The sequence below is a fragment of the Bufo gargarizans genome, chromosome 1 (genome assembly GCF_014858855.1).
Source record: "Bufo gargarizans isolate SCDJY-AF-19 chromosome 1, ASM1485885v1, whole genome shotgun sequence".
NCBI lineage: Eukaryota > Metazoa > Chordata > Amphibia > Anura > Bufonidae > Bufo > Bufo gargarizans.
In genome coordinates this window covers 85098932-85243110 of record NC_058080.1, presented here as the reverse complement: position 1 = coordinate 85243110, position 144179 = coordinate 85098932, and the positions used below count along the sequence as shown (strand labels likewise).

General features: G+C 42.8%; 2 protein-coding genes across 2 annotated transcripts; both read left to right on the top strand.

The window, feature by feature from the left end:
• Window positions 1-32649: 32649 nt before the first annotated feature.
• LOC122924721 lies at window positions 32650-36018 on the top strand. The gene is made up of 2 exons (XM_044276086.1): window positions 32650-32992; window positions 35525-36018. Exons 1-2 carry the CDS (start codon window positions 32707-32709, stop codon window positions 36016-36018), a joined length of 780 nt encoding a protein of 259 aa, XP_044132021.1. The 5' UTR covers window positions 32650-32706.
• A 16500-nt stretch (window positions 36019-52518) lies between these two features.
• On the top strand, window positions 52519-123355 carry DTHD1 (death domain containing 1). Its single transcript, XM_044276072.1, has 9 exons — window positions 52519-52574; window positions 53097-53427; window positions 66139-66255; window positions 99428-99672; window positions 105248-105406; window positions 106397-106686; window positions 110397-110641; window positions 121346-121403; window positions 122816-123355. Exons 1-9 carry the CDS (start codon window positions 52519-52521, stop codon window positions 123115-123117), a joined length of 1803 nt encoding a protein of 600 aa, XP_044132007.1. The 3' UTR covers window positions 123118-123355.
• The last annotated feature ends 20824 nt before the right edge of the window (window positions 123356-144179 follow it).

Below are 144179 nucleotides of genomic sequence, written 5' to 3'. Positions count from 1 at the left end.
CAACCAGACAGCTGAGAAGCTCTGACAGAAGCCTTTCAGAACCTCCTCCTTGAGTTTTCTTTGTTGTGGTGTTCAGTTCCTCACCTCGTTAGCCTCTCCCAGCTGTCATGTAGTTGGACTGATTGCATCCCTTTAAATTCCTCCCCATAATGCATTACTGGGCGGCTTATACAACTTCCTGGAGTGTGTGTGCATGCTGATCCCATTTCACAGTCTGCTACAAAGTTAAGTGCTGTACATTTATTTGTTATCTTCTGTTTGCTGGATCCCAGGTGACCCTGACTCCCTCCGTGTCTGGTGTAGGGAGCCGGTGGTCGTGTCCCCTCACTATTGTAGGGTGTTCAGGTGTTATATAGTCGAGGTACGTGGATTTGCAATCATCCACCTTTGGGATTTTTGCATAGGCTGAGCAGCCAGGGAGAGTGCCAGGTCTTATGCAGGGGTCTCCCTTTTGTTCCTTAGCTTTGTAGCCAGTGAGTCAAATATTCATGTTGCATTGTCTTGTTTCCTGTACACCTTCCGTGACATTATAAGCTGCCAAAACCGTCTCAAGCATGGATCCGGTTTCACTTTTGGCTGAACACTTCCAGGGTCTTTCATTGGAGGTAGCTGATCTCCGTAAGACTTTTTCTCAGCTTCAAGTGACCGGTTCAGCTTGCGTTCATGGAGTTTGTTCTGAGCCTAAGTTCTTGCTCCCGGATACGTTCTCCGGGGGTAGTGAGAATTTTGTGCGTTTTAGAGAGGCTTGCAAACTCCATTTACTCCTTCTTCCCCATTCCTCTGGTGATGAGGAACGGAGGGTGGGGATCATTATATCGCTGCTCAGGGGTAACACTCAGTCCTGGGCCTTTTCGCTGCCGGAGGGGGCACGGCCCCTCCGTTCAGTGGATGAATTCTTTTTAGCCCTGCGTCAGATATATGATGATCCGGATCGTATTGCTCTGGCTGAGTCTAGACTACGTCTATTATGCCAGGGTAAACAAACCACAGAGATATACTGCTCAGAATTTCGGAGATGGGCAGCTGATACTGGTTGGAATGATGTTGCACTCCGAAGTCAATTTTGCCATGGTCTTTCAGGGGGATTGAAAGATGCATTTGCCTTTCATGAGAGGCCTATTTCCTTGGACTCTGCTATGTCTCAGGCCGTTCGTATTGACAGGCGTTTTAGAGAGAGAGGAGAGATCTCTCCTTCCTGTCATACTCAGTCCCAGGACAGTGCAGCGGTCTCATTCTGTGCACAGGGGTCTCAGTCGCTGTCAGCCCCTTCTGAGCAGGAGCCCATGCAGCTGGGGTTGATTGCTTCTGACAATAGAAGATTCAGCCTGCATGGGAGGGTTTGTTTTTGTTGTGGAGGTATAAATCATTTGGCAAATGTTTGTCCCTCTAGGAGATTCAGGCAGTTTTCTGGGAGTAATAAAGAAACAAAGAGGAAAAAATCTTTTAAAAATGTTCCGTCTGTTACTATTGGCAGGGTTGAGGCGGAAATTGAAGGTTTTCCGTTTGCTTGTAGTGACCGTTTTGTCCTGCCTGCTAGGGTGGCGCTAGAGAGCAAGAGCATTTTTTGTGAGATTTTTGTGGATAGTGGAGCAGCTGTCAATCTCATTGATAATCAATTGCTATTGATTCCGCTCCACTTTCTCAGAAATCATTAAAGGGCATAGTTCACAATATCCGTTTAATTGTGAGTGATGCTCATGTTGAGGATGTGTCATGTTTCGTCCTTAGCGGTTTGCCTACTCCTCTAGTGTTGGGGCTACCCTGGCTTACTAAACATAACCCCACCATTGATTGGCAAGCGAGGCAAATAAATGGTTGGAGTGACTTTTGCAGAGAGAATTGCCTCACGACATCTGTTTCTGAGGTTTCTACTAAGACTGTACCATCTTTTCTCTCTGAATTTTCGGATGTCTTCTCTGAGAGTGGAGTTCAGGATTTGCCCCCGCACAGGGAGTACGATTGCCCTATTAATCTCATCCCAGGCGCCAAGCTGCCTAAATCTCGTTTATACAATCTTTCCCAACCTGAAAGGATCGCTATGCGTGCTTATATCTCTGAGAGTCTGAGAAAAGGACACATACGACCCTCGAAGTCTCCTGTTGCCGCTGTTTTTTTCTTTGCTAAGAAAAAAGATGGTTCTTTAAGACCTTGTCTGGATTTCAGGGAGCTGAACAGCATCACTTTTCGTGACCCTTATCCGTTTCCTCTGATCCCGGACCTGTTTAACCAGGTTGTTGGGGCTAAAATCTTTTCCAAATTAGATCTAAGAGGGGCATACAACCTGGTCAGGGTCAGAGAAGGAGACGAATGGAAGACGGCCTTCAATACTCCTGAGGGCCATCTTGAGAATTTGGTTATGCTTTTTGGTTTGATGAATGCCCCAGCCGTTTTTCAGCATTTCGTGAACAGCATTTTTTATCATTTGATGGGAAAATTTGTATTAGTGTATTTGGATGACATTTAGATTTTTTCTCCTGATTTCAAAACTCATAAGGAACATTTATGTCAGGTCTTGCTCATCCTGCGGGAGAATAAATTATATGCGAAACTGGAAAAATGTGTGTTTGCGGTTCCAGAAATTCAATTTCTGGGGTTTCTTCTCTCCGCTTCTGGTTTTCGCATGGACCCCGAGAAGGTCCGCGCTGTGCTTGAGTGGGAGCTTCCTGAGAATCAGAAGGCGCTGATGCGTTTTTTGGGCTTTGCCAATTATTACAGGAAGTTTATTTTGAATTATTCCTCTATTGTTAAACCACTCACTGATATGACCAGAAAGGGGGTAGATTTTTCTTCTTGGTCGGTTGAGGCACGTAGGGCTTTTTCTAATATCAAGGAGAGTTTTGCTTCCGCTCCCATTTTGGTGCAACCTGATATTTCTTTACCCTTCATAGTTGAGGTTGATGCTTCTGAGGTGGGTGTGGGTGCGGTCTTGTCTCAGGGTTCCTCTCCTGCCAAATGGCGACCGTGTGCCTTTTTCTCGAAAAAACTCTCCTCCGCAGAGAGAAATTATGATGTGGGAGATAGGGAATTGTTGGCCATCAAGTTGGCTTTTGAGGAATGGCGCCATTGGCTAGAGGGAGCCAGACACCCTATTACCGTGTTTACTGACCATAAAAATCTGGCCTACTTGGAGTCAGCCAAGCGTCTGAACCCGAGACAGGCCAGATGGTCTTTGTTCTTTTCAAGGTTTAATTTTGTTGTCACGTTCCGCCCTGGGGTTAAGAATGTGAAGGCAGATGCCCTGTCACGTTGTTTTCCAGGAGGTGGGAATATTGAAGACCCGGGTCCCATTTTGGCTGAAGGTGTGGTGGTCTCTGCTCTTTTTTCTGAATTGGAGGCAGAGGTGCAGGCAGCCCAGTCAGAGGCTCCAGATCTTTGTCCTCCTGGGAGGTTGTTTGTGCCTCTCGCTTTAAGACACAAGATTTTTAAGGAACACCACGATACGGTCCTTGCTGGGCACCCGGGAGCAAGAGCCACACTTGATCTCATCGCTCGGAGATTCTGGTGGCCTGCGCTTCGTAAGTCGGTTGAGGGTTTTGTGGCAGCCTGCGAGATTTGCGCTCGTGCCAAAGTCCCTCATTCACGGCCATCAGGTCCTCTCCTTCCCTTACCCATTCCTTCCCGTCTTTGGACACATCTGTCCATGGACTTCATAACGGACCTGCCTCGTTCCTCAGGGAAGACTGTGATTCTGGTGGTGGTGGACCGTTTTAGCAAAATGGTGCATTTCATCCCTTTTCCTGATTTGCTCTATGCTAAGACGCTGGCGCAGGCATTTATTGATCACATTGTCAAATTGCACGGTATTCCTTCAGACATAGTCTCTGATAGGGGCACGCAGTTTGTTTCCAGATTCTGAAGGCTTTTTGTTCTCTCTTGGGGGTTCGGTTGTCATTCTCTTCTGCTTTCCACCCGCAGTCGAATGGCCAGACGGAATGCGTCAATCAGAATCTGGAGACATATCTGCCCTGTTTTGTGGAGGAGAATCAGGAGGATTGGTGTTCTTTTTTGTCCCTTGCTGAGTTTGCTTTAAATAACCGTCGTCAGGAGTCCTCTGATAAGTCACCATTTTTTGGTGCATATGGGTTTCATCCGCAGTTTGGGACTTTCTCGGGAGAGGGGTCTTCTGGTTTACCTGATGAGGACAGATTCTCCTCGTCTTTGTCATCTATTTGGCAAAAGATTCAGGATAATCTAAAGAGCATGAGTGAGAGATATAAGTGTGTGGCAGATAAGAGACGTGTGCTTGGTCCGGACCTGAATGTTGGTGATCTGGTGTGGTTGTCTACCAAGAATATCAAATTGAAGGTTCCCTCCTGGAAGTTGGGTCCTAGGTTTATTGGGCCTTACAAAATCCTGTCTGTCATCAATCCTGTTGCCTACCGTCTTGATCTTCCTCAGACTTTGAAGATCCATAATGTTTTTCATAAGTCCTTATTGAAACCTTATGCTCAACCCATTGTACCCTCGCCTTTGCCTCCTCCTCCGATTATGGTTGATGGGAATCTTGAATTTCAGGTCTCTAGGATTGTGGATTCTCATCTTGTCCACGGTTCTCTCCAGTACCTTGTTCATTGGGAGGGTTATGGGCCTGAGGAGAGGATGTGGGTCCCAGTGACGGACATTAAGGCCTCTCGTCTCATCAGGGCGTTCCATAGGTCCCATCCTGAGAAGGTGGGGTCTGAGTGTCTGGAGTCCACTCGTAGAGGGAGGGGTACTGTCACAACCAGACAGCTGAGAAGCTCTGACAGAAGCCTTTCAGAACCTCCTCCTTGAGTTTTCTTTGTTGTGGTGTTCAGTTCCTCACCTCGTTAGCCTCTCTCAGCTGTCATGTAGTTGGACTGATTGCATCCCTTTAAATTCCTCCCCATAATGCATTACTGGGCGGCTTATACAACTTCCTGGAGTGTGTGTGCATGCTGATCCCATTTCACAGTCTGCTACAAAGTTAAGTGCTGTACATTTATTTGTTATTTTCTGTTTGCTGGATCCCAGGTAACCCTGACTCCCTCCGTGTCTGGTGTAGGGAGCCGGTGGTCGTGTCCCCTCACTATTGTAGGGTGTTCAGGTGTTATATAGTCGAGGTACGTGGATTTGCAATCATCCACCTTTGGGATTTTTGCATAGGCTGAGCAGCCAGGGAAAGTGCCAGGTCTTATCAGGGGTCTCCCTTTTGTTCCTTAGCTTTGGATCCAGTGAGTCATATATTCATGTTGCATTGTCTTGTTTCCTGTTCACCTTCCGTGACAATAACACCTTTTCCCACATGCTTTAGGGAAACTTCAGATGTTTTTTTGCAAAATGTAGCTTGGCTTGGATGTTTTTCTTTGTAAGAAAAGGCTTTCGTCTTGCCACTCTACCCCATAGCCCAGACATATGAAGAATACAGGAGATTGTTGTCACATGTACCACACAGCCAGTACTTGCCAGATATTCCTACAGCTCCTTTAATGTTGCTGTAGGCCTCTTGGTAGCCTCCCAGACCAGTTTTCTTCTCGTCTTTTCATCAATTTTGGAGGGACGTCCAGTTCTTGGTAATGTCACTGTTGTGCCATATTTTCTCCACTGTGTTCCATGGTATATCTAATGCCTTGGAAATTCTTTTGTACCCCTTTCCTTACTTATACCTTTTAACAATGAGATCCCTCTGATGCTTTGGAAGCTCTCTGTGGCAACTAGAGCAGCTGAACTTTATTTGGGGTTAATCAGAGGCACTTTAAATGATGGCAGGTGTATTCTGACTCCTATTTAACATGATTTTAAATATGATTGCTTAATTCTGAACACAGCTAGACCAACAGTTAGAAGAGGTTGTGCACACTTATGCAACCACATTATTTTTTTGGGGTTTTCTTCCCTTCACCGAAAATATTTTTGTTTGTTTTTTAATTGAGTGGTACAGTTTATAAGTCACATTATAGGTGGAAAAAGTTCTGAAATGATCACAGACACCTAACATTTTAACAGGGGTGTGTAGAATTTTTATATCCACTGTATATATTTGGGGACACTTTATCAGCCTATCCTCCGTTTTAAAGAAGCAAGCTGACAAACGTCTCTCTTCCCTTTTGGCCCAAATCTACGCCCTAGAAACACTTCATAAACAATCACCTTTGAGAACTTACCTCCCTTAGAACAGATCTTAAAAATATTCTCGTTGAGAGATCATCAAAGTATTACCTATCCTCCCATCAAAAGTTCTTAGCCCATGGCAACAAGGCTTTAAAATTTATGATGAACTGCATCAAACGCAGTAAATTTTCAAGATTTGTGACTAACATCAAATCTTCACAAGGTAGAAACTCTTCTCAACAACTGCCATAGCTGAACAATTCAGATTCTAAGAGTCCTTATATTACCTTCACACCCTGGTGGAGATACAGTACAGACCAAAAGTTTGGACACACCTTCTCATTCAAAGAGTTTTCTTTATTTTCATGACTATGAAAATTGTAGATTCACACTGAAGGCATCAAAACTATGAATTAACACATGTGGAATTATATACATAACAAAAAAGTGTGAAACAACAGAAAATATGTCATATTCTAGGTTCTTCAAAGTAGCCACCTTTTGCTTTGATTACTGCTTTGCACACTCTTGGCATTCTCTTGATGAGCTTCAAGAGGTAGTCACCTGAAATGGTTTTCACTTCACAGGTGTGCCCTGTCAGGTTTAATAAGTGGGATTTCTTGCCTTATAAATGGGGTTGGGACCATCAGTTGCGTTGTGGAGAAGTCAGGTGGATACACAGCTGATAGTCCTACTGAATAGACTGTTAGAATTTGTATTATGGCAAGAAAAAAGCAGCTAAGTAAAGAAAAACGAGTGGCCATCGTTACTTTAAGGTCAGTCAGTCCGAAAAATTGGGAAAACTTTGAAAGTGTCCCCAAGTGCAGTCACAAAAACCATCAAGCACTACAAAGAAACTGGCTCACATGCGGACCGCCCCAGGAAAGGAAGACCAAGAGTCACCTCTGCTGCGGAGTCACCAGCCTCAGAAATCGCAGGTTAGCAGCAGCTCAGATTAGAGACCAGGTCAATGCCACACAGAGTTCTAGCAGCAGACACATCTCTAGAACAACTGTTAAGAGGAGACTGTGTGAATCAGGCCTTCATGGTAGAATATCTGCTAGGAAACCACTGCTAAGGACAGGCAACAAGCAGAAGAGACTTATTTGGGATAAAAAAAACACAAGGAATGGACATTAGACCAGTGGAAATCTGTGCTTTGGTCTCATGAGTCCAAATTTGAGATATTTGGTTCCAACCACTGTGTCTTTGTGCGATGCAGAAAAGGTGAACAGATGGACTCTACATGCCTGGTTCCCACCGTGAAGCATGGAGGAGGAGGTGTGATGGTGTGGGGGTGCTTTGCTGGTATCACTGTTGGGGATTTATTCAAAATTGAAGGCATACTGAACCAGCATGGTTACCACAGCATCTTGCAGCGGCATGCTATTCCATCCGGTTTGCGTTTAGTTGGACCAGCATTTATTTTTCAACAGGACAATGACCCCAAACACACCTCCAGGCTGTGTAAAGGGCTATTAGACCATAAAGGAGAGTGATGGGGTGCTGCGCCAGATGACCTGGCCTCCACAGTCACCGGACCTGAACCCAATCGAGATGGTTTGGGGTGAGCTGGACCGCAGAGTGAAGGCAAAAGGGCCAACAAGTGCTAACCATCTCTGGGAACTCCTTCAAGACTGTTGGAAGACCATTTCAGGTGACTACCTCTTGAAGCTCATCAAGAGAATGCCAAGAGTGTGCAAAGCAGTAATCAAAGCAAAAGGTGGCTACTTTAAAGAACCTAGAATATGACATATTTTCTGTTGTTTCACACTTTTTTGTTATGTATATAATTCCACATGTGTTAATTCATAGTTTTGATGCCTTCAGTGTGAATCTACAATTTTCATAGTCATGAAAATAAAGAAAACTCTTTGAATGAGAAGGTGTGTCCAAACTTTTGGTCTGTACTGTATGTCCACCCATGAAAGGGATACCTTTATTAGTACTTTCTTATATTTCCTCAGATTTCTATTGCTAACCCCAAATCAGCAGGAAGCACTAGCAAAGAATTGAGATAGACTGAACTTTTCGTCATTCAGTTATCCTGCTCAGTAATCCCTCAATAGTTTGGTGATTAGTGTGACTGTGAGGCAGTGGCGTAGCATGGGGGACGCTGCCCTGGGCACCAAATTGCAGGGGGCGCCAGGCAGCAGGAATTTCAATGAGGGCCACAGGAGCCTATGGCTCCCGACCCCTCGGTTATGCCTCATAGGCTTCAGGCCACCAGGCCTGAAGCCTATAAGGCAGTAGAGCGATGCAGGACTCGGTCACGATTACCTCACTGTGACCTCCTGCGTCGGATCTCGTGAGATGAAGCGGCGCGGGAAGGCACAGTGAGGCGTTTGTGACCGCCTGCACAGGGACACCACATGTTGTGATGGAGAGAGGCAAGTATATATATTTTTTTTATGTACCCTAACCTTATTGCAGAGGTACTGGGGGCACTATGGGGGTGGGGAAGGAGCAGAAAGAAGAGGACCACCGATGACATCATACTAATAAGAGTGGAGTGGCCATTTTATTAATAACAAAGACGGGGACAATACATTAATAATAAAGAGGGGGCCATTATATAAATAATAATACTAATACAGAGGGGGGCATTATAATATACAGGGGGGATAATATTATGGGGAATGGGGGGCTATCTGTATGGCTCTAGCACAGTATTGGGGGACAGCAGGATGACAGTGTTGAGACACCAGAAAGGAAAGGATGATAGTGAGAAACCTAATTTTTTTTCTGTGAAACTCTGCAGAGACGATAAGCGTCTGAAAGAAGGTATCATGGCAGTCTTATCTCTGAATGAAGACGTTGAGGAAAGTCTACATCACGTAACAGGTATGGTGCTGTATTCTACTGTATATTATAATGTCTATACACATATATTTTTCACGGTAGGGTTAGGGGAGTAGATTGAGACTTTATCCCACCCTGCCACAGCCTGGCCCCAGACTTCAGATCACACTGTGCGTGTTCTAAATTCTGGGGGCTCACACCCATCTACTACATTATCTGTACTCAGAGTTATCACTGTTTTATCTGAGGTGTTACATAGGACTGCAGGTGACATCTAGTACATTATCTGTACTCAGATAGTTATCACTGTGAACCCACATCACACAAATTACTTAGCATTGTGTTGATTTATTGCCTTTTATAATTATACCTATTTATATTTCTGCATTTGTAAGAGAATTTTTTTTATTAAATTGCACAGCTCTAATTATTATTGTTTGCTTGGTTATTTGAAAGCCAGTAGTGTTTGAAAAGATACTGTTCACAGCTTCTTGTATTCCATGGTTTAATTAATCACTGCCTGAAGATGCTGTGATGTGATGGCAGCCTCTCTAACTGTAGGGCTACATGACATGTGTCACAGAAAAGTCATACAACACAAAAATGTTGGAACTTGCTTTCCACAACTATTTTAGAGCTGTGATTTGGCCCGGAGCAGCTGGGGGGGTTCGTGACAGTGTACTAAATATGGATTAGGGGAGAGACCCTCTCCCAGCACATAGGGGGGAACTTATCACAGACCAGGGTTTTACGCTGCTCTATGATAACACTGTGCGCTGCTGGAGCCTGTGCCTAAATTATGATGCAGTGCATGCTTCATCATAAATTAGGTGCAGCTCTGGCAGTTCTTGTGCCTAAACTAAAATCTATGCCAACCCTTAGCTGGCATGGATTTCAGTCTTCTTTTACACCAGAAACCTGTGTTGGCAACTTTTTTATTCCAGAAAACCAGCATGGGAGGAATGAGAAATTCCCTCTTTACAAATGATTTTACAGAACCCTAGATCTATTGCATAGCTATCACGACTGTGTCACAGTCTTGTTGTTGTGCGCCGTGACACAATTGACGTGCATGCTGGTTGCTAGGGGCAACGCGTTGTGCTGCAGCATGTTTGTGCTTTCCTCCTTCGTCTGGTTCTTTTTCTGTCTGGTTCTGGAGGGGTTAACTTACTGGCTAGGTGTGTTCCAGGTGTAGTCTCATGGCTCTTCTTAATCTGGTGAGTATGAGGTCAGTAGTTATCCAGCCTTGGTGTGTGCTGGAGCTATGCTGAAAGATATTCCATTCTTTCAGTCTGAGGGCCACCTAGTTAGACATATATGTCATCTCGATGTCACCTTCCCTCCCTTCCCCTATTCTTTGTGTGGTGTGGTATGTATGGGTTGGTGTTGTATGTCTAGTTGTTGTTTCATGTCTGGTCTGTCTTTGATGTGTATAGTCCTGCATGGATGCTAGACATGTTCCCTGTTTGTTTTGTGTCTTTAGTGAGAGGGCTCCAGGCTCCAGCTCTGCCAGGGGCCAACATGCACCCTGTCCGCATTGGGGGTCCAGGCAGTTACTGTTTTGCTAGATTCCGTGTTTGTTGTTTTGTGCTGCGTCCTGTTTGGTGTTCTGGTTCCAGTACAGAGGCATGGGTTCCAGTCATTATTGCTGTAGCAGGTAAGTGCTTGTTGTTCTGGGCACTTACCTGCCGATCCAGTGGCTGTTGTCTGTCTTTCCCTTTCCTCGCATCTTGGCCGGTGGAGACTCCTATTCTTCTGTGTCTTGGTTGAACTGGTCGTCTCATCCCTGTCTCTACTCCAGGAATTATCAGGGTGACTCAGGGTCTGAGGTTCCTGTGTATGAGCCCTCCTACCATCTGGATTCGCTCATATGGTTAGGAGTCGGGGCAAGGATTCGGATCCTGCTCCCTTTTCCTGGTATCCAGGCCTAGCTGCTTCCCCGTCTACCCACGCTTTATGGTGGGGAGTTTGTAAGAAACAGTCATGTAATGTCTCTAAGTTTCATTATACGGGTAAACTGTGTTAAAATTTAATGTATAATGCTGTTTCAGTAATACAGATAAATGAAAAATGCCTGCAGTATTCGTTTGGTCAGTAGATGGCAGCATAGGACCAATTTGCATTGAAGTTTACCATAGAGAAAGTTTATTACTGTGATACTTGCTCTTTAAGGCAGCAGCGAAGAGTTGAAGTGACACGCCCCTTATGATGTCAGCCTGCCTCAGTGTGAGCAGAAAGAAGGAGGAAGAGAGTCTTGAACTGCAGCTGCCGCCATATTGGCCAGATAGATAACAAGTTCTGTGCTGTGTAAAACGTGTGTGGAGATACTAAAGGACTTCCCTGTGCAGCCAAGCTGTGTGAACTTCGGTCTAGAGACGTATGGAGTACCACGAAACTGTGCATTTAGTGAAGCCAAGTTAAAAAGGACTGTGTGCAGCAACTAACCTGTGGAGCCGACATTGGGCTGAGTGGATTGCCGCAAACAGTAAAGAGACTGACAGTGCTGTTGAGGTATCAGACAGTAACTGTAAAATTCTGGATTATATTCAACTGGTTTTCTGGTCTGCTGAGGAGGACTTCTTTGTTGCGGATCCTGCGTTGGTTAAAGGAAACAGCACGACATCGGGCCCCACCGTGCACTTCCACAAACTATAAGAGGTCCACTTGGACCACTGGGATAAGGGGGGTGCGCACCCGCTTAAAAGTTAGGGTCAGTTAGGGACAGTTTCTGGGACTATTATTTCTTAGTGTCCGCACTGCGAATACAGACACAGCAAAGGTGAAAATTGTTGCGGTGTTTAACTTGTATTGTTTATACTGTTTTGAATATTTTGCTTGTCTTTACTTCGGTAATTTCACTGTTAACCTGCTTTTATTAATTTATAGTAAATGCAATTTTCTTAATCTTGACTTCTGCGTACGCACTCTTTTCTGGTGGCGGAGTCAAATCACCTGCCTTGTTCTCGGTTCACAAATTGGCGTAGTCGGCAGGAGGGATGGACGGCGACGCACCCGTTAGGAGGGATGGTGCTGGAGGAAGAATGCCAGCAGGGGCTGTAATGAGTCAGTTGGCAAAGTTTGATGGCAATAATATGTCTGTGAGTGTGTGGACAGAGCAGATACGAATGGTACAGCGCATGTACCAGACCGTACTAGAAGTACTAATAGAGCTAGCCATATTGAAGTTACAAGGAGATGCTAAGACTACAGTGATATTGCAGCCATTTGAACAAAGACAGACATTTGAGCAAGTTGTCCAGATTCTGGAAACTATTTATGGAGAAACTGCATTGCTGGGGTCCCTGCAGGCACGGTTCTTCCCTCAGTATGCAAATGCCCTACAAGAACTGCTCCAAGATATTCAAGGGAAGGAAAGAGGGGGCTCACCAGCCTTCTGAAAGCCTGATCGGACACTCTGTGACCAGTTTGTTCTGGGCATCCGTGATGGCAGTTTGACTGTTGCTATGCAGGACTTTATACGACGGGAGACTGATGCTAAATTTCATGACATACAGGTAGAGGCCATCTCACGTGCCAATAGTATGGTTCAGAAGCCTCAGACCGCAGTTGGAGTTACATTGTTGCAGGGGGCTAGCTCTGGCCCAGAAACAGTGGAAAAATGGGCAGTTAAAGAGATACTTACAGTAATGCAGAAATTGCAAGAGAAAATGGAACACCTACAAACCAATTGTAATGAGAATTCTATGAGAATTGCAGGCCTCCAGAAAACTAGAGCCGAAGGGGTGGGCCGTTCACATCAAGAAGGTCAAAATCACCCACAACCCCGCTGAAGGGATGAGGATAGGACCTATCGAAGGGGTCTCAATAATGTAGTACAACTCCCAGGAGAGACCGATGGGGCTTACCGAAGGGGCCCAAACCGATGGCCAGAGAAACGGGAAATACGCTGCTGGGAGTGTGGACGCGTGGGCCACATTGCTGCTAGATGTCCAGAGCAGCGACAAGCCGTTAAACTGAAATCCCCTGCAGCAGTAGGGTGGGCAGTAGGGGAAACTGAGAAGGAGACTATGAGGGGAGAATGCCCTGAAGAGGATCTGATCGCTGCAAGTCCCATCATACAGATGGAATTGTAAGGTATTCCGGTTACCGGGATGATTGACACGGGTTCCCAAGTAACGACCCTGAGTAGAGACTGTTACGAACTGAACTTTCAGCAACATGTGAAATATGTTCCCCATACATTCATACGAGTGGTCGCAGCTAATCAGTTACCAGTACCGGAGGTGGGAGTGGTCTGGATGAATGGCAGATTATGTGGCCAAGATCTAGGCAAGAAAGGCATTGTGGTGGTACCAGAGTCACATGAAGTAAAGGTCCCTGTCATCTTGGGGATGAATGTGTTAAAAGAATTGGATCAGATTCTCTTTGAAAAGGTCACGGTTATTGGAGAGAAACCACTAGCCATCGGCCTACTCAAACGGCCTTCCAGCGGCTGGTCCGAACATGTGGCTTACAGAAAAGTTCAGATGCACAGTGTCCTCTTGCTCGAATTTCGGTCCCTCTGCATACAAAAGTTACATTGCCACCCAGACGGGAGATGATAGTGTCCATGCCTGTAGGCACCTGTAGGAAACTAGAGGGCATAGCTGTGTTGATAGAACCACTGCCGACAGCTGGAAGAAGTGTTGATCCGCTAGTAGCCAGTTCCTTGGCAGTAGTCCGCAATGGGAGAGTACCCCTCCGATGTGTGAACACCCAGGATCAGAGTGTAGACCAAGCCCCAGGAAGGCTGCTGGCTAACCTCTATGTGACTCCGGAGGAAGTGAGGAAAGTGACCCCGATGCAGTTGAGGCCGGCTGAACGAGGTGAATGGACCGTAACCGTGTCTATGGGAGAAGGCAAGAACCCCACCCCTAAATGGAATGGCAGTGCAATTTGAGAACAGATGAAGATAGAGACTTCTTCGTGTTCTCTGGAGCAGATCTGGAAGGTAGATGAACTGTTATGGGAAAACCGCACAACCTTTGCACGTCATGCTGAATATTTTGGATGTACAACAGGGATCTACCATGAGATTCCCACAGGAGACACCCCTCCAATCAGAGAGTGCTACCGACAAATTCAGGAACACGCCTTCCAGGCATTGAAGGATGCTCTTACAACTGCACCAATCTTGGCGTATGCTGATTACCACTTGCCCTTCCAGCTATATACGGATGCAAGCCTGTATGGTCTCGGAGCGGTGCTCTCTCATTTCAAGGATGGCCAAGAGCGTGTCATAGCGTATGCCAGCCGATCCTTGCGAGATTCTGAGAGAAACCCTGACAATTATAGTTCATTTAAGTTAGAACTGTTGGCACTGGTATGGGCCATGACTGAGAAATTCTCTGAGTATTTGACCGGAGCTGAAGTACTGACTGACAACAACCCATTAGCTCACCTGGAAAATGCCAAGCTCGGGGCTTTGGAGCAGAGGTGGATAGCCAGAATGTCTAAGTTCAATTACCACATTAAGTATCGGTCCAAGACAGAGAACCAAAATGCCGATGGACTTTCTAGGGTAACTACCCAGGCCCCCAGCCGAGACGTGGATCAGGAGTTAGAGCATGTGGAGGTGCCTGACTTCAGCAGATTTTCACAAGCCTTGGTCACTGCTATGCAGTGTGCAGTGGAAGGGACCGAAACGGCTCCTTTCTTTGGCCCCTCACGACAGGAATGGGTGCAAATACAGCAGGCCCATGAGGGGCTGGCGAAAATGATCAAGTGTGTTGAGAAAGGCAAGAAGCCCTGTAAAGAGGAAAGAGAACGACTGACACATGAAATGCTATCAGTCCTGAGTCAGTGGGAAATGTTAGACATGAAAAATGGAGTGCTATGCCGAAAGGTATATCTACCTTCTGAAATCGACATTTGTTACCAAATCGTAGTGCCTAGTGAACTGGCTCAATCATTGGCTCTTGAGGCTCATAATAAGAATGGACATTTTGGTCATGAGAAGACCTTCTGTTGGCTACGGCGACTGATTTACTGCCCAGGCCTCCGTCAAATGGTCGAAGAAGTATGTCATAGATGTCGAACTTGTGAGATCTATAAGGCGATATAACAAAGAGCTCCCCTAAAAACCATAGTGACCCAGGAACCTTTGACGATCGTCATGATAGACTACCTAATGGTGGGTCCATCCAACAGTGGGCACCAGTACTGCCTCGTAATGGTGGCCCACTTCACCAAATTTGCGGTGGTGACAGCCACCAAGGACCAGACCGCTGAGTGGTTAGCTCGAGCCCTATGCCAAGATTTCATTTGAGTGTACGGGTGTCCACAACGCATCCACTCTGACCAAGGGGCTTGCTTTGAGGGACATGTAATGAAAGAGGTTCAACGTATCTACGGGATAAAGAAGTCGCACATGACTCCATACCATCCCCAAGGAAACGGAGCCTGCGAACGATTCAATAGAACTCTGCTACAGATGGTGAAGACTTTGGAGGAGGACAAGAAGTTACAGTGGCCTCAGTTCTTGTCTGAGATGGTGTGGGCCTATAACAATCAGGTCCATTCTACAACAGGGTATTCTCCTTATACTCTCCTCTTTGGACGGTCTGGGCGAAGTGTCGGAGAGCTACAGTTAAATGATGTGGATGGGTACCCTCCAAGAGATCCAGCCTCCTGGGTGTGGGCACACCGGCAGAGACTTGAGACACTTCATTGATTGGTGCGGCAGCGTCTGCAAGAAAATTCTCATCCTGATAAGACCCCGGTGCAAAGAGTACCATTGCAGCCAGGTGACCTGGTGCTGATACGTGTCAAGAAGCCTCAAGTAAAATTGGAAAGCAGGTGGGAAGCTGTGCCGTATCGTGTAGTTGCCCGCAAGTATGCAAATGGACCAGTGTATGAACTCTAGAAGGAAGGAACTGATTGTGTCCGAGTACTTCACAGAAATATGATGCGCCTGTGTCAATCTGAAGAAGCAAATTATGATGGAACTGATAATGTCAACAAGCTCCCACAGTCAGATACTGGTGATGTGGAATGGGCTTACGATGATGAAGATGATTGTTGGCCAATCCCTACTCCTGAGGATGTTCCATCTGTGACTACTGTGCCCCCAACCTGTGCCCCCTCTACACACTTAATATTAAATAAATAGTATATTACTGAAATGAAGGAAAAACATTATGAGCCGTGTACCAATCACTATGAATAGTGTGTTAAATAAATTGCACAGCTTATTATGATTACAGGGATACCAAATATTGTTTTATGATTTTTCATACTAAATATACTTGCTAAGATATTTCATAAATACAGTATTTTTTGCCCTATAAGACGCACTTTCCACCCTACAAAAGTGGGGGGGAAATAGCACTGCGTCTTATGGGGCGAATACTGCAATTGTACACTGATACATCGCTGCCGCGCTGCTGCACAGCTCAGCCGGCGTGTGTGTCAGCGGGAGGGAGGAGGGACTGGGGGCTGGCATCTTGTTTTGTAAAGGCAGCGGGGCCCAGTGCAGTCACTGTATTCTACTACACCGGGCCCTGCTCACTGTAGTAATCATATAGGCAATGTTTAACTGTAAATTTATTAATCCAGGCTGTAGTACGGTACTTACTACTAACTTCCATAGCAGGCAGGAGGCCGGGCGAGCAGGCAGGAGCCGGCAGCGTAACTCACTACGTCACACGCCTGCGCCACCTGCTTCATTCATAAAGAGTGTTTTTGCTACAACTTTCTCTTATGGTATAGCATTCCAAAGTTTGACTACTCGCACTGTAAAGAACCCTTTCCTGTGATGAAATTTCCTTCCTTCCACAGGTACACATCAACAGGTACATCTTGTGTTGTTTAGAAAGGCAATGTCCCAAATACTGCTAACCCTACTACTCCAAGTAGAGCTAGAATAAAGAAGATAAATGGGGGTCTCAGCACTCAGATTTCCACCTATTGAAACCTATAGCATATCACTGTAACTTTTCAAAATCAATTAATATCCATATTTTTCTGTGCATGCAATAAATTTGTTAAATAAAGGGACATTAACCAGCAGTTATAAATTACATATATTGCAGCTGTTGGAATATTCCCCTCCTTTGTCCTATCTTCCCATAATTTTTCCTCTGTACTCTCTGGTGTAATGATCAACTACCTGTTTTCAGTTTCAGCATCCTCTCTGCCTAAACAGACAATGGAGTATTATGTCAGATTGCTTTATACCCTGTACATCCCCTTTATAGTTCTTAGTGGTACTAGCCTATTTTGTTCTAGCTCCTAGGGGTAGTAGCTACAGTATGTCTACAGTGTACAATATTAGCATCTCACCATAGCTTCTGTCTTTTCTTGCTCTCCTTTTGGATTTGTATTGCTTTTGTTTAACTGATAGACCCCGTACCTGTACCCAGGGCTGCCATTAGGAAGTTCAGGGCCCCATACAGGCAAACTGAGTGCTCTACTTCACCAGACCCTTCTTACATTCATAGTCTTAACAGCGATAACCATTTTGCCATTCACATCCGATTTTAATTTCTATTAACTTTTACTAAATACCTTAAATAATGTGTTCACTATATTGTGAGGTTCAAGACCTCTAAAATAACTTTTTTTAAGTAAAATTTATGGCAGATAAACAGAATTTTTACTTTACAGCAAGGATATCGTAACTGAAAAAAATAACAAAGCAAATAACATAACATTTTTTATAACATACTTTCCCGTATTTTTCGCCCTATAAGATGCACCGGCCCATAAGACGCACCTAGGTTTTTGAGGAGGAAAAAAATAAAAAATATATATTTTGAACCAAAAGGTATGCTTTTGGTGGGTTTTGAACTAACGGTGGTCTGTGGATGCCACTATTATGGGGGATCTGTGGATGACGGACTGTTATGGTGGTCTGTGGATGACACACTGTTATGGGGGTCTGTGGATGGCACTGTTATGGGGGCATCTGTGGATGGCACTGTTATGGGGGTGTAATATCCCAGAGTATGTCACTAAACTCGGTCTCCCTGCTACCACATGTCAAGTGTATATTTCTTATCATCTTGTGTAATCTAACTTTGCATTTTCCTGTACAGGTCCTTCTCAAATAATTAGCATGTTGTGATAAAGTTCATTATTTTCTGTAATGTACTGATAAACATTAGACTTTCATATATTTTAGATTCATTACACACCAACTGAAGTAGTTCAAGCCTTTTATTGTTTTAATATTGATGATTTTGGCATACAGCTCATGAAAACCCAAATTTCCTATCTCAAAAAATTAGCATATTTCATCCGACCAATAAAAGAAAAGTGTTTTTAATACAAAAAAAGTCAACCTTCAAATAATTATGTTCAGTTATGCACTCAATACTTGGTCAGGAATCCTTTTGCAGAAATTACTGCTTCAATGCGGCGTGGCATGGAGGCAATCAGCCTGTGGCACTGCTGAGGTGTTATGGAGGCCCAGGATGCTTCAATAGCGGCCTTAAGCTCATCCAGAGTGTTGGGTCTTGCGTCTCTCAACTTTCTCTTCCCAATATCCCACAGATTCTCTATGGGGTTCAGGTCAGGAGAGTTGGCAGGCCAATTGAGCACAGTAATACCATGGTCAGTAAACCATTTACTAGTGGTTTTGGCACTGTGAGCAGGTGCCAGGTCGTGCTGAAAAATGAAATCTTCATCTCCATAAAGCTTTTCAGCAGATGGAAGCATGAAGTGCTCCAAAATCTCCTGATAGCTAGCTGCATTGACCCTGCCCTTGATAAAACACAGTGGACCAACACCAGCAGCTGACATGGCACCCCAGACCATCACTGACTGTGGGTACTTGACACTGGACTTCAGGCATTTTGGCATTTCCCTCTCCCCAGTCTTCCTCCAGACTCTGGCACCTTGATTTCTGAATGACATGCAACAGTCCAGTGCTGCTTCTCTGTAGCCCAGGTCAGGCGCTTCTGACGCTGTTTCTGGTTCAAAAGTGGCTTGACCTGGGGAATGTGGCACCTGTAGCCCATTTCCTGCACACGCCTGTACACGGTGGCTCTGGATGTTTCTACTCCAGACTCAGTCCACTGCTTCCGCAGGTCCCCCAAGGTCTGGAATCGGTCCTTCTCCACAATCTTCCTCAGGGTCCGGTCACCTCTTCTCGTTGTGCAGCGTTTTCTGCCACACTTTTTCCTTCCCACAGACTTCCCACTGAGGTGCCTTGATACAGCACTCTGGGAACAGCCTATTCGTTCAGAAATTTCTTTCTGTGTCTTACCCTCTTGCTTGAGGGTGTCAATGATGACCTTCTGGACAGCAGTCAGGTTGGCAGTCTTATCCATGATTGCGGTTTTGAGTAATGAACCAGGCTGGGAGTTTTTAAAAGCCTCAGGGATCTTTTGCAGGTGTTTAGAGTTAATTAGTTGATTCATATGATTAGGTTAATAGCTTGTTTAGAGAACCTTTTCATGATATGCTAATTTTTTGAGATAGGAATTTTGGTTTTTCATGAGCTGTATGCCAAAATCATCAATATTAAAACAATAAAAGGCTTGAACTACTTCAGTTGGTGTGTAAGGAATCTAAAATATATGAAAGTCTAATGTTTATCAGTACATTACAGAAAATAATGAACTTTATCACAATATGCTAATTTTTTGAGAAGGACCTGTATATGTACTTTCCAGGCTTGTATCATGTATTTGCTGTAATTTCCATGTCCGTCAGCAGGTGGCAGCAATTTGTAAGCAGACCAAGGTTAGTTAGTGTATCTAGTCTGGAATATTCCAGTCCAGTCTAGGCTCCCCTGTGTGAGCAGAAGTGGGATGTTCCCATGTCCTGTCTCATGAGGAGGAGAAGGAAGTGTAGTCAGTGTACCAGCCACCCCCTGCTGGGGTAGGTTGTGTTGGTAGAAGCTCCGAGAACCAGGGATCCCAGCCTTGGATCCCGCCTCGGCTGAGGCAAGGATCCATCTTCCCAGACTGAGTCATCTACCTCAGCTGGCTGAGAAGCAAGCAACACCCTCCAGAACTACAGATCTCCAGGAAGGAAACCATACCCTGCGAGCAGTCCAGTGAGTACTAATCCAGAGTCCAGGAGAAGCCAAATTCCTCCTCAGCTAGTCAGGCCCAGATAAAGCAGAAGACCAACAGAGCAGAAGACTAATACCTGCCAGATTCTCTAGGCATATGATCAGAAGCAGAATACATATAGATGCCTGCCACATATTGCCAATACCTGCTGGGTCCCAAGACTATTGCTGTAACTCTGATGGATTCATGTTGCCATCCTTTAAGTAAAGACAAGTTGAATTATATCTCCTGTCTGGTTCTCAATCATTCCACCATAACTCCTATTGACTACACTCAATTTATTGCAAGTGAGCCAGGATCCAGGCGTCCAGCCGTACCAAGGTAGGAGACAACGTTGACACTACACAGAGACATTATACCCCTCTGGCATTCCTCATCTGGTACGTGAGTTGTAAAATCTTAAAGGGCTCTGCTACAAGCATGACACTGGTATGGGGGGATCTGTGGATGACACATAATATCTTATGCTATGTGTCAGCCACATATTCACCCATAACAGTGTCCCTGTGTAGTGAATGACCCCCAATGCAGGGGGTGGGGGCCTGCATCTTGTTTTGTAATGGCAGCGGGGACCGGTGCAGTCACTGTATTCTACTACACTGGGCCCTGCTCACTGTAGTGATAATATAGGCATTGTTAAACTGTAAATTCATTCATCCAGGCTGTAGTACGGTACTTACTACTAACTTTCATAGCAGGCAGGAGGCCGGACGAGAGGGCGAGAGCCGGCAGTGTAACTCACTACGTCACGCGCCTGCGCCACCTGCTTCATTCATAAAGTGGGCGGAGCAGGTGTGTGACGTAGTGAGTTACGCTTCCAGCTCCCGCCCGCTCGCCCGGCCTCCTGCCTGCTATGAAAGTTAGTAGTAAGTACCGTACTACAGCCTGGATGAATGAATTTACAGTTTAACAATGCCTATATGATTACTACAGTGAGCGGGGCCTGGTGTAGTAGAATACAGTGACTGCACCGGGCCCCGCTGCCATTACAAAACAAGATGCAGACCCCCACCCCCTGTATTGGGGGTCATTCACTACACATATACCCCCCATAGCAGTGTCATGCCATCCCCAGATGCCCCCATAATAGTACCATCCCCAGATGCCCCCATAATAGTACCATCCCCAGATGCCCCCATAACAGTGCCATCCAAAGATGCCACCATAACAGTGCCATCCACAGACCCCCATAACAGTGTGTTATCCACAGCCCACCATAACAGTGCGTCATCCACAGATCCCCCATAATAGTGTCATCCACAGACCACCGTTAGTTCAAAACCTACCAAAAGCACACCTTTTGGTTCAAAATATATATATTTTTCTTATTTTCCTCCTCAAAAACCTAGGTACGTCTTATAGGCCGGTGCGTCTTATAGGGCGAAAAATACGGTAAGTATGTTACAAAAAATGTTATGTTATTTTCTTTGTTATTTTTTTCAGTTTAATATATCCTTGCTGGAAAGTAAAAATTCAGTTTATCTGCCATAAATTTTACTAAAAAAAAGTTTTTTAGAGGTCTTGTACCTCACAATATAAGGAACACATTATTTAAGGTATTTAGTAAACTGTTTAAAAAAATGGTGCAACTTTCCCCTTCAGTTAGCCCATATTAAAAGTTAATAGAAATTAAAATCGGATGTATATGGCAAAATGGTTATCGCTGCTAAGACTATGAATGTAAGAAGGGTCTGGAGAAGTAGGGCACTCGGTTTGCCTGTATGGGTATCAGTTATGGTATCAGTTAAACAAAAGCAATACAAATCCAAAAGGAGAGCAAGAAAAGACAGAAGCTATGGTGAGATGCTAATATTGTACACTGTAGACATACTGTAGCTACTACCCCTAGGAGCTAGAACAAAATAGGCTAGTACCACTAAGAACTATAAAGGGGATGTACAGGGTATAAAGCAATCTGACATAATACTCCATTGTCTGTTTAGGCAGAGAGGATGCTGAAACTGAAAACAGGTAGTTGATCATTACACCCGAGAGTACAGAGGAAAAATTCTGGGAAGATAGGACAAAGGAGGGGAATATTCCAACAGCTGCAATATATGTAATTTATAACTGCTGGTTAATGTCACTTTATTTAACAAATTTATTGCATGCACAGAAAAATATGGATATTAATTGATTTTGAAAAGTTACAGTGATATGCTATAGGTTTCAATAGGTGAAAATCTGAGTGCTGAGACCCCCATTGATCTTCTTTATTCTAGCTCTACTTGGAGTAGTAGGGTCAGCAGTATTTGGGATTTTGCCTTTCTAAATAACACAAGATGTACCTGTTGATGTGTACCTGTGGAAGGAAGGAAAGGGTTCTTTACAGTGTGAGTAGTCAAACTTTGGAATGCCATACCATAAGAAAAAGTTGTAGCAAAAACTAAAACAGAAATAAAATAAAAAGTCTAGACATCTATCGAATCATAATTTGTTACAAGAGAATGACAAATTAATCCAGAGAAATTATCTTAACTGCAAGAAACTTTATATTTTCCAGTGGTGCTACAATTGCCTTGGAGATTTTCTTTAAGTTTCCTCTGGGTCATAGACTTGGGTTTCCAAAAAATGAACTGTGTCTCCATCAGGACATGTGGGGAGCGTGCTAACTTCACTCCAAGCCACCGCACTATCCTGAACTTTGGGACATTATATTTCTTATACACACAGCTCAGCTTTGACTGACTGGAATATGTAAACAATTCACTGTATCTAGCAATTCTAATTACTCCATCACTGATTAGGTCACCACGCGCTCAGTGTGGTCACATCATCACGCTTGCCGCAGGTCCTTTGGCAGATTTTCTTCAATCAAGACGATCCTGGACAGCCTCTCGGCAATCATTTTTTTTAACCTCTAATTAACCATGAGCAGGTGAATGTGAGTCACAGTTGCCATGATCAGTGTTGAACGCAGTATCTGAGAAGTTAAATGACAGGGGGGGGGGGGTGCGATCACCGTTCCCCATCATTGTGCCCACTCACTACAATGGAAAGCAATTTGTGACAAAGTAATTCGTACGGAATCAAATTAATTGTCAAAATCCGCCAAAGTGCCGAATCAAATTTTTCAAAACTTCGCTCATCTCATTCTCTATCCCTAACCATTGGACTACTGATGTGGACTATTTCTAGCATTCATGCCTCTATCATAGCACACGTATTAGCAGAAAGACACTCCAATACCTTTCTGTTTATGCTAAGTGTCAGGTGATTGTTTGGCTCTTTACTTAATAGTGCAAATAAAATATTGGACAGCTCACTACCGGGTATTAATGGTTTAGGTTGCGAGTACACTGGCATCGCTCTGTAACCACATCAAAGAGGCAATAAGACGATAATAGCTCTTCACTGCCTCTACTTTACAGATTACATGAATGATTTGTTTAACATTTTAATTTTTTTAAAACATTTTACATTTTTGAAGCGTGGACAATAACAGACATTTCTTATATATTTGAATACTAAGCAAATATTGTATAATACCAACAATTTAGGGCCACCTGCACGTCATGAGCCATGAAGCTTGGACCACTGAGCTAGACGTGATCTATGACACTTAAATACAAATACCTGTTTGTACACTTACCCATAGGTATTCCAAAAAACTGCTGCAAATGATTTTAGAACATGAAGAGACTTGTAAAGAAGATTCATTGATGGCAAGGAAAAAAAAACAAAATACAAGATGAAGAAAAAAAGCAGCTTGTGAATAAAAGGTTAATGATCAGATACTTCCTAAACAAACAGATAAAAGGTCTGTGTCATGTGTAGGTAGTAAAGGTAATTATAAGCAGATGGCACCGAGTGTTTTGTAGGAGAATCATATCAACATCTCCCTGTGGAGTCTATATGTAATTACAAAATAATGAAAATTGCTTGATTGAGACTCGAGTTTTGGTATTTTCTACTTAAATATGTTGATGAGCAACCACAAATAATTTTCTCAGTTATATATAAAATAGGAAAAACCGATAATTTTACACACATTTCTTTGCGTACACTTGAAGGGCATATACTTGAAGGTCAGCTGCATGCTGAGATTTCCATGTCCCAATGACAGGATGGAAGAATGTACGCCTAGTCTTGAGCCTAAAAATGATAAGCAGCTCAGTATTTATGGCCCATCTTTACAAGAATTTTTTTTTCCCCTTAGACTAAGTCCAAATGTGTGTTACTTATTCTGGTATTTTGTTCCAATATAGGAACAGAATACTGGAATTTCTGTATCCGGCATATGATGGACACACCGCCAGATACACAATTCCGGCATTCTGTTCCTATACCGAAACAGAAAACCAGAGTCAAGAAAACAGATATGACACAGCATTTGAAGTGGTCTCTACCTTGGTATACATGGTGGATTTTGACAGCATCAAAGTCAGCCGTGTGCATGTTCTTTAGACAGATTTGTGGTGCAGACACTTTAGTAAATCTGGGCCAGTTTGTGTAAATCTAGTGTTATCCTTTTTTTAAATCATTTTTATTTTCTTTATAGAATCTATTTCTTGTTTTGTTAAAAATGCATTGCGTGCATAAGACCTAATGTTATTCAAAAGGAGGGTTGATGTCGATGCAGTACCCCAGAACAGGGTCACTGCTAAAAGGTTGATTGTTCCCATCCTCCTCTCGATCCTCCTGGGCTGCCGTTGCACAGATACCAAAACAACGCCTGCCCCAGTATTGTTAGTTTATCTCACACATCTTCAGCACATTTACATACTAGTAGATGTTTGCTTGGCAGTAGCAGTCCTGCTGATAAGTTGTTCCTTTAGAAGAATTGTTGGTTTGCTTCCCATTTGAAGATAAACATGCTTTCCATTGTGCAAGATCTGCTTATCAACAGTATGGTCTAACAACATGCATACCAAACAGACAGACATATCAAAATGTAGGCTATGCATCTGAACAAGGGCCCTACATGCAATAGGGGCCATTACCATACAGTTAATTGGTCTTCCTACTGTCTAATAGATTGCATGTATTAAAGATTGCGTGGACCGAAACCTCGGCGCCCAGAGGTATTTGTTCAGGCAAACCTTGGCATATTTTCCGGGTTGCGGCTGGATCTCTGGTGGTCCCCATTATAGTAAATTGGGCCGGAGGGCATTCAGGAAGCGTATGGCAATGCTGGATCCATAGAGCTCTTAACACTAGTGTGAAACTAGCCTTATTCTTGACAAATCATATTTATATGACAATGTATATGACTGCATCACCTCCAGCAGGTTGTGCTTTTGTTCTGCCATGTTTGGGGGCAGTTTCATGTACCTCTGTAACAGTAATTATGTTGCAATTTTGGACATGGAGTGCCAGATTTCATTTCATATTTCTATGTAGTCAGCACATTAGGCAAACTATCTTTTCACATTAGAACTTGGGTTCCTTTCACTAAGACCATAACTAGCACCACCGCTGATTGGTGATATACCAATTTGATCAGCGTTCATTAAGTGATCTCTGATTAATTCAATGTGTGGGATATTCTATACACCCTTTTGATAAAGGGGTATTCCCATCTTCACTTTTTATACTTACCCTTGTTGAGCGCGACGTTCACTTCCTGGATTCTTCTCCCGGCCAGGCCGCGCTTGCACAGAAGACTGAAGATTTTCTCCCAGCCAGGCCGCGCAATGTCCTGAATGTGCACGCCTGTATAGTACAGAGCTGGCGTGCACGTTGGCGGCTCTGTACTATACTGGTCAGGAAGAAGTTATCATGGCGCATGCGTGGCGGCGTGCGCGTTCAGGACGTTGCGCGGCCCGGCCGGGAGAAAATCTTCAGTCTTCTGCGCAAGCGTGGCCCAGTGGGATTTAGACAGGAGAGGTGGCCATAACTAGGGGAGACGAAAGATGAACGATCAGGTAAGAGGGGACTTATTTTCTCAAAAAGGGTGGGAATTGGGTAATTAAATGTATTTACAAAAATTATCACAGTCAAATTATTAACAGATTTAACAGTGATCATTATGATGGGATAACCCCTTTAATCTTTAAAAGAAATCCCCAGCACTTTTTTGGGTAACACACTGCCTTCTATTCAACGGATCTTACTCTACAGGGAGTGCAGAATTATTAGGCAAGTTGTATTTTTGAGGATTAATTTTATTATTGAACAACAACCATGTTCTCAATGAACCCAAAAAACTCATTAATATCAAAGCTGAATATTTTTGGAAGTAGTTTTTAGTTTGTTTTTAGTTTTAGCTATTTTAGGGGGACTATTACTGTACATAATTATTAGGCAACTTAACAAAAAACAAATATATACCCATTTCAATTATTTATTTTTACCAGTGAAACCAATATAACATCTCAACATTCACAAATATAAATTTCTGACATTCAAAAACAAAACAAAAACAAATCAGTGACCAATATAGCCACCTTTCTTTGCAAGGACACTCAAAAGCCTGCCATCCATGGATTCTGTCAGTGTTTTGATCTGTTCACCATCAACATTGCGCGCAGCAGCAACCACAGCCTCCCAGACACTGTTCAGAGAGGTGTACTGTTGTCCCTCCTTGTAAATCTCACATTTGATGATGGACCACAGGTTCTCAATGGGGTTCAGATCAGGTGAACAAGGAGGCCATGTCATTAGATTTTCTTCTTTTATACCCTTTCTTGCCAGCCACGTTGTGGAGTACTTGGACGCGTGTGATGGAGCATTGTCCTGCATGAAAATCATGTTTTTCTTACCTTGCAGACTTCTTCCTGTACCACTGCTTGAAGAAGGTGTCTTCCAGAAACTGGCAGTAGGACTGGGAGTTGAGCTTGACTCCATCCTCAACCCAAAAAGGCCCCACAAGCTCATCTTTGATGATACCAGCCCAAACCAGTACTCCACCTCCACCTTGCTGGCGTCTGAGTCGGACTAGAGCTCTCTGCCCTTTACCAATCCAGCCATCTGGCCCATCAAGACTCACTCTCATTTCATCAGTCCATAAAACCTTAGAAAAATCAGTCTTGAGATATTTCTTGGCCCAGTCTTGACGTTTCAGCTTGTGTGTCTTGTTCAGTGGTGGTCGTCTTTCAGCCTTTCTTACCTTGGCCATGTCTCTGAGTATTGCACACCTTGTGCTTTTGGGCACTCCAGTGATGTTGCAGCTCTGAAATATGGCCAAACTGGTGGCAAGTGGCATCTTGGCAGCTGCACGCTTGACTTTTCTCAGTTCATGGGCAGTTATTTTGCTCCTTGGTTTTTCCACACGCTTCTTGCGACCCTGTTGACTATTTTTGAATGAAACGCTTGATTGTTCGATGATCACGCTTCAGAAGCTTTGCAATTTTAAGAGTGCTGCATCCCTCTGCAAGATATCTCACTATTTTTGACTTTTCTGAGCCTGTCAAGTCCTTCTTTTGACCCATTTTGCCAAAGGAAAGGAAGTTGCCTAATAATTATGCACACCTGATATAGGGTGTTGATGTCATTAGACCACACCCCTTCTCATTACAGAGATGCACATCACCTAATATGCTTAATTGGTAGTAGGCTTTCGAGCCTATACAGCTTGGAGTAAGACAACATGCATAAAGAGGATGATGTGGTCAAAATACTCATTTGCCTAATAATTCTGCACGTAGTGTATAATTATTTTACTACACTAATTTGCGATGGCATATTTGCTTTGATCTTTTTTGCTTTGCTACCAATTGATTATCTTATTTGTTTATAATCTATTATTGTATTGTAATTGCATTATTTTATTGACATATCTGCTTATTTGGGGGAATAGGAGCATTTTGCAAAAATAAAAGCTGCTTTCCTTCGGGAACACTTTTGGACATCCGTATGAAGTTAAAGTCGGTCTTTTTGTATTTTAGATGCATTTAACTTTTTTTTATATGTATTTGTACCTAATAAAGTGGATTATGCTTATGTTGTGTATATATTGTGTTATGGAGGTGCTGCTTTTTATTACGTTTGTGCTTTTGAAAATACAGTCAGGGGCATAGCTATCGGGGATGCAGAGGTGGCAGTTGCTACCGGGCCCAGGAGCCTGAGGAGGCCTCAAAGACCCTTGTGCCACAGAAGACACCATAAATATAGAAAATCCATGCTGGGAGGGCTCTGTTATAGATTTCGCACAGGGGCCCATAATCTTCAAGTTACACCTCTGGCTGCAGGGAAGGGGGGGGGGGGGGGTCAATTTGGCATGGGGTAGGTCGTTTCAATTTTTGCTTCAGGCAACAGGGCTAGTGCTCACATGCCCCCTGCCACAAAGCACCGAGGGATGGGGGCACAAGCTGAACTCTTGCACTAGGGCCCATGAGCCTTTAGCTACGCCCCTGAATTCAGTACAATTGTTTGGTAGACGTTGGTATGCAGTACAAGATTAATTGGGTAGTGCTGGCATAAACTATACGGCCCTTTGAAATTAACCAATGTCCGCACATCCCTTGATTAAAAGCAGCAAGTACTTGACAAACGAACACTCAGCTGGCCAACAGCCCATATGAATGAGCCCTTACACTTTATATCTAACCTGCCCTTAGGTTACTAGACAAATGTGTATAAGTATTCTTTTACCTCAGCTGCATTGAAAAGAGTGGACAACTACACTTTTTTAGTACAACCATATGTAAAATTTTCCCACTGAATGAAGTGCCCAAACTCAGAGTGAACATAGTCATACAAGATGCCATGCATGCTTCTATTATACAAGAGAGTTCTTGGCGTCACAAGTTCCACTTCTGCTAATAGCCCGGGGTTTTCTGAGCTGCTGTAATTAATAGGTCTCTACATTTACCTGGTAACTGCAATGTATCTGGTAATTTATCCTGACTACATGCTAATCACTCTCTATTCAATGCTTTTAACATAGCATTACTTTCCTGCTGGATGTAAGTTCCCATTCACTGTTCAAAGCTAATTCTGTTTGTTAACATGAGAACAGTTTATAAGGGGGCCGTGAAGCTCTCCCATTTGACTTTTGTTTTATATAAGATTTTAGGTTAAGCCGTAGGGATATGTGCTAATGGTTGTATAGAGAGACCATAATCCTTTGTGTTGACTACTTCTGATTACCTTAATAAATGCTGAAGTTAAACTCATATCCTTGACAGAGGCTTAAACTATCATCCTGAAATGCTAAGTACATCAAATAGCATAAAATACAACAGTAAGATGTCTCTATGGCTAATGTAAATAGAAATTAGGCACCAATGCATCAAATATCTACCGTTACTGTTTATTTTTTCTAATGTCTAGGGACAGTTACATAGTTAATATGGTTGAAAAAAGACATAAGTCCATCAAGTTCAACCAAGGAATAGGTGGGGATGTGAATCCCAGAAGGAAGTGAGACTGTCCACTGTTCCTGCTGTGACCATGTCCTGAGAAACTCTATTCCACAGATTCACAGTTCTTACAGTAAAGAAGCTTTGACGCTTCTGGAGACTGAAATTCTTCTCCAGTTGGAGGCAGTGCTCCCTGGTCTTTTGAGCGCATTTTACATGGAACAGTTTTTCATCATAATTTTTGGATGGCCCATCCAAAGCCGGCTCTATAATAAGACAGACCCAGCAGCCTCCTGAGGGCGCAGAGAAGGGGGGGGGGGGGGGGGCGCCAGGGCGGAATTTGGTTATTTTCATTTTTAGAAACATAACTTGTGGACTGGCCCCGCTGGGCCTGGCCGCCCGCCCCAGCCTGCAGATGTGCCGTGCGGCCCCGGCTCTCACCTCCTCACAGAGTTGCTCAGCAGCAACACCGCATCGGCAACACAGACAGTCATAGGGTCGGGGGGTGTGACTGCCGAGTTGCGCTGCGGCAACGGTGGGCAGCAGGCAGCAGCAACTGGTGTAGACTGGGGAGCGGAGGCTGTTGGTGGTGAGTAACTGTGTGGACAAATGTCTCTGAGTAGTCTGTCTTGGGGGGGTGAAAGGCACATGATGGAGGGGGAGAAATGTGACAACATGTATGGAGGGGGAGAAATGTGACAACATGGATGGAGGGAGGAGAAATGTGACAACATGGATGGAGGGGGAGAAATGTGACAACATGGATGGAGGGAGGATAAATGTGACAACATGGATGGAGGGGGGAGAAATGTGACAACATGCTGGAGGGGGGAGAAATGTGACAACATGGATGGAGGGAGGATAAATGTGACAACATGGATGGAGGGAGGAGAAATGTGACAACATGGATGGAGGGGGGAGAAATGTGACAACATGCTGGAGGGGGGAGAAATGTTACAACATGGATCATGGAGGGGGGGAAATGTGAGGGCTGATGTGACATAGGTGATTTGACATGGAGGGGGAGAAATGTGACATGGGGGGCTGATGGCTGACATGGGGGCATAATGGCTAACATGGGGGCATGATGGCTGACATGGGGGCATGATGGCTGACATGGGGGGCTGATGGCTGACATGAGAGGCTGATGGATGGGGGCTGATGGCTGACATGGGGGGCTGATCTGAGGCATTGGGGGGCTGATATGAGGTGTGATTAACATTGGGGGTCTGATTGCTGGTCTGACCTGAGGTGTAATGGAAAATATTTTTTTATTTTTTATCCTCCTCTAAAACCTAGGAGCGTCTTGTAGGGCAAAAAATACGGTCCTCAAACCAGCGATTGTCTGAAGCAGCGAGAAGATACCCAGGACCACACAAAGAAGAATCCAGCTGATGCAGACGGGACCAGGGCCAGGTGAGCTGCGGGAAGGGGGGGGGGGGGGACTAAAATGTAGCTTCGTTTGTGTTGGCAAAAAATTTTGCACCGGCCCTGGGCCCATTTATATATTTGTATAGGTTAATCAAGTCCCCCCTTAGATATCTCTTCTCAAGACTAAAGATCAGATCAGAAATGTTTTTCTAATATACTTTATTTATTGATTTTGTTTACATTTCTATGTGAAAACTTGATCTAAAGTTTCCCCTTAGTAGTGCTCTCTAAATGAGCTATGCTAAAGAATATCGTCACAGTACAGTGCAGCGCTAGGCTAATTTTTTGCCCTTTATACCTATACCTTATCTAGTGGGAACATCTGCATATATATTTCTTTCTATAGGTCTCCTGATGAACATCACAATTAAGCAGAAACACTTCGGGACCCATGTGATCCAGACCCCCTACTAGTTAAGCAGGTGGACAAAAATATTCTCTACTCTCAGCATCAGTTGTAGGGTTCTGCTGTAGGCAGCTGGTAGGAACATGAGGGTGGTCACCGCTACCTGGACAACCAGAGTAGATCAGGGTATGTAGGGATAATTAGGAGCAGTCTTTTGATCCTACCCTGATCCTCCATTGATTTTTTTGTTGAATACAAGCGCTAGAAATCAACAGACTGGGTAAGATTGCTTCATTTTGCATCTTTGAGCACTGGTTATTGATACATCACTTGAGTTATTTTATTACGTTACAGTTTTAATTTTTTTATTATGTAATATAACTTAAGTTTTAATTTGAGATTGTCCTTCCAGTGGTGGCGTTCTTCTGGTTAGTTTCTTTGGGTCCACTGTACAGTCAAATGTAAATATTACCTAACCTTTCTCAACAAATCCCTAAAATCTGTGCCAACACACATTTTTTTCAGTAGGAGCCCACTGCCGCCTGTGTCTCAGACTGTTCTGTGTCTCAGTCTGTTCTGCAGACCCTATTAGCATTCTGCTGACTGACTCTAGCCTTAGACTAGTGCTTTCTTATGTAGGCATGCAAATAAGGAGCACATGCTTACACAGCAGCAGGCAGCAGTAAGATGGGAGACCCAACATGAATGTTCAGAAGGTCGATCACTGGTGAAGGGGGATACTGTCCAGGCTGACACTGTACCTTGAAATCATCTCAGCCAGCCGAGGCATTTATAATAATAAACTGGATATTTTGTTAAATAATCTAGTCAGATTTTCTAATGGACACATAGGTGGCATGAGATGCTGTACGCTGTCTGTATGTAGTGCTGTCAGTCTATTGTGCCATTTGCCACCTGTGAGCACTGGGAGATTTACCTTTTTCCCTGTAGGCAAATCTGAGCCTGGGCTTTAAAGTGTTTGTGCCATCAGGACCTCCCCTATCCATAAAAGGGGGTTTCATCGCCAAATGGTTGACTATTCATTGGAGGGTGAAATCCAATACTATATCTAATTCTCAGTGGCTGACATAGTGGCAGTCACAGGCTTCATCTTTTTGTCTCCATGTGCTAGAGAAACCAAATCTATGGCAGCCATGCCCCTGGTTAAATTTGCACTATAATTTACGCTAATTTACTGTATAAGCTACAATAAATCCATCAGGCCCCTTTCACTAAGCTCCGTCTATTTTATGAGCAATAAACATCATAAAACTCAAAAAGTCACACCATATTTTCAAAAATGTTGTGTGCGGCTTTTTGAAGTGACTTTTCTGGTGCAAAGTTCATAATAAATTTCCCTACTGTTTTCCCTTAAAAAAATGAAATCTTCCTGGTAGCAAAAACATAAGTAAATCATGATGTTTCAGCCAATATATTTCATACTCTGAGATCAAATAGAGATAAAGCTGTCAGCTGAAAGAGGAATCTGAGCTAGAGAATTGCATTAGTAAATAGCTTAGACAAAGCTCATGCCAATGACTGAAGTGATTTACTGTAGTAGTGGACAATCCACTTCCTTATCTGTAATCTCTGTGTACGCTGCTGCCTCTGCCACTCCTTGCAGTGGCTATAGTAACTTGCTGCCTTCAGTGACTTAAAGACTAGGAGTTGAGAGAAAGACTACTCACTGTCACAGGCAGAACAGCGGACAGAAAAACACTACTTCAATTTCACTGCAAACTGATTAGAACCGGCTGGTGACAGAATAGTAGAATTTCACAGTAGAAAGATGGACTTGCCATCGAGTGATCAAACTAACGCTAAGGATGATAATCTGACAGTGATTCTGGCACAGATTATGCAGTACAATGACAACGTGAAGGATGTACTGGAGGGACTGCATCCCAAAAATAATCAAGATATAAAAGAACTCATGTGTCCATTAGTTCCATTAATTTGTGATCTTCGCAAAACTTTGTGTGCAAAACTGAGTGGAACAACAGAGACATTGAAGACCATGCTTCATATATTAAAGGGACTTCAGGAGAAATTTAAGGATCTAAACATAACAAACGGTAAGATAATTTCATATAAATATATATTCAGTTTATTGAGATAGAGTCGGGGGCTGCTTTTTCACTTCATCAACAGTAAAGACATTTAGTGGAGAGTTAAACCATTGGGACACCTTAATGTTTCCTTATGAGGGATGAAGAGCCATATTGGTATTCTTGTGATCAGTTTGTGTCTTTTCCCACATACAGAAGCATCATAGTAAAAATAAATGGCAACCATTGCAATTGTGAGAAAGTTTAAAGTATACCTAAACTTTGGACTAACTTTATTCAGAACTACTCTAAATGGAATGAAATTAATTTTTCTAATATACTTGATCTAATCTTTTTCAGACTTTTCATGTGAAATGGACACCTGAAGTTTAGGTGTCTTTCGAGCTTTGTAATGTATTCACTTGTACTTGTGGTGTATGGGTGTACTGATTCCACTGGGGCCACAGGAGTGATGTACAGGCAGGAGTATGGATTGCTGCCTGCGCCAGCTGTGCTCGGCTGAAGCCAGGCATACTGTAGATGTGCTATGCCAGGCTTTAGATAAGCGGGTACAGGTAGGAGCAGTGATGTGCTATAGAGAGCTCCTGCCTGCGGCCACTCGGTCAGCTACGCAAGGCTTTAGGCAGTAGTCCTGTATAGCACATTAATAGTCCTGCCTGTGCCCTCTCCCCTAAAATCTGGCATAGAATATCTGTGCAATGTGTGCTCCTGCCTGTACATTGCTCCTGCGACCCCACTGGAATCCGTACACCCATACATCACTGATATCAGTGTCTATTCTAGAAACCGTGAAGAAAATTACAAATAGAATAATTCATTTTAAGACATTCAGAGTACTTCTAAATAAAGTTATTTATACTTAGCCAAGCGTACATGTATTCTCAGAACAACCAGCAAAATAAGGCACTGCCAGGCACATCAGGCAGCTTATCTCGCATGACAACAAAATGATTAGTTTTAGGGAATTTTGTGGAACGGGTGCAGACCCATCATTTCAATGGGGCCACAAAAGGTGCAGACAGCATATTGTGTGCTGTCTACATCTGTGGTTCCGTTCCATGGCAAAATGCGGAACGCACACGGCCATTATCCGTGTTTTGTGGATCCGCAATCTGCAGACTGCAAAACACTTACGGTCATGTGAATGTAGCCTTATTGAAGTCACACTGCTTGATCCCTCCTTGAGACATCTTTCATTGAATCACCCTCATACACATTAGATGGTGGACCATTCCCATTGAAATCAGTAGGTTCAGCCAAAATTCATCTAATGTAAATACCCATCTTTAGTTCACTAATAAGGCATAGCTAAACCAACAGACAGTTTCCTACAAACAATAGACTCTGACTGACGATAAATAGAGGGTTCTTATCTGTCCAGTTATTTCCATAGGGACATATATATATATATATATATATATATATATATATATATTCCATGACACATATGACTGGGAATCAAAACGCTGATCTTGATAAATCTCTCCCTAGTTTAGAAAAAAGAAAATTAAACCATACTCAATTATTTAGCTCCTCAGATACCGTGGTCAATAGTGGCTGTGGTGTCTGAGCATTTAGAAAGCAGGAGGGGTAGCATAATTCATGTAGCGGCATCTGTAAAAATCTGAACTCTTAAGATATTTTTGGGAAGATGGGGCACAGTCCTAGTCATAAATTAGGCACATCCTCTGGCAGTCCGTGTGCCTAAACAGAAATCTACGACAACTCTGAACTGCTGTACATTTCTGGCCATGTTTGCACCAGAAAACTGGTATAAATGAAAATAAATTTGTCTTGGCTGTTGACCATGCCTCTTTCCCGCCATTACGTTGCCCCCTTTTGGAAAAATGCTGAGGGCAGTGTAAAAAGAGGCCCTTACAACTTTTTTATTCAAAATTCACACACAGCTTAAAACTTTTTAAAGCCAATTTTTGGGCGCAAAGGAGATGATAACTCTCCCCCTATGTGTTATATGTCCAGCATGGTAAAAGCCATAGCGTAAAAATAAGAGTCACAATGCCAGAATAGCTGTTTATTGGTCAGCTCACCTGCGCATAAAATAAAATAATAAAAAGTGATCAAAATGTTGTATATATACCAGAATGGAAGTCAACTGGAGCAGCACTGCAGTGGGGAGTTCAGTCCACTACAAAGTTGATGGAGATTCCTTTGAAGTCCCAATACAATAACTGGTGAATCATTAAGGGAAAGATAATAGGATAAATATAAACCACATTCCACAATCGTGTTATGTATTTAGTGGCCGTGAACCTATGAGTAGCTATCTATTACTCCTGCAGTTGGGTGGCTGAAAGTTATCCACAAAGTTAAAGTTGGGTCGGGAATAAGGGAGCCTCAGTGAATGCTGGCATCAGTAAGTCCACAGATGTCCACAAAAAATGAAAATACAAGACTTTCTTTGAACCTCCTTTAACAGGTATTAGTCTTATTGGTGAGCATAGTAAAGGTAACTAAGGATGGGTAAAGTACCATAAAATGAAAATTTTATTTATCTCTGCCCAATTTTTTCACATGCAGATTACATCAATTATCTTATTATGGTCAATCAAATACTTGGAGATACAGAAAGAAACCTGAAGCGAAGTGAAGAACATTTGGAAAACATTGACATACAATTGAAACATCTTGCCAATGAAGATCACAAGACTGAGGCTGCAGTAGAAATTGCTCATGAAGAATCTGCTGAACTTAAGGTAAATACAGATCAGGAAGAAGAATTAGCAACAAATGTACAAAGGGATGAATCTGACAACTCTATAATAAGTCAACAGAATGACAACAATGATGAAAGCAATGATCCAGAAAGCATGGACCAAAATATTGTGACAGTAACCGAGAAAGAAGGTCATCTACAACATGTAAACCTGATCTGTGACCAAGAAATAAATCCACAAGCAATACAAAGGGAGGGGAATGTAAATGGGCAATCCGATTCAAAGATCTCAATTAATAAGACAAGCCATTCAGCTGATCATTTATTGGATTTTGGAGCCAGCACCTATGAAGAGTAAGTAGTTTCCCAGTATTGTCATTTGGACGCATTTATTTTCTAAATATAAATAGTACATTGACCCAAATATTAAGGAAGTGTTGTAATTCTACAAATAAATTTGTACAAAGGTAAGGTAGAGGAAGACAGAAAGAAGTACTAAAAATCTATAAGACAGCTATAAGGAAAAAAAAAAATTATGTTAAAAACAAATGAAGGCAGCAAAGTTGGGGACAGAGAGATTTATTGCCAAAGAGAGTAACACAAAACCCTAAAGTGTTCTTTAATTATATAAATAGTAAAAATATTAAACAAAAAGTATTACCCAAATATAGAGCATATACGTAAGGCGGTACTCACCATTAGTCGTATAAAAAATCCTTTATTCGTCTAAACGGACATATACATGTGTGACAGGGGCGGACAAACTTTCCTGCAGTCAAAGGCGATGGCCATTTCGCGCAGTTGCGCTTCTTCTGGCCACTGACGTAATCATGTCCCACAGGTGATCATTTTATGAGCCGCTCTGCACCATTATCATGGCAATCAAATAATATACTGATTTATCGCAATGCAGCATGTGTATTAACATATGTGTATCTTCCATTTAAAAACAAACAGCAGTAATCAAATAAGCGCTACTCTAGATGTTTTAGAGGAATATTTTAGTATATTTTTTAGAGGAAAACACTAAGGTCATTCTTATCATTTAAAGGGAACCTGTCACCGGGATTTTGGGTATAGAGCTGAGGACATGGGTTGCTAGATGGCCGCTAGCACATCTGCAATACCAAGTCCCCATAGCTCTGTGTGCTTTTATTGTGTAAAAAAAAAAAACGATTTGGTACATATGCAAATTAACCTGAGATGATTCAGAGTTTGAAAATATGACTCTTCTCTGGTCACACAAGTAAGGCTACTTTCACACTTGCGTTCAGGGTTCCGCTTGTGAGATCCGTTTGAAGGCTCTCACAAGCGGCCCCGAACGGATCCGTACAGCCCCAATGCATTCTGAGTGGATGCGGATCCGCTTAGAATGCATCAGTATGGCTCCATTTGGCCTCCGTTCCTCTCAGCAGGCGGACACCCGAACGCAGCTTGCAGCGTTTTCGTGTCCGCCTGGCCATGCGGAGCCAAACGGATCCTTCCAGACTTACAGTGCAAGTCAATGGGGACGGATCCGTTTGATGTTGACACAATATGGTGCAATTGCAAACGGATCCGTCAACCATTGACTTTCAATGTAAAGTCAGGAGTCCCTATTAATATACCATCGGATCGGAGTTTTCTCCAATCCGATGGTATATTTTAACTTGAAGCGTTCCCATCACCATGGGAATAAGGGGGGTGAGGGGGGAGGCCGCACTGGCCACCAATGAATTTAATACTGGGGAGGGAGGGAGGGGGGGCCGCACTGACCACCAATTAATTTAATACAGGGGAGGGAGGGGGGCCGCACTGGCCACCAATGAATTTAATACAGGGGAGGGAGGGAGGGGGGCCGCACTGGCCACAAATAAATTTAATACTAGGGAGGGAGGGAGGGGGGGCTGCACTGGCCACCAATGAATTTAATACAGGGGAGGGAGGAATGGGGGCCGCACTGGCCACCAATGAATTTAATACAGGGGAGGGAGGGAGGGGGGCCGCACTGGCCACCAATGAATTTAATACTGGTAAGGGAGGGAGGGGGGCTGCACTGGCCACCAATGAATTTAAAACTGGGGAGGGAGTGAGGTCTAGCCCCTGCTGCCTGGCAGCACCCAATCAGGGGGCTGAGGTCCACACAATTAACCCCTTAGGTGCTGCACCTGAGGGGTTAATTGTGCGGATCACAGCCCCCTGTAAGAGATCGGGTGCTGCCAGGCAGCAGGGGGCAGTCATGTACACAGTTCTTAGTATATTATAACTTGAAGCGTCCCCCATCACCTGTGAAAACTCAGATCTGAAAAAGATGTTATGCAGACGGATCCGTTCTGAACGGATGCAAGCGTTTCATTATAGGTGCGGATCTGTCTGTTCAGATACCAGATGGATCCGCACCGAACGCAAGTGTGAAAGTAGCCTAAGATATGACTCTTTTATGTTCATTTGCATAAAAGGCGGAAGTACAAAAATGCATAATACTTATTGAATCTGTCTGCAAATGAAATTAAAAGTGTAATTTATATGTTTAGGGTAGCACAATGAACATTTAGAAACGCTCAGTGAGGGTATCTAGTAACGGTGACAGGTTCCCTTTAAGCCTAATGGACCTAAGGCTTTTTTTCTGATAATCTATCTTGCCTCTATTTGTAACAGCAGGCGGTGTCTGTCACCACCTTGTGGAGGAGGGGGTACATATTCAATACCTGAAAAACTCCTTTACCAGATCTCATCGAGTTCAAACGTTCTCTGAACCTTTCATATATGTATCTAATGGTTTTCCCCACATAAAAAACATCTGCATTGACAAATTGTCAGATATACAATGTATGTACTTCTACAAGTTATGGAGCTATCAACTTTATGGTATATAACCCCGAAAAGCAGGATTTTATTTTGAGCATTATACCTACAGAAGGCACAGTTTCCACATTTAAAATGACCTTTTGGTCTCCTATCTTGTAGCCAATTTTTGTTCTTTTTGTCTACAAATCTACTCCTCACCAGAAGTGTTGAGCAAATTTTTGTTTTAAGTTCGGCATCTAAAGTTCGGGTTCGAAGAATCGCGTTATGGATTCCGCTACCATGGACATGGTCTGTGGTAGCAGAATCCTTAACGCAATTTTTCGATAACCCGAACCCGATTTTTAGACGCCGAACTTAAAACAAAAGTTCGCTCAACACTACTCACCAGTAAATCTTTTATGGTGTGACTTCTTCTGAATGTTATTATCGGTCTATTTTTTGTGATCTCTTCTAAGCTACTATCCCTTTTCAAAATATCCCAATTAGGGTGGGTTCACACTAGCGTTATGGAGTCAGTTATGGATTTCCAGTATAACAGGGTTATAACGGAACATAACGGAATCCATAAGATGGAAGGGCGGATCCGTTTTGACAGGACTTTGTTTTCTATCTTGCATAACGGGAACCAGACGGATCCGTTTTGATTCCCATAGACTTCTATTAGGAAGGAGAAAAAATGGAATGTCTCTTAACCCCTTTAGCACACAGCCATATTTCACCTTAAGGACCAGGCCATTTTTTGCAAATCTGACCAGTGTCACTTTATGTGGTGATAACTTTAAAACGCTTTGACTTATCCATAGTTTTTTTCGTCACATATTGTACTTCATGACACGGGTAAAATGGAGTCAAGAAAATTTATTTTTATTTATAAAAAAATACCAAATTTGCCAAAAATTAAGAAAAATTTGCAAATTTACAAATTTAAATTTCTCTACTTCTATAATACACAGTAATACCTACAAAAATAGTTATTACTTTACATTCCCCATATATCTACTTCATGTTTGGATCATTTTGGGAATGACATTTTATTTTTTGGGGCTGTTACAAGGCTTAGAAGTTTAAAAGCAAATCTAAAAAATTTTCTGATATTTTCCAAAAACCCACTTTTCAAGGACCAGTTCAGATCTCAAGTCACTTTGTGAGGCTTACATAATAGAAACCACCCAAAAATGACCACATTCTAGAAACTAGACCCCTCAAGGTATTCAAAACTGATTTTACAAACTTTGTTAACCCTTTAGGTGTTCCACAAGAATTAATGGAAAATAGAGATACAATTTCAAAATTTCACTTTATTGGCAGATTTTCCATTTTATAATTTTTTTTCCAGTTACAAAACAAGGGTTAACAGCCAAACCAAACTCAATATTTATGGCTCTGATTCTGTAGTTTACAGAAACACCCCATGTGTGGTCGTAAACCGCTGTACGGGCACACGGCAGGGTGGAGAAGGAATGGAATGCCATACGGTTTTTGCCAGGCAGATTTTGCTAGGCTAGTTTTTGACACCATGTCCCATAGACCAGGTTGTCACGGACGTGGCGATACCTAATATGTATACTTTTTTTTTTTCATTTATGTAAGTTTTACGCGGGATGAGACGACGGTTTGATTGGCACAATTTTGGGGTGCGTATGACTTTTTTATCGCTAGCTATTACACTTTTTGTGATGTAAGTTGACCATTTTTATTTATATTTTTTTACGGTATTCATCTGAGGGGTTAGGTCATGTGATATTTTTATAGAGCAAGTTAATACGGACGAAGAGATACCTAACATGTATACTTTTTTATTTATGTAAGTTTTACACAATAATATCATTTTTGAAAAAAAAAAATCATGTTTTAGTGTCTCCATATTCTGAGAGCCATAGTTTTTTCAGTTTTTGGGGGATTATCTTAGGTAGGGTCTCATTTTTTGCGGGATGAGGTCACGGTTAGATTGGTACTATTTTTGTGGGCATGCGCCTTTTTTATTTCTTGCTGTTGTACTTTTTGTGATGTAAGGTGACAAAAAAATGGTTTATTTAGAACAGTTTTTATTTTTTACGGTGTTCATCTGAGGGGAAAGGTCATGTGATAGTTTATAGAGCCGGTCGATATGGACGTGGTAATACCTAATATGTATACCTATTTTTTCCCCTATTTTTTACCAAATTTTTTTACTTTATTTGGGGAACATGACGTTTTTGTTTATTTTTACTTGAAACTTTTAATTTTTGGGGGTGAAAACTTTTTTTTTCGCATTTTCTATCACTTTATTTTTTTCCCACATTGGGACTTCAACTTTTGGGGGTCTAATCCTTTACAATGCATTCCAATATGTCATGGTCTTACCTTCTTACCACTCTCCTTCGTTTGACATGTGCTGGCGGCCATCTTGGTTTCTGGGTTTCTTGTAGCCTCCCACCCTGCGGCTTCTCCTTCCCACTGGGAGGAGCTGGATGTCTAGCTCATATATATAGGAGGTCTGTGGCTTCAGTTCCTTGCTTGGTCCTCCTGTGTTCACATACTTCTAAGACTGCTGCTGCTTCTGGTTCCTGATCCTGGCCTCGTCTGACTACCCCGTTGGTTCCTGATCCTGGCTTCGTCTGACTACCCCGTTGGTTCCTGATCCTGGCTTCGTCTGACTACCCTTCTGGTTCCTGACCTCTGTCTCCGCAAGACCCTGCTTCGGTTTAGCCATCCGTTTGGACTTTTGCTTACGGCTTGCTTTTCAATAAAACCTTCTTATTTTCCACTTATCTCTTGTTGTACGTCTGGTTCATGGTTCCATGACACAATACTTCTGCATTGGCTGTATTGGAATGCATTGGCAGGGGGCTGGATCTCACAGGCTCGTGACAGGAAAGCAGCGCCGTTGCCTCAGGAAGTCATTGCGCTGCGTTCCATGCCATCGGGTCCCCCCTACAGACCCACGGGGACCCGATGGCATTACCGCCCGCCGCCGCACCATAAAAAGCCGCAAACCACAGGTCTAAATTGACCTGCGGTTTGCGGCGATCTCCATCATGGGGGGGGTCACGGCATCCCCCTGCGCATTTAGCTAAGGTGCCTGCTCAATGATTTGAGCAGGCACCTTGTTCCGATTACTGCCCGCCGCGCGGCGGTGATCGAAAATCCTTAAAGAGGAGCTTTCACTAGAATAAAACATCTAAACTAACTATACAGACATGTAGAGCGGTGCCCAGGGATCTCCCTGCGCTTACTGTTATACCTGGGCGCTGCTCCTTCTCCCGGTATAGCCTCCGGTATCTTCATAGTTAGGCTCCACCCAGGGGAACCTGCCAGCGTCTCATTCTCCCATGCTGTAGCGCTGGCCAATCGCAGCGCTCAGCTCATAGCCTGAGAGGCTTTTTTTTTATTCCCCCATCACTGGTGGCCAGTGCGGCCTCACCTCTTCCCCCCTAGTTAAAATCACTTTCCCCCATCTTTGGTGGCAGTGGAGAGTTCTGATCGGAGTCCCGGTTTTATCGCTGGGGCCCTGATCGGTAACCATGGCAACCAGGACGCTACTGCAGTCCTGGTTGCCATGGTTACTTAGCAATTTTTAGACGCATTATACTTACCTGCGAGCTGCGATGTCTGTGATCGGCCGGGCGCTCCTCCTACTGGTAAGTGAAAGGTCTGTGCGGCACCTGAGGGGTTAATTGTGCGGATCACAGCCCCCTGTAGAAGATCGGGTGCTGCCAGGCAGCAGGGGGCAGTCATGTACACAGTTCGTAGGATATTCTAACTTGAAGCTTCCCCATCACCATGGGAATGCCTCTGTGTTAGAATATACTGTCGGATATAAGTTTCACGATCTAACTCAAATCCGATGGTATATTCTAACATAGAGGCGTTCCCATGGTGACGGGGATGCTTCAAGTTAAAATATACCATCGGATTGGAGAAAACTCTGATCCTATGGTATATTAACTCCTGACTTTACATTGAAAGTCAATGGGGGACGGATCCGTTTGCAATTGCACCATATTGTGTCAACGTCAAACGGATCCGTCCACATTGACTTGCATTGTAAGGAAGACCCATGGACGAAAAAACGGTCACGGATCACAGACCAACGGAACCCCGTTTTGCGGACCGTGAAAAAATACTGTTGTGTGCATGAGGCCTAAACCAAATAAATTGGCCATAAGGGACAGATTTTTTGACACTCATAGGATGAAAACTGTTGTGGTGCAGGTGCAGCTAGGAGTTGGTCACTGTGGGCTTACGATAGCTCTCTGTGACCAACTCATCGCCCCTCACCACGACAGCCACATCCTGAAACTGTAAAGTTGTGATGGAACGCAGCGGCCGCTGGGCTGTCTAATGGCGCCGCCCACTCACGCTCCGGCCAATAAATAGGAGTCAGGGGCTGTACAGGGTGTTCCACTAATGGAGTGCGCACCCTGTCAGCTCCATTTGCACAAGAGGACGGAATCGCTGATGCGGGTCTGGAACCCTACAGCTCAGGGAGGACTCACCACCATCTGCTACGGACTTCCACACTGCTGCCTTCCTCTTGGAGGATTCACCACCATCTGCTACGGCTCCCCCACTGCTGGTTCCCTCTCGGAGGACTCCTAAACCGCAAGTACATGCCTGCTAACAGGCTCCGCTGTTTATGTGGAAGTTAACCTGAAGAATTGCTGCCACACGGTGGTGAGAGTTGATATTACAGTCACATACTAACCTTGAAGAGTTGCTGCCACCCGGTGGTGAGAGTTGATATTGCAGTTACATACTAATCTGAAGAATTGCTGCCACACGGTGGTGAGAGTTCATATTGCAGTCACATACTAACCTTGAAGAGTTGCTGCCACCCGGTGGTGAGAGTTGATATTGCAGTTACATACTAACCTGTAGAATTGCTGCCTCCCGGTGGTGAGAGTTGATATTGCAGTTATATATATATTCCTGAGGAATTGCTATAAAAATACCTCCTGACCTTCGCAACTAAGAGGAGATCTTCCTCCCCATTAATTAATCTGTTTATGTGTATTGCGGTACATGATTTTGGTAACCCCAACCTCTCCGCCTAAGACTGAGATAGCCGCTTGGGGTTCAAATTGAGCAGCAGCAAAACACACAGCCAGCACTTAGGCAGTGTGGTAAATAGTTGATGTCCATTGACTCTGCAGTTGAGATCCTAACTAATCAACTTGGTGCATTACAAAAGTCTGATTGCCATAATCTTAGGTGAACTTCATATTCATATTGTTCTTTTCATTTAAATAGAATTGCACATTGTACCCCATGTCCTGACCACACTACAAAAACATAATCGACATATCTCAAATGTTTTTATATGACACAAGAATGTATTATCCACTGAAAAAATATACCCGTCCTCAAACCTTGCCAGATATATATTCGCAAAAGTGCATGACAAGGGTGTCCCCCATGACCGTGCCGTGTTCCTGTTTATACCATTGTTCTCAAAATTTAAATACATCATTAGTAAGGATAAATTCTAAACCTTCTTCAATAAACTGACAAAACAAATCGCTCTTTCCAGTGTTGCCCAGAACATCCATAACTGCCGTAATCCCTGTTCTGTGCAGTATGTGAGTATAGAGATTTTCTACATCTAGGGAGATCAAACTATACTCCCCCTGCCGCTGAAATTACTTCAGTGCCAAAAGGAAGTCAGTAACTTTCACATATGCAGGGGCATTTTTTAACACCGGTCTCAGTAACCAGTCAATATATTTAGACAAAGGTTCAGTCAATGAGCCGATCCCCGACACTATAGGGCAGCCAGGGGTCGGCTCGGCGACTTATGTATCTTAGGTAAAAAATACAATGAAGGCTTAGTGGGAAATTGAGGTATTAATTTTTCAGTCAATATGAAGTTCACCTATAATTATGGCAATCAGACTTTGCAGTTTCTGGATGTGCCTGTCGTGGTGAGGGGCAATGAGTTGGTCACAAAGGGATATCTTAAGCCCAAAGTGACCAACTCCTTACTGAACCACAACAGTTTTCATCCAATGAATGTAAAAAAATCTGTCCCCTACGGCCAATTTATTAGGTTAAGAAGATTAAATAGCACAAAAATGGGTTACGAAAAACAAGCCTTAGAACTGAAGAAAAGACTGTTGGAGAGGGGGTACCTGAAAAAAAAAAATTTGAATTAGGTATGAAAAAAGCTGGCAAGATTTTCTAAAGGGGAATAACAAAAGAAAAGGGAATAATAGGGAAGAACAAAAAAGATTTGTCTTTTCCTTTAGATACAGTCCAATGGCAGAAAATATATGTAAAATAATACAAAGTAATCAGGATGTTTTGAAAAGGGATAGTAGCTTAGAAGAGTTCACTAAAAAAAGACCGATAATAACATTCAGAAGAAGTCACACCATAAAAGATATGCTGGCGAGGAGTAGATATGTAGAAAAAAAGAACAAAAATTGGTTACAAGATAAGAGACCAAAAGGAAATTTTAAATGTGGAAACTGTGCCTTCTGTAGTTATATTGCTCAAAATAAAATCCTGCTTTTCGGGAGTATATACCATAAATTTGATAACTCCATAACTTGTAGAAGTACATACATTGTATATCTGGTGATGTGTCACTGCAGATGTTTTTATGTGGGCAAAACCATTAGATGCATATATGAAAGGTTCAGAGAACATTTGAACTCGATAAAATCTGGTAGAGGATGTCCAAGATTGATAAATCACATAAGGGAAGCGCATGGGGGAAACATAAACGGTCAGTTATTGAATATGTACCCCAGGGGTGGACACAGACAGCAGAGGGCCCCTGTGCTAAGAATGTACCTGGGCTCCTCCACCCCCCATTCCAAATTCTCAACCTAACCTATTCCCTCCTAATATTACATACAGCAATCCAAAACATACAAGGTAAGGCTACTTTCACACCCGCGGAACTACGATCCATCTGGACACAAAACACAGCATGCAGCGGTTTATGTCCCGCTGATTCTCTGCATTTTTGCCAGATTGTGGCCGGATCTCTACCGTACCCCAATTCAGTTAATAGGGCCGGCGGGCATTCCGTCTGCATCCAGCAGAGCTGGATCCAGTGAATTCCGGCAGGCTGTTCTCAACTCGAACAGCCTGCCAGAATCACTAACACAGATGTGAAAGTAGCCTAATCCAGCGCCACATACCTTGTCCATCCAGTGACGTCTTCTTAGATCTTCTCTTTCCTCATCTTCTTCTTTCATACAGACCATCATGATGATTCCTTTCAGCCATCTCTTCTCTTTGCAGAGTTTGACAGACATCTTAGTTTCCTACTTTTCCAACATCCTCCAACCTTCTGAACACCCCATCCTGTGCCTGCTGTGCCCCCTAATACTATACATCAGAAACAGATAAACCACCTGAAAATACTAGTACCAGATAGTGCCCCTTCAATAATTATTGGCACACAGTGCCCTAAAAAATAACTGTGCTCAGCAAATTGTTTCCCTGACACTAATAAACATAATGTCCCACAAAAATAATGATACAAAAAAATGCCCTGTTGTGTGTTAGTAAAAAAAATCCTCTTCTTAGTGCGCCTAGTGGAGCCAATGTCCCTATAGTTCCCTCATAATGTGTGCCAATGCCCCCTACTGTGTGCCCCCCAAAAAACCTCTTAGTGCCCCCAGTTGAGCTATTGTACCCATAGGGCCCCATTATTTTGCACCATTTAAAAATATTCCTATATAGTGCCCCCATAGTGCTCCTCCCCAAGTTCAATGTTACCTCACATAATGTGCCAGTATAAAATGCCCCTATAGAGTGCCCCAAGTAGATGCCCCAATAATGTTCCTCTCACCCCTTTACCATAGTGCCCATATAATGTATGCCAGTATAAAATGCCACTATGGTACTAATCCCCACCCCCATATTGCACATATAGTTTGTGCCAGTATAAAATGCCCTTATATAATGCCCCCCAGCAGATGCCCCCATAGTGCTCCTTCCCCCTACTTCTCCATAGTACCCCCCCCCAGTAGATACCCTCATATGGCTCCTCTGCCCCCCCATAGTGCCAGTATAATTCTAATATATAGGTCTTCCAGTAGATGCCCCCATAGTGTTCCTCTCCCCCATGTGTGCCAGTAAATAATGCCCCCTTGTAGATGCCCCCATAGTGCTCCCTCCTATCTGTGCAAGTACAGAATGTCCCCTAGTAGATGCCTCCATAAGGCTCCTCTCCCCCCCATGTGTGCCATTAAATAATGCCCCCTAGTAGATGCCTCCATAGTGCTCCTCTCCCCCTATGTATGCCAGTATAATGCCCCCTAGTTTATGCCTCCATAGTGCTCCTCTCCCCCATGTGTTCCAGTATAAATCCCCCTAGTAGATGCCCCCATAGTGCTCCTCTCCCCCTATGTGTGGCAGTATAATGCTCCCTAGTAGATGCCCCATACTGCTCCTCTCCCCCCATGTGTGCCAGTATAATGTCCCCTAGGCGATGCCCCCATAGTGCTTCTCGCCCCATGTGTGCCAGTATAATGCCCCCTAGTAGATGTCCCCATAGTGCTCCTCTTCCCCCTTCTCCATTCTGGGCAACAGCATAGTGTTAAAAAAAAAAATTAACTCACATACCTACCTCCATGACAATCTCAGTGAAGTGGTGAAGGCCTTTTCTGGCCTGTGTCCCTCAATGTATGGCTCAGGCGGCGCAATGACGTAATCGCACCGCCTGCAACAGCCTCTGATAGACTGCAGGCACTAGGCCTGTAGCCTATCAGAGTAATGGGTAAGGGTACTTTCACACTAGCAGCAGGACGGATCCGACAGGCTGTTCACCCCCTCAGATCTGTCCTGACGCTATTTCGTCGTGCCGCTGGACTGCCGCTCCGTCCCAATTGACTATAATGGGGACGGGGCGGAGCTCCGGCGCAGCACGACGAGAGGCCGTCGGACTAAAAAGTCAGACATGTCATAGTTTTAGTCCTGCGGCCTTTCGCCGTGCACTGTCATGCTGCGCAGGAGCTCCGCCCCGTCCCCATTATAGTCAACGGGGGACGGAGCGGCGGTCCGGCGGCACGGCGAAATAGCGGCAGGACGGATCCGACAGGGTGACCAGCCTGTCGGATCCGTCCTGCCGCTAGTGTGAAAGTCAAAGTACCCTAAGGGAAACACCTCTCCTCTGCCCCACTGCAGCATTCATCTGTATCGCTGTCCTGAGGACGGTGATATAGATGAATATAGAGATGAACACTTCCACAATGAAAGCTCTCATCTGTCCCTGCCCTGCCACGGGACCTCTCATGGGCCCTTACCGCACTGGGCCCCTGTGCAGCCGAACCGACTGCACAGGCGGTATGTCCGCCCCTGATGTACCCCCTCCTCTACAAGGTGGCGACAGGCACCACCTGCTGTTACAAAAAGAGGCGAGATGGATTATCCGAACAAAAGCTTTAGGTCCATTAGGCTTAAATGATATGACCTTAGCGTTTTCCTCTAAAAATAATGAATATCCAGGGTAGCGCTTGTTTGATTACTGTTGCTTGTCTTAAATGCGATATACACATATGTTAATACACATGCTGCTTTGCAATAAATCAGTATATCATTTGATTACCATGATAATGGTGCAGAGCAGCACATAAAATGATCACCTGTGGGACCTGACTATGTCAGTGGCCAGAAGAAGCGCAACTGCGCGAAATGGCCATCGCCTTTGACTGCATGAAAGTTTTCCGCCCCTTCCACACGTGTATATGCCTGCTTAGATGAATAAAGGATTTTTACACGACAAATGGTGAGTGCTGCCTTACTTATATACTCTATATTTGAGAATTACTGAGCATGGATGGACTGTTTGCTTGTATCACAGGATTGCCTGTGTATTTGAAAGTCTGAAGTTTAGGCAGTGCCGCCTCGTTCTATTCTTTTTGATTGAAAAATGATTACCCGTTTAAATGTGAAAAGGAGGAGAGAAGTTACTAAACAGCTTTTCTCCACTGTAATTCATAGAGGAAAATGAACTGTCAAGTGAAATGAAGATCGACAAAAGTAAACTCCCAATACTGCCTTAAAAAGATTATAAATGACCTGAGGTCTAGATGCCATACACTCCCAAGTTTTAAAGGAATTGACTAATGTAACAGACATTTCTAATATTTAAGGATTCCATGTTGACAGGTTCTGTTTCACAGCTCTAGCGCATTGCAATGTTTGGACAGATAAGCATCGACTGATGATAAACACGTTGATTGGAGTTTGTTGACCATGGCTTATTACACAGGCTAATGAAAAGTGAATGATGCAAATCAGCCAACAAATGTGCGTTTGCTCATTTATTAGCTTATCACCAGCATGATTATACGGGCCTGTTATCAGGAACAAGCATTTCTATGAATGATGGTTCCCAATAAGTAGCTTCAAAATCACCCAGTCTAAAAGGCCCTCCAGAGATGCTGTAGTAATCCCATGCACACGACTATATTTTTGGTCCGCATCTGATCCGCATTTTTTGTGGATTGGATGCGGACCCATTCTTTTCAATGGGACTGAAAAAGATGCAGACAGCCCACTGTGTGCTAACCTCATACTGTAGGTATGTATGTTTTTTAAACGCACAAAAAAAGAACATGTCCTATTTTTGTCTTTTTTCCAAGACTAAACATTTGCAGATCACAAAATGAATATGGTTGTGTACATGAGAATTATAACAGTATTAGCAGGGATTCTATCAAACTAATCTAATAAGTTTCTGTGAGAAAGAAAGTTCCAGACTGGACCAAGCTGATTCATTGTATGTCATATATCTTGATTTCGTATAAAAGGTTGGTACATAAAAAAAGATTACTTGAAATGAAGGAAAATGTGTGTTAAGGCCCTCATACACATTAGAGTGTCATTGGCCAGACCCGCTGTTTTCTGAAGGGTTGGCCAACAATCTAGTATGCACGGAGATCTACAGACTCTGCCCGAACAAGTGATGTTGGCAAGAAGGAAATGAGCCCATTGACTTTCAGCACCTCCTCAGTAATTTTGTCCTCCTATTCAATTGAAAACACATAAATGCTTAGCCAAGATGAGAGTTCCTTTCTATGGGAGAGTCAGAAGAGATAGCTTTCATCTAAGTGAGCATTTGGCTAACAGATAAGGTGTAAGGATGGACACCTTTAATGGATAAGTAACTGGCTGCTACAAACGTATCTGTGGAGATTGGAGACTTGGGCAGAAAAGTGGCAAATGGGTGTCAGGAACCTAACTAGCCACGTTCCAATGTGTGGTTGTTCCAGGAGTGTTGCCATGCCAACCAGCCAAGCCATGGCTGGTTGGCCTATCAGTAAGTCTAGCCACTGGGCAAATCATGTCCCTGGCTTGGCATCCAATCCCAGAGCTGGTTGGAGGATTAAAGTCAGGCACTTACTGCTCCTCAGTGACCGTGAATCTGATTTCTAGCTCCAGTTTGTTTGTGTGCTCATTACATAGCTGCATAAATGTTGGCCCTTCCTGTGTATTGACCTCGCCTTGTTCCAGGATTTACCCCTTGTCTATTGATTAGGCTTCTACTAATTGTACTGGATTTGAATCCTTAGCTTGTTTTTTTCATTAACCGGCTGTTTACTGTGGCTTCTACTGATTCTCCAGACTTAGACTCTGTTGTCACTCTCTAGTGTGGGAGGGAAACCCCACACCGAACATAGAAGGGAAAGGGGAGAGGAAATAAGGCCTGAAAACTAGGGAAGGAAGAAGGACACCTCCTAGTAAAAATCCTAATCAAAGCTCTGACTGACTACCATTATGAACAGACCCCAGAGGTAGGTGAGTTCATACACAGGAATACCTAAAGTCCTATTTAACCCTAAAGGACCCTGGTTCTAATGACAGGAATGAAACATCCTGTTCCTCCAAAAGGAAGGATGAACGGGAGTCTCTCTAAGGACTAATACAAAACAACAAAGAAATGCAGCACACAGAAAAGCCAAAATACAAAGGGAAAGGTAACACCACTTAACTTCCAAGAAGCTATAGCAGCACCAGGAACTCAGGTGAGATCCAAACACCATTTATCCACATGTCCAACTGAAGCTATAAACTGCACAGCATTGTGGGAGAAACAACTATAAATAGGGAAAGTAAAATTACCAAAATAACAACACCTGGAGGTTAAGGGTGTGGCCAGTACCAGAAACAACACAGATGCCTATTGATCCTAAAGGTAAACATGTAAAATCAAACCAGGTGTTGCCAGTTTCAAAGATCTCCTGCCGCTCACTGTCATGGGGACATCCTTATGTCTCGGTATGTCCATGACATCTGGCTTGTTTTGCTGCTACTTCTTGGAAACTGATAGGTCTGCTACCTGTGAGCCCATACCTGTTTTCAGCCATCTTACTTTGCAGACATTAGCTTGGTCCCTAGCAGCCAAGTCCATCCTGCCTTGCAGTGGGCTCTGGTAAACATCTACTAAATGGAGTGGTGAAGGTAGATAGGTAGCAGATTAAGAGTTTGTTGGCGACGATCCTGGACGGTGACCCCATATATCTTTCTCACCACTGTATTCTTGATGGAAAGGTTATGCATATGGGAAGAGAAAATACATGCCAACATGAGTTACCAAAGGGGAAACACAGGAAAAGGACTTAGGAATTTTTGTTTAGAGATCCATGTCAGGCAGGTGCTGTAAGGCAATTAAGATCATTGGGTGCATCAAAAGAAGCATAAATGCAAATGACCAGAATATATAGTCACTAGTCAGTCCACGCATAGCAATTTTTAATACTAATATGCAAAGATATAGTAGATATAGTAGATCTCAAATGGTTTCTAAGACAGGAAATCAAAGTTATCCATGGTATACTAAAAGATTATGAAAATTAGTGTTATTAGGAAGGGCTTAGAGGTAACTGCAGAGACCCTTGTGGGAGCCAGTGTAGAGGATGGGAGTGGTAGTGGCCAAAGTTGAATGTAACAAATTGGGAATTGGAAATACATACAATAGCAGCAGACTTTAGTGCAGTACTTCTCTGGCACCAGCTAAGGAGGTATGGTGGCAGGTTAGATGGCTGCTGTCCCATACTTAGATGTTGCTGTCCCAGTGGTATTCTGGTGACAGGTGTCTTTAGCGTGGTCTCTCACCTCACAGCAGTGTCTGTAAAAGTGATGTTGCAGCTCACTCTGCTGTCTGAAAACTCAAGGATTCACTTGAGTCTTTCCTTTATTATTTGAGAGTGGGTGCTCTACAATCTACATCCTAACTCTATGGCAGGAGAGGTATAATTTGGATCCTCCTCACAGGGGAAAAGATACAGTTCACAGGAGTTGGAGCTCTATGAGCTATTTCCTCGCTCCCCCACTATCTGGACAGGAGCTCTCTCGTTCCCTCTGTCTAATACTGACTATAGATTCCTGAGCTACACTAGACTTCCCCCTCCTGGCAGGAAGTCAAACCAGTCCACTCTACTGGAAGGGGTGGAAGAGAGTGGTTAAGCCGTGTTACAGCCAGCCACTTTAAATCAATACCTCTCCCTGATGGATAAAATCACATACTACATGTGTCATATAACATTACATAGAATTGCATATAAAGCATATAAGAATGCAGCAAACAAAGAACACAATCGTAAGACCCCCAGGTCTGAGGTATTACATAGCCTGATACAGGAGCATATACAGAAATCACTGGACCCCACAGCAAGAATCTAAATTGGGCCCCCATGCTCCATTCAAACCCCCCTCCGACTACCCATTCCTGGCCAGTTTATATAGCAGTGTATTGATATGTGAGGTATGAGGTACTGTATATGTAAATTATCCAATGTAAATGACCACTAGGCAGATCTCAGATCAAACCCCCAATGTGAATGACCCCCCCAAGTAGACCTCAGATCAGAGCCAAATGTGAATGACCCCCAAGTAGACCTCAGATCAGAGCTTTAATGTGAATGACCCCCCCCCCCCCCAAAGTAGACCTCAGATCAGAGCCCAATGTGAATAGCCCCCAAGCAGACCTCAGAGCAGACAACAACAATTTACAACCTACCTCTCCTGCTGTGTACACCGCCGCCATTCCTCACATCCACACTCTTCTAGTTCAGCCTGCCCCACGCTGTGCTGTGACCTGACGTGCGCAGCCTGTGTTCATAGCGTGACGATGTCCTTACACTGTGCGCAGTCACAGCACAGTGAGCAGCCGATGATCAGCAAACGGTGAGTACAGAGCCTGTGGAGCACAACATTCACCACGTCTAATTTATGTTGCTAGACCATTATTCAGCCAGGGAGCAGCCTGTGTAGCATGCAGACTTTTGTAAGAACTGCATCCCCAACAGTGCCTCACCAACAATAGGAGGACATCCCACTAATGAGGACCACCTCATGGTTTGGCTTTTCACGAATTATCAGGGCAGATACTATGAGGGTCATTTATTAAGACGCCATCTCCTTCATAATTTTCTATGCCTGGTTTAGGGGAAGAAAAGGCACAGAAAATGAATGAGGTGGGCATGCTGGCCTGTCCCCTTCCCTGCCCACGCCACTGCCACAATTTTAAACCTGGCATGAGTGGGGAAAGGTTGGTTAGTCGCACCACTATCTATGCGTGAAATACGCCTAATAAAGGCACATTCAGTAGAATAAATGTGTCCCTATGTCCCTAATTCTTTCTCGGTATTACTGCTCAATGAAAGCTTTGCACTGTAAATATGATTATTTTTTTGGGTGTTGTTACAGATTTACTCTGCAAGATGAGGAGTTTGGTGAAGAAAGACTTGTCTGCTTCATTAAAGCACCACCTTCAATCCATAAGAATGTGCAGTGCAGATTTATGGATGACATTAGCTCTTTAGTGGTATCGGATTCAGAAGAACTTGTCAGCAATGTTGTGAATATAGCTGGTCTTGATGATCACCTTAAAATCCCTTTCCCAATTAGTATTTCAATTCCATTCAATAGTCATTACAGAGGAAGTTATAAGGATGTGATGGTAAAAGTCACTGATGAAAATATACAGTCAAGTTATTTAACGCCTATCTCTTTAGAAGGACATCATGGCAAATACAAGGTAAATGACTAATTTCATAACTTCTATCATTCTACAGATGAGTAAATCAATTCGATTTCGACCCAAATTTTCCAAAAACTCAGGTTGAAACCAAATCCAAATATTTGGAAATTTGATTCAAATGAATTTCTCAAAGTGACATAAGCCATTTTTTAGATCAAATGATAGAAAAGATGAAGAAGGAGGATCACATGGTACTAGAAGGTGTCTGAGTATACAAACCAGCAAACATTTTTGAATATTTAAAACAAAATGTAAAAAATCAAACAATGTAGTATGTTTTCTAAAGAGGCTGTTTGTTACCACCGTAAGTCATGTGTTTAACCATAGCCATATATGTCACTGTCACTTTGACATTATAAATGATGTGTTTGAGTTGAAGTGCTTGAAATGAGTTGCATATAGTCCTCAAAATGTCATCCCCAACTTGTCAGGGAAAATAAGAGACTTGATGTGAGTCAAATTTATTCTATCTGACCGGAATCAAACAAGCCAACAGATTTGGTCAAATGGAATCCAAATCGAATTCCAGTAAATTTGCTAAACTCTCATTTTTATTTTTTTAAATAAGTTATTTTTTTTTTATTTTTTTTTGTACTTTGTAATTTGTACAAACATACAAGTGGTGCAATAAAGTCTCTGTAAAGAGTGTGCCAGAGTATTATCAGCTATTTAGAGTTGTCCATACAGTTCACATTAAACAGTTATAAAACCACCATACAAACAAGTTACAGCATACAACAATAACCCCTGCCTATCGTGTCATTGTTAGATGGGGTTACAAAAGATTTAAATATACTTTTGTCTAGAGGGAGGTCACTCAGATGAGCCATAGAAAAGATTACATTTAGCCCAAATCTGTGGGCACCTGACTCAGATACCCTGTATTCCAGCTACCATTTGCTCCAAGGAGCAGTTAAGTTGAATAGAGTTTATGATTTCGAAATTGGAGGGAAGGGTGGAGCTTTTCTAGCCACTTGGGACCTAGTCACTGTAATCAGAAGTGTAGCTAAAGGCTCATGGGCCCTGCTGCCAGAGTTCAGCTTGGGCATCCCTTCCCTCAGTGGTTTGTTGCCAGGGGCAGGGAAGCACATAGCCTTCGTGCTGCCTGAGGCAAAAATTGAAATAGCGCCCCCTACCCCCATGGCACATTCTTGACCTAACATCTTCCCTCCATCCAATGGTGTGACTTGACCTGCATAGACTTTCTATAATACCAGTGTCTTCTTATGTCGAACAAATGTGTTTGGGTCCACTCAGGCTCCTGGGCCCGGTAGCGACAGCTACCTCTACATGCCCTACAGCTACATCCTTGACAGTAAGAATAAAAGAAATCAAACAACCATTGCTACAACTTGTCTAATCCTAGAGACAGGAGATCTAGTGCAGTCGCCCAGTTCATTTATGTCTAATTCTAAATATTCTGCTGAATTAGGCTAGGGCTACACAGAGACACTGGTCGCGCAACAGTTGTCACGGCCAGGATCGCTGAGTAGCAGTGATCCTGTAGAAGTGAATTGGATCACTGAGTCGCGGGAATTCCAGCAGTGTTGGATTTCTTGTGATTGCCGTGGTGATCCCATGCATTACTATACACACTGCTACTCAGCAATCCTAGCCCTAGCCTTAGGCACACAAAGACATAATGTGACGCGCGAACCACGCCCCCCGGCGTCCCTGGCAACACAAGGCACGCCGCTGCCTCTGGAGAACCGGACTGGATCGCAGGAGCCTCCCAGGAACAGCAGACCATCACCAGAGAACACAGGAGATCAAGCGCCGGGAAGGGTAAGTGATCTCTGTAGCCAGGGACATTGCGGGACGCCACACCTAGGCACAGAGCACCACTTTCTTCCACAGCGCACCATACAAACAGAATTACCACCAGTTATAAACTGCTATACACGCATTTATCTCTAAAAGGCGCATTATTGATCCCCTACAGAACGGCCATCTGTTTTATTCTAATTCCACTAAGAGGCATTACTGGATAACAACCCTGTGTAACAGTGAATGATCATCCTGCAGATTTTCAGTGATTTTTATCCTGATCAGTGATTATTATATGCAAGAATTTATGAACTTTTTTAGACATCTTTTTACCTGCATCTTTTTACCTGCATTTTTACCTGCATTTGAAAGACTGTAAACTCTTTTTTTCAATTTTTTCAATTTTTTATAGTTTTATACAATTTTTCTCTTATATATACTCAAAACATACAATCCACCATTTACGCAGGTCATTTTTTTACACCCACATTTTCTCTGGGAAAATGTGCTAAAAAGACTCATCACTACTCCAACATACCTTCATTTTTTATCAAAAAGGGACTGCATACAACCTTCTACTAGACTACACGTATATTAAATTATTAATAAATAATACTTGTACCCAAATAAGAGTGTGCCTGCTTATCTCTTATTCATTCATAAAAGACATAATGTGGCCACATTTTAGCTTTCAAATTCTGGCTTAAACATCTGGAACCCAATGGTTTCTCTAAACCAAAGTGTGAACCTCATGGGGATCTTTGTCATCTAACATCAGAAAAGGTGTTGCACCTGTAACTTAGGTTATAAATTATTAAATTATTTAAAGAAACACTAAACACTAGAAGATGAGTGGATTTCCCCAAATTAATTTTTGGTCTAATTCAGTAGAAATGGCCGTCAGATTTGATTCAGTCTAAATACATTTGGTCTAAATTGAAAGTGTCTAATTGTCCTGAAAAGTCATGTATTACACTTTGAGCTATGGCTCTCAGACTATGGATACACTAAAATATCATTATTTCGGTTTAAAAATGCTATTATTGTGTAAAACTTAAACAAATAAGAAAAAGACATATTAGGTATTGCCACGCCGTAACGATCTGCTCTATAAAAAAAGTCACATGACCTAATCCCTCAGGTAAACGCTGTAAAAATAAAACCGGTGCCAAAACATCCATTTTTTGGTTACCTTACCTCACAAAAAAACGTAATATAGAGCAATTAAAAATCATATGTACCCCAAAATAGTACCAATAAAACTGGCATCTTATCCCGTAGTTTCCAAAATGTGGTCACTTTTTTTTTCTATTGTAGGGGTGCATCAGGGGGGCTTCAAATGGGACATGGCATCTAAAAACCAGTTCAGCTAAATATGCCTTCCAAAAACCATATGGCGTTCCTTTCCTACTGCGCCCTGCAGTGTGCCCGTACAGCAGTTTATGATCACATGTGGGGTATTTCTGTAAACTGCAGAAGCAGGGTAATAAATATTGAGTTTTATTTGGCTGTTAACCCTTGCTTTGCTACTGCCAAAAAAATGAAATTCAGAAATTTAATCTCCATTTTCCATTAATTCTTGTGGAACACCTAAAGGGTTAACAAAGTTTGTAAAATCAGTTTTGTATACCTTGAGGGGTGTAGTTTCCAAAATTGGGTCATTTTTGGGTGGTTTCTATTATATAAGCCTCACAAAGTGACTTCAGACCTGAACTGGTCCTTAAAAATTTTCCAAAAAAGTTCAAGATTTGCTTCCAAACTTCTAAGCCTTCTAACCTCCCCAAAAAATAAAATGTCATTTTCAAAGTGATACAAACATGAAGTAGACATATGGGGAATGTAAAGCAATTTACATTTTTTGAGGTATTACACTCTATTATAAAAGTAAAGAAATTGAAATTTAGAAATTTGCTAATTTTCCAAAATTTTTTATTTTATAATTTTTTATTAATAAAAATGAAAAATGTTTTACCCATTTTTACCAGTGACATGAAGTACGATATGTGACGAGAAAACAATCTCAGAATGGCCTGTATAAGTAAAAGCGTTTTAAAGTTATTACCACATAAAGTGACACATGTCAGATTTGCAAAAATTGCCTGGGCAGGAAGGTGAAAACAGGCCCGTGTTTGAAGGTGTTAAAGTAACAGCAACATATATGGCTATGGTTAAACGGATGGTAGCTGGTGGTAACAAACAGCCTGCTTAATAACACACTGCACTGTCAGATTTTATCTAAATTAAAAACTGTTAAAAAATTGTTCCTTTTGGTGGAAGACGCCTACTTCTCAGTCTACTGATCTGTAAAATGGTGGCCATTGGCAACTCCTAAATTGCCCTATTATAGGTGGGCTGATAATTGACGATCTCACAGTGGATTCATATACAAACAGACAGACAAGACAAAACAAACAATGCAAGGTGCACAATGTATACAGCCCTAATGATGTGATAACAACAAAAGGTACATGGTGCATCAGACTAACTATTAAAAGACACCCTAATACGATAGTATTTGGTATCACAGACAGTTTCTGTGGCCAACCACAACGCGTTTCCCCCACGGTGTGGGATCATCAGGGGGTAAATGAATCTATATAATTAAACAGATGAGAAAACAAGGAGAGTAGAACGGAAGGAGACCCATATTGTGTTAGGGTATCCGTAAAGTGGGTATTAATAGCCGTTCAACATACAGTGGTGTCGAGTCACAAACAATAATAAAGTTAAAAATGGACCAGATGAGAATCCTAGGAGGAGAAGGAGGAAGAACAAATATCGCATCCCCTGATGTGTGAACAGATATTTCACATGATTAGAACTCAAGGTAGGTTTCTGTGAAAAGAGAAAAAAATATACATATATATGCATGTATTTGTACGAAAAGACCTAAATTGGCTATTGGATAAGAAAGCCACCACCATTATGAGCCCCATAAAGGGAAATAACTCACTGTGTCCGGGGGTAACTTAGTGTACACATAAACGTGATATGTATTACACTAGAGCCAAACAGGTTATGAGTCAACATGAGGTTATTAGTGTCCACCAGGGCTAGCATCCATGTGTGTTTAATGATACGTTCAGCTGAAACATAAAAACATATAGAATAGCTAGTAAATATACTGAGACACCACCTGGGACCACCACCAAACGGACCCAGGAGGCTTAAGTGGCATAAATTCTTTAGGGTTTCAAACAGAGAGACCTGTAATAGGCTTGGCCTGGACAAGGGTGACTTTAATGACCTTCAGACCCTCACTGATCTAAATAGAGATCATAACCGCATCACAGGTTCGGGCCCATTTACCACATTGAAGCCTAAAAGTAAGAGAATGCCTCCCCCTGCAAACTATGAACATGTTGACATCTTTTTACAGATGGTCACTAATGACCTTGAACAACTTGAAAGTGTAGGTCCAAAATCCTTCAACCTCTCCTTGACGGAGATACAGGCACTAAAGTCGCTAGAAAAAGCTCACACCATTGTAATAAAACCATCAGATAAGGGGGCAACGTAGTTGTCCTTGAGAACGATGCATAAATGCGTATGTGCCTGGACCTCCTGAAGGACAAAGAGGGTTACAGGATCCTACCCACCAATCCTACCCAGTCCTTTTTAGCGGAACTTAAACAAATATTATTAATCGGCCTTGATGATAAAGTGATCAGTGTACCTGAATTTGAATTCCTACTGCCTGCCAAACCCTTGATAGCGACCTTTTATGGGCTCCCCAAGATCCACAAGGGGGTTACCCCGCTAAAAGGCCGCCCCATTGTATTGGGGGTCAATTCATTGACCCAGAATTGTGGGGTATACCTGGACAGGGTGTTGGGGGAGTCTGTTGTGTCCCTCCCTGCCTATACGAGGGACACAATGGACTTCCTCAACAAAATAGACGCTCTCAACCTTGACCCTGAATGTATCTTGGGGAGCATTGATGTTGAATCATTATACAGCTACAGTGGAGGAAATAATTATTTGACCCCTCACTGATTTTGTAAGTTTGTCCAATGACAAAGAAATGAAAAGTCTCAGAACAGTATCATTTCAATGGTAGGTTTATTGTAACAGTGGCAGATAGCACATCAAAAGGAAAATCGAAAAAATAACTTTAAATAAAAGATAGCAACTGATTTGCATTTCATTGAGTGAAATAAGTATTTGAACCCTCTAACAAAAAAAGACTTAATACTTGGTGGAAAAACCCTTGTTTGCAAGCACAGAGGTCAAACGTTTCTTGTAATTGATGACCAAGTTTGCGCACATTTTAGGAGGAATGTTGGTCCACTCCTCTTTGCAGATCATCTCTAAATCCCTAAGGTTTCGAGGCTGTCTCTGTGCAACTCTGAGCTTGAGCTCCCTCCATAGGTTTTCGATTGGATTAAGGTCCGGAGACTGACTAGGCCACTCCATGACCTTAATGTGCTTCTTCTTGAGCCACTCCTTTGTTGCCTTTGCTGTATGTTTTGGGTCATTGTCGTGCTGGAACACCCATCCACGACCCATTTTCAGTTTCCTGGCAGAGGGAAGGAGGTTGTCGCTCAGGATTTCACGATACATGGCTCCGTCCATTTTCCCGTTTATGCGAATAAGTTGTCCTGTGCCCTTAGCAGAAAAACACCCCCAAAGCAAAATGTTTCCACCCCCATGCTTGACGGTGGGGACGGTGTTTTGGGGGTCATAGGCAGCATTTTTCTTCCTCCAAACACAGCGAGTTGAGTTAATGCCAAAGAGCTCTATTTTGGTCTCATCAGACCACAGCACCTTCTCCCAGTCACTCTCTGAATCATTCAGGTGTTCATTGGCAAACTTCAGACGGGCCTGCACATGTGCCTTCCTGAGCAGGGGGACCTTGCGAGCCCTGCAGGATTTTAATCCATTGCGGTGTAATGTGTTTCCAATGGTTTTCTTGGTGACTGTGGTCCCTGCTAATTTGAGGTCATTAACTAACTCCTCCCGTGTAGTTCTAGGATGCTTTTTCACCTTTCTCAGAACCATTGACACCCCACGAGGTGAGATCTTGCGTGGAGCCCCAGAGCGAGGTCGATTGATGGTCATTTTGTGCTCCTTCCATTTTCGAACAATCGCACCAACAGTTGTCACCTTCTCTCCCAGCTTCTTGCTAATGGTTTTGTAGCCCATTCCAGCCTTGTGCAGGTCTACAATTTTGTCTCTGACATCCTTGGACAGCTCTTTGGTCTTTCCCATGTTGGAGAGTTTGGAGTCTGCTTGATTGATTGATTCTGTGGACAGGTGTCTTTTATACAGGTGACTAGTTAAGACAGGTGTCCTTAATGAGGGTGACTAATTGAGTAGAAGTGTCTAACCACTCTGTGGGAGCCAGAACTCTTAATGGTTGGTAGGGGTTCAAATACTTATTTCACTCAATGAAATGCAAATCAGTTGCTATCTTTTATTTAAAGTTATTTTTTCGATTTTCCTTTTGATGTGCTATCTGCCACTGTTACAATAAACCTACCATTGAAATGATACTGTTCTGAGACTTTTCATTTCTTTGTCATTGGACAAACTTACAAAATCAGTGAGGGGTCAAATAATTATTTCCGCCACTGTATATCTCCCATCAGTATGGTCTTAGAGCCATAGAGTATTTCCTGCGCACTAGGGGAATACAATATGACTCACATAATAGATTCAAGTTGTTGGAGTTTACCCTTACTCATAACTTCTTCCTATATAACTCAAGACTCTACCACCAGCTCAGGGGGGTGACGATGGGAAGCCCCTGTGCCCCCACTTATGCCAACCTCTTCCTGGGCTGGTGGGAGGACACACATGTCTTTCCTGATCACGTCGTCTGGTGGTCCAGTAACATCCAGTTCTGGACTCGCTTTATTGACGACGTATTTATAGTCTGGAAGGGAGAATCGGCGGAGTTCAAGCGGTTTGTTGACCTCAAGCGGTTTGTTGACCTTAACAAAAATGAGATTGGACTCCGGTTTACCTCTGAACATAACCCTTCCAGCATTACCTTTTTAGATGTCAAGGTGACAAAGATTGGGGACAGACTATCGACAAATATATATAGGAAGACCACAGACACTAATTCCCTCTTACACTGGAGTAGCTACCACCCAGCCCCCCTCAAATGGGGTATTCCAAGAGGTCAATACCTCCGGGTGCGCAGGAACTGCTGCAGTGATAAGTTATTTTTTAGAGAGGCTAGGGCCCTACGGGATAGGTTTGTGGCCAGAGGTTATCCACAACCTGTACTTAGGGATGCCTTCAAACATGCATTAACCAGAGACCGTAATGATCTATTAATTCCCAAAAATAGGACGGCTGACTGCCCCCAACCGACCAGAATTATTTCCAACTTTGATGCTGCAAATCAGGAAGTGAAAAAAGTTTTAAGCAAATACTGGCCGATCCTGAGAATGGACCCTGACCTCTCTGAGATTGTTACTGAACACCCAGCCGTCTCCTATAGACGAGGAAGGAGTCTTAAGGATCTGTTATTATCCAGCCACTTTACACTACCTGCCAATAAGGGCACCTGGCTTGACCGAAAACCCATTGGCGTTTTTAGATGTGGCGGCTGCAAAGCATGTCAGTTTCTGACTACCGCGAAAATCATCAAAGGATCGGTGACAGGGCAGACGTTCCAGATCCGTGATTTTATTAATTGTAGATCTAAGGGCGTGGTCTATCTGTGTCAATGTACATGTCCTATGGACTATGTTGGTAAGACAGCAAGGGAACTTAGAAGGAGAATTCTAGAGCATGTCAACGACATAACGAAGAAGGAGGCCACATCTATTGCGGTACACGTCAACAACATTCATGGGGGTGATCCCAGGTCTCTTTGTTTCACTGTGCTGGAACTGGTACCCCCATCTCCACACGGGGGTGATTGGGATAGGAGGATCCTACAGAAAGAGAGTGAATGGATCCATAGACTCCGGTCCCAATCCCCCCGTGGTCTCAATGAAAGACTAACTTTTTCATGTTTCCTCTGACCCTTATTCTACTGGGTCATTCACCCTCTCATAACTATCCCGTTTGCGATTATAACCATATACCCCACCCCCAGACAACATCACTATGTTGTTATTTTAACCCACCATGATCAATTAGCTGAACGGCCTCCTGGCTCATCTCTGGCACATCCCGACTCTGCATGTTCCCATTACCCTTGCCCCCGCTCCCTTTCCTTTCCCTTAAAAACCCCTTGCAATTTTGAGGCTTGAGTGATTTCATTGCCCCTTCCACAGTGGAACGCACGTCCACACTGATGGCTTTTTCAATAATGTGATCCACATATTGGCCCAGGTTATGTCATTTGGGAATGATTGGGGGCATGCTTTATAAGGTGGGGTCGACTAGAGAGGCATAACATTGGACCCTAGGAGGATTGAGATTGGAGGAAGCGCTGCTACAGGCTCCAACTGTGAGTAATCCCTGGACACTTCTTTGATATAGGGTCAGGCCACAGTTTTACTTATGTTCTGATGTACGCTTTCTGCCATGTAGGTGACTCACAATGAACAGGCCATTTATCTTGGGCTGATGTCTACCTAATGAGTAACATATCTGAGGTATATGCACTCTCTATATCTTTTGGGTCCGTTTGGTGGTGGTCCCAGGTGGTGTCTCAGTATATTTACTAGCTATTCTATATGTTTTTATGTTTCAGCTGAACGTATCATAAACACACATGGATGCTAGCCCTGGTGGACACTAATAACCTCATTTTGACTCATAACCTGTTTGGCTCTAGTGTAATACATATCACGTTTATGTGTACACTAAGTTACCCCCGGACACAGTGAGTTATTTCCCTTTATGGGGCTCATAATGGTGGTGGCTTTCTTATCCAATAGCCAATTTAGGTCTTTTCGTACAAATACATGCATATATATATTTTTTTCTCTTTCCACAGAAACCTACCTTGAGTTCTGATCATGTGAAATATCTGTTCACACATCAGGGGATGCGATATTTGTTCTTCCTCTTTCTCCTCCTAGGATTGTCATTTGGTCCATTTTTAACTTTATTATTGTTTGTGACTCGACACCACTGTATGTTGAACGGCTATTAATACCAGCTTTACGGATATCCTAACACAATATGGGTCTCCTTCCGTTCTACTCTCCTTGTTTTCTCATCTGTTTAATTATATAGATTCATTTACCCCCTGATGATCCCACACCGTGGGGGAAACGCGTTGTGGTTGGCCACAGAAACTGTCTGTGATATCAAATACTATCGTATTAGGGTGTCTTTTAATAGTTAGTCTGATGCACCATGTACCTTTTGTTGTTATCACATCATTAGGGCTGTATACATTGTGCACCTTGCATTGTTTGTTTTGTCTTGTCTGTCTGTTTGTATATGAATCCACTGTGAGATCGTTAATTATCAGCCCACCTATAATAGGGCAATTTAGGTGTTGCTAGCCTAGGATCGAGGACAGGGAGTCCCCACCCTTAGGGGTCGTCCCTGGGCAGAGGGTCTAGCCTCAGGGCATGCATCTAGGGAGAGGTCCCCCATAGATTCAATGAGCATGCTAATCTTCCGGTGGATTCATATACATCAGGACATCAGTGGACGTCTATTTGTTGTATAATTACCATTAAAATTAAATCTCTCTAGAAGGGTTATTTTCTAGCTGGACTTTAGTACTCTTTACCTCTTAACCCATTACATAAAACCCTATTCATAATTGCTGGACTTTAAATTACATTTAGTGTTCCTTTAACATTTCAAGGCTGTTAGATCACTGTGAAATCTATCTCAAGATGATGTACCCAATCTTCACAAAGAGCCTTCCTTGAAAAATGACTCAAGTTATTGGCCAAACCTGAGTGACTCATTTGCAGATGTTGCTGTTTCCCCATTAATGTTTCTTGTTTTGCAAAGGAGCATTTTAAATGGCTGTGCCCTGTGAACAGACTCACAAAGTCAGCAAAATTTAGGAGTTTTAATATAAGGAAGAGACAGTTTTCAGTTGCAGGATAACTATTTTCTAAACATCTCCCAGGGAGCAATGGTCTGGGTGCTGCTATTGAGACCTGAACCAATCAGGTCCAATCAGGCACCCGGAGCAGAGAATGTTAAAGGCGTTGTCTCATGAATGGTATTACTATGCAATAAATAAGGAATTGCAAATAAAGTATTATTGCAATATGCATGCAATAAAAATATTATTCATTTTTTATGTACATTAAATTTTCCTATCTTGTAGCGCCCCCTGCTGCCTATTCTTTTGGTCCACCTTCTCCTGCATTCAGAGGTGGAGTAACATGCTCAGTAGTTTCCCTGTTCCCTTTCTCCTCAGCCAATAGAAGCTCGCAGGCCCTTAGTCTCCACATACACACAGTTTTACTCCAGTTTTCCATAACAACCCAGCCATTTTTCTTCACTGCTGTAAGTCAGCTTTAGGCTAGCGCTAGGGCTACATGACGACATGCACAGCTCAGCAGACAGTATTACACAGTAGACTTAGATACACAGCAGATAGTATCACACATGATAGGATTAGATACACAGCTCAACAGACAGTATCACACATGACAGGATTAGATACACAACTCAGCAGGCAGTATCACACAGGATAGGATATTAGATACACAGCTAAGCAGACAGTATTACACAGGATAAAATTAGGAAGAATATAAACTCTAGTTTGTGCGATGTAATGTTTCATTTAATTAGAAATGCGGTAAATCATATATGTGTGACGTTTCGGCCACAATCCGGCCTTCGTCAGCCTATGATAAACATAGAAAAAATACAAAAAGAGTACAATATATGTTATCATGATAGTGGTAAGAAAATAATATATACATAATGTTACATACATCTAAAATGAATAGTCATATGTATATCAGTCAGGAGAAAACAACTCGTAGGCTGAAAACAGTCAATAGAACAAATCTGGATGAATATGAAATTGTAAAATTGAAATAAAATAAACGATATACTGCACAATATCAATTGACATTAAATGAAATAGATAATGCCGGGTACTTCTGTTAGTGTGTGTATATATATATATATATATATATATATATATATAAAACAAAAAATCAGACTGCACTCCACACACAGTAAAACTGTGTATATGTATTCACCCATATGGTGGCAAAAGCGATGTTTCGGCTTGTACATGAGCCTTTCTCAAGCGAAAAAAAAAGGCTTGAGAAAGGCTCATGTACGAGCCGAAACGTCGCTTTTGCCACCATATGGGTGAATAAATACACACTATTTTACTGAAGATTCATCTGGAGTGCAGTCCGATATTTTGTTCCGTATAAGTGGGTAAGCACCAGTTACCATGCTTGGACATTGCACCCATCTTTTTCATTTATACCGTTTTGGGTGGTACTGCCAGTAGTTTTTATATATATATATATATATATATATATATATATTTATGTAAAGAGAGAGAGAGAGTTTTAAATTCATGGAATAGGTATGCCTGAGCATCAGGTGCACAGATATTCATATACAAATACTTTTGTCTCGCAGAATATACATTACCTACAAACATGCAGTAAAATTACTTTCAAAATAAAAGTAGCAGCACGCCATGAATGAGCAAAAAGTCACATTTTTCTGAAAAAGGGGGCTGCACAAAATTTACAGCTTTTCTACATGAAAAAAACAGCACTCAGTCCTTGATTTCCCCATTGTGTTTTTACCAGCTAATTTTCAAATCTCTGAAACTAAGGTATAATTGTAGGCTTACTTTATACCCACCTCTATTCTTCTCAGGTCAGCTCATTCACTTTATGTTGAGTGTCTTATAATCATATTTTTTTCAGTTAAATGTCCCACGCAGCAATTTCATACAAAACATCAAATTTATGCTTCTTTTTCTGGTTTATGTTTGTCATTTGTTTAACGCAGGGAAGTTTTGCAGAGGTTAAAGTCTACAAACTTGGCACATTTTCTGTGGTTTCATGTTTGAAGAAAGAGAATTTTACTGTTCTTAAAAAAGGATTATCTTTAAAGCTGAGCGTGGATTCACGGATTTCCTTAAATTACCCCCCGGGCTGCTTCAGCTCTTCAGTAATTGTGCAGTTTAAGGTAGGTCGAGATTTGTATCTTTTCTTTCAAATGTGTTGCATCTGGAACATAAATTGTGAGAGTTATTTCCCAAAGCAGTAGTCCTTGAGACAAAAGTGGGAAAGGCATTATTACAACTTAGAATCATTGTAATGTGCTGGCAATGATAAGTACTCCTTAGGGGGTATTTCAAAATACTGACTTTTATGTACGCAGCTCAGATTTCACCATCTGCAGGTATAAAGGCTCCTCTAGATAATTGATCTCCGAGATGAACTGAGCTGTTTTCGGTTTAAAAAAAAAATAAAAAAAAATCATAGTTACTGTTCACGGAAAATTCATACTTAGTAAATGAACCACTTGGGTTGAGCAGGCAGCAGCTGAATTAGCTATAGCACTGTATATGGGAGACTAGCTGCCTACCGCTAATAGCCTGTTAGAAAAAAAATTCTGATGCTAATTAAAAAAGAGACTTTTCAATAAAAGTAACACGTACAGCTTAAAATGGGTTATAATGAGTTATATAAACGTGTCACATCTCCGTTCTCATGTAATTACAAAGATTATATTGGAAACTACATATTTTGTTGGTAACATGGTAACGACACAAGGTTGCCGGGCTACAAACAGAGGACAATGTAGAAAACAGAGATTTAAAGGGAATGTTTCACCAGGAAATTCACTGTTAAACCAGGTACATGCCTTAAGGGCTTAACTCAGATGAATGTAATGATACCTGTTACTTAGTCATCCGTTGCTTCACTCTGGATGAGCGAACTTGTGTTTTCAAGTTCGGTGTACAAGCTTCGGGTTATCTAAAATTCTGTTATGGATTCTACTACCAAGGATTATAAGTTATGGTCTATGGGAGCAGAATCCATAACGGAATTCTTAGATAACTCGATCCCGAACTTTGTACGCCGAACTTGAAAACACACGTTTGCTCAACACTACTCTGGAGTATTCTCCACTTTAAATGCAAATGAGCAGTTAAGGGCACCGAGGGCGGGCCCGAGTCACTCTGTGCACCCTTTCTCCTCCTGCTTCCTCTGTAGCCTAGCCCTTCCCTCTACTTCTAAATTGACAGCGTCAAGCAAGGTGACTATGCAGCGACCGGTCCTGTCAATTATGCAAGGGGCTGACAGAGGTAGTAGGAGGAGCAAGGCTGCACAGAGTAGCTTGGCCCCACTCTCTACATTCAGCTAAGCTAGCCCTATAACATATTGGGGGACATTTATTAATAATAGTGTAAGTTCCTCCAAAAAATACATTACAGATCAAAAGTGGGGTTTTGTTTCGCCTCATATATCAAAAAGAGCACAACACTTTTTAAAATTTGACTTTTTAAAATATATAATTCATTATTTGCCTATTTCTCTTGATTTGCAAAATTTGAACACCAATAGCACTAAAATACTACTTTTTTAAACTAAAATGAGCCATTTCAATTATCTCTGCCAGGCCGCACTCATTTGGAACATATTTGTGACTTTTGAAGCATATTTGCGGCATTTCCAGTGGTAAATTGCGACTTTTGTCTCAGACTTAGGACGTTTTTGTCATTTTACTGACAAAACCCTGCTGTTTAGGTCATTTATATTAGATAGAAATAAATGTATCATGTATCACTGGTTTCCACAGAGAGTTTATCTTTATGCTATAAGTGCGACTTTTTACACAGAACACCACCACATAAGCTGGATTAATTGTCCGCAACAATTTGAGCCATTTCTAATGATAAAAAGATAATAAATTAGGCCTAATATGCACCAATTTGTTAGCCCCTCCACTATGACTTTTATAAAAAAGACGTGATGCATTCTTTATGGTGAAAATTGTGGAGAAAACAGTTGATATATTTGGTGCAAATCAAAACACCATTCTTTATGGTGCATTTTACACCATAATTCTGGCGTAACATGCTTAGTAAATGTCCTCTGAGTCTTGTATAGTAGTACCAGTGAATTTTCTGTTTACAGACTCCCTTTAAAGCGAGTGATTCATTTTCTCTTATACTTTTTGCATAAATTCCTCAGTTTTCAAAATCTCTTCTTTTTGTTATTTAACTACTTCAACCACCCTAGCTGAAACACCCTTAATGACCAGGCCACTTTTTACACTTCTGCACTACACTACTTCCACAGTTTATTGTTCGGTCATGCAACTTACCACCCAAATTAATTTTACCTCCTTTTCTTCTCACTAATAGAGCTTTCATTTGGTGGTATTTCATTGCTGCTGAGATTTTTACTTTTTTTGTTATTAATCGAAATTTTACGATTTTTTTGCAAAAAAATGAAATTTTGCACATTCAGTTGTAAAATTTTGCAAAAAAAACGACATCCATATATACATTTTTCACTAAATTTATTGTTCTACATGTCTTTGAGAAAAAAAAATGTTTGGGCAAAAAAAAAAATGGTTTGGGTAAAAGTTATAGTGTTTACAAACTATGGTACAAAAATGTTAATTTCCGCTTTTTGAAGCAGCTCTGACTTTCTGAGCACCTGTCATGTTTCCTGAGGTTCTACAATGCCCAGACAGTACAAACACCCCACAAATGACCCCATTTCGGAAAGTAGACACCCTAAGGTATTTGCTGATGGGCATAGTGAGTTCATAGAACTTTTTATTTTTTGTCACAAGTTAGCGTAAAATGATGATTTTTATTTTTTTCTTACAAAGTCTCATATTCCACTAACTTGTGACAAAAAATTAAAACTTCCATGAACTCACTATGCCAATCAAAAAATACCTTAGGTGTCTTCTTTCCAAAATAGGGTCACTTGTGGGGTAGTTATACTGCCCTGGCATTTTAGGGGCCCATATGCGTCAGAAGTAGTTTGCAATCAAAATCTGTAAAAAATGACCAGTGAAATCCAAAAGGTGCTCTTTGGAATGTGTGACCCTTTGCCCACCTAGGCTGCAAAAAAGTGTCACACATCTGGTATCGCCGTACTCAGGAGAAGTTGGGGAATGTGTTTTGGGGTGCTGGGTGAGAGAAATATCTTGGCAAAAGACAACATTTCCCATTTTTTCATACAAAGTTGGCATTTGACCAAGATCTTTATCTCACCCAGCATGGGTATATGTAAAATGACACCCCAAAACACATTCCCCAACTTCTCCTGAGTACGGCGATACCATATGTGTGACACTTTTTTGCAGCCAAGGTGGGCAAAGGGGCACACATTCCAAAGAGCACCTTTTGGATTTCACAGGCCATTTTTTACACATTTTGATTGCAAACTACTTCTCACGCATCTGGGCCCCTAAAATGCCAGGGCAGTATAACTACCCCACAAGTGACCCCATTTTGGAAAGAAGACACCCCAAGGTATTCCGTGAGGGGCATGGCGAGTTCCTAGAATTTTTTATTTTTTGTCGCAAGTTAGTGGAATATGAGACTTTGTAAGGAAAAAAAATAAAGAAATCATCATTTTCTGCTACCTTGTGACAAAAAATAAAAAATTCGAGGAACTCGCCATGCCCCTCATGGAATACCTTGAGGTGTCTTCTTTCCAAAATGGGGTCACTTGTGGGGTAGTTATACTGCCCTGGCATTTTAGGGGCCCATATGCGTGAGAAGTAGTTTGCAATCAAAATCTGTAAAAAATGACCGGCGAAATCCGAAAGGTGCTCTTTGGAATGTGTGCCCCTTTGCCCACCTAGGCTGCAAAAAAGTGTCACACATGTGGTATCGCCGTACTCAGGAGAAGTTGGGGAATGTGTTTTGGGGTGTCATTTTACATATACCCATGCTGGGTGAGAGAAATATCTTGGCAAAAGACAACATTTCCCATTTTTTTATACAAAGTTGGCATTTGACCAAGATATTTATCGAGTTCATAGAATTTTAATTTTTTTTGGCATAAGTTAGCGGAAATTGATTTTTTTTTGTTTTTTCTCACAAAGTCTCACTTTCCGCTTACTTGGGACAAAAATTTCAATCTTTCATGGACTCAATATGCCCCTCAGCGAATACCTTGGGGTGTCTTCTTTCCAAAATGGGGTCATTTGTGGGGTGTTTTTACTGCCCTGGCATTTGAGGGTCTCCGCAATCATTACATGTATGGCCAGCATTAGGAGTTTCTGCTATTCTCCTTATATTGAGCATACAGGTAATGAGATTTTTTTTTCCGTTCAGCCTCTGAAAGAAAAAAATGAACGGCACAGATTTCTTCATTCACATCGATCAATGTGGATGAAAAAATCTCTGCCAAAAAAAAAAAAAGGATGGGAAAGGCGTCTGCCAGGACATAGGAGCTCCGCCCAACATCCATACCCACTTAGCTCGTATGCCCTGGCAAACCCGATTTCTCCATTCACATCAATCGATGTGGATGAATAAATCATTGCCGGGATTTTTTAATTATTTTTTATATACAAAGTGTTTGCCAAAGCATATGAACACCGCCACCTCCTCAGCTCATATGCCTCGGCAAACGTATATTTTACTGCAGAGGAGAAATCTCGTCTTGCAGCGCCGCATACACCGACTTGTGTGTAATCTGACAGCAGCGCAATGCTTCTGTCAGAATGCACATCAGTGCTGCAGCTAGTCAATCGATTGGTCCACCTGGAAGGTAAAAAAAAACAAAACAAAAAAGAAAAAACCAGGCCGCAACGCAATAATTTTATTAACTTTATAATAACAGAACATATAATCTTTAACTTTTTGAACTGAACGTTAACCTTTTTGCTTACTGGTGATTTTTTTTTGTTTTTGTTTTTTACCTTTATAGGACAAACCTCTCCTTCCCCATGGGACAATGTGCAAAGCACAAATCGCCCAAAGATGTGGCGAAGTGCGTTATGCACTTTGTCCCAGGTGAAAGGAGAGGTTTGCAGCAGCTCTGTGTGTAAATGGGTCCTAATAGCCCTGTGTGCCTGTCCTGGTGAGATGTGATCCCTATGCTAGGTGTACCTGTGTGTGGTACTTCCGGAAACACTCCCCTAAGCATAGGGCAGGGTGGTCAGGGCAGTCAGGACAGAAATAGCGGGTGTCACGCCTTATTCCACTCCTGCTACAGACTTGACATCTTTTTCGGGGTGACGGTTGGGTTGAGGTACCGGCAACGACATTGGGGAAATGTCGCTCGTGTAGATGGCTAACTACACTGGTGGAAGGGGCCACGGAACCTCCTGGGTACAGGAGGTTCTCGATGATCTCTTCCTGAAATTTGAGGAAGGATCGTGTTCTCCCAGCCTTACTCTAGAGAACCAAACTATTATACAGAGCCAATTGAATTAAATATACAGACACCTTCCTATACCAGCGTCTGGTGCGGCGGGACACTAAATACGGAGACAACATCTGGTCATTGAAGTCCACCCCTCCCATGTGAAGGTTATAGTCGTGGACTGAGAGGGGCTTTTCAATGACACGGGTTGTTCGCTCAATTTGGATTGTCGTGCCTGCGTGAATGGAGGAGAGCATGTAAACGTCACGCTTGTCTCTCCATTTCACCGCGAGCAGTTCTTGGTTACACAAGGCAGCCCTCTCCCCCCTTGCAAGACGGGTGGTAACAAGCCGTTGGGGGAAGCCCGCGCGACTAGTTCGCACGGTGCCATAGCAACCAATCTGTTCTAGAAACAAATGCCTGAAGAGGGCCACACTTGTGTAGAAATTGTCCACATAAAGATGGTGCCCCTTGCCAAATAAGGGTGACACCAAGTCCCAGACTGTCTTCCCACTGCTCCCCAGGTAGTCAGGGCAACCGACCGGCTCCAGGGTCTGATCGTTTCCCTCATAGACACGAAATTTGTGGTATAACCTGTGGCCCTTTCACAGAGCTTATACATTTTGACCCCATACCGGGCGCACTTGCTTGGGATGTATTGTTTGAAGCCAAAGCGCCCGGTAAAATGCATTAGGGACTGGTCTACGCAGATGTTTTGCTCTGGGGTATACAAATCTGCAAATTTCTGGTTGAAGTGGTCTATAAGGGGCCGAATTTTGTGGAGCCGGTCAAAAGCTGGGTGGCCTCTGGGACGGGAGGTGGTGTTGTCGCTAAAGTGCAGGAAACGCAGGATGGTCTCAAATCGTGTCCTGGACATAGCAGCAGAGAACATGGGCATGTGATGAATTGGGTTCATGGAGCAATATGACCGCAATTCATGCTTTTTAGTTAGACCCATGTTGAGGAGAAGGCCCAGAAAAGTTTTAATTTCGGAAACTTGGACTGGTTTCCACCGGAAAGGCTGGGCATAAAAGCTTCCCAGGTTGGCGGTTATAAATTGTGTGGCATACCGTTTTGTTTCTGCCACAACTAAGTCCAAGAGCTCCGCAGTCAAGAATAGCTCAAAAATCCCAGGGCCAAACTGATCTGAGCTGTCTCAACCCGAACTCCAGACTGGGCGGTGAAAGGGGGAACTACAGGTGCGGCTGAAGTTGCGGACTGCCAATCAGGGTTTGCCAGCACCTCAGGGATTCTAGGGGCTCTACGGGCCTGTCTGTGCGGTGGCTGCGATGGGATAACTACTGCACGTGCCACCGTACCAGCTTCAACTGCCCTTCTGGTACTCGCCACTTGACCATGTTGTACGGCAGTGCTGGTACTAGGTCCAGGATGGGCTGCGCTGCTGGTGTATGCCTCATCACGTAATCCGACAGCGCCAGCCCCACTCTGCTGCCCTTGAAGCGCATCCTGCGCAACCTGTGGTCTAGCGACACGGGGCCGGGTATGCCTGGTGCTATCAGGGACCTCAACCTCCTCGTCCGAACTTTGAGTCAGAGAGCCACTGCTTTCTACAGGTTCGTATTCTGACCCGCTAGATTCATCAGATGAGGGTTCCCATTCCTCATCCGACTGGGTCAGAAGCCTGTAGGCCTCTTCAGAAGAATACCCCCTGTTTGACATTTGGGCAACTAAATTTAGGGGTATTCCCTGAGACTACCCAAGAAAAAAGCAAGCCTGTCTTACAAATGGGAGGCTAGTACCGGAGGCAGCTGCGGTTGATAAAAAATATCAAAACTAATTTTTTTATCGCCGCAGCGCTTGTGAAGTGAATGTGCAGTGATCAAAAAAAAAAATTTTTTTTTTGTCACTGCGGCAGGGCGGGCGTGGGCGAACGCACGTGTGGGCGACCGATCAGGCCTGATCGGGCAAACACTGCGTTTTGGGTGGAGGGCGAACTAAGGTGACACTAATACAATTATAGATCTGACCGTGATCAGTTTTGATCACTTACAGATACTATAAAAGTACAAATGCTGATTAGCGATACGCTAATCAGCGAATAACTGACTGCGGTGCGGTGGGCTGGGCGCTAACCGATCCCTAAACTACCTAACCAAGGGGCCTAAACTATCCTAAAACCTAACAGTCAATACCAGTGAAAAAAAAAAAAAGTGACAGTTTACACTGATCACTTTTTTCCCTTTCACTAGTGATTGACAGGGGCAAGAAGGGGTGATCAAGGGGTTAATTGGAGTGCAGGGGGGTGTTCTGTGGCTATGTGTGGTGTTTGGTGTACTCACTGTGAAGCCTTCTCCTCTGCTGGAACCAACCGACCAAAAGGACCAGCAGAGGAGAAGGGAAGCCATTTAACCACCTCCGGACCGCCTAACGCAGATTCGCGTTCCGGAGGTGGCAGCCCTGCGCACAGTCACGCATATATGCGTCATCTCGCGAGACGCGAGATTTCCTGTGAACGCGCGCACACAGGCGTGCGCGCTCACAGGAACGGAAGGTAAGCGAGTGATTCTCCAGCCTGCCAGCGGCGATCGCTCGCTGGCAGGCTGGAGATCCGAATTTTTTAACCCCTAACAGGTATATTAGACGCTGTTTTCATAACAGCGTCTAATATACCTCCTACCTGGTCCTCTGGTGGTCCCTTTTGTTAGGATCGACCACCAGAGGACCAGAGGTAGGTCAGTACAGTCGCACCAAACACCACACTACACTACACTACACTACACCCCCCCCCCCCGTCACTTATTAACCCCTTATAAACCCCTGATCACCCATGATCACCCCATATAAACTCCCTGATCACCCCCCTGTCATTGATCACCGCCCTGTCATTGATCACCCCCCTGTCAGGCTCCGTTCAGACGTCCGTATGATTTTTACGGATCCACGGATACATGGATCGGATCCGCAAAACGCATACGGACGTCTAAATGGAGCCTTACAGGAGGGTGATCAATGACAGGCGGGTGATCACCCATATACACTCCCTGATCACCCCCTGTCATTGATCACCCCCCTGTCATTGATCACCCCCCTGTAAGGCTCCATTCAGACGTCCGCATGATTTTTACGGATCCATGGATACATGGATCGGATCCGCAAAACACATGCGGACGTCTGAATGGAGCCTTACAGGGGGGTGATCAATGACAGGCGGGTGATCACCCATATACACTCCCTGATCACCCCCTGTCATTGATCACCCGCCTGTCATTGATCACCCCCCTGTAAGGCTCCATTCAGACGTCCGCATGATTTTTACGGATCCATGGATACATGGATCGGATCCGCAAAACACATGCGGACGTCTGAATGGAGCCTTACAGGGGGTGATCAATGACAGGCGGGTGATCACCCATATACACTCCCTGATCACCCCCCTGTCATTGATCACCCCCCTGTAAGGCTCCATTCAGACGTCCGCATGTGTTTTGTGGATCCGATCCATGTATCCATGGATCCGTAAAAATCATGCGGATGTCTGAATGGAGCCTTACAGGGGGGGTGATCAGTGACAGGGGGGTGATCACCCTGATCACCCTGATCACCCCCTGTCATTGATAACCCCCCTGTAAGGCTCCATTCAGACGTCCGCATGTGTTTTGTGGATCCGATCCATGTATCCAAGGATCCGTAAAAAATCATGCGGATGTCTGAATGGAGCCTTACAGGGGGGGTGATCAGTGACAGGGGGGTGATCACCCTGATCACCCTGATCACCCCCTGTCATTGATAACCCCCCTGTAAGGCTCCATTCAGACGTCCGCATGTGTTTTGTGGATCCGATCCATGTATCCATGGATCCGTAAAAAATCATGCGGATGTCTGAATGGAGCCTTACAGGGGGGGTGATCAGTGACAGGGGGGTGATCACCCTGATCACCCCCTGTCATTGATAACCCCCCTGTAAGGCTCCATTCAGACGTCCGCATGTGTTTTGTGGATCCGATCCATGTATCCATGGATCCGTAAAAAATTCATGCGGATGTCTGAATGGAGCCTTACAGGGGGGGTGATCAGTGACAGGGGGGTGATCACCCTGATCACCCCCTGTCATTGATAACCCCCCTGTAAGGCTCCATTCAGACGTCCGCATGTGTTTTGTGGATCCGATCCATGTATCCATGGATCCGTAAAAAATCATGCGGATGTCTGAATGGATCCTTACAGGGGGGGTGATCAGTGACAGGGGGGTGATCACCCTGATCACCCCCTGTCATTGATAACCCCCCTGTAAGGCTCCATTCAGACGTCCGCATGTGTTTTGTGGATCCGATCCATGTATCCATGTATCCGTAAAAAATCATGCAGATGTCTGAATGGAGCCTTACAGGGGGGGTGATCACCCTGATCACCCCCCTGTCATTGATACCCCCCTGTAAGGCTCCATTCAGACGTCCGCATGTGTTTTGTGGATCCGATCCATGTATCCATGTATCCGTAAAAAATCATGCGGATGTCTGAATGGAGCCTTACAGGGGGGGTGATCAGTGACAGGGGGGTGATCACCCTGATCACCCCCTGTCATTGATAACCCCCCTGTAAGGCTCCATTCAGACGTCCGCATGTGTTTTGTGGATCCGATCCATGTATCCATGTATCCGTAAAAAATCATGCGGATGTCTGAATGGAGCCTTACAGGGGGGGTGATCAGTGACAGGAAGGTGATCACCCTGATCACCCCCTGTCATTGATAACCCCCCTGTAAGGCTCCATTCAGACGTCCGCATGTGTTTTGTGGATCCGATCCATGTATCCATGTATCCGTAAAAAATCATGCGGATGTCTGAATGGAGCCTTACAGGGGGGGTGATCAGTGACAGGGGGGTGATCCGGGAGTCTATATGGGTGATTACCCCCCTGTCATTGATCACCCCCCTGTCATTGATCACCCCCCCCCCCCCCTGTAAGGCTCTATTCAGACATTTTTTTTGGCACAAGTTAGCGGAAATTTTTTGTTTGTTTTTGTTTTTGTTTTTTCTTACTAAGTCTCATATTCCACTAACTTGTGTCAAAAAATAAAATCTCACATGGACGCACCATACCCCTCACGGAATCCAAATGCGTAAACATTTTTAGACATTTATATTCCAGACTTCTTCTCACGCTTTAGGGCCCCTAAAAAGCCAGGGCAGTATAAATACCCCACATGTTACCCCATTTCGGAAAGAAGACACCCCAAGGTATTCCGTGAGGGGCATATTGAGTCCATGAAAGATTGAAATTTTTGTCCTAAGTTAGCGGAAAGTGAGACTTTGTGAGAAAAAAAACAAAAAAATCAATTTCCGCTAACTTATGCAAAAAATAAAAAATTTCTAGGAACTCGCCAGGCCCCTCATTGAATACCTTGGGGTGTCTTCTTTCCAAAGTGGGGTCACATGTGGGGTATTTATACTGCCCTGGCTTTTTAGGGGCCCGAAAGTGTGAGAAGAAGTCTGGGATCCAAATGTCTAAAAATGCCCTCCTAAAAGGAATTTGGGCCCCTTTGCGCATCTAGGCTGCAAAAAAGTGTCACACATCTGGTATCGCCGTACTCAGGAGAAGTTGGGGAATGTGTTTTGGGGTGTCATTTTACATATACCCATGCTGGGTGAGAAAAATATCTTGGTCAAATGCCAACTTTGTATAAAAAAATAGGAAAAGTTGTCTTTTGCCAAGATATTTTTCTCACCCAGCATGGGTATATGTAAAATGACACCCCAAAACACATTCCCCAACTTCTCCTGAGTACGGCGATACCAGATGTGTCACACTTTTTTGCTGCCAAGGTGGGCAAAGGGGCACATATTCCAAAGTGCACCTTTCAGATTTTGCAGGCCATTTTTTACACATTTTGATTGCAAGGTTCTTCTCACACATTTGGGCCCCTAAATTGCCAGGGCAGTATAACTACGCCACAAGTGACCCCATTTTGGAAAGAAGACACCCCAAGATATTCCGTGAGGGGCACGGCGAGTTCCTAGAATTTTTTATTTTTTGTCACAAGTTAGCGGAAAATTATGATTTTTCTTTTTTTTTCTTTTTTCCTTACAAAGTCTCATATTCCACTAACTTGCGACAAAAAATAAAAGATTCTAGGAACTCGCCATGCCCCTCACGGAATATCTTGGGGTGTCTTCTTTCCAAAATGGGGTCACTTGTGGCGTAGTTATACTGCCCTGGCAATTTAGGGGCCCAAATGTGTGAGAAGTACCTTGCAATCAAAATGTGTAAAAAATGGCCTGCAAAATCTGAAAGGTGCACTTTGGAATATGTGCCCCTTTGCCCACCTTGGCAGCAAAAAAGTGTGACACGTCTGGTATCGCCGTACTCAGGAGAAGTTGGGGAATGTGTTTTGGGGTGTCATTTTACATATACCCATGCTGGATGAGAGAAATATCTTGGCAAAAGACAACTTTTCCCATTTTTTTATACAAAGTTGGCATTTGACCAAGATATTTTTCTCACCCAGCATGGGTATATGTAAAATGACACCCCAAAACACATTCCCCAACTTCTCCTGAGTACGGCGATACCAGATGTGTGACACTTTTTTGCTGCCAAGGTGGGCAAAGGGGCACATATTCCAAAGTGCACCTTTTGGATTTTACCGGTCATTTTTTACACATTTTGATTGCAAAGTTCTTCTCACACATTTGGGCCCCTAAATTGCCAGGGCAGTATAACTACGCCACAAGTGACCCCATTTTGGAAAGAAGACACCCCAAGGTATTCCGTAAGGGGCATGGCGAGTTCCTAGAATTTTTTATTTTTTGTCGCAAGTTAGTGGAATATGAGACTTTGTAAGAAAAAAATAAAATAAAAAAATCATCATCATTTTCCGCTAACTTGTGACAAAAAATAAAAAGTTCTATGAACTCACTATGCCCATCAGCGAATACCTTAGGGTGTCTGCTTTCCGAAATGGGGTCATTTGTGGGGGTTTTCTACTGTTTGGGCATTGTAGAACCTCAGGAATCATGACAGGTGCTCAGAAAGTCAGAGCTGTTTCAAAAAGCGGAAATTCACATTTTTGTACCATAGTTTGTAAATGCTATAACTTTTACCCAAACCATTTTTTTTTTGCCCAAACATTTTTTTTTTATCAAAGACATGTAGAACAATAAATTTGGCAAAAAATTTATATATGGATGTCGTTTTTTTTGCAAAATTTTACAGCTGAAAGTGAAAAATGTCATTTTTTGGCAAAAAAAACGTTACATTTTGATTAATAACAAAAAAAGTAAAAATGTCAGCAGCAATAAAATACCACCAAATGAAAGCTCCATTAGTGAGAAGAAAAGGAGGTAAAATTCATTTGGGTGGTAAGTTGCATGACCGAGCGATAAACGGTGAAAGGAGTGTAGTGCCGAAGTGTAAAAAGTGCTCTGGTCATGAAGGGGGTTTCACCTAGCTGGGCTGAAGTGGTTAATACATCATATTTACTAATATGATGTGTTAGATGGCTTCTGATTTGACATTTTAAAAATCATTGGCTGGCAGGCTGGTGACGAAATTATGCTCGTTCATTTGCCGGCCCGCGATGCGCAAGCGCGGGCCGGCTCAGTCCGAAATCTCGCGTCTCGCGAGATGACGCACGGATGCGTCCAGGAGGAATGAATCGACCGCCTCCCGGACGCATCCGTGCGTTCAGCGGTCAGGAGGCGGTTAAAGGGGTTATCTGACCCCTGAAATGCGCCCATATGCCTGGGCCCCTCACACACAATGTACTTACCTCTCTCCCTGGCACTCACGCTGCTCTGGGTCCCCGCATGGGTGCCACTGCTTCGCCCTGTGAGTAGATGAAAACGTCCTTTGTTGGGGGGCGGGGGAGCAGTCAATGGCAGGCAGTGATAGTGGGCCCAGGCATATGGGGGGGGGGGATTTCAGGAGTCAGATAACCACTTTAATAGGAACCTTCATTTTTTACTTCCAGTGGATAAACTTCATTCCTGGTCATGTGATGGTCACACGGTTGCGTGGCCCATTACAGTTACCATGCAATTATCAGAACTGTGTCTTCTAACCAGTGGAGCCCCTATGTGTCCGAACCAGAACTATTGCTTTATCCTCTCTGGGATTAAACAATGAAGGTTCCTATTGACTGTGAGCAATCAGGGATCTTAAAAACGGTGAGTGATAGCTACAAAACACATCTTAAAAATCTGTATACAGTAAATTTGATTACGCAAAGTTAACTCGTAGGGGGAGGTTTATCAAGATTGTTTATTCTTAAAGGGTTTCTACCACATCGTTTTGGCAAATTTAGCTGTCTAGCTCTACCAAACAATGCTAATATATACCTTTGTCTGCAGCCGTTTCCATAAAAAATGAACTTTTATTGATATGCTAATGAGCCTCTATGGTGCTATGCGGGCGTCTTTTCAGCACCTAGAGGCTCGGTCTACCTTCACGAAATGCCGCTAGTGATGTCCGGATCATGAACGAATCGTTCTTTTGAATCGATTCCGTTCACTGAACCGGAGGAGTCGATTCTTCTGACTGAGCTGATCCGTGTGAAACGGCTCAGTCAGATCAGCATAGAGGCAGCAGCAGGCAGTGTAATAGGAGCCGACAGTGGAAGCTAGCCCCGCCCCTCCCCACCCTCCAACCAATCAGAGGCAGCCAGCACTGACTCACAGCACAGGGGGAGTCGTGCAGGGACTCTGCGGCTCCCTGTCTCCTGACAAGTCCATGGGGGGGGGGGGGGGGGGGTGTACAGAGCTGTGTGTGTACAGGGTGCTTGCAGCAATGTAGCAGAGCAGGAAGCCTGGCAGGGACTCGGTGACACGTCTCTGACTCATTTGATTCTTTTAACTAATAAACTCTTAGACCATTATCTAAATCCCTGCAATAACTATACAGTGTAATTACATCAGTCTGCTCCACTGCGTTTGCCAGGAGCGAGTCCCTCCAGACCTTCGGTTCACTTGAGAGCCGACTCAGCATGTGAACCGAAGATTCGATGAGCTGAGCCTGCGCATTGATCTTCAGTTCACTTGCTTCTGCCGGCTCAGGAAGTGAACCGAAGATCCGATTCATGAAAAAGATCCGAACTTCCCATCTCTAAATGCCGCTCAGCGCGTCCCTCCAGCCCACCCATCTCCTCTGGAATGCGATCCTACCTCTGAGTCAGCGGACGAATTCTCGCGCCTGCGCCGTGCGCGTCTGTCTTCGGCACAGGCGCAGTGAATGTCTGACCGCTGCCTGCACAGACATCTCTGGCATCAGCGCAGGCGCAGTGAATGTCTGACCGCTCCCTGCACAGACATCTCCACTGCACCTGCGCCGATGACCGAGATGTTTGTGCAGGCAGCGGTCAGACATTCACTGCGCCTTCGCCGAAGACAGACGCGCACGGCGCAGGCGCGAGAATTCGTCCGCTGACTCAGAGGTAGGATCGCATTCCAGAGGAGATGGGCATGCTGGAGGGACGTGCTGGGCGGCATTTTGTGTAAGGCTCCATTCAGACGTCCGCATGTGTTTTGTGGATCCGATCCATGTATCCGTAAAAAATCATGCGGATGTCTGAATGGAGACTTACAGGGGGGGTGATCAGTGACAGGGGGGTGATCACCCTGATCACCCCCTGTCATTGATAACCCCCCTGTAAGGCTCCATTCAGACGTCCGCATGTGTTTTGTGGATCCGATCCATGTATCCATGTATCCGTAAAAAATCATGCGGATGTCTGAATGGAGCCTTACAGGGGGGGTGATCAGTGACAGGGGGGTGATCACCCTGATCACCCCCTGTCATTGATAACCCCCCTGTAAGGCTCCATTCAGACGTCCGCATGTGTTTTGTGGATCCGATCCATGTATCCATGGATCCGTAAAAAATCATGCGGATGTCTGAATGGAGCCTTACAGGGGGGGTGATCAGTGACAGGGGGGTGATCCGGGAGTCTATATGGGTGATTACCCCCCTGTCATTGATCACCCCCCTGTCATTGATCACCCCCCCCCCCCCCCCTGTAAGGCTCCATTCAGACATTTTTTTTGGCACAAGTTAGCGGAAATTTTTTGTTTGTTTTTGTTTTTGTTTTTTCTTACTAAGTCTCATATTCCACTAACTTGTGTCAAAAAATAAAATCTCACATGGACGCACCATACCCCTCACGGAATCCAAATGCGTAAACATTTTTAGACATTTATATTCCAGACTTCTTCTCACGCTTTAGGGCCCCTAAAAAGCCAGGGCAGTATAAATACCCCACATGTTACCCCATTTCGGAAAGAAGACACCCCAAGGTATTCCGTGAGGGGCATATTGAGTCCATGAAAGATTGAAATTTTTGTCCTAAGTTAGCGGAAAGTGAGACTTTGTGAGAAAAAAAACAAAAAAATCAATTTCCGCTAACTTATGCAAAAAATAAAAAATTTCTAGGAACTCGCCAGGCCCCTCATTGAATACCTTGGGGTGTCTTCTTTCCAAAGTGGGGTCACATGTGGGGTATTTATACTGCCCTGGCTTTTTAGGGGCCCGAAAGTGTGAGAAGAAGTCTGGGATCCAAATGTCTAAAAATGCCCTCCTAAAAGGAATTTGGGCCCCTTTGCGCATCTAGGCTGCAAAAAAGTGTCACACATCTGGTATCGCCGTACTCAGGAGAAGTTGGGGAATGTGTTTTGGGGTGTCATTTTACATATACCCATGCTGGGTGAGAAAAATATCTTGGTCAAATGCCAACTTTGTATAAAAAAATAGGAAAAGTTGTCTTTTGCCAAGATATTTTTCTCACCCAGCATGGGTATATGTAAAATGACACCCCAAAACACATTCCCCAACTTCTCCTGAGTACGGCGATACCAGATGTGTCACACTTTTTTGCTGCCAAGGTGGGCAAAGGGGCACATATTCCAAAGTGCACCTTTCAGATTTTGCAGGCCATTTTTTACACATTTTGATTGCAAGGTTCTTCTCACACATTTGGGCCCCTAAATTGCCAGGGCAGTATAACTACCCCACAAGTGACCCCATTTTGGAAAGAAGACACCCCAAGATATTCCGTGAGGGGCACGGCGAGTTCCTAGAATTTTTTATTTTTTGTCACAAGTTAGCGGAAAATTATGATTTTTCTTTTTTTTTCTTTTTTCCTTACAAAGTCTCATATTCCACTAACTTGCGACAAAAAATAAAAGATTCTAGGAACTCGCCATGCCCCTCACGGAATACCTTGGGGTGTCTTCTTTCCAAAATGGGGTCACTTGTGGCGTAGTTATACTGCCCTGGCAATTTAGGGGCCCAAATGTGTGAGAAGTACCTTGCAATCAAAATGTGTAAAAAATGGCCTGCAAAATCTGAAAGGTGCACTTTGGAATATGTGCCCCTTTGCCCACCTTGGCAGCAAAAAAGTGTGACACGTCTGGTATCGCCATACTCAGGAGAAGTTGGGGAATGTGTTTTGGGGTGTCATTTTACATATACCCATGCTGGATGAGAGAAATATCTTGGCAAAAGACAACTTTTCCCATTTTTTTATACAAAGTTGGCATTTGACCAAGATATTTTTCTCACCCAGCATGGGTATATGTAAAATGACACCCCAAAACACATTCCCCAACTTCTCCTGAGTACGGCGATACCAGATGTGTGACACTTTTTTGCTGCCAAGGTGGGCAAAGGGGCACATATTCCAAAGTGCACCTTTTGGATTTTACCGGTCATTTTTTACACATTTTGATTGCAAAGTTCTTCTCACACATTTGGGCCCCTAAATTGCCAGGGCAGTATAACTACGCCACAAGTGACCCCATTTTGGAAAGAAGACACCCCAAGGTATTCCGTAAAGGGCATGGCGAGTTCCTAGAATTTTTTATTTTTTGTCGCAAGTTAGTGGAATATGAGACTTTGTAAGAAAAAATAAAAAAAATAAAATCATCATCATTTTCCGCTAACTTGTGACAAAAAATAAAAAGTTCTATGAACTCACTATGCCCATCAGCGAATACCTTAGGGTGTCTGCTTTCCGAAATGGGGTCATTTGTGGGGGTTTTCTACTGTTTGGGCATTGTAGAACCTCAGGAATCATGACAGGTGCTCAGAAAGTCAGAGCTGTTTCAAAAAGCGGAAATTCACATTTTTGTACCATAGTTTGTAAATGCTATAACTTTTACCCAAACCATTTTTTTTTTGCCCAAACATTTTTTTTTTATCAAAGACATGTATAACAATAAATTTGGCAAAAAATTTATATATGGATGTCGTTTTTTTTGCAAAATTTTACAGCTGAAAGTGAAAAATGTCATTTTTTGGCAAAAAAATCGTTACATTTTGATTAATAACAAAAAAAGTAAAAATGTCAGCAGCAATAAAATACCACCAAATGAAAGCTCCATTAGTGAGAAGAAAAGGAGGTAAAATTCATTTGGGTGGTAAGTTGCATGACCGAGCGATAAACGGTGAAAGGAGTGTAGTGCCGAAGTGTAAAAAGTGCTCTGGTCATGAAGGGGGTTTCACCTAGCTGGGCTGAAGTGGTTAATACATCATATTTACTAATATGATGTGTTAGATGGCTTCTGATTTGACATTTTAAAAATCATTGGCTGGCAGGCTGGTGACGAAATTATGCTCGTTCATTTGCCGGCCCGCGATGCGCAAGCGCGGGCCGGCTCAGTCCGAAATCTCGCGTCTCGCGAGATGACGCACGGATGCGTCCAGGAGGAATGAATCGACCGCCTCCCAGACGCATCCGTGCGTTCAGCGGTCAGGAGGCGGTTAAAGGGGTTATCTGACCCCTGAAATGCGCCCATATGCCTGGGCCCCTCACACACAATGTACTTACCTCTCTCCCTGGCACTCACGTTGCTCTGGGTCCCCGCATGGGTGCCACTGCTTCGCCCTGTGAGTAGATGAAAACGTCCTTTGTTGGGGGGCGGGGGAGCAGTCAATGGCAGGCAGTGATAGTGGGCCCAGGCATATGGGGGGGGGGGATTTCAGGAGTCAGATAACCACTTTAATAGGAACCTTCATTTTTTACTTCCAGTGGATAAACTTCATTCCTGGTCATGTGATGGTCACACGGTTGCGTGGCCCATTACAGTTACCATGCAATTATCAGAACTGTGTCTTCTAACCAGTGGAGCCCCTATGTGTCCGAACCAGAACTATTGCTTTATCCTCTCTGGGATTAAACAATGAAGGTTCCTATTGACTGTGAGCAATCAGGGATCTTAAAAACGGTGAGTGATAGCTACAAAACACATCTTAAAAATCTGTATACAGTAAATTTGATTACGCAAAGTTAACTCGTAGGGGGAGGTTTATCAAGATTGTTTATTCTTAAAGGGTTTCTACCACATCGTTTTGGCAAATTTAGCTGTCTAGCTCTACCAAACAATGCTAATATATACCTTTGTCTGCAGCCGTTTCCATAAAAAATGAACTTTTATTGATATGCTAATGAGCCTCTATGGTGCTATGCGGGCGTCTTTTCAGCACCTAGAGGCTCGGTCTACCTTCACGAAATGCCGCTAGTGATGTCCGGATCATGAACGAATCGTTCTTTTGAATCGATTCCGTTCACTGAACCGGAGGAGTCGATTCTTCTGACTGAGCTGATCCGTGTGAAACGGCTCAGTCAGATCAGCATAGAGGCAGCAGCAGGCAGTGTAATAGGAGCCGACAGTGGAAGCTAGCCCCGCCCCTCCCCACCCTCCAACCAATCAGAGGCAGCCAGCACTGACTCACAGCACAGGGGGAGTCGTGCAGGGACTCTGCGGCTCCCTGTCTCCTGACAAGTCCATGGGGGGGGGGTGTACAGAGCTGTGTGTGTACAGGGTGCTTGCAGCAATGTAGCAGAGCAGGAAGCCTGGCAGGGACTCGGTGACACGTCTCTGACTCATTTGATTCTTTTAACTAATAAACTCTTAGACCATTATCTAAATCCCTGCAATAACTATACAGTGTAATTACATCAGTCTGCTCCACTGTAGCAGAGCTGTGTTTGCCAGGAGCGAGTCCCTCCAGACCTTCGGTTCACTTGAGAGCCGACTCAGCATGTGAACCGAAGATTCGATGAGCTGAGCCTGCGCATTGATCTTCAGTTCACTTGCTTCTGCCGGCTCAGGAAGTGAACCGAAGATCCGATTCATGAAAAAGATCCGAACTTCCCATCTCTAAATGCCGCTCAGCGCGTCCCTCCAGCCCACCCATCTCCTCTGGAATGCGATCCTACCTCTGAGTCAGCGGACGAATTCTCGCGCCTGCGCCGTGCGCGTCTGTCTTCGGCACAGGCGCAGTGAATGTCTGACCGCTCCCTGCACAGACATCTCCACTGCACCTGCGCCGATGACCGAGATGTTTGTGCAGGCAGCGGTCAGACATTCACTGCGCCTTCGCCGAAGACAGACGCGCACGGCGCAGGCGCGAGAATTAGTCCGCTGACTCAGAGGTAGGATCGCATTCCAGAGGAGATGGGCGTGCTGGAGGGACGCGCTGGGCGGCATTTTGTGAAGGTAGACCGAGCCTCTAGGTGCTGAAAAGACACCCCCATAGCACCTAGAGGCTCATTAGCGTATCAATAAAAGTTTGTTTTTTATGGAAACGGCTGCACAAAAAGCTATTATAATAGCATTGTGTGGTAGAGCGGACACTAGCGGATCGATAGTGTCTGACAGCTAAATTTGTCAAAACGATGTGGTAGAAACCCTTTAAGGCCCTGCTCCGAATGAGATGTGCCTAATTTATTAAGAGGTAGATCCCTCTTAATAAATTAGCAGGATCTCTAGCCCTCCATGCACCTGAAACTGAAATCTACTGCAGTTCCATCTTTCCATCGCTTACCAATAAGGTCTCCCCTTTTTCTCGACACAAATTTGTACATTTTGACACAACTATGCAGTCACAAAAGTAATTTAAAAAGCTTAGTAGATGTGCCCCTTAATTTCCTGTAATGTCCCTTTAATAAGTAGTCCTAATGGGATACATAAAGGGTGATTTAAATATCCATACATCTGGAGAACTGTGAACTGATCATCATAGCCTTGGGAAGTGGTCTCTGAGGACCCCATACTACTCTAGTTTTTACTTGAGGAGCTCTTGAAAGCCAGGCTGTACCAGGGAAAGATGACAAATATGAATCCTTCAAAAGGAACACATTACAAATGTGGTCACATTCTTAACACCAAATGTAGTAATCAATCTGTCCAGATGCATCTGTATGTTTTGTATATTTCCAATTACACAATATAGAGCATGGTGTGCGAATATAGTCTGTCGAAAAGTGACATTTTTATTGTGTGTGGAGACAAATCAGCTTGAATACAGGAGATGGACAAGGAGGTGGCAATGATCAGGTGTGAAATGATAGTTATTCTGGAAAAGAACTGGCTAATTCGAAGCATTAGGTTACTTGGGCTCATTTGACGAAAGAAGAAGAAAAGGATAGATAAAAACATAGAAAGAGAGTTAGACCGACAGACACACACATAATAGAAGGATAGATAGGCACATAGATAAAAAGACAGATGAACAGATATATAGCTTCCAGCTTGGATTTTGTATGATTTAATTATGGTTTTTAGTTTTCAGTCTAATCCCTCATTCACATGTCAGCGATTTGATAAGTGATTTCCCTCATGTGATTTTGAGTCAAAACCAGGATTGGAGCCTCCACAGACATGGGGTATGAGGGAAAGATCTGCTCCTGTTCTGTGCTTAGTGCCGCACCTGGTTTTGGCTCACAATTACTGATAGAAATCACTGACCGAAACACTGACGTGTGAATGAGTCATAAGTCTATAGTCATGAAACAAAACCCTGGCTCTATGGACATTACTATCTTTTCTTTGTACTCATCTTCCTTCCATCCACTGGTTAAAAGCGGTTGTGCATAACAGAGGAAAAATTACCAGGGGTCCGGGCATGACGTGGAAAAAAATAAAATAAATGGTCATAGCGTACTGGCTTCAGCACCACGGCTTCTGTCCTCGCCGCTTCCGGTCCCTGCAGGACTGAAAGCGTAACGTTCCCTCTACCATACATGTACATCACTGCTGCTGCCAGTGGTATCAGTGGTGACGTGTGCAGGAACGACACATGACTGCTAATCCTCAGCGGTGCCATTCCAGCATGTAGATGTAGTCAGCATTATTTTGACACCAGCTGTGCCGGATGGCCCTTCTCGGCTTGTGCTATACATGTATAGAGTACTGTTCGAGCCGCACAGCAGCTGTGCTCACTCGATCAGTGCAAGGGCCTGGCTGTTACTGGCAGCCAGACCCCTGCCTGCTTCACTGATGACTACAATGCCAGTGGATTAGCCCTTAGAGGCCATAGTCAATGCTGATCGTGGCATCTAAGGCATATACAGAGGAAGCTCGCTCTCTAACTTTATCGGGCCTGCCATGTATGAAAGCCTATGAGGCCCAACCCCCAAGGCTGGTTCTCATAGGCAACTGTTAGCGTAATACTTACAGTTTCAGTACAATTAAGCATGTATTGTACTGTATTAAAACAGGGATCAGACCCTCAAAAGTTAAAATCCCATAGTGGAACTAAAATAAAAAATAAAAAGTGTTTTATAAAAATAAAATTAAACGTTTCCAGTGCAAAAAAAATCACCCACTGCCCCTCAACAAGCCATTTACGAATGTAAAAACTAGAAAAAAAATAGACATAATATCAAGTGATCAAAAGGTTGTATGTACCCCAAAATGGTATCGCTGACATTACTTCATCCTACAAAAAATGAGCTCTCACACAAGGCCATCACCAGAAAAGTTAAAACATATGGCTTTCAGAAAATGACGACACAATAACATGATTTTGTTTTCAAAAATGCTTTGTGTAAAAGTGGTAAAAGGTAAAAAAAAAAGTCTATAAAATTGTTATCTCTGTAATTGTACTGACCAGCAGAATAAAGATAACATGACATTTTTCACTCGCGGTGAATGCTGCAATAACAAAACCTGAAGAGCAGAGGCTGCTTTTTTATCCTGCTTACCAACAGGCAAAATAAAAAGTGATTAAAGCGTTGTATGTACCCCAAAATAGAACCAATGACAATGACAACTCACCCCACAACAAAAATAATCCCTCACATAGCTCCTTCAAGACAAAAATTTTAAAAAGTATGGTTTTCAGTAAATGGCTGTACTACTGTCCTAGACGCTGTTCAAAAGTAACATGGCACCCATAAACCGATCCATTAAAATCTGCGATGCAAAAACCAAAAGGTGGTCTTTCCCCTTCTGATTTCTTCTGCTTAGCCAAGCAGCAGTTTATGTTTATATTTTACAGTATATTCAATATGTAACCTAACAATTCACAGGGTCTAGTGTGTCTTAGATGACAACAGATGGGCACAGCATTTTGGGCACTGAAATGTCATGCCTGTGGAAAACGTGCAATTTTCATTTTGCACTCCAGGGCCTCTACAGTTGTCAGCACAGGATGCATAAATCACCACATTGAGCCTCAAAATGCAAATGATGCTCTTATACTCCTTAGGAAAAAGATTAGGGCCACGTGTTTATAAAACCAGGATACATATTGTACTTATTGGGGGTTTCTTTTTTTTTTAATTTAACCTCAAAGTCTCTGCAGTTGACCAGTGCTGTTTAAATCACTAAACTAGGCCTTAAATGCACATAGTGCTCTTTCTCTTCTGAACCCTGCAGTGTGCCCAAACAGCAGTTTCCAACCAAATATGGGGTTCTGCTGTGTTCAAGAGAAAATGGGTAACAAACAGTTTGGTGCTTTTCTCCTGTTACATTTACATTTTTCATTTTCACAGCCAAATGTCTCTAAATCCTATCAAACACATGTAGGGTCATAGTGCTCAGTACACCCCTCAATATATTCCTTGAGTGGTATAGTTTCACTTTTTGGGGATTTCCACTGTAGGGATACCTCCGGGTATCTTCAAATGTGATACGGTATGTCGCTGGAAAACCATATCAGTAAAATCTGCCCTCCAAAAGCCATATGGCGCTCCTTCCCTTCTGGACCCTGCTGTGTGCCCATACAGTAGTCAATGATCACATATGGACTGCTTCCGTGTTCAAGAGGACATGAGTCACAAATTGTGGGGTTATTTTTTCCCATTACCCTTCATGAAAAAGGAAAATTTGGGCTTATAACATTTTGTTGGAAGAAAGGAATTTTTCGTTTTCACAACCACATGTTTCTAAATGTTATAAAACACCTATGGGGTTAAATTGCTAAGTACACCCCATGCTAAATTCACTGAAGGGTGTAGGTTCCAAAATGAGGTCACTATTTGAAAGTTTCCACTATAGGGTACCTCAGAGTCTCTTCAAATGTGGGTAATAAATGATTAGGTTTGAGTTTCTGTTAACCCTTGCAATGTTACAAGAAAAAATGGATTAAAAAGGAAACTGCAAAAAAAGTTAGAAATTTAAGCACCATTTTCCTTGTGAAATATCTAAAAGATTAACAAAGTTTTTACAAATTAGTTTTGAATCATTTGGGCCGTGTCGTTTCTAAAATGTGATCATTTATGGTTGGTTTGTATTATGTAAGCGCCTCATAGCGACTTTATATCTGAAATGGTCATAAAAAAAACTTGGAAATTTTCTTTCAAATTTTAAAAATTGTTTTGAAAATTGTAAGCCTTCTGTCATCCCCCCCAAACAATTTTTTTTTTATGACATTAACAAAATAATTGAGCAAATTAAAGTGAAACAAATTGACTTCAATTTGAATTCCATGAATAATTTGACTCAAATTTCCTCGTGCTTCATTGTAAAAATACATACCTCATCCATTTGCTCGCAGAGTGGCTGCTGCGACCATCTTGATTTAAGCACTTCAGCACATTTGCCGGGCATGGTGACGTCATTTATGATGATGGCTCCACGCCCGTGCAGCATGATACACATAGGCTCTATTAGGAAGGTGAAAATTTACTGTGGCAGGAAGGGTTTATGGCAATTTGCATTACTGTCATTAGTTTTTTTTTATGCATTAAAGAGGACCTTTCATGGGTCCAGATATTATGTTTCTCAGTGGGCGTCTACTTCTCCCTGGCTTTAGCGTGGTCCAATCACAGTAGAGCGGATCACAGCCAGGAAGAAGGTGAGGAAGGTGAGGATACGCCCATATCAGGCAGGAAACGTGAACGGGGCACAGTGGGTGAACAGAGCGGTACCCAGACAAAAATAGTGAGTGATATTACAGCCCTGCATTATGCCCTACATAGCCTGCTAGATATTTCATAATGTCTGGACACATAAAAGGTCCTCTTTAAGCTAGTCAAATAATGGTGGCTACATGTGTATGTGACCAAGATATCATTCAGCCAAACACATTGTTGATCCCCTGAACCCTCGACTCGACTATGCTTGCATGTTTTCTCACTGTAGAACTGCTAGGCAGGGCTATATTCACACAACTTACTTCTCTAGGCACTAGGCCTGAATACCTCAATGAAACAACCATTAACTATATATTCAGCAATTTACTTGCTTCTAAACAATCGTAACGATAATTGGTTAGTCTAAAAATGGAGTTTTGTTATAAATCAATTGTTTATCATCAATTTTGATGCAGTGAAAAAGACTATCTATGGAAGAACTGAGAAATGTAAATGCTATTTATTGTGACATTTACATTTGATGGGCCTCCCCCATGTTCAACTTTCAGTGACTGACAGCACATACACACTTACACAGAGAATGCTATTAATGACTTATAACACCTCACTGTGTACAACTATCAGTGACTGGCAACTATTGCATTCCAATCAAAGTTGAGGGCAGCATATCCATTAAAAGTTCTTTATTCATAATAGGTCCATAGAAAAATATACCAAAAAAAGCCAAAGAAACTGATGAAAAAGACTACTATGTAGTTTAAGTGTTGCACTTTCTTTGGCTTTTTTTGTACATTTTTCTATGGACCCATTATAAATAAAGAAATTTTAATGAATATGCTGCCGTCAATTTTGATTGGAATACTTATCTAATGACCACTGGATCTGGGATCACGGATGAGCTGATGCATTCCTGTGGAAGTCTGCATGGTACGTTGGTACTGCTCTCAACTTGTGTTTTTTCTGCCAACTATTGCAGTGACTGGGTTTGGGGTGGTCCCAACGCTACGCTGGGTCTTCTGGACACTGTCAAGGTGTCACCATGTAATGCTGCTCTCTGGAAGGGATGGTAAGGTGTGGTGCACCTTAATGGCAAATAAGTCCAGACAGTCAGGGTCTGCAGTAAACCAGTGTCCTTCTTTATTGGAGGAATTCCGATGCAAAACAATACAGGTGAGACATAGGTCTGGCTTTTCCAGTCTCCTCCCTGGTGAAGAAGGGTTTGATGCTGAGGAAAGGCCTGAGCTAGCTGTCCCTCTGTCTTTCTCTCAGAAGGCTGGTACACTGACCAAAGGCTGGAGGCCCACGGTCTGTAGCTCAGTAGTTCAGATGGCTCCTTGGTGACAGGGCTAGTAACTTATGCTCTGTGGCTCAGCATACCCATCTCAGTGTCTTCTTCTAGTCATTTATGCAGACTGGCAGAGTCTTCCCCCAATCACTGGTCTCTAACTGCAGAGCACTAGGGACTCTGACTGCTCTCCTTATATACCATTTCTAGCTAAACTGAAACTTTCTAATGGGAGGGGTGGAGAGGAGAAACTCAGCACAAGCAATTACAAAGTTACCACTCCCGTCTGGCATAGACTTACATTAGAGCTTCAATGATACTCAATGGCAATGACACAGCAGTTTTTCCAGAAAAAAACTAGTTTCCAGACATAACAGAGCTAAACCAGACATTCAAAAGGTCAGTCTGTCTGGTTTTAGTGGTAAACAAGTCTGGCTTTTTCCCTCCAAAACATGCTCTTCTTCAAACCCTATGGCAGCTGTGGAAATTAGCCGCTTTTCATTCAAAGTACCAAAGTCTTGCAGTATTAATTAACCCTTTCTACAAAGCCTCTCAAATACAGTGCAAATAAATAGTATATAAATATCACAATGTACATATAGCATGCAGTGAAACAGTATTAAAAGGTCAAGTTAACCCTTTAAAGTGAAATAAATTAAGAAGTTTATATATTTGCATAGAGGAAATAAGCAACTGTCCACAAATGTCCAAATGTCAAAGCACCCCTGCTCAGTGGACACTACACTATCTATGTATACACACTTACACTCAATCACTGATAACACCTCCCCCACATAAAACTGTCAGTGACTGATGGCTACCTCTGTATACATAGAAAAGAATACGTATAGCAGCACAGCAAAAAAAATTAAAGCCTTATCTCGTGGTGGTGCCAGCCGTAGTTCCCCCTTGGATGCGTCATATGGAAGAAACCGCAGCACTCACTTGTCCTCAATTCTATGGAATTTATTTCACCAGCAAAAAATGCGACGTTTCGACAGTAATGGTCTTTCTCAAGCAACAAATAGTGTGAATAGTAGCAGACATATATACACATACAACCCCTCCCAGTAGGTCACATGTCCTAATTAACCATGCAAATAATACCAATAGTGTGGATCCTCTGTAATCCACCCACCTGTGGTTTAGTCCAATGGCATTAAACCTATATTACATTTCCCACCTCTATCAAACACAGTGTCATAATCGTCCATCAATAAGATGGTGTTTACTCACAAGAAAATATTTCTAAAAGTCTGGTCGGCACATCATGGAGGGGACTTGCCTCATCTTCCTGTGTTGTATGAAAAGTGTGCGCATCCCAGCGTCTCCATGGTAGAGGTGCGCATGCGCTATAGACACGTGCAGGCTCCTGGAGGACGCCAACTGTCTAGCTCTCCTACTTGGTTAGTGCGCCTGCGCATCAGGTAAAGAGCTGGATTCCCTATGTTCTTCTAGTTGCTATAGTCACGCTTCTATGCAAATTAGATAGGCGTGTCACACTGAGGCTCTGGAGTAGCGATTTAGTACCTCTATGATGAATACACTATTGGTATTATTTGCATGTTTAATTAGGACATGTGACCTACTGGGAGGGGTTGTATGTGTATATGTGTCTGCTACTATTCACACTATTTGTTGCTTTGGAAAGACCATTACTGTTGAAACGTCGCATTTTTTTTCAGGTGAAATAAATTCCATAGAATTGAGGACAAGTGAGTGCTGCAGTTTCTTCCATATCATACCTCTGTATACACACATACACAGAGAATGCTTTCAACCACTGATAACATCCCCCTGTGTACAACTATCAGTGACTGACAGATATCTCTGTATATTCACTGACACAGAGAATGCTATCAATCACTGATAACACCTCCTCCATGTAAAACTATCAATGACTGAGAGCTATCTCTGTATACACACTTACACAGAGAATGCCAATCACTGATTCCACCTCCCCTCTGTACAACTATCAATGACTGACAGCTATCTCTGTATACACACTTACACAGAGAATGCTATCAATTACTGCTAAATCCTCCTCCGCATACAACTATCAGAGACTAACAGCTATCTCTTTATACACACTTACACATATGATGTTATCAATCACTGATAACACCTCCCCGTGTACAGCTATCAGTGACTGACAGCTATCTCTGTAGGCACACATACACAGAGAATGTAATCAAACACTGATAATATCTCCCCTGTGTACAACTATCAGTGACTGACAGCTATCTCTGTAGGCACACATACACAGAGAATGTAATCAAACACTGATAATATCTCCCCTGTGTACAACTATCTGTGACTGACAGCTATCTATGTATACAGACTTACACAGAGAATGCTATCAATCACTTATAACTAGTGATGAGCGACATAGGCAATATTCATTTTCGCCATATGTCTAAAAGTTTTCGCATAATATTCACAATAAATTAGCGAATTCTCAATCTTCAATTCTTATTTTTGCCATTGTGCAAATCGCCACTAATGATTTTTTTGCGCAATACTTGTAACTTGAAATTTTATCAGGTCTGAGTAGCACTGATTGGTGCACTAAGTATTGTTGTGAAATCACAGCACTATATCTGTAGCATGTATGTATGGACAGCAGAGAAACAGTAATTCCTATCATACTACCTAATAACACCTTGCACTGGAACCTATCGGCTACATTATATCACTATCTAACCTACACTGACTATCTCCCACTAACTATCTGTTATATATATATATATATATATATATATATGAGCTAACTAACTATCTAATGTAATTGGATAAGGAATAGGGTCCAGGTGAAATCACAGCAATGTCACTGATCTCTCTCTTAGAACTGCAAATAAAAGCAGAAAATGGCTGCTGGGGAGGTTCTTATATAGAAAAGGGGTAGGCAACTTTCCTATTGGTTGCTAGGGGTGTTGCTAAGCTTTGACAAATAAATTGCAGCTTTCTCATTGTCCCACAAGCAAGAAGCAGTAGTACTAATAAAAAAAAACTAGAATATTAGTTTTTACAAATATATAGAACTATATTCTAGATTTTAATGAATTCTCGAAGTGCCAATATTCATGATAAAAATTTGCGAATTAGAATATTTGCGGTCAACACTACTGATAACACCTCCCCCTTGTACAACTGAACACAGAAAAACAGTAACTTAAATGTATAAATTACATGTTTTACCAAATTTTTACCCACAAAACTACATATCAATCTGCTCAGCTTCTCCTACTCTATAAAATACTGCCCGCAGATTACACTGCATTTTGTCGCACCTGGTTCTCTTTAACAGTGTAAACTACAAGCTGGCAGCCTGGACAATAGATGGTGGGGCAGAGAACCAAAGGGTCACTTGCTCCATCATCATTCGAGAGCTCCCTCTACTGCCAGAAACCCACCAGATCATGTCAGAAGTTCAGTGGGAGGCAAGGAATAGAGGGAAAAAAAAGTTTTTTTTGCATGTGGCCAGGCATCCCCCTTACACACTCGGACTGTAAGTCTAGCTGCTGCTGCTGGTGAGTAGTTTCTTCAATAGATGGGTGAAGAAGACTGCTCATCAGCAACTCTAGACTTAAGTTGCTGCTGATGAAGCTTGTACTGTTCCTGCCCCCCCACCTTCCCCCCAGAATGCATTTTAGTGGAAAGTGAGCGCAAAGGGCCCCCCCTTGGTAAGACCTGCATAAGGATGGGTGATGGTGCACATAGGCAGCGACCAACTGACTACATAGGATATCTCGATAGTAGTTCAGTTTGTCCTCCCTCTCAGCGGGTGTAAAAAAAGGCCCCCATTACCAACCGGTAGCGAGAGTCTAACATGGGGGAGAGCCAGTAGTCATCCCTTTGCCAAATGGTTGACAATTCATCTGTCACTACGCAAGCAAGTGATCATGCATCTGGCAATTTTCGCAAGTGACTCGGGGGGACTCCCTGCCTTCATCTCCACTGCATACTGCCACGGTGTGTCTGGGTCCTCTGCCTCGTCTTCCTTATCACCCTGTAGCTCCTCTGGCTGCTCCTGCTCCTATTCTCTTGTCCACTGTGTAGAAAAACCACCCATTTTTCTACACATTGCTTGTGCTCAAATGTCCTCCTCCTCCTCTAGTTCAGCCCCCACAGGGCTCATGTGGCTGTGAGATTTAGTAGCCATGTCTATTGTCCCCTGGCCAGCCAGCTTTACCAGCATCTGTTCCAGGACATGAATCAGTGGAATGACGTTGTTCATCCTGTAGTCCTGGCAACTGACAAATAAAGTGGCCTCCTCAAAGGGCCCGAGCAAACGGCAGGTGTCACGCATGGCCTGCCATTGACTAACATCGAAGTTACACAGGGTAGTACCTCTGTCCGCCTCTACCATCAAGAAGTTGTTTATGGCCTTTCTCTGTTCATGTAATCGGTCCAACATACGTATGGAGGGTGTAATTCTAACGGGTGGAAACGTCATATATCAGCCTATGTTGGGGGATGCCGTTCTGCCACTGCAGCTCAAAGAGGGTGTGCTGTGCGGTGCATTAGTGGCTGAAGTGCATGCAAAGTTTCCCGACCATTTTCAGGATGTCTTGCAGATGGGCGGAAAACTTCAGGAACTGCTTTACAACCAGATTGAACACATGCGCAATGCAGGGCGCATGGCTCAGCCTTCCTTGACCCAGCGCCAACACCATGTTCTTCCCGTTGTCAGTCACCATGGTTCTGATTTTGAGTTGTCGAGGAGAATGCCAGGATTAAATTTCTTGAGGAAGGACACGGAGTAGTTTCTCCCCTGTGTGACTCTGTTAGCCCAGACAGAACAGCATGACACCACTGTGCCCTGCACATGTGGTATGCTGGAGGAGCACTGTGAATTGTCCCTGTAGTAGAGGCTGAGGACATGGTGGAAGATGAGGAGGCAGAGACGGACATTGTCGCAGGATCAACAGCGTGAGAATGTGGAGACGGAAGTGGCATCTCCTGGCCAAGTTGCTGGTGTGGCTGAGCAGGAACCACATTTACGCAGTGGGCCATAAAGGATATATATTGTCCTTGACCGTAGTTATAGCTCCACACTTCGGCACTGCTGTGCACTTTGGCAGACACTAACAGGTTCAAGGACTGGCCCACCATCTGTTCTACATGTGTGTGCAGGGCTGATACTGCCTTTTTGGCAAAGAAATTACGGCTTGGGACTCTCCACCTCGGCTCAGCACAAGCTAATTGTTCTCTGAAAGGTGCAGAGTCCACCACTTGGAAAAGGAGCGACTGCAGCACCAGCAACTTAGCCAGGAGCACATTCAGGTTCTGCGCTGTTGGATGAGTGCACGCAAACTGCTGTCACTTGGCAATCGCTTCAGTGATCGATTGCTGACTGAATGAGTGATGAGAAGTAGGAGGAGGAGGAGCAGGAGCATCAGGACCAGCAGATGATGGTAAGGACAGACAGCTCCCTTTGGCTGAGGTAGTGGAGCCTTGACTGCATGTAATTGGGTGCGTGCGGCAGGCTGGACCACCACATCAGAGCCACGGTTCTCCCAGGCCACTTTATGGTGACGCTGCATGTGTTGAAAAAGGGCGGTGGTGCCAAGATTGGCACCTTGGCCACGCTTCATCTTCTGCCCACAAATTCGGGCAGAAGTATGGTATTTTCCCCCAACACTCCATACTGACTGCCTGCTACCACTGCCTCCATGAACCCCTGCACCACTACTTCGGGGGCAGGTAGGCTCCTGCGAAGTGGGCGGTCTACTCTGGGCACGTTTGGCTCCTGACCGCCCACTTCTGCCACCTTGCTGACTCACAGCCACGCTACGACCTTGCTGGCTCAGCCGATGCCACCCTCTTCTCCTGATGATGATAAAGCACCTTCTTCACCCGGCTCCCAAGTGCAATCGACCATTCAATTACCGCTGGGAAAAAAAAGCATATTTTCAATTGGAATTTCTTTATTCAACACATTTTTTGTTTTTACTTTATTTTATCCACTTAATAGTCCCACAAGGGGACAATAACAGGCAATCTTTACAGTGCATTCCAATGTCAGTGCTATACTAACGTTGACCAGCAGGCTGCTCCAGATAGGCACGGCCAGCTGTAAAACATTTAAGACAGGCTTGGGGCCTATACCAGTTCCCAGCCTGCATTTACACACATCAGCACCCTTCAATCGCATTTGCGGAGTGCCGATGGTAGACAGAGAGAGTCCGCTCCCTCTGTCACTGCTTATATGGGGCGGGGGCCATTGCCCACAGCATGTAAGGAGTTATGCAGCCCAGAACGGCACTCCTGATGGTTCGGGCTGTTAGAGTAGGATCTCTCATGTGAAAAAGCAGAGGCCCAGCCTAAGGCTCCTTAGTGACGGCCCTAAAAAGGCGTATGGGCAATCACTAAGGGGTTAAACATACCGTATTTTTCACCCTATAAGACACACTCCCCCCCCCCCCAAAAGTGGGAGGAAAATGGCAGTGCATCTTATGGGGCGAAGGCTGACATTTTTACACTGATACTCCAGTGCACAGCGCGGCCAGCGTGTGTATCAGTGAGGAGGGAGGAGGGGCTGGGGGCCAGCCTTTAGTTTTGTAATGGCAGCGGGGCCTGGTGCAGTCACTGTATTCTATTGCACCGGGCCCCGCTCACTGTACTAATGCTATCTACTGTAACTGCAGGCAGGCAATGGCTAACTATAGATATGTTCAATCCAGCACTGAGCAGCCTGTACTTACGATCATAGCAGGCTGGAGGCAGGAGGCAGGGCGGGCGGACACTGGAAGCGTAACTTCCTACGTCACGTGCCTGCTCCGCCCACTTTATGAATGAAGCAGGCGGCGCAGGTATGTGAAGTAGGAAGTTACGCTGCCAGTGCCCGCCCGCCTAGCCTCCTGCCTCCAGCCTGCTATGAGCATAAGTACAGGCTTCTCAGTGCTGGATCGAACATATCTATAGTTAACCATTGCCTGCCTGCAGTTACAGTAGATAGCATTAGTACAGTGAGCGGGGCCTGGTGCAATGGAATACAATGACTGCACTGGGCCCCCGCTGCCATTTAAAAACTACTGTAGATGTCAGCCCCCACCCCCTGTATTGGGGGTCATTCACAGTGGCTGACACTGTTATGGGGGGGGGGGGAAATCTGTGGATGTAAAATAGCATAAGATGCTATTTATCTGTCATCCACAGATCTCCCCATAGCAGTGTCATGCCATCCACAGATGCCCCCATAACAGTGCCATCCACAGATGCCCCCATAACAGTGCCATCCACAGACGCCCCCATAATAGTGTCAGTCACAGACCCCCATAACAGTGCCATCCACAGACCCCTGTAATAGTGTCATTCATAGGCTACCATTAGTTCAAAGCCCACCAAAAGCACACATTTTGGTTCCAATTTTTTTTTTCTTATTTTCCTCCTCAAAAACCTAGGTGCGTCTTATGGGCTTGTGCGTCTTATAGGGCAAAAAATACGGTACATTGAAAATGTCACAGAAATGTCCAAAGAAAATGGAATGTCATGTTAAATTTTTAGACCAAAAACCTGACATATCTGGTTTGATAAATGACCCCCATAATCTTTTGTTGCTACTGGAAACCCTTAACTACAACATTTACGGCAGTAGTCAGGTTCCCATAGCATATTTTTACTTCTTATATTTCAGAACCATTTGTGACTTTTGTGATATTCTTGTAGGTTCAACCAATAGATACATCATTGATCTCTTTACTGAAAGCAAAGCATGATATATATCATCCGGTTGTGTCAAGCAGCCCAGTCATTCAAGTGAAACAGCCATCAGTTCAGGCTTTCCGCAAGTCTGTCACAGTTTTCCTTCCATGCCCTCCGAACCCAGAGAAAAAGAAGGCAGGAGATGATGCAGAAAATAAGAGGGCAGCAAGCGCTGCAGCTTCAAAAACCACAGGAACACGTCAGATTCGGTAAGGGAATTTTTTTTCACTGCTGTTCTAACTCTTATTAATACACTGAATTCTTTACCACGTTTTAGTTGCAGTTTTAAAGTTATTCACAAACGAGCATTTAATTATTGGAATATATTAAGCATTTCTGGTTTCTTTTAAAGACAAAAATAATCAGAGACTTAGGCGTCATGCACACAACCGTTCCGTTTTTTGCGGTCCGCAAAATTGTACCTTCCGCAATTTGCGGAACAGAACAGGTGGCCCATTGTAGAAATGCCTATTCAGACAAGAATACGACATGTTATATTTTTTTTGCGGATGCAGACAGCACATTATTTTATACAGGGTGGCCCACGAAAATGTAGCCCGCCTCCAATATCTCCAAATAAAACTGCCTGATAGTAAATCTGTCTTAGTTGTTCATAGAAACCAATCAGAGCTCAGCTTTAATTTTTTCAGAGCTGGAACTGAAAGCTGAGCTCTGATTAGTTGTCATGGACAACTAAGACAGATTTACTATTAGGCAGTTTGATTTGGAGATATTGGAGGTGGGCTACTTTTTCATGGGCCATCCTGGCCATTGCTGCCTTTCTGACTGGTTGAAATTACGTTATTTTGGGGCATTATATTTAGTGTTGAGTGAATCAAAGCATCCGAACTGGAATTCGATCCAAAGTTTAGGAAAAATTTGATTTGCAATGAATTTGAATTTCCTCGCACTTTGTGGTAACAAATTGTTTTGTATCCTAAAATGGTGGCTATATGTGTTACAAAGTGAAAGTAAGAATCCCAGGAACACAATATGACCCATAATGCTATGCAATCAGCCAATCAGCAGATAGCCAGCCCCTGTGATGTCACAGCCCTTTAAAAGTCTTTCCCTGTGCAGTCTCCACCATTTCACTGTGATCTGAGCATAGGGAGAGACGTGACAAGCGCTATGGAAAATGTTTAAGAAGCCTTTAATTGTGGAATATTGTTGGATAGGGACAGTGCAGGGACAGTGTAGGGAGTTTTTACACACTGTAGAGAAAGCAGAGGCAGAGACTGCAGGGACAGTGTAGGGACTGTAATCTGAAGCTGAAGGGATCCATAAGAGACAGAGCAGTTTGCATCAATCCTTGTGTAAGCCACATAGCTATTTAATTGAACAGTGTCCACCTGGTTTAATAGATAAGCAATTCCATTAGGCCTTGATTCTCAAATTGGGGTGAAAAAGCTGTCTAATTCTACTGTTGTTGGAGTGCCCACCTGTCATGGCTGTGTCATGGTCTGGTGTAGTGGATCATGAAACGTTTGCCGTTCATGCTTGTTGCTGGTGGCAACATTTTGCTTTGCATGTTTTGACACTTCCCCTTTAAGTTGTGTGTCCCTTCCCATCCTGGTGTATTCGGGGTTAAGATGTGTGCTTGGTGGAGCTGGGTGTGGCCTCTGTCTCTTCTTATACAGTGTTGTGAGCCTGAAGGTCAGTTGGTTGTTTGCCTGTACATGTGTAGGAGCTCTGCTCCTTTCTGGATTTGTTATCTTACCTGTGTGAGGGCATCCGAGTTGGACATCGTTTGTCTCCTTTCCCCTCCTCACCTGTTATGTTGTTTGGTGTGGTTTGTGTTGGGGTTTAGTTGTTTATGTCATGTCTGGTGTTCCATGTCAGGTCGGTTTGGTGTTGTGATCTGCATGGATGATTAATTTTCCCCTGTCTGTTGTTACCTCCGAAAGGGGGTCCCATTGGTTCCTGGAGGGGTGAACCTAAAAGATATTTGCAGCCTTGCCTGGAGCCACCTTGCATCGGTGTCCGCATGGGGCTCCAGGTTGTTTTGGTGTTTTTCCATCTTTGCTGTGGCAGGTAAGTGTTTGATGTTCTGGTGTGCTGTTGTTTCTCCAGGTGCTTACCTGCCATTCAGTTGCTGCTGATTCTATTTTTTCCCTTCTGTTACTAGGCCGCTGGAGACTCCGGTTCGTCTGTTTCCTTGAGGAACCGGTTGTCTCCTATCCCTGATCTCTATGCAAGGGACCGTTAGAGTCAGTAAGATCCAGGTTCGAGTGTGTGAGCACCCCCTAAAGGTTGGACCCCCATGCGTACACCGATGCAAGGTGGCTCCAGGCAAGGCTGCAAATATATTTTAAGTTCACCCCTCCGGGAAACCAATGGGACCCCCTTTCGGAGGTAACAACAGACAGGGGAAAATATCAATCATCTATGCAGATCACAACACCAAACCAACATAACAGGTGAGGAGGGGAAAGGAGACAAAAGGAGACAAACGATGTCCAACTAGGATGCCCTCACACAGGTAAGATGACACATCCAGAATGGTCCAACTACACCAGACCATGACACAGCCATGACACAACCTCCCCTCAAAGCCCTCCCCAAAAAATAACGGGGAATAATAAAGTAAAAAAATTCTGATTCTGTGTCAGCACATCCCCCAAAACTGCCGCCAGCATGCCAGAACCACCAACTAGGCCCCTGACAGCCAGCCAACAAGCAGTAAGGAGAAACCATACTGAACACCGCGTCCATCTCAGACACAGTTCACACTCTGGGCGGCTATCAGCAAGCATTCCCAACCAGCACACAGCCGCTACACCAAAGGAATGCTGCCAGCAACCAGCCCAAGAGCAAGGAACAACTGAGAACTGAACAAGGGGACACACCAACACAAGCAACGATTCAACAACAATGGCAACACCTGTTACCCAGAACCGCGCCATTAACAGTAACTCTCCTTTCACCCTCCCTCCGGAGGATAAGCATGTGCGCCAGAAAATGGCAGGTGACACATACTGAACCCTCTTTCGAAGGCACCAAGCGGAGAGGCTCAGTTGGACATACTGTCATGGTGAGGAGTGGGGGAAACCCCCACCGTATAATTAGAGCTATTACTAAGCCCGAAAACAGGGATAGGGAGCAGGTCACCTCCTACAGCCGCCCTAATCCTGACCCTGATTTCCTGACCGTATGAGCGCCCTCTAAAGGTGGGAGAGCTCATACACTCGAACCTGGATCCTATTGACCCTAACAGTCCCTTGCATAGAGATCTGGGATAGGAAACAAACGGGTCCTCAAGTAAACAGACAAACCGGAGTCTCCTGTGGACTAGTAACAGAAGGGAAAAAATAGAATCAGCAGCAACTGAATGGCAGGTAAGTGCCTGAAGAAACAACAGAACACCAGAACATCAAACACTTAACTGCTACAGCAAAGATGGAAAAACACCAAACAACCTGGACCCCCATGCGGACACCGATGCAAGGTGGCTCAAGGCAAGGCTGCAAATATCTTTTAGGTTCACCCCTCCGGGAAACCAATGGGACCCCCTTTCGGAGGTAACAACAGACAGGGGAAAATATCAATCATCCATGCAGATCACAACACCAAACCGACCTGACATGGAACACCAGACATGACATAAACAACTAAACCCCGACATAAACCACACCAAACAACATAACAGGTGAAGAGGGGACAGGAGACAAAGGGAGACAAACGATGTCCAACTAGGATGCCCTCACACAGGTAATATGACACATCCAGAAAGGAGCAGAGCTCCTACACATATACAGGCAAACAACCAACTGACCTTCAGGCTAACAACACTGTATAAGATGAGCCAGAGACCACACCCAGCTCCACCAAGCACACATCTTAACCCCGAACACACCAGGATGGGAAGGGACACACAACTTAAAGGGGAAGTGTCAAAACATGCAAAACAACATGTTGCCACAAGCAACAAGCATGCACGGCAAAAGTGTCATGGTCCACTACACCAGACCATGACACAGCCGTGACACCACCTGAGTGTCACAGTAACTGTTTCACTACCAGAAAAGATTAGCTATGTATGTTTCTGCAATGCAGAGTGATGTACACCAAGATACATTCTCCCTGCAGGCCGGGATATAGCTGATTTAATGTAATTCATGATGAATTAATTCAGAACGAAGCAAAATTTGGGGAAAAATTGGACAAAGCATCCAAATAGATTTTTTTTAAACTTTGCTAATCTCTAATTATATTCATCAGACAATGATTGTTTAAGAACCACCTTGTTCAAACCTGTAGCTGAAAGTTCCTGAGTGTCAGTGCCAAATCTGCCCCTTGCCCCTTGTCAGCTTCTGTCCTCTTATGTAGAATATAAACATTTTGGCCTCCTTGGGCATCAGGGCCTGAGTTTTACTACAATCTTTACATTTGCTATAGCATTTGTACTGATCTTGCATGATAGACAAAGACAGAATACAGACTGTCATATACAGTGGCCTGCATTCTGATTTTAGAGAGAAATGGCAGGGACGTTTTATGTTCTTAAAGCTCATGATCATAGAAGTATTTAAGTAGTAGGTGTATTTAGCAGTAACTGTATATAATTCCATAGTGGTCATCACTTCTACCCTTCATAGTATGACCCCACCCTTCTATCTATGTGATAGATAGCTTCATTTGGGTTTGGCTGAGCTGGTGTGAGTTTGTCTCTGGTGTTCCTGCTCGTCCGTCTACAGAAGTTAAGTGTTGCGTTTGCTTGTATTTGTTATATTCCCTGTTGTTTGTATCTGAGCCTAAGACAGAGACTTTCATTCATCCATCTGGGGAGGAATGGGTTGTCTCTGGTCCTAACCTTTTCCAGGGCCTAATAGGGATATAAAGGCCTAGGTATCCTGCATATGAATATTCCTACCTTCAGGGTCTATTCATATTGATAGATAGTTAGGGCCAGGATTAGGGTTGTCTAGGAGGTGACCTGTTTCTTCCCTAGTTTCCAGGCCCAGTTACTGTTCCCCTAACCTCCTGTGTTCAGTGTGGAGTCCCCCCCCCCCCCCCCACACTGACCGTGACACTATCCATCAAGCTACATTTATTTCCTATCGACTGCAAGTTCATGCACAATCCCTAGAATGGGGGTTTGGAGCCATCTGTTCCAACCGCTCTATTGAAGATTTATGGTGCAGATAGAAGCGGTTGAGCACTGTACTTGCCTTTTTTTCACAGCTCCACAACACAATTAAAACATGACTGCAGTGATTAAGAATAGGGAAGGGGATGGGGGAGGGCAACACTCGGAACCCATGGACTAGTGAATGATAGAAGTCTCAGCAGTTGGGCCGTCAATGATCAGACATGTATTTCCTATGCTGTGGACAGAAAGTAGCAAAGCATGAATGATCCCTCCCCACTTAGTTGACAGTAAAAGGAACTGCAGTAGTTCTAAAAGCAGTAAAACTATGTGCAATTAAGGAATTAAAGAATTACTAATTGGGTCATATTGCAAATAATCTGCACAAAGGAGAACCTGCAAATGCCAAATAGCAGAAATCTTCCACTCTTACAAGCGGCATGTAACAGAAACCATAATAGATTCATTTTCCCATGGAGCTTAATGGTGTTAACAAATGGCTTGCTGGCAAAAATATTGCAATGATCAATGGAGCCCTTAAAGGATTCCCTCAAAAAATATTTAGATAAATACTATATTCCAAAGTACTGTATCTTTATAAATGTTAGACAAAGTACCATTACAGTAAGAAATTGCTGAACAATGTATGTATAGGTGGCAAATTATCCATAAATGTCTTTTTTCTTATATTACAGAGCAGTCAGTGCCTCAGTGAGGAAACACGGTGATAATCCTAGTGAATTACTGAAACTGCTGGCATTAAAAGAAGATCAGTGGATTGTTTTAGACGACATTGTGGTAAAAAATGTTCAGAATGGCATAGTCTCATTTGAAGTGACTGAACATATGGAGAGGTAACTCGACCAGAATTGCAGCAATGATCCTGCGTTGATCACTATGAAATTCCCTAGGACAAAGCTCTTTTCCATCAATATTTGCAACAGTGCTGTCTATTTGTATGACAGCGATGACTAACCTACGGCACTCCAGCTGTGGTGAAACTACAACTCCCAACATGCTTCATTAATTTGTATAGAGTTCTAAAAACAGCCAAGCAAGTGTGCATCTTGGGTGTTGTTTTACCACAGCTGGAGTGCCAGAGGTTCGCCATCACAGTTATATGAGGACCATGAGTGAACAGCCATTTCAGGTTCAGCCACCAGGTTATTCCGAATGTTTTGTAAGCATTACTGTGCATTTTTAGCTTTGGTATTTTCTTTTCAGCATACACTTACAAGTCACAGTTTTTTTGCAGACTGTAGCAAGATTTCTTCCTTTATTTTTATTTTTTTACATTTATATTTTTCTCCACCTTCACAACTTTCCATGGCCTTTTTCAGAGACGAATATCCAAAGTATTTTTCTTCCTTCAACTTGCTGTAGAGTGAAAATGCTAAGTTCTGGGAGGTGTGCAGTACTTGGCCTAAACCAGTTATTATATTTAATCTTTGCTCCCAAACCTGTTCTCAGCCATAGGCAAAAACAGCCTTGACAAGTGACAGCTATTATGGCCATGTCTGTGTTGGGTCACATGACAAGACCCTGCAATGTCAATGCCTTCATTGTATACACTGCGAACATATGTGCAATTGGGAAGGTAAAAACTGTAAAATATGTGCAAACAGCTATGTAAAAATATGACGCTGTAGAGAAAAGGTCCTTGATTGCTATAAAAAGGCATGTTAATAGACATTAAGGGGTTAAGCATGGGCAGGTATCTCAACTACTCTCAGGAGACATCTGCTTAACTTTACATCTGTATGTACAAAGCTTACACATTTTTATTCTTAAATATCACCATATTTTATTCTTAATCAATATCTTCTCATTCTCTCGTGTTACAGATTTATTGTAGTCCGTCTTTCCTCAGCTATGGACAACACTCACTTGATTAGCTTTATTCAGAGCCTGGAATATGCTATCTACAGCTCAGTGGTCCACGTTGTACTATATAGAAAAATTGATAACTGTAACAAAGCCATTGTTGAGCTGGTTCCATCCAAGGAATTACATTGGGAAATCCCTGCTCTAAGTGAGGCAGGATACACTGGACCCCCTGAACCATCTGAGCCAATTGAGCTTCAAGAGGGAGACCAAATTCACTTTAGATTTTGTGGAAACATAACGGCATCAGGTAAAACTAATTTCTACAATGTTCTAAGACTAAAAAAATTGGTAAGATTATATATCATTGTTGTGAATAAGCTATTGCTTTATTCTTGTAAAATGGATTAAGACACTTGAATAAGTGCACGGCCACACGGTTAGGTTTCTGTATGCAGTTTTGGAAGCCAAAAATGGGAGATAAAGTACACAGTACACAGAACAGATACAATTTCTCTTTTTGAATTCACTTATGGTTTTGGCTTCCAAAACTGCATGGAGAATCTCCGCTCACACAAAAACAAAGGACAGTATCTGGGCAGGAAATAAAAGAGTTTTTCAAGTATTATTAAAGGGGTTGACCATTTTACAATGGCATTTCTCAAAATGCCTTAACCACCTCAGCCCCCCTAGCTTAAAGCCCCTTAATGACCAGACCACTTTTTACAATTCTGCACTACACTACTTTCACGGTTTATTGCTCGGTCATACAACTTACCACCCAAATTAATTTTACCTCCTTTTCTTCTCACTAATAGAGTTTTCATTTGGTGGTATTTCATTGCTGCTGACATTTTTTTTATTTTGTAAATGTAAATTTTTTAAAATAAAACTACATTTTTATATTAATTTTTCTCTAAATTTATTGTTCTACATGTCTTTGATATAAACCAATTTATTGGTTTGGGTAAAAGTTATAGCGTTTACAAACCATGGTACAAAAATTTTAATTTCCGTAATTTGAAGCAGCTCTGACTTTCTGAGCACCTGTCATGTTTCCTGAGGTTCTACAATGCCAAGACAGTAGAAACACCCCACAAATGATCCCATTTCGGAAAGTAGACACCCTAAGGTATTCGCTGATGGGCATAGTGAGTTCATGGAAGTTTTTATTTTTTGTCACAAGTTAGCGGAAAATGATTTTTTTTTTATTTTTATTATTTTTTCTTACAAAGTCTAATATTCCACTAACTTGTGACAAAAAATAAAATTTTACATGAACTCACCATACCCCTCACGGAATACCTTGGGGTGTCTTTTTTTCCAAAATGGGGTCACTTGTGCGGTAGTTATTCTGCCCTGGCATTTTAGGGGACCTAAAGCGTAAGAAGTAGTTTGGAATCCAAATGCGTAAAAAATGCCCTGTGAAATCGTAAAGATACTCTTTGGAATTTGGGCCCCTTTGTGCACATAGGCTGCAAAAAAGTGTCACACATGTGGTATCGCCGTACTCAGAAAAAGTAGGGCAATGTGTTTTGGGGTGTATTTTTACATATACCCATGCTGGGTGAGAGAAATATCTCTCTAAATGACAACTTTTCAATTTTTTTTTATACAAAGTTGTCATTTGACAGAGATATTTCTCTCACCCAGCATGGGTATATGTAAAAATACACCCCAAAACACATTGCCTACTTCTCCTGAGTACAGCGATACCACATGTGTGACACTTTTTTTGCAGCCTAGGTGCGCAAAGGAGCCTAATACTAATCTGTGTGGGACAAGTGACCACTCACTGTGCGGACTGCACAAAATACTGTGTTCAGAAGAGAGCGCATGTAGTGAGAGCTGTCAGTAATGAGAGATATCCTGCTTATAACGATATGGTTCTGACTGTAGATCGCTGCACTAACGTTATCAGCAGAAATATCTACTGTGTCTACAAATAATGGACTTTCTACAGAATGGAAAGTGAGAAATAGATCTGCTGATTACAAGCAGCCTGTATGTAAGTGGCTGCTAGCTGTGCTGTGTAACAGGATGTGGGGGCGGGGCAGCAGAGCTGGTGCTGGTGCATGTGAAATCAACAGGAACGCCCACAGAGCTGAGGAATCATGAGAAACAATGGGTGAATCTCATAGAAGAGAATTTCTGAGAGCATGTGAAGCAAAGCTGATACCAGTAAACAAACAAGTGCAATTTTATTATGTGCTGCATTACAATAAGATATGGGGTTATTGATTTTTAGTGCACAAAGGTGTCCACAGCCTTTAACCATTCTTTGGTAGAATGATGTGTGCTTATGGTCGTTATATGTTCCTTTAGAATTTGTTCTATTAATGACGGCAAACCGTCCTGGCTCATATGCAGCAAAACAGGCCCAATTCATAATACTACCACCACCGTGTTTCACAGATGTGATGAGTTATTTTTTTATGTTAGAATGCAATGTGTGCCTTTCTCCAGACATAAGGCTTCTCATTTAAACTAAAAAAGTTATATCTTTGACCTCATCCCTCCTTAATACATTGTTCCAATACATTGTTTAGAAAATTGCAGATGGGCAGCAATGTTATTTTTAGAAAGCAGTGGCTTTCTCCTTGCAATCCAGGGACTAATAATGGTCTTGAATTTCCTCTTAATTGACTATGGATTGGTGGAGTCCAAACTCTTTAGAGATAGTTTTGTAACCTTTTCCAGCCTGATGAGCAACAACAACACTTCTTCTGAGGTCCTCAGAAATCTTCTTTGTCAGACCAAGAGATCCTGTTCTTTAAATAAAACAGGTTGCTCATTCACACCTGATTGTCATCCCATTGATTGAAAACACCTGACTCTAATTTCACCTTCAAATTATTTGCTAATTGTAAAGGTTCACATACTTTTGCCACTCACTACATCATTGGATCATTTTCCTCAATAAATAAATGACTAAGTTGAATATTTTTTAATCATTTGTTTGATTTAGTTATCTTTATCTACTTTTTAGACTTGTATAAAAAATCTGTTGTAGTTTTAGGTCAAATTTATGCAGAAATATAGAAAATTCTGAAGAGTTTACATAGTAAAGGTCCAATATTGACGGAGTAAAAGTGCCCACCGGACATCTGCCACATTCATGAGCTGTGAGATGGTGTCAGTATTGTGACTTGTTCACATGACCCCTTTCTTAGACTGATACTGGCTAGAGGTACCTCTGGTCAAAGTTATACGTCTGGAACATGCACAGAAACACTGCTTCCTGTATTAGCGCCAGATGCCTTCACTTGCCTTTGCATAAGTACTGCTAACCAGGAGCACGCTCAGGCAAGTTTCAGGCATGTACAGTACACTGAACATATCCATAGTTTCCCAGTGACAAAGTGGCAAAAGAGTGTCCTTTGGACCTACACTTACCCAGTATGAATCTGTATGCCCAGTATAGAATAGCATAGTGGACTATGCTACCAGTATTAATGTGCAGTAAACTATGTTATGACATAAAATGTGTACAAATTTATACTGTATGTTATACATTGCATCTTACAATGTTAGCCTATGGGTGACATGTCTCTGTATTTCTATACATCAGGATCTTTTGCAGCCATTTGAGGTATAATTCGGGAAGATACTGTATATTCATCTGACATAGACATCTGATGGAAGGAAGGCTCTTAACAGATGAGAACAGGGCCTTAGCAAGGAGTTGATTTTGCTCATCAGATTATATTTGATGTTTTATACATTTAGAATTGAGTTTCCCTAAATGATGTCTTTTATGTCACTTATATTGTACTTCCCATTTATTTTAATGTCTAGGGACTGCACATTGATGACTCTCCACTAAAACCACAGCATGATTGCTACTGGCTCAGTGGTTTTGGTCCCACCAATCTAATCTTTACCCATCTGTTCTTTATGGCTTTCCCGACAGACAAATCAAACTAAATGAAAAGTCTCAAACCCAATACATTCTCTACCAGAAGACCTTGTAGATGGCTTTTAAATGTGATAATGATTTTATTATATGTTTACTAATAGATGGTCAAGAGTCCGGAAACACATTTAAACTCACATTTCATTCACAAAGAATGCAGAAAAAGTACTTGGACCTTAGTGTTGTGGATGAGTTTGGAAACTATAGTTCCCCACATTATAAGGGGACTGCTGCCTTTTATATAATATCCAAAGAAGAAGTTTCAGAAAGTTACAAGTCGGGACTGTCCAAAGACAATTATATACAGCAACGGAATCCAGTCTGCAAGCTGTCAGTAATACTTCCAAAGGTATATGCTTGCTAATTAATTGTATTATACACTTTTAGAAATCCATTAATTTTAAGGGTTTCTGTACAAATATAAAAATGTATATTTTTCTATTTTTAAGGACACATCTTAAAGGAACACTTACATCAGAAAGGGCCTTTTTAAAACTCAATATTCATAGAAAGTCTTTTTTATTTCAGGAGTAGTATGCCATTAGGTGAGGCTGTTTACCATGCTAAAAGTACCAAAAGGAAATTAAAAAGTCAAAACAGAATGTAGAATATATGCAGCAACTTCAAAAATTGGTTAATATGTTCCCTTTAAGGTTACAGATTTTTTGGGAAAAAACACTTAGTTCAACGTGTTTCTTGGTGTACTGTATTTTTCTAGATTTACTAATCTTACTAATGGCTGTCTAAACATTTACCAGATTTATTACAGTGGCTCAGGCTGGATGCAGGCATAGATAGGTTTTATTTAACTGTATACCAATTATTGGTTGGCTTAGTTGGAGACCAACCTTTACACAAGAATTGTGATACAATGTCAAATATTAGGCCAAAGTCCTTTATTTGAAGCCAGATATCTTTTTTGGTAAATCACTCTACCTGTCGAGCTAAGTGCAAAGGAATTCACTGGAACTTGATGTGTCAAATTGTGCTAAAGATGCACCAAATTGTATCAAATTGCATCAATTTCCACCAAATTGTGGCACAGTATATAGCAGTGTCCAAGTGCACTGACATTAATAAATGTGGGTCATTGTGGCAACATATAAAACGCATTCCAAGCAGTGCATTGTTTGTTGCATTATTTCTTTACTTTGTATATTTTTATGAAGCATGCACTAGGTACAGTATGTCTTTTTTCATGCATTTCCCCTTAGACTTCTCTATAGGACAGTAAACATACAAGAAAAATATGCATGTATAATGTATAAATCAAAAATGTCACCATATAAACAAAAATGATGGTTTTGTTAAGCCAATTTTTTTTTAATAAATAGGAAGTTTAAGTGTAATTATACATACAGCATTTTTTTGGGATAAAATGCACATCTGTTGATGAAGCTTTCCATAAAGTTTCTTGAACCAAAGCCAAAAGTGTATTCTTAAAGGGTATTTTAAAGTGTACTGATCTGAGACTGATGACCTATCCTGAGGATAGGCCATCAAAAGTAAAATCCCAGACAAGGAATGTAGCTGAAGGCTCATGGCCCCTGGTGCAAGAGTTCAGCTTGGGCCCCCACTTCATCAGGGCTTTGTTGCCAGGGGCAGGGAAGCACATAGCCTTCGTCCTGTCTCAGGCAGAAATTGAAACAGAACCCTCCCCCCTCTCTATGCCAAATTCTTGACCTAACCCCTTCCGTCTGCCAAAGGTGAAACTTGACCAGCATGTACTTTCTATAATACCAGTATTTTCTGAAGCACAAGGGTCTTTGGGCCCCCTCAAGCTCCGGGGCCAGGTACCTGTGCACCTCCTATAGCTACACCCCTGGCCCAGACAAACTCTTTAAGGAATGGGAAATACGGTATAAGGGTCCATTCACACGACCAATGTTTCTTTCCTGATCTGTTCCGTTTTTTGCGGAACAGATCTGGACCAGTTGCGTACCTATTCATTTTCAATGGGTCTTGAAAAAAATCGGACATTGAAAATGAACGGGTACGCAACTGGTCCAGATCTGTTCCACAAAAAACGGAACAGATCAGGAAAGAAACAATGGACGTGTGAATGGACCCTAAAGGAAAGACTTCAGATTTTTGCTTGAAAAAACTGCAATGGTGCTTTTCCGAAAATGCTGTTCCTAAAACCACCATTAGTGTTGTATTTTTTTTTTTTTCCTTGAATAAAGTTTTTCTCTCTATCATTTTGTTTATGGTGATAAGGCATTTTAGGTTTAAATATGCAAACATTCAAACCGTTGAATGAGATTGGCGCTAACTTTTAAAAATTGTTTTTCTGGAGGCCACAGACCTTTTTTGTGATTCATTGCCATCCCCTCAATGTGTGTCTGAATGCCGGTAGCTGAGTATGGTTATGCAGCATCCTAGCATTACGCCCATCATAGGCTGCTTTCTGGGCTGTTCATAAGGCAAGTCTTTCATTTTTCCCAGGAGTCTCTCAATTGTAGAGATGACAAGTGTGCCATTACTAATAGGGATGAGCGAACCAGAATTTTGGGGTGTTCGTGACACGGACCCGAACCCGAACATTTACGTAAAAGTTTGGGTTCGGTGTTCGGCGCTTTCTTGGCGCTTTTTGAAAGGCTGCAAAGCGGCCAATCAACAAGCGTCATACTACTTGCCGCAAGAGGCCATCACAGCCATGCCTACTATTGGCATGGATGTGATTGGCCAGTGCAGCATGTGACCCAGCCTCTATTTAAGCTGGAGTCATGTAGCGCCACACATCACTCTGCTCTGATCAGTGTAGGGAGAGGATGCAGCTGCTGTTAGGGCGAGCTTAGGCAGGGATTTACTCAGCAAAAACACTTAATGAAGTGATCGATCTACAGCTGTGAATCATTCAACTTCTGCTAGTTAATTGCTCACTGTTTTTAGGCTGCCCAGAGCGTTTTTCTATCACTTTTTTCTGGGGTGATCGGCGGCCATTTTGTGTCTTGTGCCACCTAGTCCATTTAACCATCAATAATGTGTTTTTTTTTTTTGCTATATCCTACATCAGGGGCTTGGCTGTGCTTGCTATTTTATTGAGGGGTGAAATACAATTGCCAAAATAGCAATACCCTAAATCTGATGTTTCAGCTGTGGCTAGCCAATTGTAATACTGTCTGCTGTCTGGCAAAGGATATATTTTTTTTCTGGGGTGAAATTCAACTGCCAAAATTGCAATACCCTAAATCTGGTGTTCCAGCTGTGGCTGGACACGTTTTTAGTGTCCGTCAAAGCAGTTTTTGTTCTGGGTTGAAATTCAATTCCCAACATAGCAATACCCTAAGGCCTCCTGCACACGAACGTTTTTTTACACGGTCCGCAAAAACGGGGTCCGTAGGTCCGTGATCCGTGCCCGTTTTTTCTTCCGTGGGTCTTCCGTGATTTTTGGAGGATCCACGGACATGAAAAATGAAAAAAAAAATCTAAGTCAAGTTTGCCATTGAAATGATAGGAAAAAACGGACACGGATCACGGACACGGATCACGGACACGGATGACAATCTTGTGTGCATCCGTGATTTTCACGGACCCATTGACTTGAATGGGCCCGTGAACCGTTGGCCGTGAAAAAAATAGGACAGGTCATATTTTTTTCACGGCCAGGAAACACGGCTCACGGATGCGGCTGCCAAACGGTGCAGTTTCCGATTTTTCCACGGACCCATTGAAAGTCAATGGGTCCGCAAAAAAAACGGAAAACGGCACAACGGCCACGGGTGCACACAACGGTCGTGTGCAGGAGGCCTAAATCTGTGGTTTCTGCTGTTGCAGGCCAAGTTTAAATCTGTACGTAAAAGGGTATATTACACTCAGCGTGCATCTCCAATTGTATTTTTGTTCCGTAAAAGGGTATATTACACAAACTGTTAAATTACAATTGCTGAAAGCATAAGCTTTTAAATTTGCACGCACTATTGTGCATCTCACATAGTGTATTTCTGTCAGTAAAAGGGTATATTACATTGAAGGTGCAAATTCAAGTGCTGATAGGGTCATCCTCAATAACTTCACACGCTACTGTGCATCTCCAAGTCTAATTCTGTCCGTAAAAGGAAACCTGTCATCCAGGGCCTAAATACTAGGCCTACAATTTATATTCAGCTAAATCTGTGGTTACTGTTGTGCCTGTATTAGTGTAATACGGTACTTAAATAGATAGCCAGATAGTGTTAGGTGCCTGTAAAAAAAGGCCTAAATTTGAATTCAATACATTGGGCCAAATAATGTTTTTTCTTATTGTGGTGAACTGTAACAATGAGGAAAACATCTAGTAAGGGACGCGGACGCGGACATGGTCGTGGTGGTGTTAGTGGACCCTCTGGTGCTGGGAGAGGACGTGGCCGTTCTGCCACGCGTCCTAGTGAACCAACTACCTCAGGTCCCAGTAGCCGCCAGAATTTACAGTGATATTTGGTGGGGCCCAATGCCGTTCTAAGGATGGTAAGGCCTGAGCAGGTACAGGCATTAGTCAATTGGGTGGCCGACAGTGGATCCAGCACGTTCACATTATCTCCCACCCAGTCTTCTGCAGAAAGTGCACAGATGGCGCCTGAAAACCAAGCCCATCAGTCTGCCACAGCACCCCCATGCATATCAGGGAAACTGTCTGAGCCTCAAGTTATGCAGCAGTCTCGTATGCTGTTTGAAGACTCTGCTGGCAGGGTTTCCCAAGGGCATCCACCTAGCCCTTCCCCAGTGGTGGAAGACATAGAATGCACTGACGCACAACCACTTATGTTTCCTGATAATGAGGACATGGGAATAAGACCTCAGCGTGTCTCTGATGATGACGAAACACAGGTGCCAACTGCTGCGTCTTTCTGCAGTGTGCAGACTAAACAGGACGTCAGAGAGGAAGACTGGGTGGAAGACGATGCAGGGGACGATGAGGTCATAGACCCTACATGGAATGAAGGTTAAGCCACTGACTTTCAGAGGAAGAGGAAGAGGCAGTGGTGAGACCGAGCCAACAGCGTAGCAAAAGAGGGAGCAGGGGGCAAAAGCAGAACACCCGCCGCCAAGAGAGTTCGCCTGCTACTGGCCATCGCCACCTGGGACCGAGCACCCCAAAAACAGCTTCAAGGAGTTCCCTGGCATGGCAGTTCTTCAAACAATGTGCTGACGACAAGACCCGAGTGGTTTGCACACTGTGCCATCAGAGCCTGAAGCGAGGCATTAACATTCTGAACCTTAGCCCAACTTGCATGACCAGGCATCTGCATGCAAAGCATGAACTGCAGTGAAGTGAACACCTTAAAAACAAGTAACTCACTCAGGCTCCCCCTGCTACCTCTTCTGCTGCTGCCGCCTCGGCCTCTTCCTCCGCCTCTGCAGGAACGTTGGCACCTGCCGCCCAGCAAACAGACGATGTACCACCAACACCACCACCTCCGTCACCAAGCATCTCCACCATGTCACACGGCAGCATCCATCAGCTCTCCATCTCACAAACATTTGAGAGAAAGCGTAAATTCCCACCTAGCCACCCTCGATCCCTGGCCCTGAATGCCAGCATTTCTAAACTACTGGCCTATGAAATGCTGTCATTCAGGCTGGTGGACACAGACAGCTTCTAACAGCTCATGTCGCTTGCTGTCCCACAGTACGTCGTTCCCAGCCGCCCCTACTTCTCCAAGAGAGCCGTGCCTTCCCTGCACAACCAAGTATCCAATAAATCAAGTGTGCACTGCTCAACGCCATCTGTGGCAAGGTCTACCTAACCACAGATACGTGGACCAGTAAGCACGGCCAGGGACGCTATATCTCCCTAACTGCACACTGGGTAAATGTAGTGGCGGCTGGGCCCCAGGCGGAGCGTTCTTTGGTGCACGTAGTTCCGCAGCCAAGGATCGCAGGGCAACATTCTTTGCCTCCTGTAGCCTCCTCCTTCTACTCGGCTTCCTCCTCCTCTTCTTCCACCTGCTCATCCAGTCAGCCACACACCTTCACCACCAACTTCAGCACAGCCCGGGGTAAACGTCAGCAGGCCATTCTGAAACTCATATGTTTGGGGGACAGGCCCCACACCGCGCAGGAGTTGTGGCGGGATATTGAACAACAGACCGACGAGTGGTTGCTGCCGGTGAGCCTCAAGCCCGGCCTGGTGGTGTGCAATAATGGGCGAAATCTCGTCGCAGCTCTGGGACTAGCCGGTTTGACGCACATCCCTTTCCTGGCACATGTGATCAATTTGGTGGTGCAGAAGTTCATTCACAACTACCCCGACATGTCAGAGCTGCTGCATAACGTGCGGGCTGTCTGTGCGCGCTTCCGGCATTCACATCCTGCCGCTGCTCGCCTGTCTGCGCTACAGCGTAACTTTGGCCTTCCCGCTCACCGCCTCATAGGCGACGTGCCTACCAGGTGGAACTCCACCTTGCACATGCTGGACAGACTGTGCGAGCAGCAGCAGGCCATAGTGGAGTTTCAGCTGCAGCACGCACGGGTCAGTCGCACTGCGGAACAGCACCACTTCACCACCAATGACTGGGCCTCCATGCAAGACCTGTGTGCCCTGTTGCGCTGTTTTGAGTACTCCACCAACATGGCCAGTGGCGATGACGCCGTTATCAGTGTTACAATACCACTTCTATGTCTCCTTGAGAAAACACTTAGGGTGATGATGGAAGAGGAGGTGGCCCAGGAGGAGGAGGAGGAGGAGGAGGAAGAGGGGTCATTTTTAGAACTTTCAGGCCAGTCTCTTAGAAGTGACTCAGAGGGAGGTTTTTTGCAACAGCAGAGGCCAGGTACAAATGTGGCCAGACAGGGCCCACTACTGGAGGATGAGGAGGACGAGGATGAGGAGGACGTAGAGGAGGATGAGGATGAAGCATGGTCACAGCGGGGTGGCACCCAACGCAGCTTGGGCCCATCACTGGAGCGTGGCTGGGGGGAAACAGAGGACGATGACGATACGCCTCCCACAGAGGACAGCTTGTCCTTACCTCTGGGCAGCCTGGCACACATGAGCGACTACATGCTGCAGTGCCTGCGCAACGACAGCAGAGTTGCCCACATTTTAACGTGTGCGGACTACTGGGTTGGCACCCTGCTGGATCCCCGGTACAAAGACAATGTGCCCACCTTACTTCCTGCACTGGAGCATGATAGGAAGATGCGCGAGTACAAGTGCACGTTGGTAGACGCGCTCTGAGAGCATTCCCAAATGTCACAGGGGAACAGGTGGAAGCCGAAGGCGAAGGCAGAGGAGGAGCAAGAGGTCGCCAACGCAGCTGTGTTATGGCCAGCTCCGCTGAGGGCAGGGTTAGCATGGCAGAGATGTGGAAAAGTTTTGTCACCACGCCACAGCTAACTGCACCATCACCTGATACGGAACGTGTTAGCAGGAGGCAACATTTCACTAACATGGTGGAACAGTATGTGTGCACACCCCTTCACGTACTGACTGATGGTTCGGCCCCATTCAACTTCTGGGTCTCCAAATTGTCCACATGGCCAGAGCTAGCCTTTTATGCCTTGGAGGTGCTGGCCTGCCCGGCGGCCAGCGTTTTGTCTGAACGTGTATTCAGCATGGCAGGGGGCATCATTACAGATAAACGCAGCTGCATGTGGACAAGCTGACGTTCATAAAAATGAACCAGGCATGGATCCCACAGGACCTGTCCATCCCTTGTGCAGATTAGACATTTATAACTAGCTCCCCTTAACCATATATTCTTGTACTCCAGGGCACTTCTTCATTCAATCCTCCTTTTTTTTAAATTTTACCATTATATTGCGGGACAACCCAAAGTTGAATGAACCTCTCCTCTGTCTGGGTGCCGGGGCCTAAAAATATCTGACAGTGGCATGTTCCAGTGGTGGGTGACATGAAGCCTGATTCTCTGCTTTGACATGAAGCCTGATTCTCTGCTATGGGACCTCTCTCCTCTGTCTGGGTGCCGGGGCCTAAAAATATCTGACAGTGGCCTGTTCCAGTGGTGGGTGACATGAAGCATGATTCTCTGCTATGACATGAAGCCTGATTCTCTGTTACGGGACCTCTCTCCTCTGTCTGGGTGCCGGGGCCTAAATATCTCACAGTGGCCTGTTACAGTGGTGGGTGACATGAAGCCTGATTCTCTCCTATGGGACCTCTCTCTAATTGATATTGGTTAATTTTTTTTAGTGCCGAAAAGTTCAGGTCCCCATTCACTTCGATAGGGTTCGGGGCGAAGTTCGGGTCGAGTTCGGATCCCGAACACGAACATTTTCGGAAAGTTTCGGCCGAACTTCTCGAACCTGAACATCCAGGTGTTTGCTCAACTCTAATTACTAATTATGTCATATTAACCTTGCCAAATGTCAGCTGAATAATAATATACCTTATCCACTAGCTTGATATATGATCTCCAATTTATGGGTTGGTAAACTTCAACCCCCAACAAATATTGAGTGACAGCTTGGAGATCAATGCTCCAATCATTACTGGGCTTTAAACATTTGATTTAGCTACAGACAGATATTTCATGGTCAATAAGACATCTACCACCCTACCCGTGCTCTCCGTTCAGCCAATTATATGCCTCGTATATGAGCTTATAATAGCATGTATTCAGAATGCTATTATTTTCCCTTATAACCACAAGCCTCATATATGAGCTTAATTTTTTATTTATTTTTTGGTTTATCAGGAATTTATTATTAACTTATGTTGTTCACTTTTGCTCTTTCCTTATCCTGGCCTGCCATCTGGTGGCCAAAATAAGAATTGCAGTTTGAATGCTGCTAGCTTACTCAGTAAGGCCTGTTTCACACGGGCGTCATGTTTTTTGCCCGGACAAGATGCGGGTGCGTTGCGGGAAAATGCGTGATTTTTTTGCACGAGTGCAAAACATTGTAATAATCTGCATATTTGGTACCCAACCCCGAACTTCTTCACAGAAGTTCGGGTTTGGGTTAGGTGTTCTGTAGATTGTATTATTTTCCCTTATAATATGGTTTTAAGGGAAAATAATAGTATTCTTAATACAGAATGCATAGTACAATAAGGCTGGAGAAGTTAAAAAAAAATATTAGAAATTTAACTCACCTTAATCCACTTGATCACGCAGCCGGCCTCTCTTCTGTCTTCTTCTTTGATGTGCACAGGAATCGGACCTTTGATGACATCACTGTGCTCATCACATGGTCCAATCACATGGTTCATCACCATGGTGAGGGACCATGTGATTGGACCATGTGATGTGACGTCACCACAGGTCCTTAGCCGGCAGCTCAACATTACAGAAGAAGACAGAGATCCTCAACTACACGATCAAGTGGACTCAGTGATTTTTTGGAATTTTTTTTAACCCCTCCATCACTATTTTACTTTGCATTATGTATTCAGAATGCTAATATTTTCCCTTATAACCATGTTATAGAGCAGAATATAGAGCATGCTGCGATTTTCACGCAATGCACAAGTGATGCGTGAAAATCACAGCTCATGTGCACAGCCCCATAGAAATGAATGGGTAAGGAATTAGTGCGGGTGCAATGCGTTCACATCACGCATTGCACCCATGCAGAATACTCGCCAGTGTGAAAGGGACCTAAAGCTACTAGTAATCAGTGCATTATCTATGCCCGGATTGGACACACAGGGCATAGGTAGGAAGCCTGGAAGCGCCTAAAGCATTTAATTTCCGCGATCAGCATTATTGCCGGTCACGGTAGTTAGCCACGGGTCTCTGCTGTATAAAACAGCAGAGATCTGATGGCCGTGACACCAGCTGCACGTGTGAGTGGGCGTCATGTTTACACATCGCACCAGTGCCGTACATGTACGGCACTGGTAGCCTAAGGGTTAAACATTTAAATCACCTCCCTTTCCCAATTTTACAAATGGAAATATATAAAAGAATTTAAAAAAACTCATTAGGTATCGCTGCATCTGAAAATGTCTGAAGTATTAAAATATTTTAAAAAATTTCTGTGCAGTGAAAAAATATTTTTTGTCACCTTATCCCCTCCCAAAAAATTTAATAACAGTGATTAAAAAGGCATACATACAACAAAATTTGTAAAATTAAAAACTACAGTTCATTCCACAATAAAGCCCTTATATAGCTCCCTAGACTGAAATATCAAAAAGTTATGGCTATCAAAATATGGCAATGCCAAGAAAATGTAGATTTTTTTCGTATTTTTGAATTTTTTTGCAGTAATTAAATAAAGTAAAATGTATACAACTTTGGTAATCGCATTAAGCTGCAGAATAAGAACATTATGACATTTTTGGCACACATTGAATGCAATGATGTCAAAACCCCCAAATCCTTGGCAGAATTGTGGGGTTCTATTCAATTTTACCACCCAAAATGTTTTTTCCCACTTTCCAATACAAGACATGGTAAATTAAATGGTGGCATTAAAAAATTCAGCTGGTCCCGCAAACAATACATCCTCATATGTGAATGGAAAAATGTAAAAGTTATGGATATTGGAACATGGGGAGGAAAACAAAATGCAAAAATGAAAATAGGTCCAGTATTTAAGAGGGTAACAGTTAAAGTGACATATATACTATGGGGGAAACAGATGGTAGCCGGTGGTAACAGCCTGTTTAAAAATATACTGCAATATCATATTTTATTTACAGTTAAAAAAAGCAGTCCAAAATGCCTTCTTCTCTGAACTGTAAAATGGTGAACACCAATTTTAGAGACTTGTGTGGTACGAATCCCAAAAGTTTTGGATTTACTGTAATCCAATTTTTTTTGGCGGGGGGAATTCCTTACAAATTTGATTTGAGCTGAATAGATTTGTTCATCTCTATATGGGTCTCTTTCTGCAAAAAATTATGTCTCAGGTGGCACAAATTCATAAAGATTTGCTAAAATTCCGGTTTTTGGAACGCAAAAATGGGATATGCATGTGGGAACTTATATGAGAATTATGAGGCACTGTTAAAAATAGTCCTATTTGTACAAGCACAAGGCCACATGTCAAATGCTTTTACACATTATAGTAAAATGTGAATAGGAGATTTGTTATAGAATCAGATTTAAGATATCTTCTACCAAGATTGTTATTGGAACCGTATTCTTTTTTGTGGCAACAGGTGGAAAAAAATATCAGTCGTCCATCAAGTACAAAATCATTGACGTTAGGTCCTAGAGGTAAGAAGAGCTACACATTAGTTTTCTTCTAGTTATAAAGTGTTTTTTTTGTTTTTTTTAATCATAAAATGTTTGTTAGAACTCTTATTCTTGTTATTCCTCTTGGAAATGACAACTAGACGTCACAATTTCCCTTGTTAATGAGGTGTGTCCATATAAACTCTGATTCTGTCAGCACTGCCTAGATCTCTGACTGTCCAGTGTCATGCCCTCTTGACTAGGGAAATGGTAATAACCAACTGTCAGGTTATTCAAAATGTTCTGGAATTTATTTAATAGGGAGGTATTTACTAAAACAGACATGACAGGATAGCATAACAATCAAAATATCTCAAGAGAGTATAGCACTGTACCAGCCACAATGTCCCAGGACATTACCAGTCCACAGTACACCTCAATAACAAACGACATGGGCCACCTTGTATTTCAATTCATTGCCATAATATATCCTTTAATCCATAACTTGCAGCATGCATCTTAAAACCAATATTCCATAGAAGTCCATAAAAAGTGCATAATTGAAACAGGATAGCAGAGAGGTCCTCTTGAAACACACACCTGCAAAGTGAGTCTCAACACTGCATTTGAATGTCATGAGATCCAACAGGGGTCAGAGCACAGGGAAGGTGGCCATACAGATTAGATGAATGTCTTCCAAAACCCCCTAATTCAATTTGACCAGTCAACCATCAATCTGTATAGGCGCCTCTATACTATCCCCAGTGTCAGATGTCGAGGAAAAGATAGATTAGGCAGTTGGATTTTAACATGCGTCAACCATTTGTCAGAGCTGTCTGGCAGAGACTTATTTCCCTATCCCTACTGAGAACAAATGCTTGTGTTTGGGTGCGGTGGGGTTATCTAGCTATAGACTGAACAGCTATTTAATATGTATGGTCATTGACCCTCCACAGAACAGATCATAAACGGACATCACTGATGAATGACTACACCTTTTATTCTGATAGCTATATTACTTGAAACAGTATGTTAAACAGGTTCTCTGAGAATTATTTTAAATGGCCGCAAGTAACTTGTCCTAGAATTTGAGCAGGACTGGTTGTCTCCACTTGCATAGCTGCGTAGGGGGTGAGGGAGCGAGGCCTCACTACACATTACGCTCTAGCACTTGCATATACTACATATTGGTGAGTGCTCCTGTCAGGCTGCTCAGCCATGATGGCATATCATAGAATGGATCACATCATTACCATCTATTGTAGAGCAGTGTAGTGTGTAGTGAGGCCATGCTTCCTTACCCCACTAGGTAGCTCTGCAAGTGGTGGCAACCAGTTATTCTCACATTCTACTACAGGTTGCTTGCGGCTATTTTAAAAAATTTCTGGAGAACCCTTTAAAGACATTATATCATTATTTAATTTTCTAACTTTTTCTCTATCATTCCCTAACAGATATGTTGTGGGACAGTGTTCTCAAATGGGTGGCTCAAGAACTTTCAGAAGAAGATGCCTCAGAGCTGTTACTTTCTCTACCGATTCATCGCAGTACTATCCAGCTAGTGAGACTAAAAAGCCCACATAACTTGACTAATCAGATCTATGAATTACTGAGTCTCTGGAAGAAAAGACTTCCCACATCAATAGATAAGTTTCCACTTTTAGCTCGACATCTGCACAAAAGTGGGAGAAGTGATCTAGTGGAGCAGATGAAAGTGAAATGGGAGCCCAACATGCGTGGAGTAGCAACACTTTAACCTTTCAAGGAAATTCTTCTGTATTTTTATTTTAATTTTATTTTTTTAACAAACATTTGAAAGGGTCAATAATTTTTATGTACAGTATTTATCTTCAGTCATACTTCACTTCTGTATATTTTTTCCAATTAAAAATGTTAATGGTTAAGCAATATTTTCATTTTTTCATCATCACATTTTTTTTTACTTTTCTGTTGACGTAGCGACATGAGAGCTTGTTTTTGTGAGACAAACTGTAGTGTTTAATGGCATCAATTTATGACACATATTTGATTAATTTTAATTTGTAATTGAATGGGAAAATTATAGCACCCGATTGACTTTTTACATTTTAAAGATTGCAACATTAACGTTGTATCATAAATAACATTACACCTTTATTCTCTGGGCCAGCCCGATGACAGCTATATTAAATAGATAGTTTGTTTTTTAAGTGTACTACTTTTGCAAAAAATAAAAACCCTTTCATAGGGCTTTTGCACACAAATGTTTTTTTTTCCGTTTGCGGTCCATATGCGGAACCATTCATTTCAATGTACTCCGTATGCATTCCGTTTACGTATTTCCATTCCACTAAAGGGTAGAACTTGTCCCATTATTGCCCACAAAAAAATGATCCGTGGCTCCATTAAAGTCTATGGGTCAGCAAAAAATACAGAATGCATACGGAACACATCCGTATGTCATCTGTTTTTTGCGGATCCATGCCCACTTTGCCCTTGTGTATACTGTTAAAACACATTACTCATCATTAAATTAATTATTACAAATTTTATGTTTCTGTTTGTGATCTGCAAATAACGGAGAACGCAGAACTTCATTATTATCAGGAATTTTTTAGGTTTTTCTTTTTCTTTTCTACTGTCATAATTGTGTGGGATACAAAGCATAATTACTTTATTCTCTGGGTCAGTACAATTACAGATATATCAAATATATTTAGTTTTTTCTGTATAACTACTTTTAAAATTATTTAAAAAAAAGAAAATGTTTTTGCATCCAAGATCAATAACTTTTTTGCCTTCTTTTGAAATTACTGTGTGTTTTTATGCCATTTACTGTGCGGGATAGGCAAAGTGATATTTGTATACCTCAAGTTATAGATGCAGTGATCCCAAATATATAGAGGGGATTTAATTTTTTCATTTTTTCCTCATAAAAAAACTTTTTCAGGGAGAAAAAAAGTGGATTTCTTATTTTTACCAACTTATCAATCATTACAACAAATTTTAATATTGTAGCTCCGAGGTACATCAGATACATAGTAGTGAATGCACAGAGCTTGGTAGTTACATACCTAGATGTGAGGCATAGGGCTTGGCAGTTATCAATATCATAAGTCTCTGGGGGCAATTATCATGGTGGTAATATTCTAAAGTCAGTTTTGCAGCAGTCGGTGTTGGCATAATTTTGCACCAGAATTATCAAAGGTCAGGCATTATTTATTACTTTTGTGTACAAATGCCACTCCAGATTTTTATGACTCTCTAGTAGTGTTGAGCAAATCAAAGTAGACAAAATTGAAAAATTAAATCCACCATGAATCCGAATTTCTTGGCACTTCATGGTAAAGAATCAATTTTTCCTTAAATGGCTGTAAAAAAAAAAAAAACACATACTCACCTCATCCATTTGATCGGGGAGAGGCTGTCTCAGCCAGCTTGATTTAAGAAAATGTGTCAAATCTTGCACGTGCACTGACGTTTGATGTCAGCTTCCTGGCTGGGCTGACATCACCGCACCCGTCCAGCATGATGACATGGTGACGTCATCATATCACTGTGCACAAGATTTGACACATTTTCTTCAATCAAGCTGGCTGAGACGGCCTCTCCACCATAAAATGGATGAGGTGAGTATATATTCTTTTAACCCATGATTGAACCCTGAAAGGCCTAAATGAGGGGTTCAATGACAGAGATGCGGTGCAATCGCCGTTCCCTGTCATTGCGCCCGCTACATACAATAGAATGCTCTATGTTTATGGATATTAAGAGGCACTTAATCATCTGGAACTGCCTTGAAAATTCCCACTTCAATATACCAGATACATAAAATAGAGAAAATAGTATAAATAAAAATGTATTAATAAAAACCTTATTTTAAAACATAATGTAAGCAGCATTCATAGCAGATATCAAATACCTTTTATTTTTCAAAAATATATTACCTATTGTCCAAGATGTGCAAATCACTGATTGAAAAAAATACAAAAACAAAAAAAATTATATATATATATATATATATATATATATATATATATACAGTGCTGCCCATAATTATTCATACCCCTGGCAAATTTTGACTTAAAGTTACTTTTATTCAACCAGCAAGTATTTTTTTGACGGGAAATGACATAGGTGTCTCCCAAAAGATAATAAGACGATGTACAAGAGACATTATTGTGGAAAAAAAAAAACATTTCTCAGCTTTTATTTACATTTGAGCAAAAAGTGTCCAGTCCAAAATGATTCATACCCTTCTCAATAATCAATAGAAAAGCCTTTATTGGCTATTACAGCAATCAAACACTTCCTATAATTGCAGACCAGCTTTTGGCATGTCTCTACAGGTGTTTTTGTCCATTCATCTTTAGCAATGAGCTCCAAATCTTTCAGATTGGAGGGTCTTCTTGCCATCACCCTGATCTTTAGCTCCCTCCACAGATTCTCAATTGGATTCAAGTCTGGACTCTGGCTGGGCCACTCCAAAACGTTAATGTTGTTGTCTGCTAACCATTTCTTCACCACTTTTGCTGTGTGTTTTGGGTCATTGTCATGCTGAAATGTCCACTGGTGCCCAAGGCCAAGTTTCTCTGCAGACTGCCTGATGTTGTCGTTGAGAATCCTCATGTATTGCTCTTTTTTCATGGTGCTGTTTACTGTGATTGGGTTCCCTGGTCCATTGACTGAAAAACACCCCCAAAGCATTAGGTTCCCACCACCATGTTTGACAGTGGGGATGGTGTTCTTTGGGTTGAAGGCTTCTCCTTTTTTACGCCAAATGAAGGAAACATCATTGTGACCGAACAATTCAATTTTTGTTTCATTTGACCATAACACAGAAGACCAGAAGTCTTCTTCTTTGTCCAGATGAGCTTTTGCAAAGGCCAAGCGAGCTTTTGTGTGCCTTATCTGGAGAAGTGGCGTCCTCCTTGGTCTGCATCCATGGAACCCAGCAGTGTGCAGTGTCTGTTGGATTGTCTGCCAGAGACATTGCCATCAGCAGAGCTCAGATTCACCAGGATGGCCTTGGTGGTGATCCTTGGATTCTTTTTCACCTCTCTAACTATCCTCCTGGCCAGCACAGGTGTCACTTTTGGCTTCCGACCATGTATTCTGAGATTTTCCACAGTGCGGAATGTGACGGACTAAACCGTCACTGGGGCTGCTGGAGAAGCCTGAGGGCTAGCCTCCTTCCTACAGACTATGGACCGAAAACTATGGAGACCCCCTCAGAGATTTTGGGGTTACAAGGAACTATGAACCCTGATTTATGTGTGTAATTTATATGCCACATATTTCCTATTGCCCATTAAAAAGGCATGGTGTGGATTCAGCAACACAAAAAGGGTTAACTCTGCACTGAGACTCCCACTGATTGTGTTAGTGATGAGATTACGATAGTTGACTATAATAGCAGCCGACTCCTATAATACACTCAGGAGATAATCCCATCACATGTGTCTCCTCTTCCCATTCATTCATTATGGAGGGGGGAAGATATCTGTTTGCATGTTCATTGTTGATTGCGTCAAAGACAATGCCAGAGTGTTTGTTAATTGGTTCACAGACAATGCCATTGTGTTTGTTAATTGCGTCACATACAATGCCATTGTGTTTGCTGAATAGGGTTAGTTTTGTGTTTAAACTGTACAGGATTGACTGCTATGTCATGTCCTCCGTATGTCATGTGTATATAAGTCAATGCTGTGTGTTCAATAAAGAGTTCCTGTTTTACCCTTCATCATGTTAAGGCTGGTGTTTGGGTAACTGATCGACACTGGGGATTGCTATACACTGAAGATTTGCTATACTCTCCTGGCTATACTATTAGCTCTTGTAAGAGCTGTTCCTGGTTCCTGTGGTGGTTTTGGTGTAGAGCGGAGTGCTTGGAGTCCTCGGGAAGCACTAGGAGCATCAATCAACGGAGGTACCCAGTCGGGGTGCCAGGAGATCCGTTACTTGGAACATCTTGTATTTTTTAATAATACTTTTCACTGTAGCCACTGGAACTGGGAAAACATTTAGAAATGGCCTTGTAGCCCTTTCCTGACTTGTGAGCAGCCACAATGCACAGCCGTAGGTCCTCACTGAGATCCTTTATTTTAGCCATGACTGTCCACAAACCAACTGCAGCGAGCTGCTGTTTTTCACCTGTTGAGTTGATTAAAACTGTTGTTACCAATTAATCAGGGTAATTAGGATGCTTTAGAACAGCTTGGACTATTTGAAATGGTATAGAACTTTTGATTTTCCCACAGACTGTGACAGTTTGTGAAAGGTATGAATAATTTTGGACTGGACACTTTTTGCTCAAACGTAAATAAAAGCTGAGAAATTGTTTTTTCCCCACAATAATGCCTCTTGTTCATCGTCCTATTATCTTTTGGGAGACACATGTCATTTCAAGTCAAAAAATTAGTTGCTGGTTGAATAAAAGTAACTTTAAGTCAAAATTTTCCAGTGGTATAAATATAAATGGATATATATATATATATATATATATATATATATATATATATATACACATATATCCTAAAATGAATCAATGATGTTGATTTGTCCAAATATCAAATGATTAGTGATGTTATTAAATCCAGAGAATTGTTAGGGGTATTACTTGATCCAAATAGTTAGTTGATTATTGTTCATAATTTATCCAACGATCACTGTTCATGATTGTATTCTTTTAGTTTAAAATAACAATCTTAATGGTAATACTTATCTCCTATTAATTAATGAATTAATTCATTAATGTTCATAATTCATCCAATGATCACTGTTCATGATTATATTAGTTTAAAATAATGGTAAACAATCAGTGCTGTTACTTGATTCAGATATTAATTGTATTCTTAATTTAATTGTGGAATCAATGTTCATAATTGTAGTAATATTAAATAATTGTTAGTCCCCTATTAAAGTTCATATAAATGTCTCATCCACCTAACGTAATGGATAGGATTTTCCTCAGTTTAAATCCTATCTATACAGTGTCAATGCGTATATATATATATATATACTGAACTAAAATATAAACGCAACACTTTCGGTTTTGCTCCCATTTTGCATAAGCTGAACTCAAAGATCTGAAACATTTTCTACATACACAAAAGACCCATTACTCTCAAATGGTGTGCTTGGTTTTAACGTAACTTTATTCTTTCATGAGTTATTTACAAGTTTCTCCTGCGGTGTTGCTATCAGTGTGTGAAGAGTGGGAGAAGAGGGTTGCATTGACAATCCAACACAATGGGCAGCACATTGAACATATTTTATAAGTGTTCAGAAACTTGTAAATAACTCATGAAAGAATAAAGTTATGTTAAAGCCAAACACACCACTGTTTTTCTTGTGAAATTCCAAATAAGTTTGATGTGTCACATGACCCTCTTCCTATTGAAAAAACAAAAGTTGGATTCAAAATGGCCGACTTCAAAATGGCCGCCATGGTCACCACCCATCTTGAAAAGTTTCCCCCCTCACATATACTAATGTGCCACAAACAGGAAGTTAATATCACCAACCATTCCCATTTTATTAAGGTGTATCCATATAAATGGCCCACCCTGTATATCTGTGTTAATGAGCACTTCTTCTTTGCCTAGATAATCCATCCCACCTCACAGGTGTGGCAGCATGAATGTTGCCCACAAAAAAAGGCCACACTGAAATGTGCAGTTTGATCCCACAGCCGAATGCCACAGATGTCGCAACATTTGAAGGAGCGTGCAATTAGCATGCTGACTGCAGGAATGTCTACCAGAGCTGTTGCCCATGCAATGAATGTTCATTTCTCTACCATAATCTGTGTCCAAAAACGTTTCAGAGAATTTGGCAGTACATCCAACAGGCCTCACAACTGCAGACCACGTGAAACCACACCAGCCCAGGACCTCCTCATCCAGCATGTTCACCTCTATGATCGTCTGAGACCAGCCATCCGGACAGCTGCGGCAACAATAGGTTTGCATAACCAAAAAATTTCTGCACAAACTGTCAGAAACCGTCTCAGGGAAACTCATCTGCATGTTCGTCGTCCTCATTGGGGTCTGGGTCTGTACCTGACTGCAGTTCGTCATCGTAATTGACTTGAGTGGGCAAATGCTCACATTCAATGGCGTCTGGCACGTTGGAGAGGCGTTCTGTTCACGGATGAGTCCCGGTTTTCACTGTTCAGGGCTGATGGCAGACACAGTATGTGGCGTTGTGTGGGTGAGTGGTTTTCTGACGTCAACGTTTTGGATCGAGTGGCCCATGGTGGCGGTGGGGTTATGGTATGGGCAGGCGTATGTTATGGACAACGAACACAGGTGCATTTTATTGATCCTGAGGTCCATTGTTGTGCCATTCATCCATGACCATCACCTCATGTTGCAGCATGATAATGCACAGCCCCATATTCCAAGGCTCTTTACACAATTCCTGGAAGCTGAAAACATCCTAGTTCTTGCATGGTCAGCATACTCACTGGACATGTCACCCATTGAGCAAGTTTGGAATGCTCTGGATCGGCGTATACGACAGCGTCTTCCAGTTCCTGCCAATATTCAGCAACTTCGCACAGCTATTGAAGAGGAGTGGACCAAGATTCCACAGGCCACAATCAACAACCTCATCAACCCTATGCAACAGAGACGTGTTGCACTGCGTGAGTAAAATGGTGGCCACACCAGATACTCTCCCCCCCCCCCCCCCAGTAAGGCAAAACTGTGCACATTTCAGAGTTGTCTTTAATTGTGGGCAGTCTAAGGCACACCTGATCAATATTCATGCTGTCTAATCAGCAACTTGATATGCCACACCTGTGAGGTGGGATGGATTATCTCGGCAAAGGAGAAGTGCTCACTAACACAGATCTAGACAGATTTCTGAACAATATTTGATAGTAATGGTTCTTTTATGTATGTCGAAAATGTTTCAGATCTTTGAGTTCAACTCATGCAAAATGGGAGCAATACCGAAAGTGTTGCGTTTATATTTTTGCTCAGTATATATATATATATATATATATAGGAAGTTCAAGGCATTACTAACCGTAATATAAATCTTGAGTGCCAGCAGTACAGACGCAACTGTCCATCCACACACGTAGCAAAAAGAAAAACTGCGGCACATCCGATGTGGTGAAAGAAAAAAATTGTCTTTTATTCAGCTCAGCATGGTACCTGCATTCCCTGAATTTAATGGAGGCCATTTTGGCATCAAAAATGATAAAAAGAAGAGTGGACCCAGCATGCATGTGGAACCTGCACTCCCTGAATTTTATGGTGGCCGTTATGGCACATAACAGGTAGCATTTAGTATTAGGTTCCCGTCTTACAGAGATCGCCTTGGCGTGTTGCAGACAGGCCCAAATAATTTTGTGCAAAATGTATTTGCCAAGAGTCTCAAATTTATAGAATAAGCGTAGCATTAGCACCAGAATATTTTCTATTACTATGGCATTATTGTACTTTATTTGTGTTTGCAGAGTGCTCTTGCATTGTATTTATTTTCTATATATAAAGACTGTCTTTCCCAGGTCTCCCGGTTTCCTGTGAGTCAAGTCGTATAGTTCCTTATTATTTGGTGTCCTACTTGTCTCGGGAAAGGGGGTTCTCCTGGATCACACAATTCTACCAAACTCGTTTCGGAGCTCCAGGCTCCTTCCTCAGTGGTTCTAAAAGCAGAAAAATTCTCTCTTTACTGAAGTGACATTGTGATTTTTTTTTTACGTTTCAAAAAAGTCACAGTGATATATCTGGAGTGAAACTACAGTAATTAACATAGATAAAAATGCCCAATCTTGCACCTGCTGAAAACTGGCATCAGTGGTTTAAAAATGGAAACAGAAACCGCATGGAGCGGCTTTTGTGTGACCGAATCCCGGCATATTTTCCCGGTAGTAGTCAGATCTCAGCCTGTTCCCATTACAGTGAACGTGACCGACAGGCATTGTAGTAACATCCAACAACGCCGGATCCAGAGAACTCCGAGAGGTTGTTCTCTGCCAGAGCAGCCTGCTGGAACGTAAAATGCTAGTGTTAAACTAGCCTCACTTATATGGGATACCAAACCACAGAATTAATAGCGGCTATTTCTGTAGAGGCTAGTAAATTTTGGTATCAGTCTAGTAGGCATGATCCATACCCTGAGTTCTGGAGGCATACTCAACCTCGCAGCAGTCATATCTGAACCTCTGATCACAGAATGTCCCTGTGTAAGGGGGCGATATATCAAGACTGGCGCATCCATATGTTATTCTTGGCTTAAAATATGCCTAGTTTATTAAGAGGTAGATTCCTTTTAGCAAATCAGACATATCTCTGCCCTGCCATGTGCCAAAAATTGAAGTCTCCACCAGCTACAGGATGGTGTAGACTTCAGCTATTACTTCCACCATTTTCTGGCGAAAGTTATAGTAAATGCTGTGGCGACACAAAGCCACGCCCCCTTTGACAATTCCTGCCCCTTTTCATGACACTTCTGAAAAGTGACAGGAAGCTGAAAAAAGTCGCAAATTATTGTGCACACATGCCGTGCTCCATAATGTGCGACTTTTTTTACGCCAGAATTGTGGCATATAGGGCTTGATAAATGTCCCTGTTTGTCTCTCGAGAAAATCTTTAACATATAACTACATTTATGTTGCAAATCATTACTTGGTCGAGGAACCATTATTAATTTAGGTCTCTACAATATATACTCCTATCCTCACTGAGTTTTCTACTGGCAATGCTAAAATACCCCTTCATTGTAATATCACTTTACTCTCAATAAATAAAAATTCTGCTTGACACAATAGATAAGAGAATGGTCAAAATTTACTGTTCATTATATTGTATCCTAAATATTATCCATTGACATTCATGGTACTTTGCCATCTTGCTAATGTGTATTATCCAATATTCCACAAGATGGTGCTCAAAGACCACTTCTACGGCAAACTAACAAAATATGTAAAAGCTTAAGAAAGTGATGTAAAGGGTGGTCAGACAGTCTAAAAATGTATCACATATGTTAAAAAGTTATGAGTTAAATCATCTTTAATGAGAAGCGTAAAGGTGAGTTGTTTTCATGAAATATATCCAGATATAGAGGAGAATAAATGCTGTGCTGTTTATATTTTGTTTGAGTTGACAATTTAATTTAAAGGGTTGTACCAAGTTTACAAGTTATTGACTAGCCATATGATAGGGAATAAGTAACTGGTTTATGGGGGTCTAATGGCTGGGACCCCTACCCATCCCGATAATGAGGGTCCCATTCCCCCTGATCTGATAGAGCTGCAGGTCGGGCATTGCACCTTGAGCTCCATTCTTTTTCTATGCAAGAGCTGGAGATAGCTGAGTGCTCAGCAATTTCCTGTGATCTAGATTGTGGGACAGTGGGTAAGAACGATGTCTGTAAAGCGCTGTGGAATATGTTGGCTCTATATAGTAAAAGTAAAATAAATAATAGATAAATATTACCCAAAATGAAAATAACAAGAGTAATTGCTGCAGGCAGAAGAAATAGTGAGAAATCTCAGACCTGAAGATTGATGGCTAGCAGAGGAATTTCCACCCACAGCAAAACAGGTGCGGGTACCAATCCTACCGCGCCTGCAAAAAGAGGGCGGTTTGAAGATGTGTTGGTCACTTCGGATATGAGATCTTTCTTGCAGCCAACCTATCGACAGCCGCCCTCCGGATCCAGCCTCACCGCCTAGACCGACAAGTGTCCGACTACATCGGGTTAACGGCCGATGTGGATGCTCTGAGAAGCGAGGAACCACTTGACTACTGGGTGTGCAGGCTTTACCTGTGGCCAGAGGTTTCAAAGGTGAAAGAAGCTTTTCATACGCTTGGAAAGGACATACGGGAGGTTGCATCAACTGTTTCATTTTCTGCAGTTTGCCTGTGCATAACCTTCAGCATGACAGGAAGATGCGCATTAAGGAATTCAATGTATGGCTTGGTGAATGGTGTCTGAACCAAGGGTTTGGCTTTGTGTCTCATGTTTTTGTTGGAATTGAAAAGAACTGTACAAGAAAGATGGTTTGCATCTTTCTCTCGAGGGAACAAATGTCCTTGGTGAACAGTTCCAAGTATTTTCTAAGGAGCATTTAAAGGGCTTCTGTCACCCCATGAAACCGTTTTTTTTTTTTTTTCTTTACTAATAATCCCTACACTGCGATCTCATCATACATAAGCTAATTAATGATTTTCGTTCAGTAGAATTTGTTAAAAATCGATTTTTGAAATATGTAAATTACCTTGCTACCAGCAAGTAGGGCGGCTACTTGCTGGTAGCAGCCGCGTCCTCCGATGGTAATGACGCCCCCTCTGCTTGTTGATTGACAGATCCCGTCCGCTGACCCTTTCTCTGCTGGCCCTGCCTGTTTTGATTCAATATCTGGCGCCTGCGCCGCGGCCGTACCTCTCTTCAATCTGCGCAGGCGCACTGAGAGGTGGCCACTTGCTCGGCGGCTCCATCCTCAATGCGCCTGCGCCGATGACGTCACATCTACCCAAGAGCAGAATATAAAATCAGTGATACAGCCCTAACCTCAGTATCTGAGGAAAGGGAATTAGGGGTCATTATTTCAGAAGACTTAAAGGTAGGCAGACAATGTCATAGAGCAGCAGGAAATGCTAGCAGAATGCTTGGGTGTATAGGGAGAGGCATTACCAGTAGAAAGAGGGAGGTGCTCATGCCTCTCTACAGAGCAATAGTGAGACCTAATTTGGAGTATTGTGCTCAGTACTGGAGACCATATCTCCAAAAGGATATTGATACTTTGCAGAGAGTTCAGAGAAAGGCTACTAAACTGGTACATGGATTGCAGGATAAAACTGACCAGGAAAGATTAAAGGACCTTAACATGTATAGCTTGGAAGAAAGACGAGACAGAGGGGATATGATAGAAACTTTTAAATACATAAAGGGAATCAACAAGGTAAAAGAGGAGAGAATATTTAAAAGAAGAAAAACTGCTACAAGAGGACATAGTTTTAAATTAGAGGGGCAAATGTTTAAAAGTAATATCAGGAAGTATTACTTTACTGAGAGAGTAGTGGATGCATGGAATAGTCTTCCTGCAGAAGTGGTAGCTGCAAATACAGTGGAGTTTAAGCATGCATAGGATAGGCAGAAGGTTATCCTTCATATAAGATAGGGACAAGGGCTATTCATAGTATTCAGTATATTGGACAGACCAGATGGGCCAAATGGTTCTTATCTGCCAACACATTCTATGTTTCTATGCACACAGTTCAATGAGATTGGATCCCCAACTTTTGTCGAAGAAAAGGTCCACAATCACAGAGCTGGCACAATTTGCCATGGAACTCTTGGCATTCCCCTAGACGAGTGTCCTGTCCGAAAGGACATTTAGCGCAGCGCTGGGGGTGGGGGGGGGGATCGTGACCGATAAGCGCACTTGCTAGCTCACGACAGTGTGCACTACCTTGCATTTTTCAAAAGGAATGACTCATGGATCTCGGAGGAATTCAACACCTGTGATGACCACGTGTAATTGAATTTCCTCATGGTAGCCCACACATGTCCGCCACCACCCAGCACAAAGAATGGTCATTGCCTTATGTATGTACAGAGGCATAAAATGTGCTTTTATGTCAGGTGAATGCCTAATTTTTGGTGCCTGTACTGGCCAACAGTTAAATTTTCTATCTCTAGCCACATAATCACACCCCTGTCTCACTCCTCTGCCTCTCATTATGGTGGCGTATGAACCGTATTCACCATAAGGACCTTCTAATGTCACAGGGTCATGTGACTGTGTCCCCACCCTGTACTGTGCCCTTCACCCTGTACTGTGCCCCCTTGTACCATGCATTGTGCCCTCTTACCACACCATGTACTGTGCCCTCTTATACCCTTTTATCAGTTCACGTTATGGTGGTGTTATCCGGTCACTGTACAGAGGTGTCATCCGGTCAATGTATGGTGGTGGTATCCAATAACTGGATGGCCATAACTGTATCCCTTACCCTGCCCACGCCATCCTTTTTTAGACCTGGCATGAGCAGGAAAAATATGCAGATTGCGGTGCCACAATCTGTGTCAGAAATTCGCCTAACATATATGTATTTTTATATAATAAATGACCACCTAATTGAATTATTATTCAGGGGTAGGTCTAATATCTTTATATTATATAGATTCTAGTGTATTATACTGTGCCCTGTATTTCCCAGTAGAAAATGATCCTTGGGAAACACAGTCCTCATCCCTGACCACCAGGACCAGGTAGAGCTCTTTCAGTACATGGCGGCCTCCCGTCTTCACCACGCTTCTTTGCTGAGTACTGGTACTTATTCTGACACTAGTGCTGTGTGCACATCCTACTTTTGCCCTCCATTTAAGGCCTCATGCACACAACTGTTCTGTTTTTTGCGGAACGGGATGGGCGGCCCATTATAGAAATGCCTATTCTAGTCCGCAAAACGGACAAGAATAGGACATGCTATTTTTTTTTTTGCAGGGCCACAGAACGGAGCAATGGATGCGGACAGCACACGGAGTGCTGTCCGCATCTTTTGTGGCCCCATTGAAGTGAATGTGTCTGCACCTGAGCCGCAAAAACTGCGGCTCGAATGCGGACCACAACAACGGTCATGTGCATGAGGTCTAATGCATACGAAAAATTTAAGCATTAACAGATGCCTCAGACTGATGCCGTACAGTGGCGTCCGTTCACCATACAGTTCCATGGTAGAAAAAAAAATTACGTTAACGTATGCATTTTTTTAATGGACTCTGCAGGATACAAAAACGTGGAGTGCTGCACATTTGTATACATCAAACCGATAGGAAATAAAAAATTTCTAGGCTCCAGCAGGGCACATTTTTGAGAGTCTCCCTTTAAGACGCATAAAAGTGGCGCCTAATTAAAATGCATATTTTTTGTAGGAATTTTTGCCAATGATCCATGTTGTGGGACTATTTATGTATTTCTAGTAAGTGTTTGCTGGCTGCAAATATGACCTGAAAGTTTTTGAGGTTCGTCTGCCATTAAAGTGAATGAGGCCTGCCTCGAACACGCAGTTTGCGAACATTTGATTGCAAATGCGCGTTGGAGAATCGTCCCGGCTAGAGGTGGGACGAATCCAATTTTTTTCGAATTCGAATCCGAAAAGGTTCTCGAACATATCGAATCTCGAATCCTACGAATCCTGTACATAAGAATTGTGTCAACGGTGTAAGAAACAAAGTCAGACTGCATCAGTTTGTCTGAACCTTCACCTCCACCCCCCAGTCACGGACGCACCCTCTATGACCGCGAACGTTACGCCCCTGCTCCTACCACTACAGAAATACAGGGTAATACAGCACACATATCTCTTACATCCAGTGACATCTCCTGTAGATGTTCTCTTTCCTCATCTTCTCCTTTCAGACCTTCAGACCAGACCACAATTTTTCAGCCATTTTTCGTCTCTGCAGTTTGACCAAAAAAATTATATCTTAGTTTACTACTTTTCCAACATCCTTGCATCTTCTGGACAAATCATCCTACCACCCCCAATACTGTGCCGCTGTGCTCCCTAATACTATACTGCAGAAACAGATAATACCCCTGATAATACTAGTACCACACAGAGCCCCCCCATATAAAATACCCCTTCTTTGTGGCCTCAGTAGATGCCCCCATAGTGCCCGCCAAATAATGTGCCAATAAGACATGGGGGTGATCAGGGAGTCTATATGGGGGGATCACCCCCCTGTCATTGATCACCCCCCTGTAAGGCTCCATTCAGACGTTCCGCAAAACACATACGGACGTCTGAATGGAGCCTTACAGGGGGGTGATCAATGACAGGGTGGTGATCACCCCATATAGACTCCCTGATCACCCACCTGTCATTGATCACCCCCCTGTATGGCTCCATTCAGACGTCCGTATGTGTTTTGCAGATCCGTGGATCCGCAAAACACGGACACCGCGGATCCGCAAAACACAGACACCGCAGATCCGCAAAACACGGACACCTCGGATCCGCAAAACGCGGACACCGGCAATGTGGTTCCGCATTTTGTGGATCCGCACATTGCCAGAACTATATAGAAAATGCCCCTCACGGAATACCTTGGGGTGTCTTCTTTCCAAAATGGGGTCACTTGTGGGGTATTTATACTGCCCTGGCATTTTAGGGGCCCTAATGCGTGAGAAGTAGTTTGAAATCCAAATGTGTTAAAAATGCCCTGTGAAATCCTAAAGGTGCTCTTTAGAATTTGGGCCCCTTTGCCCACCTAGGCTGCAAAAAAGTGTCACACATGTGGTATCGTCGTACTCAGGAGAAGTAGGGCTATGTGTTTTGGGATGTCTTTTTACATATAACCATGCTGGGTGAGATAAATATCTCTGTCAAATGACAACTTTGTTTAAAAAAATGGGAAGTTGACTTTTAGAGAGATATTTCTCTCACCCAGCATGGGTATATTTAAAAAGACACCCCAAAACACATTTCCCAACTTCTCCTGAGTACGGAAATACCACATGTGTGACACTTTTTTGCAGCCTAGGTGGGCAAAGGGGCCCAAATTTTCACAGGACATTTTTTACACATTTGAATTTCAAACTACTTCTCACGCATTAGGGCCCCTAAAATGCCAGGGCAGTATAACTACCCCACAAGTGACCCCATTTTGGAAAGAAGACACCCCAAGGTATTTTATGATGGGCATAGTGAGTTCATGGAAGTTTTAATTTTTTTGTCACAAGTTAGTGGAAAATGAGACTTTGTAAGAAAAAATAAAATAAAAAAATCATAATTTTCCACTAACTTGTGTCAAAAATAAAAAGTTCTATGAACTCACTATGCCCAGCAGTGAATACCTTAGGGTGTCTACTTTCCGAAATGGGGTCATTTGTGGGCTTTTTCTACTGTCTGGGCATTGTAGAACCTCAGGAAACATGACAGGTGCTCAGAAAGTCAGAGCTGCTTCAAAATGCGGAAATTCACATTTTTGTACCATAGTTTGTAAACGCTATAACTTTTACCCAAACCAATAAATATACACTTATTGCATTTTTTTTTTATCAAAGACATGTAGAACAATAAATTTAGAGAAAAATTTATATAGAAATGTAGTTAAAAAAAAAAATTACAACTGAAAGTGAAAAATGTCATTTTTTTGCAAAAATTTCGGTAAATTTCGATTAATAACAAAAAAGTTAAAATGTCAGCAGCAATGAAATACCACCAAATGAAAGCTCTATTAGTGAGAAGAAAAGGAGGTAAAATTCATTTGGGTGGTAAGTTGTATAACCGAGCAATAAACCGTGAAAGTAGTGTAGTGCAGAATTGTAAAAAGTGGTCTGGTCATTAAGGGTGTTTAAGCTAGGGGAGCTGAGGTGGGTAAACAATTCGATTTGTATGCTTCAGCAAATTTTTCAAAATAAATTGTTGTAAGTAGTAGGTGCAATGACAGGGAGCGGCGATTGCGTCACCACATGTTATTACCCCTCATATGCTGCGTTCATAGCTGATCACGGCATCTGACAGCAATAATACAGTGTAAAATCATACTTACCCTTATCCATTTGAGCGCAAAGAGCCGGACGCTGCCTTCTTGATTGAAGACCTAGTGCAAAATCTTGCACAGCCCGTGATGATGTCATCACGTCTGCCGGCGTCATGACGTAATTCATCACCGTGCATGGGATTTTGTGCAAGATCTTCAATCAAGATGGCGGCGGCCGTCTCTTTGCGCTCAAAAGGAAATTTTTTAATTTTTTTACAACCATTCAGGAAAAATCTATTCGCTACCACGAAGCACGAGGAATTTCGGTTTTGCGGCGAATCAAATTTTACCTGAAATTCGGATCGAATTCCACTTCGTCCAGATCAATTTCCTTAGGTCCATGAAAGAAAAAAAAGGCAAAGGAAAGCAATCATGTGAGAGAAAACCTGCTTCCTCTGTATGGTGACAAAGCACAGGAGCTGTGAGCACCTTCAGCAACAGCTGATAACAGCTCATACTGTAAGCAGTACACAGCAAGTGTAAGAAGAGGATATAATGCAGTCCTGGGTAAAACAGTTACCTTTTATGAGAGAGGATGATCAAGGCTAGAGTCAGCAACCGGCATACCCAGGTAAGTGCCGGGGTCCACAGCACAGCTGCCAGAGGCCGGAAGCAATGAGCTCCCACCGCTCCTCCCCTCCTTCAGGCCAGCGGCGCTCTGAATGGTAAAGCAGGAAGACTTCTCCCCGCTCCACCATTCAGCCTGAAGGCACGGATTGAGCTGCCGACCTGTGTGGGCGGAGCCTGATGCCCGGTTATCTGCATAGGCTCTGCCCACACAGTGCTGCAAAGCGATCTGTGCCTGCAGGAAAGAGAGGACTATGAGCTTCAGGAATGGGACAAGGTGAGTAGTTACTGTTTTTCTGTTTGTTTTTAATACAGAGGAGTCACAGAGAACTATGGAGGAGTCAAAGAGGACTTTATTACTAAATGCTACCTGTTATGTGCCATGATGGCTACCATACAATTCAGGGAGTGTAGGTTCCACATGCATGCTGGGTCTACTCTGCTTTTTATCATTTTCGGTGCCAAAATGGCCTCCATTAAATTCAGGGGATGCAGGTACCAACATGCATGCTGAGGTATAGAGTGGGCTCAGCATGCATGTTGGTACCTGCATCCCTGAATTTAATGGAGGCCATTTTGGGCCCCACAAAAATGTAATCTTTACATAGAAGAAGGGGTAAAGGGAGAGATCATTCTGGGCAAGGAAAAAAAAAACATTTTGGAGGGTGGAAATTCTTATTGAAAAGGAAAAAAGCTGTAGAAATGCCTGATCAGACTGCATATGATTTGTTTGTAGTCTGTTAACATGGAGATGCATAGGTCTGTATATAAGCTAAAAAATAATAAATAAAAATATAGAAACTGGTTTCATTTTCTATATATAAAATAATTATTTAATAATCCCATCAGGGGGAAATTCACAGAGTTACAGCAGCACAGAGAGTACAACAACTCCAAGATAAAGGTATTACAGTGACAGTAGATTACAGATAAAAACTGTAAAAAATAAGGGATATGGATATCACAGGTCATAGAAATCAATCTCTGGATGGAATCATATCCACAGGAACCAATAGACGATGAGTGCAATCTCTATGACTTCTGATAGCACTCCTCACAGCAGTCGGTCACTGACGGTACAGTCCACTGCTAGCGATGAGCGGCAGGGGCAATATTCGAATTTGCTATATTTCACAAATATTTTGTAGAATATTCGTCATATATTTGTGAATTCACGAATTCGAGATTATATTCTTGATTTCCAAAATCAGCAATGTATTATTTGCGTAATGTGCACAAAATACCAGAAATACCAGCGTGGGGTAGGCAACTTTTCTATTGGTTGCTAGGGATGTTGCTAAGCTGTTACAAAGCCTTCTCTACAAGCTAGACGAAGGGAGGGATGATCACCTGATATGTACTGTGCTAAAACAAACAAAAAACTAATATTCGTCATTACAAATATATAGCACTATATTCTAAATATTTGTAAATTCTCGAAGTGCCAATACTTGCAAACAAAATTTGCTTTTAGAATATTCGCGCTCAACACTATCCACTGCTATCACTGTCTCATGCATGGGATGGGAGATTTCCAGCATGGAGATTAACTTGGATAGTATCCTTCTCTCCCCTACCACCTGCACTGGTTCTAGGAGGCTCCCCAGGACAGTGGTGGCCCTTCTAATCAGCTTGTCAAGTCCCTTCATCTCCCTGGTTAAGATGCTGCTACCCCAGCAGGCCACTCGGAAGAAGAAGATGGCTGCTACCACCCAGAGTTGAAAAGGGACCTGTGAAGTGCCCTCTGCACTCCAAAAGCTCTCAGCCTCCCAAGCAGGAAAAGTCTGCTGTGACCCTTTCTGTATAGTGTGTAGATGTTATCTGCCCAGTCCAACTTATTATTGAGGAGTACACCCAGGTACGTACATGTACATATCCTATGTTTTTTTCAGGGTGCAGGGTGCAAAATAATGCAAATAGCATCCCTGGATACATATTCATGCAGTAACTGTTTTGTATGCTAAATGTTTTCTTTCTGAATACATAGCATTATGAACATTGACGTCAACAATGGCTTGTCCACCAAAGATCACGTATACGGAGCATGACCTTCATCAGTATTGATTTGGATTAAGTATAAATCAGAAGACAATCCGTTGTCATGCATTGCAAAGCAATGTGATGTATTTTACAAATGGAAATAAATTAGGAGAAGCTCATCAGATTCTGTGTGCATCATTGTGACAGCTATGCTTAGATTTTATAATCAGTCTGACAGTATTAGAATGAACTGGCCAGATGATGCATAAATGTACACATCTTATTAAATCTCCTGTCAACTAATCCTCTGCTTCTGACAGTGAACGGTGTGTTGTAGGGCGCAGAGCAAAATTAGCAATGTATCTTTAAATATTGATGCCAATTAATGTCGTGATTTTTGCATCAATGCTGTTTGAGAATTGCTTTGACACATTGCCAGAAAGCATTTTGCAATTAATGTAAGGACCGGAGAAAATGTCAATCTTGTTTATTCTATAGCAGCAACATACTTAGCCCAGCACATGGTTTAAATGATAGCTCTGGCGAGATAAATATTTGAAATCCTGTAAATTATTCATTTTATAGGTAATTTAATGAGCTGTCTTTATGAAATATATAAAAGTGAAATGGTTCTCTAGTCTAAAATAGGCTTCCTTTTATTGCCTATGGAGATAACCAGGTGCAGAGAATAAGCACACTCTGACCTTTTTAATGTAGGCTTTATAGATGGCCCTGGATTTAGCTGATTGTTTACGCTGCTTCAGCCTCTTTGTCATGTGCATGTACTGTACAGATAAAAGGGATATTATCAGGTGTGTGTCTTTTATTAGCCTCATTTGGAATATTCATGTTCGTTAAAAAATATATAATGCAACCATTAAATAATTTGTTTTCTCCAAAACGATGGTCATTTGTCATAAATTGGTCATAAATGGTCACCAATTATGGTTATTTTTCCTTTTTTTATGATATTCTTAATCAATACATATGCGTCACAAGTCAGTAGCACTGTAAATTCCTGCAGTAATCATTACTAACACTAGATGGCACTTTAGAGTCTTGTATGGAACCTGCATGACTACAAATGCCATGAGCTCCATGGTGCTGAGAAATGTTCTTCATAAAGCAACAGATGTGGTCTTTTAAGTGCCTGCATTTGAGAATTTCTAGTTTAGATGTAGAAATAAGCAAATCAATTCTATCGCTTCGGAATTCATCCTGAATTTTTTGTGATTCGTTTTGGGGAAATTTAGCATTTCTTTCTTCTGCTGGCATCAGACAGGCTTAGCTTTCTTTTCCTTTTGGAAGGAAAGCTAATTTGAATATCTTTCCCTGAAACCCAAATGCATGCAAATTAGCTTTTTTTCCAAAAGGAAAAGAAAACTAAGTCTATCTGATGTCAGCAGAAGACATGCTAAGTTGCATATAATTTTCCCAGGAACCCAGAGCAGCATTGCCTGGCCTACAATACTCCTCCCTCATACTCTGTGCTCTCCATAATGAGAAAGAGATTTGCCCAATCAGACTCTAACAAAGGCCTCTCAGCTAGTTAAGCTAACTTTTTTCTGCGATGATAAAGCATAATCACCTAGAGAGAGCTGTTTGGTAGATGATGGTTAGTTTTATTTTTTATTGAGGAAAAAGAGGCAATACAAATGGCAGCAATTATGTAATACAGAATGCAAATGCCTTGAACATCCCTGTAAGTCAACACACTAACATATAATAGTTAAGTCTCTCCTCTAGATCTTCTGTGAACTAGGGACTTGAAAAATAAGGGCAATGTTGCATCAAATTGACATATAAAACCACGCAACCTTAAGAGTTGTAAAGAGCATATCCAGCATAACCTGAGAGTTTAAGGGAACCTAATGTTACCTTTGTATCAGCTAGACTGTAATTCTAAGAGCCTCCATAATAGAAACAATCTTGTCTATGCTGCAGGAGTGAGCTACAAATGGCTGCCATTTCTTTAAAAAGCTTGCAGTCTTCTGTTCCTTCAGTCTCTCCGTGTCTAATTTCTCTATCAATATAAGGTGCTTCATCGTGTTAGGCTACTTTCACACTAGCGCTTGATCGGATCCGTTCTGAACGGATCCGATCATATTAATGCAGACGGAGGCTCCGTTCAGTACGGATCCGTCTGCATTAATAACTTCAAACGGAGCTCACGAGCGGACCGATGAATGCTAGTGTGAAAGTAGCCTTAACTACCTCCTCCCATTCAGGTCCCATCTGTTCTAATTAATGTCGAATACTTTTTTTTACCACTAACAACGTAATGTGTACACCTTTAATAGCTACACAATCACTGCAAATCTATATAAATTAGTAATCTTACATAATAAATAACAGTGACTCAAACTTGCTTAACTTGATGTCCAATAAATGGACCCCTATGAGATATAAGTGACAAGAGGTCACCTAATTGTTAGAGATAGTAACCATTCCGGACGACAGATAATATACGCGTATAAACATTATGGATTTGTCAATAACAATGTAGACACAATGATGTAATATAATACATACACCAAGTGTATCTGATTGTGAGGACAATAAATCTGAAAATGCTAGCACAAGAACAAAAAAATAACAAAAGAGAGAAAAAAGAGGTACAAGCCCATAGGTCTGAAAATGGCCCATAAATACAAATAATTAAGATCAGGCAGCACACTCGCATGAAAAAATGGAAGTGTTTATTCACTCATGTTTCAGCTCTATACTGGAGCTTTTCTCAAGCCATATATATATATATATATATATATATATATATAT

What these genes read in the sequence shown, in the direction of transcription:
- LOC122924721 (XM_044276086.1), top strand. Translation starts at nt 32,707, where the DNA reads ATGGACTTGCCATCGAGTGATCAAACTAACGCTAAGGATGATAATCTG. An exon ending in GGATCTAAACATAACAAACG is followed by an intron (nt 32,993 to 35,524) that starts GTAAGATAATTT and finishes TTTCACATGCAG; the next exon opens with ATTACATCAATTATCTTATT.
- DTHD1 (XM_044276072.1), top strand. Translation starts at nt 52,519, where the DNA reads ATGTCCTTACACTGTGCGCAGTCACAGCACAGTGAGCAGCCGATGATC. An exon ending in CAGCCGATGATCAGCAAACG is followed by an intron (nt 52,575 to 53,096) that starts GTGAGTACAGAG and finishes GTGTTGTTACAG; the next exon opens with ATTTACTCTGCAAGATGAGG. An exon ending in GACATCATGGCAAATACAAG is followed by an intron (nt 53,428 to 66,138) that starts GTAAATGACTAA and finishes TCATGTTTGAAG; the next exon opens with AAAGAGAATTTTACTGTTCT.